The sequence below is a fragment of the Triturus cristatus genome, chromosome 3_1 (assembly GCF_964204655.1).
Source record: "Triturus cristatus chromosome 3_1, aTriCri1.1, whole genome shotgun sequence".
Taxonomy (NCBI): Eukaryota; Metazoa; Chordata; class Amphibia; order Caudata; family Salamandridae; genus Triturus; species Triturus cristatus.
In genome coordinates, this window is record NC_140583.1 from 722148268 (window position 1) to 722292446 (window position 144179).

General features: G+C 44.9%; 1 protein-coding gene across 2 annotated transcripts; it reads right to left on the reverse strand.

Moving 5' to 3' along the window:
- Positions 1 to 6840: 6840 nt before the first annotated feature.
- LOC146860858 (interferon regulatory factor 3-like) lies at positions 6841 to 70854 on the reverse strand. Of its 2 annotated transcripts, XM_085644833.1 has the most exons (12): positions 70727 to 70854; positions 53731 to 53839; positions 51773 to 51932; positions 49557 to 49821; positions 48859 to 48965; positions 48051 to 48102; positions 42122 to 42361; positions 32238 to 32510; positions 30456 to 30710; positions 22616 to 23008; positions 18565 to 18680; positions 6841 to 13406 (listed from the first exon to the last, which is right to left on the reverse strand). In XM_085644833.1, exons 2-12 carry the CDS (start codon positions 53745 to 53747, stop codon positions 13242 to 13244), a joined length of 2043 nt encoding a protein of 680 aa, XP_085500959.1. In that variant the 5' UTR covers positions 53748 to 53839; positions 70727 to 70854; the 3' UTR covers positions 6841 to 13241. The 2 variants fall into 2 exon arrangements, with proteins under 2 accessions (XP_085500959.1, XP_085500960.1); XM_085644834.1 differs by lacking the exon at positions 30456 to 30710.
- Positions 70855 to 144179: the final 73325 nt, after the last annotated feature.

Genomic DNA, 144179 nt, shown 5'->3' on the forward strand with positions numbered 1-144179 from the left:
CTCACACACATTTTTCCATAACTGGAAAAATACCCGGTGTATTTTACATGAGCCCTTACACCGTGAGGCTCATTGGGGAGACTGCCTGAAGTAAAATCCTTTATAAATCAAAAACTGAAGGTGGCTAGCTTGTTGGTGACTACCTCAAATTTGAAATACGGGGAGTACAAGATACCTAAAGTGATAGGGCTTGAACCACAGCTTATGGCCATTATACCTTCTAAGACCTAGGCCTGTGTAGATAAATATGGCTCACTCAAATGCCAAGTCGATGTTTTGGCAAATAAAAAGACTGGGGCAGATTTACATGAAAGTGATGCATCTTTAGAGGTGCATCACTTTCCCTGCGCCACCCTGAGAAACCCTTGCGCCACCATGGATGTGCCATATTTACAATACGGCGCACCATGGCGCAAGGACTGACAGATGCGTCAGAAATTCTGACGCATCTGTTGTTGTAAAAGTCACACATTGGAGTCGTGTCGCAAGCATGACGCAATTCCAGCAATGCATTTTGAGGCCTATTCCTACTACACTGCGTCACTCATTACGCCTGGCTTCATGCAGGCGTAAGGTTTTGACGCAGTGGCACCCTAGAAGTGACGCACTGAAATCTTGTAGATTTCACTACGTCACTTTTACGAGGCTTTCCTGCGTGGGTACACCCACCCGCTTACATTATACCTGACGCAGGTAATGCATAGGTGTAGCAACCCCAGAGGCATTTAGCATTGACTGAATACAGAACAATGCTGATAAAACTGAACACTCACTTGTCAAAACACTCAGGGGCGTAATTACAAATAATTGGCAAAGCGCGATTTAGCTCCAAAATTGCTAACGCCACGGTCCATCAGTTTAAAAATGCAGGGATGTGTTGTATTCACAAGAATACGACGCACCCCTGCATTCCCCCTAGTGCTGCCGCAAAATCTAGCTGCCTAGAGCCAGTGCAGGCACCATTGCAGCGAATGATTGTCTATGTGTACTGCTTTGTGCAGCACACATAGAAGTTGCAACTTGTCATTATTTAATGATGTTTTAAGGGAAGGAAGGGAAACCTTCCTGCACATGAACACTCACTGGTGGCGATTTGCTCTTTCTATGTGTGCTGCATAATGCAGCACACAAGGAAACAGCAAAAACGAAGAGAAATTAATAATTTCTCATTTCGTCAGGTTTTAAGACCAGGTTTTCCCTGGTCTTATTTTTGGCACTGCCCCATATTTTTGCCCCCCAAGGAATGACTGTATACTCCAAAAGCTATTATTGACTGGAGTAGCTTGCTCTTGCATGCAGCTTACTTGGATCGGACCCGGTTTTTATAGTGCTCTTATTCCTTTTTGTTTGTTAGAAACATTATATACAAAGTCTTGTTCTGTCACCCAAATATTAGCTCCATCATGGATTCAATCTATTACATTCATATGCTTCTAAAAATCAGTTTGACACTGACACATAAGAACACACATTACAGACTGCTTTGGGGAGATCCAATAGGTGTTAATAAAATACTTTATTTACAGACAGAATAAGCAGTTACAAAATTCCCTGACAATCAAAGATGCAAACTAATCCGAGGACACGTAGAACACACACTACTTTGTGGAGATTCAATGGGCGTTAACAAAATATATATTACTTTATTTACAGACAGAATAACCAGTTAAAAAACAATATTCCACAAAAAAACAATCATAGAAGTAAACTAAGACTGCAGGGGAAAAGTGCAGGCAACGTACAAATAAAAACAATTTAGTGCAAATTCTTAGTGCATTTGGGGTTTCCTTAACAACGTTCCTAATTTCCTGCATAGTGCGTTTCATTACTCCTTGTTGGCTGAGAACTGTCACTGTGATGTTTCATTTGTTCGCTTTTGGAGAGTTTAGCAGCCTTGATCGCTCATATGGGGTGCGGTGTGTAATGACAGACTAATGAGTGGCTAGTTGCAAGCTTATTTGTGAAGAGCTCACTTTTCTTATTGAAGCAATCATATTCTTTAGATCCTCTCCTCTAAATCACAGCTTTCACAGAATTACACACAGATTCGTACATTTTCATATTTCTAGGTATGGGCCCACCACTGTCAATTATATTACTATCGCCAACATGACGAATAATATAGATATAACATGAAGCATGTTAAACTACAAGCAACTTGAGATGATTGATAAGTGAATCCTGTAATGAATTTTAACATTCCAGGATAGGTGACCTACATTAGCCTTAAGCATGTGGAGGGCTACATATGAAATGATACACATGAGCAACCTTGAAATTCTTTGATAGATAGCTCCTTCCACGATTTCTAGCATGGCACCTGGTACTCGAGGGAACAAATCAACATGGAATTTCAAGGTTGAAACTTTTACACTTTCAACTCTGCATGTGAACCAAACCTCCCATATTTCCATTAGAGAGTTTTTAAAAACCCTTTCTGCGTGAGTCATCGTATTTTTACTTGCACAATAGAAAGTAAGTGAACACTTTCTCAAGACTAGCTCTTAAGAACACAGACATAGCTCTCTGGCAGAAAAATGCACAGGACGCTTGGCTTGTCAGTGCCACAGCTCTCACCATTCAGTTGACAGTGCGCCCTCACCAATATGGCAGTAGGGTGCAACTGAGGAGTGGACACACATCATTCCACAAGATGTTGCAAGATGGCACAAATGTAATAATGCAATCCCCTTGGCTGTGGCATCAACGAAAACGGCTAAACTCACACTCAAAATATATAAATATTTTCTGTTTCCACTTTAGGCAGGAATGCTGCTCCTCCCTTAATAACCAGTTTGTCTGGAAAAAATTATTTTCATTTTGAGTTGACTGGCTCACTCAAATGCCAATTCGATGTTTTGGCAAATAAAAACACTGGGGCAGATTTACATGAAAGTGATGCATCTTTAGAGGTGCATCACTTTCCCTGCGCCACCCTGAGAAACCCTTGCGCCACCATGGATGTGCCATATTTACAATACGGCGCACCATGGCGCAAGGATTGACAGATGCGTCAGAAATTCTGATGCATCTGTTGTTGCAAAAGTCACACATTGCTGGAGTCGTGTCGCAAGCATGACGCAATTCCAGCAATGCATTTTGAGGCCTATTCCTACTCCACTGCGTCACTCCTTACGCCTGCTTCTTGCAGGCGTAAGGATTTGACGCAGTGGCGCCCTAGAAGTGGCGCACTGAAATCTTGTAGATTTCACTGCGTCACTTTTACGAGGCTTTCCTGCGTGGGAATACCCACCCGCTTACATTATACCTGACGCAAGTATCATGTGACGCAGGGCTTTACAACGTGAAACATCTTCCTAGATGCGTCACGTTGTAAATTGGCAGCATTTTTTACACCGCCGCTGCATCACAAAAGTGACGCAATGGAGGCACAAAAGTGTCGCAAGGGGCTTTAAATCAGCCCCACAGTTTTCAGTGTTAAAAGACGCAGTGGACAACTGTGCACTGGCTCAAAAGGGGTGCATATGACGAAGTTAAAGACCAGATATAAGTATCCCTGTGGCATCACAAAGGGCTTTTAGTGCAAACAAATGCAGCAAACTTTTGAGGAACTTGGCGATTTAAACAAAGAGGGCTAAACTGGCAACCGTAAAAAAAGCAGAAAGAACCAACAAATAGCCCTTAATAGTGCCAAACGCAAGTCCTTGCTGGGTAGACGCTAAAACCAAACAATACTTCAGACAGTTTAGCTTGTAGCCGGTCAATCTGATGGGTGCTGCACCAAGCCAGAAACTTGTCCCACCACCCGGTGCACACTTTTTTTTATAGATGGGTGCCAGAATACCATCACTAACCTCAGGAGGAAGATCGAAGGAAACTAGGTACTGCTGTTCAGTCTCCACAAATGGAGGTGCCAAATTTTGGTGTCCAGGGTGCAGGACCCAGCCCTGTTGCTGACATTGTACATTCTCCTGAAGTGGCAGCTTGATCAGAGGACAGATGCTCATACTCAGAATTCCTGGGTACCGCAGCCCTCCTGGTCCAATCTGGCACCACTAGGATGACTTGGGCCTGGTCAGTCTTGATCTTCAGAACTCAAGCCAGGAGAAGTGGAGTTGGAAAAATATATACTAGTTCCAAGTTCCACTGTAGGTGGGACGCGCTCTTAAGAGAAAGCGGTCTTGAGAACTTTACTGTCCAACAATGTTGACATTGCTCATTCTTATTAGTGGGGAAAAGATAGAGGATCCGGACCCAACCAGCTTGCTCTGTTATCCCTGCAGAGTTGATATTTGACCAGCCCCTTATACTAAGATCATCATTTGGAAACTGTTGCCTAAAATCCTCAGGTGCACATGAGCTTGAGGGGGGCTGAGATAAGGACTGGCTAGATCTTGACTGGGTATATGGTGCTGGGAGGGCTGAGATAGCGCTATGGCATAAGGTGCCTGGAGCTGAGATAGCCCTATAAATGTATATGATGCAGTGGGTGCTGTGGCAGTTATTGGCAAGATTTTTTGTAATCTCCGCTAAATCCTGGATAGAATTAGATAGGTTCCTCTAGTGCTGTGCCCACTGGAACTTCAGAACTCACTGCAGACCCAGCATGTGCTATCTGGCTAGGTTGACTAGCAGGATGCAGGATTCCAATAGACTCAACACCATCCTGACAGAGATCCAGGACAGAGGCTAAAACATCGGTATCATAGCCTGAATGTCCTTTACTCTCAACCCTAGGGGAAGACATGAAAGTGCACCATGCCCAAGATGACGAGGATAGACAGGACCATCTGCGAAGGAGTGGTGTTGCTTTGGCACATGGATAGTGAACACCAATGTTAGGAGGTTTGCTGTCATTTGGAGGTAGTCAACAACTGCTTGGGTTGAGCCCAGCTTCAGCAACCAGTCATCAAAGTAGGGAAAGACCGGCAAACTCAACCTCTGAAGGGACACTGTGACCACCGCAAATACTTTAATGAATTCCCTATGGGCACATGTAAGGCCAAAAGGGAGCAGTGAAAACTAAACATTTTTTTGGCCCAGCCAACTGTGAACCGTATATGCCTGTGAGCCTGGTGGATGGGAATATGGTACTAGGCATCTTACAGGGCCAATGGTTATTGGATCTAGGACAGACAATACCTGGGTCAGTGTGAGCATCTTGAATTATTCTTCCACAAAAAGGTATTAAGACGACAGAAAACTAAAATAGGATGCAGGCCTCAGTTGTTTTTCTGCACAAATAAGTAGCAGGAGTAACACCAATTCCTCCTTCTAAGGACGGACCCTCTCTATGGCTCTTTTGGGCAAAAAGGTCTGCATGTTCTGCTGCAAGTCAGATATCAGCTGCTGATGTGCATCGAGGAAAAAAGAAATGGAAGGGCGTAGCCCAGTTGGACATTTGGGAGGACCTATGTGATTGAAGAGATGTCTCACCACCCTTGAAGGAAATATCATATCCTGCCTCCTATATTGTAAGTGTGTAAAAGAACAGAGTGCCAGAGGGGCAGGGGACTGACTGGTACTTTGTATATGATTCTCTGAGCGTGATCTCTGTGAGCTGCGGCCACGAAAAGGGCTGAGAAGTTTTCTGTGCCGGTGCCAGGGTGTGGCATTGGTGATATTGAAAACCCCTGTAGTGTCCCCGAAAGGGGTGGAACTGATGGCAAAAAGGGTTGGTAGTGGCAAACAAACCCAAGGAATTTGCTGTGCTGGAACGTTTCTTTTTTTAAATGATTCTAGAGAGGAGTCTGCTTACTCACTGAAGAAGCAAGATCCATTAAATAGCACGTCCATGGAGGGTGCCCGGATATCCCCAGAGAAGCATGTATACATCATTCAGGCCTGATGCCAGATCAACACACTTGTTCCAATTCCATGACCCAAGCAATCAGTCATGTCCAGGCCAAACTGATCAACAACTTTTGTTACATCCCAATCATCTTAGGTGGTTTGGCTAAAGACGCCGGTCGTTTGTCTTGAACTGCTGGTAGGATTTGGCCTACTATGTCCCATAATGCATAGGTGTCGCAACCCCAGAGGCATTTAGCATTGACTTAATACAGAACAATGCTGATAAAAGTGAACATGCACTTGTCAAAACACTCAGGGGCATAATTACAATAAAGTGGCAAAGCGCGGTGTAGCTCCAAAATTGCTAACGCCACGGTCCGTCAGTTTAAAAATGCAGGGATATGTTGTATTCACAAGAATGCGACGCACCCCTGCATTTCCCCTAGTGCTGCCGCAAAATCTAGCTGCCTAGAGCCAACGCAGGCACCATTGCAGCGAATGATTGTTTATGAATAGAAAGGTGTCCCTTTCTGCACATAAACAATTCATAATGGCGATTTGTAACTTCTATGTGTACTGCTTTGTGCAGCACACATAAAAGTTGCAACTTGTCATCATTTAATGATGTTTTAAGGGAAGAAAGGGAATCCTTCCTGCACATGAACAATCACTGGTGGCGATTTGCTCTTTCTATGTGTGTTGCAGAATACAGCACACAAGGAAACAGCAAAAACGAAGAGAAATTAATAATTTCTCATTTCGTCAGGTTTTAAGACCAGGTTTTCCCTGGTCTTACTTTTGGCACTGCCCCATATTTTTGCCCCCCCAAGGAATGACTGTATACTCCAAAAGCTATTATTGACTTGAGTAGCTTGCTTTTGCATGCAGCTTACTTGGATCGGACCCGGTTTTTATAGTGCTCTTATTCCTTTTTGTTTGTTAGAAACATTATATACAAAGTCTTGTTCTGTCACCCAAATATTAGCTCCATCACGGATTCAATCTATTACATTCATATGCTTTTAAAAATCAGTTTGATACTGACACATAAGAACACATATTACAGACTGCTTTGGGGAGATCCAATAGGTGTTAATAAAATACTTTATTTACAGACAGAATAAGCAGTTACAAAATTCCCTGACAATCAAAGATGCAAACGAATCCAAGGACACGTAGAACACACACTACTTTGTGGAGATTCAATGGGCGTTAACAAAATATATATTACTTTATTTACAGACAGAATAACCAGTTAAAAAACAATATTCCACAAAAAAAACAATCATAGAAGTAAACTAAGACTGCAGGGGAAAAGTGCAGGCAACGTACAAATAAAAACAATTTAGTGCAAATTCTTAGTGCATTTGGGGTTTCCTTAACAACGTTCCTAATTTCCTGCATAGTGCGTTTCATTACTCCTTGTTGGCTGAGAACTGTCACTGTGATGTTTCATTTGTTCGCTTTTGGAGAGTTTAGCAGCCTTGATCGCTCATATGGGGTGCGGTGTGTAATGACAGACTAATGAGTGGCTAGTTGCAAGCTTATTTGTGAAGAGCTCACTTTTCTTATTGAAGCAATCATATTCTTTAGATCCTCTCCTCTAAATCACAGCTTTCACAGAATTACACACAGATTCGTACATTTTCATATTTCTAGGTATGGGCCCACCACTGTCAATTATATTACTATCGCCAACATGACGAATAATATAGATATAACATGAAGCATGTTAAACTACAAGCAACTTGAGATGATTGGTAAGTGAATCATGTAATGAATTTTAACATTCCAGGATAGGTGACCTACATTAGCCTTATGCATGTGGAAGGCTACATATGAAATGATACACATGAGCAACCTTGAAATTCTTTGATAGATAGCTCCTTCCACGATTTCTAGCATGGCACCTGGTACTCGAGGGAACAAATCAACATGGAATTTAAAGGTTGAAACTTCTACACTTTCAACTCTACATGTGAACCAAAACTCCCATATTTACATTAGAGAGTTTTTAAAAACCCTTTCTGCGTGAGTCAGAGTATTTTTACTTGCGCAATAGAAAGTAAGTAAACACTTTCTCAAGACTAGCTCTTAAGGACACAGACATAGCTGTCTGGCAGAAAAATGCACAGGAAGCTTGGCTTGTCAGTGCCACAGCTCTCACCATTCAGTTTTCAGTGCTCCCTCTTCAATATGGCAGTAGGGTGCAACTGAGGAGCGGACACACATCATTCCACAAGATGTTGCAAGATGGCACAAATGTAATAATGCAATCCCCTTGGCTGTGGCATCAACGAAAACGGCTAAACTCACACTCAAAATATATAAATATTTTCTGATTAAAAAAAATACAACTTGTAACTGTACTTAAATCTGCACTGTTAGCAACAAAAACAAAAGGTACAAAAAACACTAAATTCATGTGAAACGATGCATCTTTGTTACAGAGGGAATCCATCTGACTTTCACTGCACTGCAGCGGGAATCAGTATTTGAAACAATAGATAGGCATATTTTTTAAATGTGCTTACTTGGGACCTCATGGTGACTTTATGGAAAATCAAAAGGTTATTTTGGCCTCCACAAAATCCCTTGATGGAATGATTACCTAGTGACTACCAGCAACACAGGGGAGGGGAATACACATTCTTATGTGGTTTCTGTCCTGCACCTTAGCAGTGACAAATGATCCCATTCAATATGGAATCCCAGCAGATTCATGTCTGAAGTGCTAAAAGCTTAGAAATAACATCAGTGAGAGTGAGATCACGGTGGAGTGATTTGTGATGCCAAACTCTGACTACCATCATTATGACATTTGTAAGCAGAGTTCAATGATGGATGAGATCGCTTAAGGTGATGGGGCAGTGGAGAAGAGTTTGATGTCACCAAACATCAGCAATATCACTAACAATGAAATCACAAAATCAATGATATATATTGGTGCTCCCTCAATAAAGGCACCACCGAATATGTGATAATACCATTGTGGTTTCATTCCTTTAGCAATGATGTCACTGAGTAGATCACAGTGGAACAACACATTGTCATACTATTAACAAAGACATCTCTGTATGTATCTATGGTTAGATCATAGTGGTGTATGATATTACTATATTAGTAATGACATTAATGAATATAGGACCATAGCGGAATGACGCAATGTCAATAATGACATACCCTTAACTTTGATCATACTTTTATGACACATTGCATTTAATCAATAACTAGTTTCACACATATAGAGTAACCCTTTTTCTATAAGGAAATCTGGATAGAATATTATGAAAAATATGAACACATAAGATTAAACATTTCAAAGGTGGATAAAGTAGGGCTGCTTTGTGCAATTCCTCCAAGTGCCCATAACATGGTACAATGAAATTGGAGAACAAAATGGTTATATCAATCTAGGAAAACCCCTACTTTACTCACAGACACATGTATTACCTTTGTGTTTTAGTATGTTGCATGTGAAGTTGTGCTAATGTACGTTTCTAAATTGTTCTTGAATTCCTTGAGATGTAATAAACAAAATAAACCATATCAGTAATGACACTAGTCAATATAGTTGTGGTGGAATGAAGTATGAGGTCTCATCCTTAATATGCAGATCAGTCACTGGGGGATAGAAGTGGAATGCTTTCTGTTATCCCATACCCACAGTGGTAGCGTTATGTAATGAAGCAGGTTAGCTAGCCACCTATATGAAAAGTATATGTACATTTTACAAACTAATTTTTTGTGAGCATATATATATATATATAGTGAGGAAGGCTGCTTGTCAGTCGAAACACACTGTACAGTTGCTGCTATTGGGAGAATAAACATTGCATGGTGACGGAGCATGGACTCGTATAAAAGAGTCTTGTTGCTCGGAAGCAAACCTCTCATATAACTCGTAACACTGTACTAATTGTGTGTCGTATAATTAATATGCACTACATTTCATATTTTAGCAAGATGAAGCTTGCTTACGTGTCTTACTAACAAGCAACCCGAGTGAAACTTAAAATGGCTGCTAACGCGGGAAATTGTACTCCGCATGCGTCACCTGCATCTATGCAGGATGACGTTCTGTCGCTTGGAGGGAAATTTTTGCTCCTGCGCAAACTCATCTAAAATGGCCGCTTGAAAGCTCACATGCTAAGCATCTGCTTTGCTGAAACTAAAACAAGCTATTTACTAAGTGCTAATGCGGGGAGAGCTTTTATAAGTAAATGGAAATAGAGTAGAGATAGGTGGTATACAGTGAAATCATTTTATTTTGAAATGAATATGTTTCTTTTTGACCTCTCTACTAGTTCGTATTTGGGCCTCAGAGCAAGACTGAAGCCTGTACCACATGTGACCCTTACGCAGGCGCAGTGATAACAAGCCAGAAGCCATGATGTGATTCTTGAATCCCGTCCAAGGAAGTCTTTGCAACATATCCTGGGAACCTGCTGGACATCCTGAATATTAAATAGAACAAGTGTCATATGTATACTTTTTGTGTGATAAAGATGTGAATACGGGCGGGAAATAAAGTCTACGAATAAAAATTAAGGGGCGGGAACATTAAACGAAGAACTAAAGAAATGTATTAAAACTTAGCATGGTGTGATGATCATTCCACTTTGCCTGTCCAATCAGAATTAGGGGTTTCATGAAACTGAAACATTAAGGGGTGGTACATGCCATTAGAAAGGTATAACTGAGGTAGTTTAGCTAATTAGTTAGAACAGAGAGACCAGAATGCTGCAGAGCTCGGGATGCTGTCGGAGTAACGAGCGAATGCTGAAGAAAAATCCTATTGCAGACTTAGAATTTAAGCCAATTAATTAGAAGAAGATCGCAGAAGAATTGAGGAGGAAAATAAGACAATTAATTAAAAGAAGATCGTGGAAGAATCGAGGAGGATGATAGTGTCAGAGAGGGGTATGACGCAGGCGTCGGATCTAGAAGAGGTCATCTATCCGGTCCTGAACCCTGTCCTGAAATCTGTCTTTGAGGTCTTTGTCACCTGATCTTTCCCAGGGGACCTTTCCAGCTCCTTGGCCAAGGGGTTGGTTTCCACACCATTCTAGGTAAATATACTTCTGTGTAGTATGTCATTGTACTGCTCTCTCTATCCTCTCCTTTCTTAGTACTATCATTGTGAAACTTCACTCTGATATAGATGACTGATTATTGAATTTATTGACTTTTCCTTCCTTGGAGAAATGGAGTTTGAACTGTAATTTTGCTTTGGCTCATATGAATTTAACTAGATAAAACATTTAAACTTTTCCCGAGTCTGTGGTTATTTCAATATATAAGGAATATAATTCTAATGTAATTTCACCATCAACTAGTTCCAACTAATAGGTCCATTGACAAAAGGAAATAACTTTTTGATCAGTGAAAGATTACTTAGAAATGACAGGTAACTAATCTCATAAAAGCATTTATAAAAATTGACCCCAGCAGTATTTACTAGCCTATGTGAACGTGTGTGTGTATGGGCCCAGGTGAGTATATGGTGTTTGAGTACCTGAGGCTGGTAACCCGCTGGATCAATGGTTACATCCAGAGCGAGGCATTTACTTGGAGAAGTTTATTTGTGTATTGACTCACCGGTATGAGCCTACCGGCATCATGCTCCACTCCAACTGAGTTAGGAAGCACCATGGAGCTTTTACTTTGAAAGGAGTTGAACATTTCTCCTACAGAACCACACAAAAAAAGACAGATGTGTATGAGAGTGTAATCACGCAGTCCTGCCTTAGGTAATTGCTCGTCACATTTTCCTGCACCTAATTAGAGCATACTGTACATTCATTTTCAGAAATTTATGAATTTGGTATTATCCTGTACAAGGAACAAAATCTTGCAGACGTGGTGCTGGGAAGCAGAACATGATTATAGCAAGCTTGGTTGAGCTTCTGACAGCATTGCATTCTGATTGTGGTGGCCATTTTGGTAGCCAGTTTGGTGGCCCTTCAGTGGGGTTTGTCTGCAGCTCCTTTATTGTCTACACCAAACTTCCAATATTTGTATGAATTCATTTTGAAGACCAAAAAGCATTTGTTTACTCTTTTGCAAACCTGTTCTTTTTGTCAAAAGTGGCTCCATTACAATGTGCAAGTTGCATGGGAAGCCTAGAGGATCAGACTACAAATTGTGCATGCTCTTGCCTTTCATTCTGATGATGCGGGATGGCGGAGAGGTGGTAGTGTGAATTGGCGAATAGGTCTCACTGTAAATGAATACCAGCAGCACAACAACCACAAGTCAACAGGAAAGGCTGTTAGCTAATCAGCCTGTGTTGCAGAATGGCACCACACACATGCTTAAGCATCGCAGCTAACCTTCCATCCATTCATGCTTAACCCTTGCAGCCAACCTTCCCATCCATTATCTTGTTTTCCACATCATACGCCACTTGCTTCACGTGACGGAGTTAGCTTACTAGCTTGGGTTTTATAGACATTATGATCCTTCTATGTTGTCTGTATATACAATGTTGCTGTGAACAGTCCTACTATGCATTTGCGGGTATATATATTATAACCCAACTGTGGTGTATGACGCTCTCTCCTTGCAAAACTTGATGTTTAGCAAACCAATGTGCTACACTGAACACATCTCCAGAAAAGAATAGCCGATTCACCTAAGAGTACTGGATCAGAACTCGGTTTCATTTTCTTCCAGAAGAACAGGAGAAGCCAGCTCTTTCTCAAAAGAGAAGAAAGTTCCAGTGAAATGGCCCTCATTCTTTTAGTAGACTGCAACTGGGTAGAATGCATAACCTTCCACAACGTTTACTCCTCTCCTCACCTAATTTAGGAGTACAGCCATTTCCAGAGTGCCTCTTGCTCCAATATGCAGATTTCCTCTTCATCCGCCTCTGCAAGATCAAGTCTGGTTATTTTTATTTCTTCCTGCTGAGTTGCATTAGCTAAAGTACATTGCCTTTTGAAGCTCGTATTGCCGCGGCCTCATTAGTACTGTTTCTGAAGAGTCCTGATTAGCACTTTCTACTGGACGAAACAACCCAGTGGTTCATAACACTAAAGACGGTCATTATGTTTTCCTTCATTCCTTACACTTGTTCCTGCCATTGTAGTTCACAGTGGAAGGTTCTATTATAATAGGCTCATCCTCTGGTAGTCCAATAGTAAATGTACCACAGTTTGTCACCAAGGTCATTCTTCTGACAAGAGAGTAAACAGACTGTCTGGAGAATATTGATGCAGATGTGGTCTTACAATTTCCACTTGTTCTTTTTCAACTTAGGAAACACTTTCTTTCCTAATTCAGGTAAACGCTGCCACAGCATTATTTACCTCAACAGTCCTTTACGAGTCAAGACCCAGGTGGTTTACACTCTGGGTAGGACCACACTTTTTCCTACTCCCATATTCTTTTACATTCACAGTGGAAATTTACCAGGTAAAGTCTGCCTCTTGAGCACGCCAGGAGTTGCTATCCTCTTATTTCTCCCACCACACTTAGAAAGATCAGTATGTCAGATCTATGTCCATCAAGGAGTAAGATTCAAGTAGATCGAAAAGGCTGATGGAGCTGCCATTGGAAATTTGCAGGCTGATGGTTTCGCTATTCAAGGAGGAGGCTCCATCCCCCTGGATCAATTCATGGCAAAAACTGCAAAACATGGGCACGATCTGGAAATAAAAGAAAAATGTTATAATATGTCGATCACTAACAGAATCTTCTTACAGACTAGACTCTCTGAGACTCAGACGGACAGCCTACTCATTGCCTAACAGGAATGGTAAGCAGTGCTTAATTTGTGCCAGTTGTTATAGGTACTGGGCACCAGTATTCATTTTGTGTGACTGGATCCTAATTTTCTCATCAGCCTTTGACCCACATAAAGAGAGAGAAAGACAGAAAGTGAGTGTGTTAAGGTTTAATGAATTAAATATTTGCTGAAAGGGAAGATTTATGAAACACCTTCAAGAAAGAAGAAGCAACCCTTAGAGTTGAAAGAGAAAGCAAGAGAATCAATGAGACAGTCAGAGATGGATAAGGGTTGCAGTACAAAGTATAAGGAAATCCTTGACTGTAAGGTAACCAACAACTTTGAGCAAATTTGCCATGTTGCAACACCGAAATGATGGATGATGCTGAGAGCTTAGCAGAGTAGTGTGAGAAAGTACCTCTTTTTGTGTGGTCACACTTATTTTATGCTGATATAGCTGTTTTTGTTAACTGTGAACACTGTGGCACTGCTGTCCAGGTCCCAGTGCATGTGTTCCCAGTCAGGCCACAGTATACAGTGCAAGATATACACCAATGGCATGGAAAAGTAAAGTCACCTGTGGATTGCAGCACATGTTGTGCTATCCATTAGGCTGACAAGGGAAGCGGTCTTGACCCCTAACTGTGTAGCCTGACCCCTGCAGACAAACCGGTCACAATAACCAGTTTTGAAAAGAAAGAGCACTACGTTTAAATATAAAAGAAGTTGCTACTAAATTGGACTTGTAGCAGAACAGGTAGGGTGGCTGATATTTAAAAGTGGTATATGCAAGAATTGAATGCTTACATGTACCTACACTGACTAGACCTCCCAAATCAATTTTCACAGTAAAGGGCTATAGATGTCCTATGAGGAATAACTAAAGTTCAGAATAAAATCATAAACCTCTCATCTACGGTCTGGGACAATGTACTGGAATAACTCAGAAACTACTTTTAATGTTTATTAAAAATCCAATTCAGGGGTTAAATTGGTCTGTCATTAAATATTTATAAGAAGGGCCTTTTAAAAAGTTACTTTACATGCCTGGGCCTCCAGTGGGCTAATTAGCATTGGTTTACTGGCATATTGCCCTGCCAGTGCTTCCCCATAAATAGGTAGGTGTGACAACCACTCCTAGAGCAAGGAGAATGGCTTAGGCCTTTTCACAGCAAGACCTGGGTGTGAGATATGTGAAGGATATCATCTCATGAAGGACAGCTGTATAGGGTCCAGGAATTTCATTAACTCGAAGGGGACCAGGGTGAGGCTTGCCCATTTATACTCATGTGTAAAGGGAGACCTGGGGAAGAGAAGCCTTTTGTTCCATAGGCCTTCTGTAGTCAGTTTGGCACATGCCCAGTTGGAGGGGAAGTGGTCTCAGAACCAGTTTGGTGTAGGTGGGGACTGTTCCTTAAGCATACCCGTGGGTGGCATACAGGCTCTCTTCGAGGGCAGACATATTCTGCCATGTTGGATTTGGCTTAGAATAGTGCGCCGTAGAATAGTTTACAGCAAGGCAAACAGGATGTGCTGCAGAAGGGTTGCCCCTGGGAATATTTTTCTAATTTTCTCTTTAGCTTGCATATCCTCTGCTTGCAGTCCACACTGCAGGATGCCCTAACTAACAGGCTTACTGCTCCTGGCCAATCCCCCAAGCCTAAACTCTCTGATCCAATGTCATGTACAGGGGATAAGACGTCCTCCTGTACATCACACACTAGTGAAACAAGTGGTTGCAGGAAAGGGTAAACTGAGCACAAGCATGCACAACTTAAGCCTCTTCCTGAATAAAATATCCTTTTGTAAATTTTTCTGAAGGCCTTACCTGTCATTCTGGTAATCATTTGCCCACCCCCCACAGAGCCCTACGTTCCCTGGCGAAAAGTGAAGAGGCAGATATTAACATTGATCTTGACCCAGACTGCCAGTATACTAATGTTTTACAGCTACTGCACACAACGTTGGGAATCACCTCCCCAGCAGAGCACCCTCTCTCAGAAGGCTCTGGCGAGGCAATTCTCGATCCAAAAGAATTGTGTCACCTGAAGTCTCAATTGCGTGTTGCCCAGTAGAAAAATCAGCTAGATTTACATTCAAAGCTGCATGCCCTACACCTGAGGTTTCCCACGTTTTCAGTAATACGAGCTACTTATATTTATTGAAAATAATCCAGAGCTACTAATATTAGTGCTGTACACATCAGACAAGATTACATTAGTGGCCACCTATGCAAGATTACCACCCGTGATCAACTCAGTGAAGGATTGCCAGCAGTAATGTATAAAAGGCTTACTAAATTTAAAATTCATCTGCAAGGGTAATACAAAACAGAAACAGCTGCAATGCCCCCTGGAGCCAAAGCAGTAATACCAAGGTTATAATAATTTTTGTAATAAGTCTACCGGTGTTGCATTAAAATTTCAGCTTCAAATTAATTTAAGAAATTATAGGTTCTGAAAATATAAAAAAAAAAAAAAAAAAATCTCAAATACACACTTATCTATTTTGGTATCCATATAGTCATTCAACCAAGCAAAAGCTTGTAATTTAGTACAATTGGCTGAACACACGCGAGCTACTCACATGGAGCGGGAGAGCTACTAGGAGCTCCCAAGCTACGCTTTGGAAAAGCCTGCTATAGACCCATCATGGGGACAAACTCTACTCCACTCAAGAGGTAGAACCATCCTCATCTCCTTTATCTTTCATTCATTCATGGTAATAGGAAGAGCAACAGTAATGTTATTAAGTGTTGCCAGAATCATCTCGTCAACATAGAAGGCCCCTTTGTGATGCTGTTGGACCTAGTGGACAGTAGTGTATTGACCCAGGGCTCAATCAAACTCACTTTGACAAGATACTGAATCCAGAGAGCACTTTTATTTCTGGAGGATGCCAACACCACCCTCTCTGCTGAATGCAGGAGTCCATTCTTATGCACATGAAACCCAAGATTACCAACAAATACTATACCCCAATCAGCAGTTTCCTCTTTGGTGAGCCCTTCCTGAAAGACATTTCAAAGTCTGTTAATGTCTTGCCTTTTCTGGACTGAATCCAATCTAAAATTAAAAGTTTTCTTCATAAGATGGGTTTTTTGATTGGCCTGGGTTGGGAGTGGGGGCTCCACCAGTGCCTGAGACCAGCCCTTTCACTACTTCTTCCCTCACAGCTATGTTGGTCTAAGCTCCCATTTCTGTGAAGGAAGATTCTTAGGAATAAGAAGAGGAGGAGTCCATGGAGACAAACACAGCAGAGGCAACTTCCAGCCCCCCGAAATCTTTCAGTTTTAATTCAAGTAAACGGTCCTTCTTTATCTAGGTTTCCTCTTGCATTTCTGCCAGTTGGGATTGGCATTTTTTCCTATTTGTACTTCACTAATCTTCTTCAAACCATAGTGTCTTTCCTCATAATCCTGATGGCTCAATTCCATAATACCCTGGATTTCTACCTGTTCCTCACTATCAATCTCCTCCATTCTCTAGGCTTCATAATGAACTTCAAGAAGTCTGTCTAATCTTCTTCCCAGAAGAAGGATTTTCTGTGGTTCATAGTAGGTCCTTGCTCCTGTCTAATGAGACTCCTCAGGGACAAACTCTGCTGAATCCAGAGGGAACTCTGTCTAGTCCTCCCTCATTGTCCCTGTCCTTGAGACATCTAGTCAGTTTCATAGACTCATTTCCTGCATACAGATTCTTTTTCAGGGCCCACTAAAATAGAGAGCCTTTCAGAAGTGGAAAGTTCTCTGTTGCCAGAGTCTCACCTATTGCACTCAGATCACTCTGGGAGGGACTGCGGGGGTACATTTAAGCTGGTGGCTACTGAACATGAAATTTTGAAATGGCAAGGCCATTTTTGGCTCCTTTCTGGCTCTAGTAATAGAATTAGATGCGAGAAACCTCAACAGGGGTGCCAACCTCTAGGGGCCCTGGTTTCAAGAATAATCTTCTGTCCATATAAACTCTTAGTAACATCTTGCAGGAACCTTCATTACCAAAAGCTCTTTCTAACACAAGTCCAACTGCCGTGGCCTCCTCTGGATGGACAGAATATCAGCAGTTCGATACATGAACAGACTGTGAAGGCTCAATTTAGGGAAGCTACCTGCTCCCTACCTGAACCTGTGAATGTTTACCTCAAAAGGAACTTTACAATCAAGGTGGAATACATTATGGCAATTCTAATAATACATTCTGCTGAAGAATTAGATTGAAAGAGTTGGGCTAAATAGGCAATGTACTGGGTATTGAATCAAAGTGCTATTGTTAAAAAGCGAACATAGAGCAAATACTTAACAAAATTCCCAAAAGCCTTTTAAACGAAGATGAAATTAAACAATCTAAAGTGGAACATTCAATATGGCAGTACACCAAAGGGCCATAGAAGTCTCTACGCTCTTCATAGTAGCAATGGTTTTGTCATTAAAGGATGGAAGTATGCACAAATGCACAGGGCATAATTGGACTACCGAGGTGACTACGACAACAAGCCGTGTAGTGATGCCAAAAAAGCAAAGGTGTACAGAGGTGGGGGTACATGGAAGGTAAGACCTTTATTTTGGGCCGTAAATTTAGAACAGAATTAACTTTTGGTGAGGAGTGTAATGTTGGTGGGAAAAGGGCCTTTCCCCATAAAAACGATGTCATCTGATTGAATTAAACAACATGAGCAATGTAATCTTAACACAAATTTTAGCATCCATCTTTTGGCAATTTGAGGTTTAAGATTATTTAGTCCTCCTCCAATTCTTCATGACCCCATCTAATGCATCAAGCCACTTGCCATAATTTGGCCATGCCATCCATAATATCCTGCCCATCTCTTGTGAAGCATTAGTCTTGCGTCAGACTTCACCACCCTTCAGTCATCAGACCCCCCACCCCGGTCACTGATTTGGCCCCTAGTGCGAATGGCAAGAGGAATCTGGAGGTTGACACAGCAAAGAAGTGCCATTTGGTTACCATAGCTATAAGTGACAAACTACAGTAAAAAGAAAAAAATTACCAACACAACATTGACAGGAAGCTGAAAAGGCATGGTAAATAAATAGGTTTAAAAAAGCAGTCTTTCCTCACCTTTACCAGAATTAGCTTCTTCTCCTTGGGTTTCTCTGTCAGCCATTGCCCAAAGCAGAGGTAGAGGCTGTAGTCCGGTGATGCACGACGTGTCTGATGACTGTATTCCTTCAACTCTGTAACACAACGAAATGTCCAGATTAACCTCGTACATTTAGCAACAGAGTATAGACCAGTAAAACAAATGGATGGCATTTATATAACAGCTATGAATGTCTTTCCTTTAGTGATGTCCTTTGAGTTTGTGACACCAACTAAGTGGATCAATGCACACTAGATCATACAGTATTTTCAAAATAACTCAAAAATGGGGTATGGGGCAGCGAGAGGCAAGGGAATAAATGAAGATACAAATTTAAAAGCACACATGAAAGAAAATCTGCTCTCCTGCAATGGTCAAAATACCAAGTAGACAAAGCCAGAGTAAGGAATGTTGTGGTTGCATTTCAAGCTGTATTGGGAGGGGATTACTATGAGAGGGTAAGAATTGCAGCCCAACCTCCCCAAAATGTTACTCGACAAAGAAAGGAGAGAGATGGGCACATTGCATGGAGATGATAGTAGTGGGTGGAGTCAGCGCGTGGTGCATATAAGGCAATATTTGGGGAAGTAGAGGATTCCTCAGTCGAGGCGTGGAAAGGGATGCTTGGAGAATGTGACTAGATGATTTTCAAGGGGTGACAGAGGAGGCAAACAACAGGATGATATGCAAAGTCTAGTGGTTTGTGCTTGTAGGAGGGTTGTATGGTGGGGGTGCAGTCAGCACTTAAGGTCTGACTGCATTTTAAGTAGGCCCTGACTCCATATTAGTTAATGCGGGTCGCCATATTCCCCATTCATAGACAATGGAATTTGCTATATTCCCTAATTTATGCAGAATCATTGTCATGGCTGCCCTTAGACACAAATGTCACCAGACCTTATCTTCCTTAGAACTGTGAAAGCGTCAAACCATTCGATTAATGACAGATACAACACTTGATGCAAATTTCATTTGGGTCAAATGTCTACTCTTTCAAGGTTAAATAAAAACACGTTCAGGTATATAACCAAAATAGTGTAGCCAGAATTGATGTCCTTTTACCTTATATGTTCATAAGGAAACATCTGGGACGTACACCTTGATGCACATAATCTATGTCAGACATTCCTAAACTATTGTCAGAAATTGCAATTTCTGATAAGATTTAGTTTATAAGGACTGCCACTTGACCACTTGTCAGGAGAGGCTCTTTGTCCAGATTATTGTCCGAGATTCTGCGAGAGATGGTCTCAACTACTGCCAGCACACTTCGCAGAAGCTATATCATGCCTGAAGCTGATAAAGCCGAGTACTGGAGGAAGACCGACTGACTGCTACTACAGCGTGTGTTTGCCCTTCGCGCAGAACACTGTCTTCACTCCTCTACTGATAAAGACAGCCTTTGCAGTGAGTCTCTTCTCCCTAATAACTCTACATTGTAAGTTGCTCTGTCTTCCATAATCTCTTAGTATAGCACAGAGAAGTAGATGTTAGGGTGTTAGACTATAGATAACATTTTAACAATGTTAGCTATGTTAATTCTTGCTGTTTTATAATATTCTTTGTAAAGGTTTTAGATTGTTTCTGTAGTAATAAATACTTTTTCTCAAAAGTGTTTATTCTTCATAGTGCAGGGATTGTGTGATATTGTGAAAAACGAAATAGGTTTGCTGCTGTAACCACGGTGCCCCTGATCCCTTTATGGGATTTATGTAACTCAAAAGCAATAACTCAGTTTCAATCCCACATTGATTAGTGTTTTGAGAGGCTACAATAACCTGCCTTTCACATTCATCGCTGGTGCTTTGAGCTAAGTTCACCTGTGTCACCTGTGGGTGGCAAAGAACACCTTATAGAGTTACGTCAGTTTCGTAACTTATGCAGCAGTAGGGGGCTGGCAGGAGAGAGAGTGATAATGCAGCAGGGACAAGCATAGGGTCCTCCTACACAGACCATTCCACTAATGGCACTCACCTAGGTCTGGCAGTGACCTGAGGCCAAGAGAGTGATGGATCTATGCTGCGTACCAGCTACCCGTCACCTGTGCCACCCGCAGGGTGGCTGTGTCTGCTCACTGCTGTGGACAAGTGTTCTGTATGTTCCTGGAATTCCCCCGCACCTCACAAGGAGATATCAGTGGCACGGAGCTACATTATCCCCCCCGACTCTGGTCAGGCATGGTGGGGATGGGTGCCTGCTTGAGTAAAACCTGTTTCAGCCCAGCATCAGTATCTCCAAACTGCGCAGCTACCACAAGAAGCACCACTCACCAGAACAGTGCAGGTGTGGATTCCTGGAAAGCCAGGCCATCCCATGACCTTCATTAAGGATAAGTGGCAGGCAGCAGTGAAGCAGTACCTCTGGTGCTGGTTTTCTCTACTTCCAAGAGCAGAGCTTGAGGGGGGTTTTAAAAAGACATGTGCTCGACAGCAAACCATAATATTATAAACAAACGATGCTTTGGGACAAATATATACGATAAAGTAGAATGAAGGAAAACTTGAATTATTTTTTAAAAAACAAAACCTCTCATGAGATGTATTGTATTTAAGAATATTCGATTATATATATGCATACAAAAAAATATACGTATAGAAAGGTTTAGTTTAAAAAAAAAATCTTGTTTGAACTGTCCATGATTTGAATTGATATTGAATCAGTCAAGAGAGTGAAACTCGAGGGGAGGAATAATTCAAGTTTTCATTCATTCTACTTGATCGTATATATTTGTCCCAAAGCATCGTTTGTTTATAATATTGTTCTTTTACTCAGATGCTGCTAGGTTATTTGGGTTACCCCTTTGGATATAGCGACAGCAAACCATAGGCTGGACTCAAACAGCATTTTTTTTTAATGCCAATGAGTGATGAGTCAAGTGCTGGTTTTGAGGCTGCTGCAGAGGGCGAGAGAGAGAGGAGCGGCACTCGGGATACTAATGGCAGGACACATTTGCACCACAGAAAACATGTTCCTGTGCTTCTAGAGAAGTGATTTCTGAATAAACGAGGCAGTTTCTGGAGCAGCTGGCCAGACAACATATGGGATTTGGCATAATATGTCTTGCTACCCCCATAAATGGATGCCTGAGAACTTTCAAACCGTTAGACATCATTTTTCCATATTTTTTACAATGGTTCTTTGCTCCTCCTACAACAAACCTTATTAGTGTGTGTGTGTATAAATGCAACTCAGAAACTGTTTGACATGGAGAGGAACTACTTCATGATCCCATCAGCAGGCAAACACCGAAGGAAATGTGTCCATCTGGGGGATGTTCTGTGGACTGATGCAAAATGTGACAGCCAGCCCAGCCACCCAGTTCTAAAAGAGGGCTTACTCAAACTAGCCAGTGACAGACGAGGGCTCACAAAAAAGCCCCTTTCTCTGTGTCTATGTGCATGTGTCTGTTTGGTGTTGTGTAGCAGTAATAATAGGTCTGGCTTCAAAGAAAATGCTATTCCTGGGTCTTATAAGCAAGGCCGCTTAAAAAAATACAAACTGCATTATTATCGCTGTATATATGAATGTCAATTTGCCACATTTTCCACTATCTGCAGGATAATTTGTTCTTCTAGCTCACATGGATGAAATGTTATTAAAAATGCTACACATGTTAGAATCATCTGCTAACCATGTAGCCCGTATCCTACAGTTTTACCGAAGATACTCTGGGCTGCGTAATTAGCCACACTATGGAATAATTGGCGCAGGCCACCAAGGCAACACCTGAACAGTCAAACCACACGTGCTTCCTGTTAAAACCTAGGTTGACGAGATGTGCAAGCCAGCAGTAGAAACACTTTGGACTCATATACCATGGACTGACCCTATGGAGAATTACACAAGCTACTTTGCCAATTTACAAAGGGATAGCATACCTTTTTTAACTCTACTTTTCAATGTCTGGGTAACTCCTCTACGAACAGTAGCTACTACATCTGTAAGATTTGTGTTGAGTGCTGTAGCTTTGTAATGAGACTTAGGGCATATAGATATTTCTAAAAGAGATGAAACTCTGATTTCACCCACCTGTCCAAAATGTGTTAAAATCAAAAATGCTCTCTGGAATTTCCCTCCGCAGCATTTTGGACTCCATTCTCTCTGCCATGCAGAGTTCGTCGGAGAATGCCCAGAACACCTTGCACTTGCCCAGTCGTGTGGCGACGAGTTTCTTCTCCTCCAGGTTCACCTCGAGAAGCACGCCCCGCTGCACACTGTCCAGCAGCCTCTGAGTGTACTCCAACTGCTTCTGATCACGGATGCTGTCTGGTCTCGGGAAATGAACAGCTTCCACCTCACCAAGTGAGGAGTCTTCAGGGTTGAAAGTGAGGAGGCATCTTTTGGTCACTTGCTGGCGATGAACCTCATTCCCTTTGTAGAAGATGGTCACATCCAAACTGGAAATCGGTGGGGCATTTAAACCTTGAACAACAAAGAACAGTTTTTAGTTAAGAATAGTAAAACTCAAATTAATTTATGCAATTTTACATCTTAATTAAGTTGCAGTAAAACAGAAAAGTACTGTTCTACGTGGGTATAGGCAACTCAGCACATTAAGGACTTGTTGGAATATGACTGATGGCCAGAGATTATCAAATTATGTGCTGTCATTCTTCAGGATCTACTTTGTTTTCAAGAAAAATAGAATTCCAGGCTCTCTCGATTGGACACAGGCATCTACTGGCGATCAGTGTGTTCTGCCTGTAGATACAAAGTCACTGGAGTTGGAGGAGCTTGTTCAGCTTCTCACTTGAAAGATCAAGAAACAGATTTCCAGACCGCTCTTCTGACTGTTCGGAGCCAGCACAAAGAGGAGATCATGAGATGACGATTTCCATCTTTGCACAGCGACATGTCAAGGGAGAGTCATGGAGTCTTTTCGGATTTTTTCAATTTTGTTGAAGAACTAACCACATAGTATGCGAGGAAAAAAAGATTCCTCCGTTTGAGATAAACTTGAACGACAGAGGCCGACCATGCCAGAACAACTGAGGTCAATGGTTGCTGTTACTATAGCCCTGACTAAGGGCCAAACCTTGTCTTGCAAGGTGGATGTTGTTGGACCTGGTGCAGGTGCAGCAAAACATTTAAGTGAGCACCGGATGTTTGTGTAATACAAAAGTCCAGAAATGGCCTTCATGCACACATTCGCACTACAGTCTCTTGCTGTTCGAGATTACTGGTGATGGATACAGGCGTTAGACAGTTAACGTTTTGGTTGCATTCAAAAACAGCTGTAATGCATTTAAGTAAATCCAAGCAAAAAGAAACTGAGGCCCACACCGAGGGTGTCTTTATAAAGAAACAAACATTTAAGCTATTGTCTTAACTTTACAACTCAAAATGTGCACCCCAGCATTCGACTGCAAGGCCCAAATAACATATTTTTCAAGCTATGTCACTGAAGTAAGTGGTCACCTTTTTGCAAGATTACAAAGCCTTGTTGCAACGCCCAATGTGTAGACAAGGTATGCTGAAATATCAGTGTTATAGTATTGCATCGGTAACAATTCGATGAATAGAAACCTTTGTAGACTCTTAGACAAGGGCCCCTCCTATTGCTAAGCTGATCACAATGCAACATCAATGGCTAGCCCATAGCAATTTACAAATGGTGCTACAAGCAGTTAGTTCTCTTCATAGCTGACTTCCTTTGCCAGTGAACCCTTCTCACTCTTCCATTTTGAGGCCTGCTTCTCCAGGATACATGATGTGGTTGCCCTACGGATCCTCAGAGGGTGTGAGAGACTCTCACTATTTTCACCTGCTTCCCCAACCAAAGTGAATGTTTACTTTGATAGAGTGGAAAACACATTTTATTTGAAGGGGTGCATTATAATCACATATAGACCGCACCTGCATATAATCCCTGTTGTACTAATGCAAGTGTTAGAATTGTGGAATGTATTAACATGAAAATATGAAGTTTTTAGTCCATTGAAAAGTACCATGGCGAAAGTAGAAAGGGAATGTAACTAGCAAAAACCATTAACATGAAGAACTCGTGTTGTGCAATGGACTACTGCTTATGTATTAAATGTGTTTATTAATCATGGAATTTCATATGTAGGTAAATGCATTAATTGAAGGTGCCTTAATGTTATGCAAATTCGTAAAGCTCATATGCTTTCTTATGTTAGCTGAATTTTGTAGGCCTTTAATGCAGTTCCCTGGAAACTCTTGCTTTAGAATTAACCTTTAAATTTCATGCGTACTGTGGAATCTGTTTTTTATCACGTTTTGTGTTGCAGGTGAAAGAAGCGTTCTTGTTAGATATAATAATGTCTTTTTTTTACTAGTCAGGCAAGGAGAGAAGAAGTTACAATTGTGTGGCATGAGTTGATAAAGGAACCTCATTGTGCTTCACACAGGAGAAGGCCTGGGAACCAAGGACAAACTGTATCGAGGAAAGAACACCGTTGTCCTGTGGAAAATCACCTTCAAGACATAATCAGCACAGATGGCGTGACTGGCACTAGATGCTGTGAATGCTAACTACGAAGAACTTGTTGAGAGAAGGGAAAGTGCCCACTTTTTTTTTTTGCCTTCAGAGAGAGTGCATCTTAGAACGAGCTCCGTCTTGGTTGCTTTATGCTACATTACCCATTGATGGTGGAGGGACTCCTTAGGAAGACTCCACATGCTGACACCTTTTACCCTTCTTCCTGAAAATGCTTAAGTAGGAATGTCATCTTAGTACTAGAGTAGGGATGGATTTAATGCTTTTCACTCACCAACCCTCGATGCAGAGAAAATGGACTCATGCTTCCTGATCTTTTGCATTTTACTTTTTGAAATAATTGTATTGCTTATGCTACATCGTCTAAATTGGATGCACAGGTTTGGCTTCATGCTAATTCCAATGTATTTCTAAACTCTGGTAGTGAGGTGTCTTTATGTTCAGTTATTTTTGGCTTTGTAATAAATTAACCTAACCTTAACTAGTTGTGCGGGGTTACTATGTGTTCAAGAGAATTATACCTTTATTGATTGGCCTCCAAATGACTGCAAAAAAACCCCTTCAAATTGTGTCTCTAGAACAGGTTCAGAACTTATGGGCTCGGCCCTTTCACCTTCTAGAGGTAACACAATGCACAGCTTCCTCAAGCTCACTAAGATGTAACACTCCTGTCCCCACAGTGCATGTCCCATTGCCCCTTTCTCCATGGGTGACAAGCAGCTTTCCCCATTTAACCGACCCATTCCACAAAGGCATTAATCACAGGTGTTCAATGTCAAGTCAATCCAAAGTTTGTGTAGATTACTTAAAACCATAACAATATAAAACATTTAAAAGACATTATGCGGGGGGAGGAGCCAAGATGGCGATCGGGACTGCAGCGTAGGCTCCCGGCTCCGTGAACCTCCGCATCCCGCACAGATATCCTGCATGAGATCCTTAGCCTGCGCTATATGCCAGTGTTGGTGATTGAGAGCGGCAACCGATCGCGTGATTCTGAAGTTTCTGGCGGCGGTACCGCCGGAGAAATGTTCTCCTGAAGTTTGCGGCCTGTGCAACCCTGGAACCGGGACCTCGGGTGGACAACATGGCCGGGCGGCAGTTCAACAACAGCGGCCATTGGTGACTGGGTGGAGTCGGAATACCGGAGCGGTGCGGATATTGGCCTGAATTTCGCTGTGGTCATTCCTACCACTGGGCGTAGCGGAACGAGTGCATGCCCGAGGTGGCAATTCCAAGATTCTTCGGTAATTGCCTGAGCCCTCGCCAGTGAGCTGCTCGGACGCTGCCTGTAACTCGTCCCGATTTTCGCGGGCTGCTCCCGGATTTTCGCGGGCGCTCGTCCAGGGTGAGGATGACTGTTACCTGTGACCACACACCGGATACATATTTTGCCTGCCCCCGGAACCCTGTTTGCACTAACATGGAACTTGATGCGCTTGTGCCTGAGTCCCGGTCCCAATCTGGGGTGGAACTACCCTGCGGCCATCTTGATAGGATGGATTCTACCATCCTGTACACTGGGTCTCAGCAAGATTGGGAGTGTGTGGCTAAGAGGAGAGTAGCACAGCGGGCGCGAGGAGCTGTGCTGGGGTACGGTGACCTTCTCGAAGCTCTCGGTGCCCTTCGCTCCACCCTGGTTCACGGCGCCTGGGTACTGGGGAGAAAGCTTGATGGTATTGCGTCAGCGTCGGAACAGTTGCGATCTGCCTGTCCCCAGGTGCCCAGGGACTTGTTTTACTTCACACAGGAGGACAGTGTCGTGGCCGCCCCTGTGAATAGGGGAAAGCTGGAAATTCCGGACAATGTGCCAACGTGTGGTCGGCTGGCTGTAGGTCGGGTCTGTTCCGGAGGTTTTAGATTTGAGCAGAAGGTGGTGGCTTTGTCCCACGCACAGCCTCCGGCGACCCAGGCAATAATCAAGCAATGGTCGCCTGCTCTGGCTGATTCCTACATCCTGGACCTTGTGTGCAGTGCATGTCCTGGGGCAGTACTGGGAAAGATGATCCTCCATAATGATGACTGTGTTGGTATTCAGAGACGTCCACCCTACATGTGTGTGTCGCTTCCTAGTCTTTTTTGGACGCTCCTTTTCCTCGTAACATTGGACATGGCACTGGGTCGATGGGTATGCATCGGTGGATTCGCAAAGAGAGGCCAAGGATAAGACTGATCCTTCAGAGGTTGTCATCTAATAGGCGGGCGGGCACAGGGGTTGCGTGCTCTCACGGCATAACTAATAGTGTAATAGGTGCATAACGCTCCCCATTTTTCTTTGACATGGTCGATTTTTGTTGATTACTGTTTGCTTTGGGGAGGAACACATTGTGCGGGAGGGAGAAGCCGGGGGCATGTTTGAAGGCCCTCCTCCAGCTTATTAATACTCTCTCCACTCCCCCGTTAGGTGGGGTTTCTTTTCTTTCTCCTTTTTCTCGGTTTCTTCTATATTTCGGGTCTGGTTCTGGGGCGACAGGCACACTGCTGGGGGGGGGGGGCCGTAGTCATCTGCAGAGGTGCAGGGTGGGGGGCTGGGGGAGGAGATTTTTTAGTTTTTTACTTTGTTTCTATGGCCTCCTTTTTCTTCTCTTATCTTTCTTTGTCTTTCTTTTCTGGGGTCAGTACGGTAGGTTTCCTTCGCTGTCAATCACTGCTTTTTCATTTGTGCCTCAATTTCCGTGGTGCTTTCTGGGTCTTAGGGCAAGGGACCGTAGGCGCAAATGGCTCGTGATATTCTTCCATATCCTGAACCTCCTGTTTCAGCGCCATTGACTTGATATATTGCTGTTTATTGTTGACGTTTACTATTCTGCCTGCCATTTTTCGCTGCTGGGAAATTGTTTGGCACCTGATCCTTCCATTCTCTATTATAAAATGAAAACCTTTTATATCCTGGTTTCCTAATTGGGCTGCTAAGTGGCCAAGAGTATACTAGCATGGAGATTCTGCTCCCCGAGGTGCTGCCTGTGATTAAAATTTGCTTTCTGTTAATCTAACTGCTTAGCGGCCGGCCCCGGGGGTTGTAGGCCCATACTTGTCTTTGGTTGAAATGTCAATAAAGGTTTTTAATAAATAAAAAAATAAAAAAAAAATAAAAGACATTATGCAGTGGACAAGAGAGAGCCAATTTAGGATATTTCGGCTTTTTGAAATCTATTATTAGTAAACCGGATTAGATTTATTGAAGAAAGTGAAAATAGTTTAAACTCAACCACAAAATGGAGTAAATACGTAACAAATATAAAAATGTAATTACAAAAAGGACAAGGTTTATAGCGCCTAATGTCCATGGTGCTGGAACTAAAAGTTATCAATCCTCATTCAACTTTGTGCTTTATTATATGTTTTTAAGAAGGTCCTGCACCGCTTTAAAAATTTTACCTATTTTTGCCAATTTGAGGGGAACCATGGTACTGAAAGTCCAGTTCATTGCGTTGTTGCATGTTCTTATCCTGTTAGTTAAACAAAAGTGACTTTAAAAGAGTTCCCCGGAGATCGAGCAACGTCGGACAACTGCATAGTAGGTGTAGAAAAGTTTGAGATTTGTAGCCGCAAACTCTACACTTGACTATCTTGGAAAGCAGAGGCCAGTTGGGGTTGAAGTCTTTTATTTGTAATGCCAGCATCCTTACTGCCAAAATTTGGGTCAGGCAGGCTTTCCCAATTGTACTGTTAAGATAAGGTTGTGCGTGAAGGCCAACTTGCCTATCATTGTTGTAGGATAATGCCAGGGCCCTTAATATATGCGTGGACTCAATATTTTCCAAGTTCACTGTCTTTGAAAGGAATTTAGTTTGTTTTTTCAGTATACTTTTTACTGCAGTATGCGCGAGTGATGAGGTGTTTAGCACGGTTATATCAATTTGTAGGATGGCTGCCGCCGTCGTTAAATAAGTGGACCACGTGGTATTTTTATATTTGAATATGTTTGCAGGATAAATTTTAAGGTACCTGGCATCGCTGTGATGCATCTGTAAAAGTACTTTAGAAAAGACCCCATGCTAGTCCATACAATTACCTTCCGGCCAAATTCGAGTCTAACCAGAGGTCCCCTGATGTAATGAGGCAACGTGAACACTCTTTTGTAGACTTTTAGATGTAGTTTTTCGGTAATTTTATTGAGTTGACCAGGGAAGGCCTCGCTGCTGTAAGTGATTGCAGATGGTAATACGGCCCTGAGCACTTTTCTGATTGGGGCTGAGGTGGGGCTTTCACGGGCTGTGTGTAATTGGCAAAGTCTGGTTGTTTGTTATCAATGCTGCCTTATCCTTTAAGTGGCGCATATGTGTTGTGGGTGCGCCATTTACAGAGAACCATGTGCCCTGGAAGTTGTAAGATTTGGCTCCTAAGATTTTTAGAGGGCCTAGAGACCAGTTGCTGCTGGTTTGTTTTTGCATCTTCCCAAAGGATAACACCTTTGTTTTAGTGGTGTTCGCTGTCATCTTATTTGCAATGTTGTCTAAGTGAAGAGAGTTTAAAGCTCTCTGGAGACCGATTTCTGAGTTGTCAAGCAGAACAATGTCATCCGCGTACTGCAGTATTGTAATCTTAGTTTTGGCAATTTTTTGAGCAATTAAATTAGCGTTGTTGAGAGCCCAGGACATGTCCGCTGTGTATTAAACAACATTGGAGCAAGGACACACCCTTGCTTTAGCACTTGGTTGGTATGGGTCTTCCTGGTTAACGCAGTGGCTGACAATTTGACCCTCACCCACGTTGATGTATATAGTAATATGATGGCATTGAGCAGACCACTTGGAATACCCCACGCCTGGAGTGTTCTCCATAAAATTCCTCTGTCCACCAGGTCAAATGCGGACGAATAGTCCACAAAGCATGCGTAAAGAGCTGAGGATTTCCGACTGATTGCCTGGTGGGAAAGATAGGGTAAGGTAATTATATTATCAAGCGTGGAGGAGTTAGGTCTACAGCCTGTTTGACATAAAGGAATTATTGCGTTTGTAGTTGCCCCAGACTCTAGATCAGTTAAGAGTACAGCTGCGTAGCACCACCAACTAAAGTTTTCTTTTACATCATTAAATGGTGCCCCCCTCCTACTGTGTTTTTTTTTATTATAACTCGGTATACAATTCTCTGGGAGTCTGAGAATCACTACTGCTCCTGATGCCCCATAGGACAGTTCTGTGGAATACAATTCTAGACTGGCTTTGTCACCATAGAGACTGCCAATATTAGATCCACTGGCTTGCCTGAATTTTTTTGTTACACAATTCTTTCACTGTTTTCCTTACCGACCACTTTACCATCTTTTGGAAAAAACACATGCTGAGGCCAGTTTTTTTTCTTGATTCCACATAGTCGCTCAACGTACACTCCTGTCATGGCACTTAAACCATGTGTTTAATACGCCACGTAGGTGGCGTCTCGAGCTGCAAAGAAGGCTTTACTTACTTAAATTTTGCATCTGGGCTGGCACAGCAAGCGCTGGGTGTTGTTCCTGCGCCGCATTTCCTGGCTGAAAGCCGTACCCGTTCTCAGTGGGCTGGTGCTCTGGTGAAACCGGGTTACCCCACTGCGACCCCATTGAGTGGTAGCTGTTAGCTACAGGGCTGCAGTTCCTGCTATAGTTGGCACCGTTTCCCGAAGGCCCTTCTAGAAGGTACCCATTTTGGGCACTGTGGTGACCGTTGTAAGTAGCGCCAGTTGCTAGGGAAACAAAAGATGTTGAGGGCATAATTAAGACGGGTGACAGAGGACAGATTTCAAGCAGAGAGCTTAGCATCGCAGTTCGAAGCCTTTGCGATGCATTCTGCCATTGGAATTTCTCATGATTTAAATAAAATGTATTCACTTTTGAACTTCCATTAGCCAATTTTCTTAATTTTTAAAATAATCACATTTTCAAGCCATCGGTTAGCTGTCGCAAATTCATCAGTGCACGCAAACCTCCAGTAATGGTGAGCGTAAAGGTGAGTGTTTCATGCCGATTCTAGTAGTACTTACGTTGATCTTTACCAATTATCAGTTACTTTATTTAACTTGTTCGAGGTTCAGAATGCCAAAGTCAGATGAAAGATCTTGTCTACTATTTAGGGGACTTGGATAGATATTGGATTAAACATATTTTGCCCCAACTTGAATGAGCTAAAGAAAGAATTCTATGTTTGATTTTATCCTTGGTTAATAAAGAAAAATAAAGGCCGCTGTGACCATCGTCCAGCTGGGACGGATGGTGCTCCTAGGAAACCATATCTGACACCACCCTCGGTCCGCGCGACATGTTTATAATAAGGTTCTAGTTCTGTGAGTGCTCCTGCCTGCGAAAGAGATACAGAACTACTCTCTATTGCCTGGACAGACCACATTGTTTTTCAGAGTAACTCATCAGTCAGCAAGAGGCACGTGGATGGTAATGGAGCAGGCTTAATGAACGAGGAGTGGCCATGGGCGGAACATCCAACTATACTTCCAGTTGAGGGAGAATGACATATCTTGCTAAGTGTGGTAGAGAATTTAAGACACACACTTTACTTTGTAAGGTGAACAATTTTTGGGCGAGGGAGCAAAAGGAAAGCATTTGCTGCTGAGCAGCAGTCACTTGGTTATTTTAGTCATACGCTTGCACAGTTTGGAAAATACTACCCTTTGGCGGGTGTCCTCCACATGCTTGGTTGTGCATGTGCAGGATAGTAAGTGTGGAACACTGCACTGTTTTGAACACAATAGGGCTCTCATCAGCACATCTACTGAGGACTGCATTTGCCAATATTGCAGACACCCTTTAACAATCACTTATGCACATTCAGAATTTGCAATCCAAGGCCGACACTATATCTCATCCATTTACCCATACTGACACATTAGCTGGTTCGCTCGCAGAAAGCAAGTGTCCTTTTACCTCCCCTAATCAGCTCTTGGATTCTTTTGTATTTTGAGGCTCTTCTATGTCAAAAGATGGCATCGCTGTTCAAGGGCCTTAAACTATTTCCATTGGGAGACGCTGCCATTTTGTGATTAGGTGTATGACAAACCAACATGGTGGAAACAGCAAAGGAATCTGGGCAAGCAGCCTCTTTTAAGTCTCCGAACGGCTAACCCAACCTGCCTCAATCCCTTCTTAACTACCCCTTGCCTGGGAATCCTTTGATCCCCATATAAGCTACACCCCAACTTCTCCATCAATGGTACAGTGGAAGCATTAAAAAATACAATGCCTCTCAGAACAGTGCTCACCTGTATCTTGGTGCTGCTTTCCGATGGAGGACAGTGCAGCCTGGTGCAGTGGAAAACTGTCCTGTCGAAAGGCTGCTGTTGAAGAGGCAAATCCGTTCGTGATGGGGCTGTGAGCGGGCAAAGCTGGCTTGGTGGTCCACTGTGGACTCCAAGACTGGAAGCTGTTCTCTGCAGCACTGTTTCTTGTGGTGTAGTCGACCCCGTTTCGGACTGGCGCCCCTTGTGCATATCCATTCTGGATGATGGTTTGGTTATTGAACATGGCTTTGTTTTCTGGGAAAGATTGGTGGTAGACATTATATAGACATTTGTGCAGCTGAAAGTAAATCGCCGATTTAATTTAGCATTTCACTTAAATCAGCTCTTCAGCAGAATTACTTGGGTAGCTTTACTTGGTGCACATGATGCTGACAAATGTGCAATGCCAAGACAACAGTGGAGGTATCTGAATTTTGTGTGCAGCAGGGAATCTGGTTCTAGGGGAAGAGCAAACTTGCAAATAAATACCTACCATAAATTATTAGCAGAAATAATGGCAGATACATTTAAGAAAATTAGGATGGTACCAAAAGAGATGGGTCACGAAGATAAAATATGGCATTATAACAGAGGATGCAGAGCAAAGACACAACATAAAGAAATACAAATCAACCAGACACACTGAGGAAGAGGTCCATGCAGGACCACTCCTTCATTCTAAAGAAGCACCGGCCTTACAAACGTTCTTGGTTGTTGCCTAATAAAGTAAATGACCACTTTCCTCCGGACTGGCAATACACAGAATATTTTTTTCAGTTTGTATTAATATTTGTAGCATTTTGTTACTGCAAGAGTTAACTTGTGTTTCTTTACTTTTTTACACCGTTCCCTTTTACGCAGTGATTTCATTATGTTTTCCAGGTTTGACAATGTTAGTATCGGTCTGAAACATAATTAGAAAGGCCCTGGGGCCCCATTTGCTGGCATTCACCTTTTTAGAGAGAACCAGTTCTGTTCTCGTCAACTTGGACTGCCTTTTTGCAATGGTTAAATGATGGCAAACAAACAAGCATCGGAAAATCCAATAGGTCTGGACTCAGTCTACAGTCACACAGGCACATCTCACTCCCTTCACTCACACTGCTCCGAATCACACAGGTACAACGCTCACTCTACAATCGCACCTTTAACCCTGTAGTCAGTCAGATGGCTGACCCTGCAGTCGCAAAATACAATGTTCAATCTGCAATCACAAAGTGCATACCTCTCACCCTGCACTGACAAAACAGCATCCCTGCTTTCACAAAGCTACACTGCTCATCGTGCACTCACTCAGGTACACTGCTCACTGAAAAGAAGCTAATATGGGACAGTTGAGGGCAAGATGTGTAGGCTGGAGGTGTGGTGCTTGTGTCCACTGCTGTAGACTGAACCTTCCCAGAACAAAAATAAATAAGGCCCCCCTTATCTTCAAGATATGCTGAATGGAATTAGTGGAACCAGAACAGCCCAAACAGCAACTTAAAGCTGCTAACGTACTTAAACAAGCATTTGCAATGTAATAGGTCTCGCATTACTGATAGTTTGAGGTATTGGTGTTGCAAATAATAATGCAACACGATTAGCTCATACTTTTAGTAATGCGACACTTAGTGCATTGCAAATGCTTGCGTAGTGAGCCGGGAACCAGCATTCTATGTCTCAGGGCAGTACTGCAGGCTTCTCCTAGAGGTGCCTAGTGAGCACGGCACCAGCACTGCATGTCTAGGTACAGTACCGCAAGCTGCTCCTAGAGGTCCCTAGTGAGCAAGGCACCAGCACTGCATGTCTAGGTGCAGTACCGCAAGCTGCTCCTAGAGGTCCCGAGTGAGCAAGGCACTAGCACTGCATGTCTAGGTGCAGTACCGCAAACTGATTCTAGAGGTCCCTAGTGAGCAAGGCAAAAGCACTGCATGTCTAGGTGAAGTACCACAAGCTGCTCCTAGAGGTCCCTAGTGAGCAAGGCACCAGCACTGCATGTCTACAAAGTTGGAGCATTTGGCATTATAAATGGCAATGTTTTTTACCTAGCCATGTTGCAGGGTTCAGTATTATATCTGGCCAAAAGGAGACCTCTTTTGGTCACATATGGTACTGCACCCTTCAGAAGATATGGTAAATATAACCTACCCATAATGTATTGCATGCAAGACAGTACTACGAGTACATTCAAATAGCTATGTCCATGTATACAATTAGTAGCTTTGGAATGTGACAAAAGAATTATTACACTAATTTCAGATTAGGTTGTGCTTGTGTGGAGCTAATGAAGGGAAATTTAGAGATGGTCTCATATAAATGAGAGATGTTCTAGTGAGTGGCAGTAACCACTGCCAGCCTAGCTTAGGACCAAGTGTGTGTCCTGCCTGAAGCCTTTAAAGAAAATAGTGCCTTGAGGCTGTATTTAAAACCTAGGGAGTAACAGCACATGTAACAGGGGGTGTCCTCATGGGAGGTTACAAGAAGAAACAAGGCGGTACTAAGGAGGGACTACTAAGCCTATTGACCAATGAAAATCCACCATTTACAAAGTACGGAGACAAGAGTCAATTAAAAAGATGGGCGGAAAGTGGGTGGAGCTTTATGCCCATATCCTGAATACAGAATGACTTAAAGAGACAGCATAAGCACTACCTAGGTGAGACCTAAAAACAGATACAATTTTTACAAAACGATGGAAATTTATTTTTTTTAAAACCCTACATATGCTTGCAGTTGACTATCCTGGAATGGTAAAGTAATACTAAAGTTCAGGAAAACCATTTAAGATTTGAAGATGGCAGTAAGGGTAGCAAGAGGTTCAGCTCCAGTGTGTGAGGAGATGTCTGGCCTTCGCAATAAAAAAAAAAGCTCTTGCAAAGCCAATGGGTGTGCCTATGTAAGAGCTTCTGGCTTTGCCAATGTAGTAGAATCATGACTGCTGTTCATAAAAGTTAATGACATACAGTTGAGTAGAGCAGAGAGGTGCAGAGGAGAGGAGAGTGATGTGGCATGTAGTGGAGTGGTGTAGAGCAGAGAGGCATTGTGTGAAAAGCAGTGGCATGGGGTAGAGTGGAGTGACATAAAGGAGAGGGGCATATTGTGGGATGGAGTTGAGAAAAGTGGCATTGGGTTGAGTAGAGTGGCGTGGAGTGGCGTAGAGTGGAATTGAGTGGCATAGAGTTGAAGAGAGTAAAGTTGCACAGAGGAAAATGGCGTAGAGTGTAGTAGCATAGAGTGGCGTACAGTGGCATTGTGTAAAGTGGCATGGAGCGGCATTGAGCAAAGTGGCATGGTAGAGTGGCATTGTGTGGAATGGAGTACAGTGGAGTAGAGTGGCGTAGAGGGGTGGAGTGGAGTGTGTAGAGTAGAATGGCGTACAGTAGACTGAGATCGTGAGGAGTAGGGTAGAGCGGAGTGGCATAGAGTGGTACAGTTGTTTATTTAAGTAACCAAAGTATCCATAGAGATGGTAGATTGGGTGAAGTCGACATAAAGAGAAGCCATATGCCTGCTAAAAGTAGGAAAGCACATTGCACATCCAGGAATACTGAAACGCTTATAAACTAAAAATAAAAACATTTAGCGCTTTGTAAAAATACGAGGATGAACAAAGACGAGAAAAACACATGTACTTAGTCCTTGCTCTAGGGAAGAGTTAACACAAGAAAGGAAGAGAAGTCTACGCGAGTTAAGGAATCGAAAGACTGCAAAACAGAGTAACAAACTAAAACATCTAATGGTAAACTGTGGGCGGGTTGAAAGCCCACAGAATTGTAAACAATACATCTTGCAGCACAGCGCATACCCTGTGAAGATGAGATCTAATAAATAACAAGCACTGGCAAAGCCAATAGGTATCGCCTATGAGATGACTTTTGGCGTTGTCAATGTTTTCAGTCATGTTGTACAGCAGTGTGGCTGCGCTGGCCGTTTGATAGTGCTTTTTAAAAAATATTGCTGGTGTGGGCAACACAGAGGAAGGGAGGAAAAAGGATATGTGGAGGGAGGGAAAGGATCTGTCGGGGTGGAACAGGGACAATTGAGGGAGTGGGGAAAAAAGTGGTCTGACACAAGCAATAACAGACAACAGCGAAAGGAGGGAGAGAAGGTGGAGGAAACCAACAATGAAAGGAGGGAACGCGGGTAAGTGGGTGTGGGCAAGAAACACAGACAAGGGATGGAGGGACATAGAGGGGGGTGCGGGGAAGTACAAGAGGAAGCCAGCTAAAAAAAACACTCTGGTAGATTGCTTAAACACATTGACGTAGCATCTAAAGAAATGAGCAGTGGAAGGACACAAGTAATGTGTCCATGCTCCAGGGGAGTGACAATCACACGAAGAGGAAATAAGCCTTTGTCTGCTGACCCCTAAAAAGCAAGCAAATGTGAGCGACAATGAAGACAACCAATGGTAAGCAATGAGCAGGCTGTAAGCCCACTGGTAGAAAACAAAAGATCTTGGGTGCTCAAATCAGCACCCTCGCTGAGCTCACAGCTCCATATGCGCAGTATGTTTAGAAAACTGTCTCAAGGAGGTACACGTGTAAATGAAACACCTTCTTATAACCAAGCCAAGGATACCCATGATTACATACACATGCACATGTACATACACACACACACGTCAGAATAACCCAAAGCTGAATATTATAAATGTATTTGTGCAAATTGGGTAATAACATTTGACATATTACTTGAAGGTTTTAACCTACCTACACCATAAAATAACCAAGCAGGGTCACCTTCCTGCACATAAACAATCAATGGTCTTTTGCTGTTTCTATGTGTGCTGCACAACGCAGCACACATGAAAATAGCAAAAAACGCCTGTTTAAGACCAGGTTTTGCATGGTCTTAATTTTGGAGCTGCCTCCTATTTACTCTGCCCTTGTAATTAAGGGAGAGCATCAAAATCATTGCCCTCCCCTTTCACCCTCAGTAAAGCGTGAAAGGGGGCCTTAATTACAAGGCATCGTTAAGCCACTTTAAGTGGCTTAACGCTGCCTTGTAAATAAGGCAAAAAACATAACGCCACAGGAACGTCACTAAAAGTGACGCTCCTTAGGCGATAGGGGCTTGTAGATATGCCCCTAAGTGTGCACATGATACGCCTGCAAATAGCAGTCTGCGTTTATTTGGCATGGCTGAAATGTAGCATCACTCACTTTGTGCACCAATAATAACAATCATCATGCAGCCGGGACTGAGCAATGCATAATTGTATAGGGCAGGTAGCTGCAATATCATTCTACCCAACAGGCAGTTTGATGGAGCGAACAGATATAAAGTAAATGGGAAACAGCAAATGCTTCAATCTTCAGCAGCACAGGGCAGTACATGTATTTAAAGGTTTCTAAAAAAACTTTCAAACAAGGTCACAGTGTCACGTGTTCCATGACGCCGTGAACTGCAGAGGGTGTTTGGTGCGGAGTAGACCTCACTAGAAGCCCTGGGCTCATAATGTGCTGTCAGCCTCAGGGGTATTGTATACTGACTTCGGATTCATAGGAGCTGACGCGCACATTATGGCTAAACCAAAACAAACAAAAAACACTCTTTGAGTTAGTTCCGGATCGGACTGTGAGGAGGGACAGTAAAATAATTAATGTTCTTTTTCAGAAACTACAAGAAGCTTTAAAAAAACTCTATGACATCAGTATCCTGAATCGTACATAGTGGTAGTGCGAATGGATACAGCTCTGCTAGTTGATATTCACCAGCTGGGGCACGACTGTGTGCAGCCTGATGTGTGCACATGTGTATATGGATGAGAGGGGGAGGGCGGCAACATCGACACTGAAGACCAGGGGCACGAGAAACAAGAGGCAGAAATAAATAGAGCAAGCACAATGAGGGAGCAGTAGGCAGGGGAAGCTGAAGGGGGGGGGGGGGAGAAATAGTACCTCAATCACGTTGGGAGCAGCAGACGGGCAGACATTAACTCGAATCAATCTGTGCTTGGTCCCTGATCGGAAATGATGTTTTGCTAGCATAGCCAATTAAGAAGGCTGTAAAGAAGACTGATTTGAAGCCAACAAACGGTTTGCAATGGGTGGGCTCCAACAGTGGTCGAAGTGGGGGAAAAAAAGTAGGGGAACTGTGGGCGGAGAATCAGAGGGTGGGAATAACCCAAGGATTGGATCAGTGAGAGGAGCCAGAGGTGTGGCCAGAATGCTCAAACATCCCAATTTTTTGTATTTCTTTGGCATTTCACTGCCCAGGTTAATCAACCACTGGATACACATGATTACTTAAGGTTATAATGAGTTATTGACATTAAAATACATTCACAAAGTGGGATGTGCTTCTAATCATAGAATGTCCCAAATACGATAAAATGTGGAAGGACAAGCCATTTGTCTCCGAGCCATGGAGTTTCTGTCATCAGCACTTCTCCCTTTTTTCCACAAGAGCAGTTCAAACATGAATAGCAAAATATCATAGTTTGCAAATGTTTTCTATATAATTATGGCTGTGCAATATTTGCCTCATAATGCAAGATCTGCTGCATGATCTGACCATTTAAACTAATAAATTGTTTGTAGCTCAAACGTATCAAAAGTTAATACAAATTGTGACTTGTGTTGCTGCGGATTGGACAGCCTATTGCAAAGGTTGACTGATCACCTTTCTCACTGCTGCATTTGTATGTTACACTGGTACTAATAACGCAAAACCTTTCCAGAGACTGTTAGCATATGTACACATTTCAAAATAATAAAATATCAGAAAATATACTGCATTACGCTGCAGCCTTTATTTAATGCATTATTTAGTCAACACTGCAGCATAATTTTGTCCTCCTTTTCTGCATAATTCCAGTGGCCCCACACATGGGCAGGCAGCACATGTTAAAAGTGCTTGTGCATGAAGCAGAGACACTGAAGTTTGTGAAATTAGTTTGGTGTGCGTGCAAATCCTGCATTGCCAATCCCTGGTGAGTTGCAGCTACTGCTGCTGAAACAAGGCCAATGGAGGTACCTATGGGTGAGGCAGACTGGCCTCAAGGGCAGAGCCGGCCTTAGCAATAGTGGCGCCCTGTGCATTAATGTTTGTTAGTGCCCCCCAATGTCGACCTCTGCCATGGATTCCCTCACTACCACCCTTTAACAGTGCCCCTCAAGTCTCCAAACCCACACTCACTCTCTGATGCATTTAATTTGATTTACAGCTCCACTCATACCCATTGTAGGGAGTCAGAGCACTTTACATCACACACATTACACAGAGACAATCAATATGTGTGTAAATCACTGTATAGAAAATGTTACGTAAGACTAAGGACTACAAGGAGTAGGAGTCACATGACAACCATACTAGTAGGCCGTATAGTTCAATATTGATTGATCTGGAGAAACAAAAACTCAGAATTTAACAAATAATACCATGGTTGGGGGTTCTCTTTAATAATCAAAATTGATTTCGATCCAAAAGAACACTTTTTGCAACATTAGGATATTCAAAGACAGGGGGAAAAAACATAACGCTCTAATTTATACCATGCAGTTTGTATGCAGCTCTTAGATGACAGTTAATAGATCACCATTCTATGTTAGGATTTTAACTTATAAACTGCAAGTAACAAAAGGATCTCTCTGACAAAAGCAGTAGCCCACTGACCTATTTACATTATGTGCACTTTGTGATCTGCATGGTACATGTTCTGTGCAGCAGGCACATTAACCCTCTACGCTACCTTTCCACGAGTCAAAACTTCCACTAGACAAAAACTCCATCTATCTCTAGGAAGAACATTAATCACCAGAGTCCTCATGGCATTTTCATTGTTGCCGAAAATTGCTGGAAGCCAGGAAGTAGGCAGCAAGCGAATTTTAAAACCATAATATACTTGCAAACATAATGCCTCCACCCAAAGTCAGCACCTGGTGCGGTCACACCGGTTGCACTGCCCGAGAGATGGCCCTTCTCAAAGGTCCTGTGACCTCAGTGACAGAGTCACTGTTGTTCTAGGGTGTGTTGCTTCATAGGCCCGCCCGCAAGACTGGAGGTGAACTTCAGTATGGATTGTGGTGGACAAGCCTTGAAGGTTAAACTACACTGGTCATGCTAGGGTCAACCTGCTGGTGCTAAGACACCAGGGCTTCTAAGGTCTTGCGAAGCCTTCTAAGGTCTAGCATGGGATGGTGCTCCCTCAGGAGAGTGTTCTGGTGGACTGATTATTAAGACAGAACCTGGTTCCTCAGTTCCAAATTCAGCAGCTATGGCCATAGTGCCACATCCTCTCCCCCACTGAACACCATACTGCCCCTCTGAGAAAAACTCACACTGCCTTCAAATACAACCCAATTGTTGCCAGCTATAAACACCTGGATGCGGCTCAATTTAAATTAGGAACTAGACAAGAGCAATATGCGGCCTACAAATAAAAAGTAACAACATCCTGGAAAAAGCAAACACTCATAGGTAATGCAAAATTTAGCAAACCATGTGAAATGTAAGGAGGAACATGGTTACCTTAACGCGTTTACACTCACTATTCAGAAATCAGTGAACGCTTTTGCCTGAAAAGTTAAGGACATGACTACAGGGCCCGGAAGGCACCCATTTCAATGTCCATTGCTTATGTCCTTACAAAACGTAAGCAGTATGGTAAAAAGACCACATCCCTGAACACAGAGCCGCAGTACAAATTTTGTTTTCCAATCCACGTATTGCAGTACCTCCAGGATTGTTGCACTAGTTCCAAGGGGAAAACAAAGACAAGAAAACAAAACTAGCGCTTCACTGGCAAACTCTGTAAAAGTGGCGCTAATGTGTTTGGGTGTTAATTAAAATCAATCTGGCCAGTTTGCTACCACTCTGACTTACTTTATTTAGTTATTTCTTTATTTTTAACATTTTAACCTTTTGTTCCCGATGCTGCACTTTGGATTAAAATGTCAGAAAGATAGGACATTTCCAGCAAAAGTGTTTTTCTTTTTTGGATCCATTTCATAGGGGAGCAAATAAACGAAAGGAGAGGAAAGAGAGTGAAAGCCGTTTCTTGAAGTGACGGTTTTAAGTAAGAGAAGAACTGCTAGACAGAAAGAGCGGGAAGAAGCAAAGAGTGGAGGGGGGCAGCTGAAGCAGCAAAGCAGAAGTGGTCACTGTCTTTATCTTCTCTGGGAAAGAAGGAAAACACCTTGAGTCCTGTTATCTCTCTGCCGCCCCGCCCCTCACGAACCACAGCTTTATCTATAGGCCATAGTGAATTCTTGCGTCCTGGGACGCATTTTCAAAATAGAAAAGTAGGGGAATGGGATCTTTGGAATTAAGGAAGTAGGTGAACGCCGTGCCCTGCCGATCCCGCCCACCTCGACCACTGGGCTACAAGCCCTTTTTGTATGCAACAGCCTCTCACAAGGAAGACGCATGTGCTAGCGCATGCTCTCGCAGGATCGATCCTAAAAATGGACAGAGACAAAAAAGATTCCCAAACCCCCAAAAATAATAATTAAGTGGAAGAAGAGATTGGATGACAGGCCCTACCGCTTAAGCATGACATTTTGTTGGCAGATGAGCACAGGACAAATTTCTTCACTGACTCTGGGCAATAGCTCACTTAATCTGCGCGCTTTACAAATGCTGGTAATATATAAATTGAGAGGGCAATGGCTTAAGTGTGTGGGTGCATTTTGCCATGTTATATATTCTATGGTAGGTGGAAGCAAAATGTGAATGCCAAGCATACGGGCCGGTGGATAACGACTGTTGATCCAAAGCCCCTCTATGTAAGTATATAAATATATGTTATGTTATATATATATATATATATATATATATATATATAAAAAACATGAGTCTGGAAGTCAGACCTAAAAAGGAACGCTCCTGAAAATACTGACTGATATTCGTACCAAAATATTTTAGCACCGACATCTTACCTTGGGAACAAGTAGTTGCAAGTGGATTCCACGTCTGCTGCTGCTGGTACACATGAAAATCGGTCATGGGAGCGGCTCTTTCTGCTTGACTCCACTGGAGTGTACTTTGCTGCAAACAGTGGTAACCATTTTGCTGTGGTAAAGTGGCATCGTACATCACTGGTGCAGCCTCTTCCAGGTGGTATCCGTTCTCTTTATGGTGTCCGTTGGTGATCACACTTTGTCCTAAGACCACATTCACTGAGCGGAAAAAAATGAAAATGTTTTCTACAAATAATATTAATTTGGATGGTGGATGGGACTGGAGGATGAACCTGCTACACCTCAATTTCTGAGCTAGACCAAGGAAAACCATCTGTGCAAACGAACACCCCAGAATATTCTTCACCTGTGTATGTTCCTAGGCAAGGCTGGAATTAATGCTATCTCTGCTTCAGCCTTTCAGATAAAATGAGCTCCAAAAGTATGTCCACGACTAGTATATTCCATTAAAATCTAGAGAGATATTAAAAGGAGATCTTGAATATTTAACAATAACATGAAACATATTTGCCCTTTGTCCTGTATCTCTTGCAAACTCAAGAGTCCTATATAGTTGTCTGACGGCCTGCAATTAGAACTACATCATTAAGACAATCAGTGTCACATTCTTACTATTTTATAACCCAAACTTTGATCCATCACTGGCATATATAGATGCCCACAATACTTGCTCACAGGTTGAGATTTAACTCATGCACGTCTGCTCAAAATGATGGTAAAGGCAAGTAATTTGTTTTGGGGGAACCACTGTCATGTTTCTTTATCAATAACGTGCTGTAGCATGTGATGGTGGGGACCATTTTAGAGGGATGCTTGACTGCAACAGACTGTATGGATACTGCCTCTTCTTTTATGATATGGGACGCAATGAAAGCTTAAATACAGGGCTTCACTCAGTAGTATATTTATCATCTAAATAAAACCTATCAAAGTAGTTTGAATGAAGCCTGTGATACATTAAAAAAATTAGAATTAGCACATGCGGAGGAGCTTATGTCTAATGGATCAAATAGTGATTTAATATACTCTTCTTTAATAAATACACGGGCACTTCTGACTCGGAGGTTTAAAGAGAAGAGCGCAGCTGCTTTTAACAAAAAACGCTCTGATCAATATGAGTACGGGGATCAGGTCGAGAGGATATTAGCTTATCAGATTGCAGATAAAAAAGCTGAAATACGGATTGACTTAATTAGGGGTAGAGATGGTCAGTTACATAATTCCACTGATTCAATTTTAGAACAATTTACTCAATTCTATATGGAGCTTTACACTCTTACACAACTTAAAATTAGGATTTTTCTCAGTTTAGGAGTCCTAAAGTTAGGAGTCCTAACTATACTACTACTAAACTGAAAAAAATCCTAATTTTAAGGCTTTCGGTATTCACAGAAGGCATTTAGGAGTCCTAAAGTTAGGAGTCCTAACTATACTACTACTAAACTGAGAAAAATCCTAATTTTAAGGCTTTCGGTATTCACAGAAGGCATTTAGGAGTCCCCTCTATCCCCAGGCCACTGGGTTGTGGGAGCAAAGCTCCTGGACTTTAGCTCAAGGCAAATGGAGAAACAAAGTAGCACCAAAGGGGCACCCTCAGCGGCACTAGGGCGTCCAGGTGCAGGGTGCTGTTTCGACATCCGGCGCCCTGTTGGTTTCAATGGGGCACCTCCGGTTTGTAAAGGCACTGCAGGTTTGGGGTCGAAGGTCTTCTGGGTACGACCACCCCTTTGAGAGGTAAGTTGGGAAGGTAGGGGTCGGCTAGGCACTGTCGGTTTGGGCACACAAGGCCGTGTGGCGTCGGGTGCAGGGGTGCCTTTTGGGGTCGAATCGTCTTACCACCTCCTGGTCACGGATGGGGGGACCTTCTGGATTTATTCTGTGGGCGTCGTCTGGAGGCTTGAGGCAGGTCAGGGGTCGCCGGACCTCGGGTCAGGATCACCAGGGCGACTACCTCGTGGTGTTTGCCCACTTGAGATCGGGCTGTGGACGGTGGGTGCAGAGTGGGGAGGATCCGCGGTGTCCGACTGGAGCCAGAGGTTGCAGATGTACAAATCCGGTGTTCACGGGAGACAGAGTCTTTGTAGTTGAAGGCAGGCAGGTCCTCCGGGGTTTTCGGGGTTGCTGGCTGCAGGACACAGAGATTTTGCAGGAACAGGTTCTAGGGGGAGACAGGCCGGTAGGGCTGGGGCCAAGTCAGTGGGCGTTTTCCTCTTGTTAGCTGCATGCCGGAAGTTCGGTCCTTCTTTCTCTTCTTCTTCTTCTAGTTTCTTCTTGTCTGAGGAAGCAAGGTTCAGGAGTGCCCCTAAATACTATATTTAGGGGCTTTACAGGTAGGTAAAAGGCAGGGACCACTGGGTCCCGTCCCTGGGGTGGGTACACCTCCTATTTTGCCACCCTCCGGAGAGGGGCATGAGCCTGTCCCTGGTTGGCTGAGTCCCCCCATCTTCAAGATGGCGTGGTCTGAGAGTTGTGCTTCACTCCGCCTCCCCCACCTGAGGGAAGGAGTTGGCAGAGGTGGGCACACCTCTCTTCCTCACTTGTTTTTCCTGCCTGTTCTCCTGCCCAAAGTGGGGGTCAGAACCAGTGGGGACCAGTTGCTGAGAACAGCAAGTAGCCTGTGTAAGCTCGCAAAGGCGGCAAGCCTTTGAAGCTTCCCCTAAGTGAACCCTGCCCACCCTGGGGGAGGAGGTTTGACACCTCGTCCCAGGATGTGCATTGTCTCAAGCCCCAGAGAGCAGCAGGCTCTCGACCCAGGGGTCCAGAAACATGTCTGGTGGTGGCAGCTAAAATCAGCCACTGAGCCTGGACACTAGTGGTAGGTTAGTTTTCAGGGGGCATCTCTAAGATGCCCTCTGTGTGCATTTTTCATTAAATCCCACACTGGCATCAGTGTGGGTTTAATTTGCTGAGAAGTTTGATATCAAACTCCTCAGTTTTCAGTGTAGCCATTATGGTGCTGTGGAGTTCGTAATGACAAACTCCCAGCACCATATACTCTTAATGGCAGCACTGCACTTACAATCTCTAAGAATGGACTTGGACACTGTAGGGGTACATGGCTCATGCACCACTGATATCGTGCACCCAGCTAGAGGGGTGACTTATCTATGCCAGGGCAGTGGGTTGTAGGCATGGCACACAACGATGTGAGCCATGTCTACTACTCACTTTGTTCTGCACCAAGACACGCAGACTGCAAAGGCGTGGTGTGAGTGTCAGGGAACAGGACCTCTAAGGGTGGCACAATAAGTGCTGCAGCCCTTAGAGGCCTTCTCTAGTCACAGTGCCCTGGGTACCTGTGGTACCATTTAGCAGGGGCTGACCTGTGGCCAGAGATGCCAATTGGGTTTAGGCTTCAATGCAGTTTTAGGGAAAGAACATAGGCCCTGGGTACCTGATTAGCAGGACCCCAGGGCACACTCAGTCAAAGCATATCAGCAATTCAGCAAAAGGTGGGGGCAACCATGCAGAAAGAGGGCACTTTCTCACAGTAACCCTGTGCACTGGCAGGTGGCGCTAGCGGTTTCGCATCGAAATTGTTACATGTTGGAAGTGACATGTGCAGGCCTATATAGGAGTGACACGTGTGCGATGGCATCAGTTGCTTTCTGACTCGCCAGAGAACACACACATTGAGCCAATATCAGATTAGTTGAAACCAGTGTGCAAAGTCTAACATGGGACCTTTTATAGATGGGAAAGAGTCAAAATCACAGAGTGAAGGTTAGGGTGGCCAGTGATGAATTTGCAGTTAGACAGTCTCTACCAGCAAGTGTCACCGAAGGTAAGTAACTTCTTTTTCTGATAGACTTCTAACCGCAGATTCCTCACCTTCTGAATAGATACCAAAGCAGTATCTCACAGTAGGTGAGTTTGTGAACTGGCTCAAACCAAAAAGTCCTGCAGGACCTAAGAGACAAAAAGCCCATCTCATCAGACGTGGCTGTTAAAGCAATAGTGCTTTGTGAACGTATGGAGAGATGACCATGTACGCACTTGGCAAATGTTCAGAACATGCACTCTGCCTGGGAATGCAGTGGTGTTATCCTTGGCTCTGGTAATATGAGCCCGCAAGCCTGCTGGGCTTTTATTGCCAATGGGTATCATATCTCAATGCAGAATACAATCCAGTGAGTGATGGTTCTCTCATGTACAGCTTTGCCTTTCTTTGCTACAATGAATCCGATATAGAGCTGAACGTCAACCTAGTGTTTTCTGATACAATCAATATAGAAGCAGAGAGACCTTTTTGAATCCAGCCAGTGAAGTCTCTCCTCCTCCTTAGAAGGGTGAGCCAGAAAGGTGCTAATCAGACCAACATGAAAAGGAATCACAGCTTTGGAGAACTAGCTTATCTGGATAAAAAGTGGTGTAAGGTGGGTCGGCAGCCTGGGCCTGTAACTTGCTCACTTGACGTCCTGATGTTATGGTGACAAGAGGTACTGTCAAGGGTAAGGAGCTTGAGAGAAAAGCTGTGTAAAGCTTCAAAGGGTGCAAACACGAGGAACATAATGTATAACCCTTTGAGGAAATGCATCACAACTAGTGATTTGACCAACAAAGGCTGATTCAGCAACCATAAAAACAGGCTGAGAGAACCACCAGGCTCCCTCTACCACTGTTTAAAACAAGGCCTTGCTGGGCTGGGGACAACAAAAATATCAAAAGCTGAGACAGTTTGGCATGGGGGGTCAATCTGTTTAGAAGCAAGCCAAGCCACACACTTATCCTAATGGCAGGCATATACAGATTTGGTTAAGGGACAGCTGTCTGGCAAGATTACACAAACAACTTTGGGAGGAAGGTTGAAAGCACTCAACGGTCACTGTTGAAACTTCAAGTATGGAGGAGTAGGTTGTTCAGGTTTAAATGCAAAACACTGCCCTGCTGTTATTATTTGGCATTTGTAAAGCGCAATAGCTACCTCCAACGGAGGTGTCCTGTTGCAACAGGAGATCTTCCAGAAGGGGCTGCCTTTTCGGAGACAGAAGATCATGCCCATGAGTTGGGATACCATACTCCTGTACCCAATCCGGGGCCACTAGGATGACTTGGGCCTAGGTGTCCAGATCTTCAGAACTCAGAGCAGGAGAGGTATCAGCAGAAAGGCATACAGGAATCCCGAATTCCAGAGCAAAACACGTCTCCAAGTGAGACGCCATGAAAACTCCAAAGCACAAAAGAAATGATGCATGTTCTCAGCAGTGGTGAAAATATCGAGTCAGTGTTCTCTTTACTCGTGAAAAGACCCTGCAGCACCTCTGGATGTAACTGTCATTTATGATCCGCAAGGTATCGACCGCTCAGTTAATCTGCTCTGCCGTTCAAGGATCCTGGCAGGTGAGGAGTTTCCAGAAAAATTCCTTAGTGGTCTAGCCTAGTCCAAAGATGCAAACCTGCCAGTACAGGGTCTGTGTCCCCCACTCTGCCCTTCTTCCTGCAGTACCACATGGCAGTGGTGTTTTCAGTGAGCACCTGCACCAGCTTTCTTTTGGTGGATGGTAAGAAGGCTTTCAAGTCTAAGTGGATGGCTCACAGCTCCAGAAAGTTGACATGGAGCAGGACCTCCGCCAAAGGCCAGACACCTTTGATCTCCACCTCTCCCAAGTGACCTCACCAACTCAGAAGCAATGAACAAGTCACCACTGTGAGCTTTAGGTGGGGTAAGAAGCGGGGTCTGTCAGTATCCTGCTTCACCTGGGCTAGCTGATTAGGGATTTCGGTGGGCACACTCTACACAAGGGAAGAAACATTTTATGGGTGTGCATCAATTTACTATGATAGAACCTTGACTATGTGTCCAATTCTGCTTATCTACTTGACACGTTCTGACTTTATTTACAAGCACTCAGACCCAACATGGGAGTTTCCACCTTATGATAGTTACCTGCATTGGGGTTCTCCAGAGACAGGACCTCCAGGATATCTTCTATAGGTGCCTGTTTAAAACATGGAAACACGAGACAGTCAGAGGGACGCTATGTTCTGAGAATAGTAAAGAGAGCTTGTGTAACATGGCTGTTTGAGAAGGGTTTTCGTCAGGGATAAGAGGCTTTGCAACATGGTTGGTTTGATGTTATTCACACCAACACTGTCAACTCAATGCATCCATAATATGAAGGTTGCGGCAAACAGGGGCATGGCATTCAAAATATCTAAATCTTAGCTTCATGTAGCTGCAGACCAGGCCCTGTCACTGATATTACGACTAGTAAGGTTGATCATTGCTAGGATGTTTTAATGTGTGATGCCACATTTAACATTTTCTGCTTCTGGTTTGGGTGGTGGCTCAGCAGACATTGAGGAGTGGAGGTCAGTTTCAGATGGTTCCACGTTACTAGGATCATTTACTGTCGGAGACAGGAAGGCCCGCTTTTTAAAGACAGACTATATCTTTTGCATTCGGGAGTAAATTTGAATATTGTTTCTCAGTTATCCTCTTAGTTTATCAACTACCCCGACCACTGTCACAAAATGTAAAAGGCAAAAGTATTTGTTTGAACTTAGAAACAATTTCTTGATAAAGCAGCTTTCCAGCATCACTTTATTTAATAATCACCCGTTTTCCATCCTCCATGGGAACATTTGTATCCATCTGAATGTTACTTATATATGTATTTTTATAAATCAAATCACTGCTAGTTCCCACTCCCCTGCAAGGCACAAGAAACCCAAGTACCCTGCCTTCCCAGTACCTCATCAGGCTGAGGACGGGTCATTTTGAAATTCGGGATATGCAAAAAGTCTGGGCTGATGCGCAGGGCTTCCTCTTCTTCCTCACTGTCAGGTAGGCCATTATGGTCTGAAAAAAATCAAATCAGAAACATAGTTCAAATCGATAGTGTGGTGGAAAAGAATGGCATCAGATGATGATGAGGTGAGCCAGTGCCAAGATGTTTGGGAGAGGGAGATAGGGTCTGACCGAGGAGGGTCATATGCAGTGTATCAGATCAAAACATACAAAGACAATACAGACATCTCAAAAGAAAATGCAAAGATCTCAAAACATAAAAAGTCAATACAGACAGCTTCAAGCAGGTTATTGCTAGAGGTAAGATTCCATTATAGAGATTGTTCTAGGTTGCATGGAAAGGGTGAATTTCCTAAACGTAACTTGTACTGTATATATGGTAATATTACCAGTGTGTGTCGTACAGTGCACCTGGAACACCAAGTGAATCAGCACATTCATACTAGAAATATTACAAATTGTTTGAATTGCACTGGTTTTTGCAAAGACCTTGTAGCTTCATGATTTAAACAAGCAGGTGTAACTCCCAGCACTATTTGGAGAAACACTGGGATTTTGGGGCTTTGATTAAACACAATAATGTTACTACCTCTCGATACAGGACCCAGCCCAACATCCCTTGGAAGAAATAACTGTGCTTACTTGCAGAAGAAGGAGCCGATACATGGTTGGAACTATCCGGGACTTGGGTGAGTCTGTACACCTTATGTGGATTGTGGGGATCGCTAGACCGGTCTTCAACCTCAGTGAACAATTTCTTGTCTTTTATAGCAGCTCCATCCTGGGTCTCACAGGATGTTTTCTTTTCCTTCAAGCTGACACTGTTCAAGGCACAACGGAAGTTGGTTTTCCAGGTGGAGCGGTCATCAGGCCGCTCACTGTATTTGCCGCCATGTATTGCCCAAGCCTAGCGTCAAGAGAATACGAATGAATTTGCAAACTTCCAATATACATCTCATAATTAGTTTCATCTTTCAAGCTGAGGTTATGTAGTGAATGACTCAACCATTTCGGAAATTATAAATAGCATTACTGTCTGAGCACCACCAGAAAAGACCCTGCTTTACATATTAGCCACTGTACTTCAAGCAGACATATTCTTGTGGTCCGGTGTCACCCAAGCCTCCCTACCACAGGTACTGTCTTACTCAACCACACTGTTCGCCAGTCCATTCAATAGTGAAACACTGCAAGTGCCCTGGGTGGAAACTAGGGCTAAGCAGAATCTATAATATTGCTGAAGGAAGGTCTCTTTCAAGGGTCACACGTGTAATAACCTGGATGAAATGCTTTCAAGCCCTTGCACACTTTCATGAGCCTGTTCATTTGTAACCAGAGATCGATAAGTTGGCACTGTAGGACAAACATGCCAATAAATAAATATATACCACACCAGAATAGGAACGAAACAGTTTGCTACAAAACAAGGGAAGAGGATTTTCAGAACAGAATAATCCAAACCAACTGTTCTTATTAAGCATATGCTTATCATCCTTTTTTGGTTCTTTATTTGTTTCAAAATGGATTCGTGTATTAGATGTGTTGTGTTTCAGTAGATGCAAGGTTCCATAATATTAAGTGATTGTTAAACACAAAAACAAACAATTTCATAATCCATATAAGTGTGGCCGTGATGGAGTATCATCTTATCAAACAGTAGACGTGGAATGTTTTTAGAAATGGTGTAAATCTATTCGGAAAGCGTGTGCCAGCTGGAAGGAAAGTCGGTTCTACAGGAACGCGGCCCATGTTGGCACCTTTACATTTTTGATTAGTATGTTCTGAATGACTTAATTTGACTAACCAATTGAAATGCTAACGAAGACCTCTAAACATACCTCTAATGCATGCTGCAGCGTGAAGCCTAACAGATTCACACACTGGGAAGCGGGGCTAATTTTCTTCAATGGTTCATGATGAGGTGATAAGTCTTATTCATTTTAGCCTCTCAATTCAAACTGCGACCCTAAGGCCAAGAATCCCCATACAATACAGACCCCATTACTAGTGTGCATACAGGAGAGCAAGGAGTTTCCATGCTAACTTAGCAAGAATAGTCCCACCCTTGCAATGCTTTCACCACCACAGGTATAAATATGGAGGCCGGCTGATGACTACTCATATGGATTATGAAAAATGAGTCAGGAGCCTACCATAGTTGCCTCAGAGCCCTGCTGTGCTGGTGATGGGCGCATTGTACCATTCACCAAATCTCGATCACCTAATATAGCGTAAGAAAAATAATGTGACCTGTACCGCTATTGAGTGGATTTGAGCTGCAGATCCTCTCCATCTTCACCCCCTTTCATTAAATTCAACCTTTTCCCTGAACAAGGAGCAGGCAGAAAATATTTGGAAAGAGGAGAAGGAATCACCAGCTGTTGTCCTTTGGAAAAACATGGCGAGTGAAATAAATTGGTGAATGTGAGATGCGAGGCAGATCTCGCCACACTACTCTGGTCTGTACGAAAACCTTAAAAGCTTCCAAACTGTTTTTTTTTTTATTTGGACATTTGGACAAATTTGAATTTGTACTGTACAATCTGCTCTGCCATTCAAGGATCCCGGCAGGTGATGAGTTTCCAGAAAAATTCCTTGCCGGTCTAGCCTAGTCTGAAGATGCAAAGCCTCCTGGCACAGGGTCTATGACCCCCACTCCACCCTTCTTCTTGCAGTACCACATGGCAGTGGTGTTTTCAGAGAGCACCTGCACCAGCGTCCCTTTGGTGGATGGTAAGAAGGCTTTCAAGTCTAAGAGGATGGCTCGCAGCGTAATTCATACTGAACAGTAGGATTCAGCTGGATCCCTTGATTAAGATAAGAAGCCTTGTCTGGATAAATCATGAATCTTGCAGTACCTTGAAAAGTTCATAGTCCTGATCCGTGAGATCCTTCCTGGCGAGATGCTTCCAGGGAATGCAGAAGATGGTCTTCTCTGGGTTCTTCCAGGACAGTCCATAGCTGTTGTTGTTGATCTGCCTAATCAGCCACGGGCCAAAGAGTTCCTTGTGGTGCGCTCTATGGAAGAAAACACATTCCCAAAAGGATTCTATCAGTAAAAAACATAAAATCATAGACTTTCTTCATATGGTACCTAAAACATGATGGCAGAAACAACCAGGAACTTAGACCTATGATGAAACTGTGTTACATTTTTTTGCTTTATAGTTTTTACCAAACCAAAAAGAAAAGAGAAAATGGATTTCTGATGCAAGACAAAATGAGATTGTTAAGATTTTAAAAGCACCTTGGTCAGTAAATAAAAGAGCTGAAAAAAGCTATCAGCATTCCTCAGTGGGAATAAAACTTTTCTTCCAACTCCCCATTCCTCTTCATTACCTGAGAAGATGAAAATGAGCAGGTGTACAAAGCAGCATTAATTTAGTGACTTGAAAAAACAAGCTCCTTCCACAGACACCTGTCAAAACAACAAGCCAGTCAAACTCATAGATCTTATTGTATGTCAAGAGTGGATGGTCTATTTTACTATGTACCACACTAACACTCCAAGCATAAGAATTCCACCTTTCTAGGGTGAGCTTAAAAATTCCACCTTCCAGTGTGATGCGCTGATCTACCTGAATGCACCTTTTTTTGTCCAAGAACACTGGTGGCTGTGCTTCTAACGTCTATCCTGAAGCCTCTTTCAACTGGCTGGACAGGGATAACCACACGGCCACCCTGCTCAACTCACAGAGGGATTAAAACAGAACTGAGCCTTTTCAAGGCAGCCCTCCGAAGTGTCTTCTTGCCTTTGGGCACTTGTGGCGCGACTGTCTGCCCGACCTTATCCTACCAATATAAGCCTTCTCATGCCCTGAAATCCTAGACTGATATGAAACGGTCCAGCCTTCTTACCTCATCAACGCCGCTTGCTTGTATTAACATACGGTGGCTTACCTTTTAAAATCTTTTACCTGACGACACCTTAAAAACACAATTTGTGTCAAAACCTCGACAAATTTCTCAGTCTGCAGATCTGGTAGCACTCAGCAAGAAGCTCTAATAGGTGAGCGGACGGTATTTACCCACCTACTCCTCAGAAAACATAACAGCCACTGAAATCCTCTTCCCATGTGCTTCTCTCTTCGAGTCACTTGTTTGCACATGAATATCACTAGAGCACTACCCTGTCACTTAATCAGGTTTATAGTACTTTTAATAGTCATGAAACCTATCTGATAAAAAAAAGCTGCATTATATACTATTAAAATAGTGCTGATGTGTTTGGGAGATGCCTTTAACAAGATTAATTCATTTGGGTCACAATTCATGTGTTCCTGGGTATTTTAACGATTGTGAAGACTACTCCAAGGACCCTTGTTCCTGCGCTTGTATTGATCGCCCCTGGGTTCCTATGGGTCACTTGGGGTGCCCCTGTGTGTGTATTGACATTAACAATGTAAGCATAAGAGCTAAAGTTTGCAGTGTGCCACATTCATAGTCCAAGCCAAGAATGCCACTTTCCCTGTGAACTACAAGAAAAGTCTGACAGAACTCCACGCTCATGTGCCCCACTTTAATAACGTGGGCATAAGAACTCCATTTTCCTTCTACACCAAATCAGAGAGTGGCCTGACTGCTGGACACCTTTATTGTGTGGCATCAATAAATACCCATGGGCAAAGCTAACTGTATTGATGGCGGTATGGTGCTGATATAAAACTGAGATTAGGCAGAGAAAGCATAAAGTGAAGGAAATAATACGTGAATGAGCTTGAAAACGGGCCACAATTATTGGTACTGTGGTAAACATGGCTGGTCTTGGTCTGATGAGCATATAAGTGGGATGTTCAGTGTCTTGGCGCGCACTCACCTGTCACACGCAGCCATTGTGTTTGAAGCTGATGGTTACAACTGGAATCCAATGTCACGTCTGTAGAAGGGATTTATGAAGAGGTTTGCCACCTTTGTTGAAACGGAATCTGCAGAAATCAAGCAGACAATATTAACTTCTAGAGCACAGCTTATCCTTTCCAAATCTTCATTTTCAGTCAATGAAGCAATAACTGCATTGTCCTCTTTTTAAGCAGGGGGATCCATTTTTCCTTCATGTCTGGAGTTATTTTATTGTATTTATCTTAAATACATACAGAGTGAAAACCCTACCACACAACCATTGACAAAGCCAATAGGTCTGGCTTTGTTAGTGGAAGTAATTAGGGATAGTAGGGTGACTTTGTGGGCCATATTCACAAGGACCTATTGATGAATTAAAAGCACTTTATCGCAGCCAAACGTGTGATAAATTTACCTCCACATTCACAAGCTGGTGCTAACAGCCCACAGCACCAGTTTACCCGCGATAGCAGCCGCAAAAAACATCGCCACAGAGGACCCCTGCAACTATCGCTAATGAGATGCAGAGTGGACGTTCCCGTGCCAAAAGGCCCGACCACACCACTCCTCACCATTCTCAACGACCAGACAGATCGGCGATAAAAACACAAAACAGGAGATAAGGCGCGTTAGCACCAGGAAATCTACACCTCCTCAGACCTGGTGTTAACTTGGACGGCAGCCAGCACCGCAAAAGGGAGCACAGCCCAAGGCCACATCGGAAGTGCAGCAGATGTCAAGGAGCCACTCATCATGCGGCCCGGACACCAAGAGAGCCACAACACCCACCGACACCACCCCAGGACCCCACCCCACACCCGGAATCCCCGGACAACCACAGAGGCAGCTCACACAAAGACAGCGGACCCCCAAGGAATGCACCAGTCTCACAGACCCAAACATCTGATAATGTCACTGTTGGAAAACGAGGCAGCATCTGAGAGGCCTGCACAAATAACATGACTACATTTGTCCTTCACTGGGAACCAAACACCCAATTGTAGCGCCTGACTCTCAGAGGGTAGCGTTGCAGAGCAGTCTGAGGCTTACTCAAGGGAGGTGGTGTGGGCTAGTAATCGCCATTTGCAGGTGCACAAAAATAACACTCAATAATTGATTGTCCAGTCTGTACTTTGCTTTATAAAAGTAAGAGTACATTTATTAAACACACACTCTACTCAATACTATGCACCAATTTACAAATATACATAAGCTGTTGGAATTACTTTGTGACATTGCATAACGTCTCCACCCCTCCCGCAAAGGGGGGGTGGGGTCTAGTACCACCACTCCATGTATGCACAGCAACTTGCCCCCAATGCAGATAGTTGAACATAACCTGGAGCGAGGGCCCTGCGCACTGGCACCATCCCAGTGGCGACGCACCCCATTACCTCAACAAGCATTAAAAAGGGGTAAACCTGCCTTGGTGACACATGACCCTGACTGAGCATCTCCTACTGACCATAAAGTATGCACCTCTATATCTTAAGGGATAGCAGTCTGGGGACTTCACCTAAGCGCAGCAGCAAGAGTCCATGTTTACGCACACTTTAGAATGACAGTACTCATCACCTTGGTTGATCATTTGAATGCATTGCAATTACAGCCCCTAAAGGAATCACAGATGAAATCACAGGATTGCGCATATACAGCCAGACACCCTAGCAGGACTGTCTGGCAGCATAGCCCCACTTGGCTTAGGACATCTCCTTACACATGTGACTTACAGTCCCTTCAAAAGAAGTACTCCTGACAACTACACTTCTCCTGCAGTGAGCCTCTTCACTTTAAAAGGAATCACAGGTAAAACCATGGGATTACGTAAATACAGCCAGACCCCATAGCAGGAAGGTTCAGCAACATAACTCCATTTAGCTTAACATCGCCTTACACAGGTACTTCACTTTACACATGTGACTTTCAGTCCACCTAAAAAGAAATAACCAATAGTAAATGCATTTTGGTGCAATTACACCAATTCACCTCCAGGGAATGCCCTTCTCCAGACATCCCCAACTCAGCCCTTCACTCCATGATGCACTTCATAGTACACCCTCAGCTGTAGAACATAAGTTCCAGCCTAGAAGGTGTTAAAGGCTAGCTGAGCCCTTGAGGGGTTATTCTTTCAGATGCCCCGTGAAAATTATGGGTGGACTGTTCTTCTTTATACTGGGGGAGGTTGCGGTGCTCCTGCAGCCCCCCTGCACCCCTTTTCACACATGAGGGTGACCCCCTCCTCTGGGGGCCACCAGGCACCAAAACGTCAGATTTCTTCGTGCTGGGGGGGGGGGGGCTGTGCTTCTCCAGCAGCTCCCCCAGCACCTTTTCACAAGTGAGGGTGACCCCCCTCCTCTGGGGGCCACAAAGCACCAAAACAGCAGATTTCCAAATGCCTGGCGAGGCATTATGGGGCGCTTTATGCTCCTCTTTACCTGCCCCAGCCACTGGGAACGCTCTCCTCCGCCCTCGGGGTCTCTGATTCAGCAGGGTGCTGTCTTCACTAGCTCCCTGCGCCAGCCTTTCGCCTCGCTCTCCTCCGTGGCCTCTCTTCTGCCTGTGCAGAGGCCACTGCTCCTGCGCACTGGTCCTGGGCTCTTCTTCTGGTGCTGTTAGGGTCCTGGGGGCAGTCAGGGGGTCTCTCCTTCCAACTGCCTATTGCGCCAGGCTCCAGCACCTTCAGCCTCCGCAGACCACACCCCAGAGAGAGCTTCTCTTACTGTGCAGACACTTTTTAAAAGTTGAGTAGGGGCTGGCAGGAAGTCTCTGTTGGTCCTATCAAACAGCGACACATCACGTCCCTGCCCCTGCTCTCTCCTTCTTGTCCAGCCTCTGGGTTTGTTAAAAATGGCGTTGTCCAGTGTCTCTGGCCACATGGCCTCTGAAAACCAACTCCTTCCCTCCTTGGTGCAGCCTGGTGCCTGGCACCTAGTGATGGATGAGTCTGTAGCCCCACCCATCATCTCATCATGGAGAGGAGGCCCTCGCTTGTGGAAGAAAGGTTATCAATCCATCCAGCTGAGGTCAGCCCTCAGCCTGGGTCTGGTCATGGCTGGCTCAGAGAAATATGACAGTTCTGGATGACCCAAAAGCAGTACAAATATGACTTTGGACTCTGCAGAATACTTCTTTTCACATTTGCTACATTGGACTTAAGTGCGTGTCTGGAATCTGTAGGCCTAATGGAAGTTAATCTAGCCCCTGGCTCCACATTCCCATAGGGGAATAATGAAGTTTAAAAACAGTAAGACACACTGACTTTCCCTGGCATGTTTCATTCCAGTGTATAAAGCCTATTCCATGTCACCACCCAATACTGCATAAGTCCTGCCACACCATTCACTTTGTAGCTGCTCCTGGACTGCGCACGCTAGGAATCTCCCCTGCGCAGCCCGTACACGTGTACACACGCATGTACACATGTGTCTGCATGTAACCAGCCCGGTGTCCCTTACTCCAGCTGCTGAACAGTGGCCTGGTCAAGCCAGGGGAACACCAGTAAAATCCCCATGCAGTCTCTTACATCCTGAGTTCACTGTAGGTGAGTCCCAACTTATGAGGCTCCCCCACAGTAAAAGCTCAACAATTAGGTGCTCAAAAAGCGAAAAATACGGGCGGCCCATAGTGTCAGAACCACCTTCTAATAGCCACCGTCCACTATAGGCTGAAAGGGACAACCATCCTACGCATCCTGACCATCATCTCCTAACAGGCCTACGGCACCAACAAAGCGGACAACCAACATTCCACCCCACACCAAGCTGCTGGATTGGCTACACCTGTTGGCCCCTGGCACCCCACAAGCAACACCCGCCAGAGTCGGGGGAGTCTCACAGCCAAGTCCCCCACCCAAGTCCCCCACACCTGTCCTGGACATCACCATCACGCTGGTACCCCAGTCCCCATACGTCCAACACAATGTGCAGGATCCGCTGGAGACCAAGCAAGGACCATACGCCATAGCATTATGCACGCATGTATTGGGGGAAATCCACAGCACACATGTCCCACCTGTGCCCCCTGGTGACACAGCACACAATCACCGCAACAGCAAGTACACGTCTCACATCAATATGCAGGCAACAACAGAACACAGTGGAACCTCCAACAATGTCACCTCCAAATACCCAGCCACTGTGCACGATTCCTCCACCCTCCGACAGTCCATCAGAAACCAGCCTACCCAGGATGACAACAATGGAAATGCACAGCCCCATGGCAAGTTTCAAATGGACACCCAACTCACCTCAACTCCACAACCATACAACTCACAACTCTGGCAATGCGCACGTCACAAAATCACTACCAACATGCACAATGACATGACCACCCACCAGACACGACAGAACAACTCACAATGGTTACCTGGCCAAGCCGTGAACATGAGCCATCAACGGCATGGCACCTCAGCCACACAACATCCGAATGTAGGAAGAGGTGGCAACCAAGCATGTGTGAAGGATGCAGTAGAACCATGATTGGGAAACTACACAATGCCAAGAGTGGCGGAGATGTGCTGGACAGACCGCAGTATGCAGAACACACCCATATCCATGGCAACACACACCTCTGGTGTATGGAGTCTAGTGGACAGTGGACACAAACATTTCACCCCAGCCAGTAGGTGACCTTGCGGAAATGTTGCATGTTACACCCCCACTAAGCATTACCGGAGTGGGATGGCCCGACGTACGCCACACCAGCGTAGGGGTGTGAATAAAAAGCATGTAGCCCTGGGTGTGGTCCTCTTCCGGAAAGCACAACGTTTCAGCCAGGGCGGCGCCTCTCACCCCGCGCCGAGGCCATCCTCGTGAGCGGAGTTGCCTGCAATGCCATGCGCCTGCCGGACCCCGGCACACTGGACCACGAACCCGCCAGGCCCGCCCCTGCGCCGCCAGGCCACACTGATCACCTGCTGACACCAGCGTGAATCAAGGAGGGCCCAGCACGTGCCGGCACAAGCTCCAAGCCCGAGGGCCGCGACCTTGGCAGCCTCCTCAGTCCATCACTGCCTTCCCGACACAGGCGCTTTAGTCCTTTCTCGATGACGTACTCTACTGCTGCCTTCGGACTACTCTTCGGCCCAGTTGGTCACATGTGCGAAGTCCAGATTCATGAATGGCAGTGACCCCAATTCCGGGCAAGTGGCCACAGCACCAGACCCACCCCGATCAGTGAGGCATAGTTCCATATGGGCTATTTGTGACATGTGGTGCCACTAACCCTGTTCAAGGCAAGCCTGCAACACGTGGTGCCGCTAACCCTGTTCAACGCCAGCATGCGACATGTGGTGCCACTAACCCTGTTCAACGCCAGCCTGCGACATGTGGTGCCACTAACCCTGTTCAACGCCAGCCAGCGACACGTGGATGAGGGACCAGGACTACCCTCCGGACCAGTAGGTTCCACATTCAGCATCTTGGCGCAAATCAAGAATGGCAGAGTCCACACCAGTGGTCGCACGGAGAAGAGTAAGAGGAAGATGCGGCTCACTCCGGACGAAAGCCGGGTCACAGTCACAGAGGTGAGCGAACACGTGGTGCCACTGAACCTGAACTATGCAGGCCGATGGGGCCATCCAACCTATGCCGGCAACACTCTGTGAATGGCCCGTGCTGACCGCTGCCTCCGGCCTACACTGCGATCCAGTAGGTCACAGACTGTTCATTTTGAATTGGCTGAGTTCATATCAGCGTACCGGCATCATCGCAGACTGCATCCCCTCTCAGCCCCGGTGTCACTAAGTCTGTTCCCCAACAATCATGGACACTCTCTGGTCCAACTTTGGTGGCATCTGAGTATATGGACCAGGGGGCAGTTTTCATCCTCATTTAGCTGATACCAAATTGGTGGTGGCAATGAGGCTGTCGCATTTCACTCCTCCATTTGCTACTTCCGGATAAAATCAAACCTTTCAGCTTTATGCCCTGGAGGACACCTTCCCCTGTCCCCCAAAACCCTCCGAAACATACCCCTCGGACATTGATGGTGATCCGCTCAGGTCGCATGGCACTTCTGACTGCACCGCAAGTCACGGTCCTGTGGCTGGGGGCCTGTGCCGGCCGCTGTTCATCCGGGGCCAATAACTCTGTACTAGTCAGGTCTGGGACCCCTTCTTCTGAGAAATTGGAGGGCCCCTTAAGCGTTGGCCTTGGGGTCATCAACGCCATTTCTCTGTGGCCCTGTGCTGTATGCAGCCTCCAGACCCAAGAGCGTCCCAGCAGGGCTCACACACCAAATAAAGTCCTAACAGGCCCGGACGTGGTATCACCAAAGGAGGCACACGCCACCACCGCAACGACCACCTCCAACAGCCATCTGCCACAGTGGACACGGTGATCCTGACAGACTTACGGAGTTGCTCAGACTTGTCGTGGATGCCATCATCGGACTGATACCCTGCTCAGCACTCCAGGTGCCAGTGACTCAGTGCACCACAAGCCATTGTCCGTTACTGATTAACATTTGTGCTCTGGAGATGTTGCGCTATTTCGAAAAACAATAGGTCCTTCAAAATCACTTTGGTGTAAGAACAATAAATATAGACCAGAATCAGTACTATATTGATTAGAAATGTCCAGCCAGACATAGATTTAATATTCAACGTAATAAATTGGCTATACAAAAAACAGAATAGAGTGGGACACAGTCCTGAGTCCTTCAACAGACAAAACTTTAAAACATTCAAAAGACAGTCACAGTTTTTGAAGACTTTTTTCAGGCTAAACAACCAAGCTTAACGCCGATAGAAAATAAAGGGGCAAGCTATTTAAAAGGTAAACAGTCATGCACAACTTTTAACTTGTGTGTTTAACATGCATGCTGTTCAGCAAGTCGACGACGTTTCGATCTATTACAAGATATATAGATCATCATCAGGACTAATTAAATGACAAGCCTGAGAGCGTAATGCCGGGAGCAATTAGCCGCGGAAGGAAGACGGAGGGATTGCCGGAGTTGAGGGCTTCAGTCAGAGCAAACAAGGTGAAAGCCCAACTACAATTCTGTTGAGTAGAAGTGATTAGGAATTAACGGCGCCGGTGCATAAGGATCTGGGCGTCCGCGTTGAATTAAGGCTGCTTGCTGATTACAAGGGTGGCCTTCGTATAGGTGACGAGCTCGGTCGAGATGTTGCGCAGCAATGTCACCTCATGCACTGGGAAAGAGCTGGGACTATGATGAGGAAGATGTGTCAAGTGTGCAGACGGGAGATGGCACAGACAATGGGAGGGCAGGAGGCAACATCCCCAAGGCAGGATTGCAGACTGGAGGTGGTAGTCGAGCCACACACCCGGAACCATTACTGGGTATTGCGCTGTGGACTGCACACGCAACTGTCACCTCAGACAGTGTGGGAGACCTGGGACATTGATGAGGAAGTTGATGCAGGTGTAACACACCCCACTGCATCTACATCAGGACTAACACGAAGAGACACAATCCTAGTATTTCCTTCACATGAGCGCGCTCATCTTTGATGCCCCTACCTCAGTTCACTGCAACTCACAGAACCTCCTGACTGATTTTCTGGTGGCCTCTGTCCTTATTCCGGCTTCCTCCATGTTGCTGTGCAGTTGACTCTGTTATGCATGTGTTTGCTGTTTCCATTGCGCTCGTGTCCAATGTTCAAGTTGTTTCCAGCGCCAAGCATTCCGTGCGGGTTGGCTTACACTCACCCCACACACATCCAGCACAGGCATCACTGTACATGTGGCCCTGCCGATAAAGGGGCTGGACGCATGTGCCCGTAGCCAGTTCAACATGATATTGGCTTGTGTCCCTGTGGTTTTGTTGTATACATGAGGGTCCTGGGACCTACGACATTACATTGTGCAGTGTACACCGGATGCAGACGTGTCACAGCAGGCAGCGGGTTGTAGCTTGGACAGGTAGCTTTGTCGTCACCCACTCAATTCGTAAGGGGAGTGTCCAGGGCCATCGTACTCAGAGCCAATATGGGTGTGTGAATGCTATTTGAGCGCCCCTGCCTGTGGTTCTGTACTGTGAATATGCATCTGCATGTGTCTCTATGGCAGTGTAGGTCTCCTTAGTGGGGTGTTGGTGGCCCCTGAAGGATGATAGACACCTACGTATGTGTCCTGGTTCCCAGTCCATGGTTTCGGCCCCCACCCACGCCTGTTGGGCCACCTCCTTTTGGCATGCAGACACATGGCATTGGGGTGCGATATGTGTGGGTGGGTGAAGTGTTGTGAGCCAGCTATGCTTGCGGGTGCTTCCTGCTGAGTGGTTTGTTGCAGGCTCGTGTTCTCCTCTGAGTAGATTGGCTGTCCGGGTCCTGGTGGGGGGTTGCGTGGGATATCCATGTGCTGTTCTGGGGCGTCGGTGTCGACGGTGTGGTGGTCCTCTCGGGCATCACTGATGTGTTGTATTCTGTGCTATGCTGAATGTGTTGTGTGCCCCTCTGCGAAGTGAAGGGGAGGTGCATATTGACTTTGTGTTGACATTTATGTTGGTGCATTGTGCAGGTTTGCATGCAGACTGTATGGCAATGTACATTGTGACTGTTTGGGGGTGCAGGATTCTTCTGCGGGACAGTGAACATTTGGTCTACATGACAGATGTGAGGTTGTACGCGTACATTTCCATTTCACAGTTTTCGGCTCAGTCAGATGTACTAGGCATGTTTCTGTGCATGTGCGGAGCCAGTTGTGTCCTCTTTTCTGCAGTGTCGGCTATGCGTGTTGTTCCTCGTCGTCAATGCGGGTGTGCTGTTCGTGCTATGCGTGAGTGCTGCAGTGTGCCAAGGGGATCTGGGCCATGGACTTGGGTGATTGTGGGTGTGCAGTGTGGTACACCTCGTTGCGCATGTATGCCATTGTGCCCACTCCCCCGTCCCCCCAGTCTGTGTTCGTTGCACTCCCTGTTGATGTTCTGTCAGGTCCTCTCGAGCTGTGTCCATACTCCCTACTCCTTGCACCATCTCCACACTGATGACTGTGGCCTGGGTTTCCTTCTGCTCCTCCGCTGGCGCTGGACTACCACCTCCTGTCGCAGTTGCTGCCCTCCTGTTGGCAGCGCGTTTGTGCATGGTTTAGTAGTCACATAATGCCGGCACCTATTGGCCTCCTGGATTGGCCTCCTCGGCACTACGCCTGCAATCCAGGTGGTGTGGTTGTGGGTCAGTTGCTGGTAGTGTTCTGTCACCTTGGTGACGCTGGTCATGTTTTCCTGCGGTCTGCACCCCGTCTTCCACTCCCTCTTCTCCTTGGCCTTCCCCGGCCCCGTTGTTCCTTGCTGGTAGTCTGTGGGGGTTGTGGGGTTCGGGGTGGCCCCTGCGCTGCTTCAGGGTGCATCCATGTTGCTACGCACTTTGGATTGTTTTTGGTGTATTTTTTCTGTGGTTTTTATAGTGCATTGTTCCGCCAGATACGTGGGATTTGCAGGTCCATGGCTGGTTTTCGCTACTTTTTGTACAGCGGTTGGCCTCATCGCGTGTTTTTTTGCGTTCGCGTATCGCATTTATGCGGCGTGGCGTCGATTTTGATGCTGACATTTGGCGCGTTATCTGGTGACTATCGCATGCTACCGCCTTGTAGAGAATCCCACGTTGTCACTGGGTTATATTCCCGCAATGGGCTGCGATATGGAAAGTTGTGTTACGCTACTCTTGCGGTAGTTATCACACGTTCTTGTGAATATACCCCTGTGAGTATTGCCCCCAGCAGCCACATAATTGATAATCAATAAAGAATCAACATCCTGGGTGAATACAAACTGTCTTAACAGAGTTGAGCTGTACCCTCAAAGAAGAGTTATGAAAATGAGTCGTAGGAAGAACTGTGCATTACATAGGTGAACTTAAATAGCACTATATCTTTATGACAGGCTAAGGCCTTTAAACAAGCACCAGCGATCAGGGACACCGTCAATGAGCGTTTAATTCAGTGAGTGGATCATCCGAGAGCACAAGGACACGACGGCCTGGTCAGGGCCAGAGTCCCAGAAATCAGAGCCACCGATCAGTTGTGTGGTGAAGGGGACTCAGAATGAGCCATCAGCGTGGTGTTTGGACATCTGATGGGACTGAAGCAATCTAACCAGCCGCGAGTCCAAGGGTCAGACAGGCATATTCGAGTACAGCTGAAGGACTCTACTTAGGATCCATTAAGGAAACACACACACATCCTGAGCACAGGGCACTTCTGCACTGCACTCACAGACGGGGAAACTCAAGTGCTCATTTAAGATGAAAAATGGGCTGTTATTGTGGTGAATGAAGGTTGTTTATATTTTTGACTCAGTAAATGCCGGCCGTGCGGAGTGCAAAGTCCTCAGCTGACGATGTCTGCGGCCAAGTGGTTCCTCATTCACCAGGAGTCTGCAGGCTGCATAATTACAGCTACAAAGAGATGTGCAGCAGCCTCTATTTGTGTCCTCTGAGCGTGCACCGTCCCTAACAAAAGAGTGCGCGCGATGCACAGCACACGAGGACGGAAGAAGTCAGCAGCAAGCCCCGCACGTGCACATCAGCTCAAGTTGCAGACGTATGACTCCCCTGAAAAAGGGTTTGGAACAGTGAAGCACTGCCGCCAAATCCCTATAGAAATCCATGCAGAGAGTCACATGCACCAAATGTCCAATGGAATGTACTGGAGCACACTGAAGTACATGTACCACTCGTGTGTCAAGGACACTACAAGTACAGAGGAGCCTCATGAAGGGATTTTAGAGGGGTATATAAGGGGTCACTCACAAAAAACCTGACGGGTCCACCTACAATTAAATATATAGACGGACACACACACACAAAGTAAAAACATTTTAAGCAGTCTGTTACAGAAATTACACAGCACTCATTTATTTTCTCTCCAGCACCCTCTTCTCATTCTCTCCTGCATATACTTCATTGCACTTCCTCCACGTCACCATATCCACATATACTGCACCCACTTACCTGTAAGCATTCATTTTCTTTACATTTCGCCCTGCAAGTATTTCAACAGGTGTGTGCCTCCTTCACACACTTTCGCACAGTCGCACAGGCACACAATTGGCAGCTCCGTGCACTCTGCAGAGGGGCCAAGGATTGGATGAGCATTTATTGCAGAACCACTTAATCTCCCAATGCTTTGAACTGTAAGAACTTCACCTTGCCTTCAGCTTCAACTCCACAGTTCTCAAGTGTGGCCCGTTATAAACACCCACTCTCAACTTGACCTCACCCAGATACAAAGAGGAGACTTTTCACAGTGCGCACCGTACATGAGTAATATGATGCGTGAAAAAGTTACAGAAACAACGTCCTGGAAAAGTAAATACTCATAGGTAATGCAAGAGTGAGTAAAATGTGAACTGCAAACCAGTGGCGGTTTCTCTTTGAGGGCGTCGGGGCTCCGCCCCAGGTACATTTTTCAGATCATATTTTTTTTTTTTTAAATCCCCAAAGTAGAACACAGGGACTGCTTAGATCACATTTTATTTTATAAAAAAAAAATCCCAAAGTAGAACACGGGGCACTGTCTCACTGCAGAGTCTGCAGTCTCACCAATACTGGCGCAGCTCTGCTGTCACGTCACGTGACTGATTTGCTCCCGGACCCAAAGAAGCCTGCTATGTGTTTGCCGGGCCGACAACATCACAGCCCTGAAGGCTGTGATGTCATCAGCTCGGCAAAGACCTAGCTGGAAGGCCCAGTCTCCACCCCCTGATGACGTGGAAGTTAAGTTAGCCCCGGGCGTTTTAAATACAAGCCCGGGATCGCTAACTCTCCACGTCAATCAGAGAGTGGAGGAGAGCTTGTCAAGGTGTCACCCCACCCCTGACCGTCTGCGCAGGCTCGATGACGTCGATCTGACTGCTTCCCGCGTCCGTGAGTCGGCAGTTGGAGTATCAGCCATTTTACTCTCCACTCCAGATGGATGGACTGCAGAGCGGAGAACCAAGGTCGAGGAGGCGAGGCAGTGTGTCCTGTTGCTGTCCGGAGTAGGGCAGTAGTAGGAGGAAGGACTTGTGAACTCAAACAGTTCACACCAGGTGAGGAGCAAGAGAAAAGATGCTTTTCAAAGGCATCCCCAGCCATGAAAAGGGTAAATATTTGTTTTTCCAAAGAGAATGGCTGTCCCCTGGGCAACTTCTCTGGCCAAAGTAGAAATGGAAGGACAGAACTAGTCTTTTAAGGAAGTCAGATAAATGTCATGCTCTCCAACGCGGATTGCCATTTTTTCAATGCTGTCTGGCTCCATCTCCAGTGGGAACAAAGCAAGAGACATTATTGCACGCCCCTCAGCGATGGACCTCGGGGGGCAGCTGTCCTGGTGTCTTTCGCGGACGCGGAGCGGGTGAGAAAGTGTCTTAACAAACTCCTGAAGGCCCTTTCACGACCAAACATTGGACTCCCGGGTGTTTTAGAGGGCTGCCCGCGCGAACATTGGTTCATTTCCTGCACTTGGTTTGGCTCGTTTGACACGTTGTAATATTGTCACCCGCTTCATTAAAATGCTCGTTACAGACCCTGCAAGGCAGAATTTCAGCCGTTAAATGGGGTCAAGGTTCGTCGGGCTTGGCTGTGAGTTAAGTGTTTAGGGCTCGCTTAGGCCCGGGTGGAAGTGCGGGGTGGAATGAAAGGGAACGAAGGGCTGTCGTCAGGAAGCTAACCCTTGTCCCCACAGCCTCCACTGGGGCCCTATTCACCAGCTCCTCTGGGCGAGGGGCCTTGGAACGGCTGGACGCCACTCCCAGATCATTCCACTTTAACCAAGGCATTTTTTCCACGCTGCACAATTGGTTTTCTTTCATTGTTACCACTAATCGGATTAGTGGCATTACAAAAGGATTGGTACATGATAATTAGTTTATTGCTCGGCCCACAATGCAATTGGCAACATCTTTCTGAGAAAACGCAGGCAAAACGGATCAGGAATTGGGGGTAAATGATTTGGGACATTCCAACTGAAAACAAAAGTCTACAAGTTACACAGACCTGATGGTTTTAATTTACAACTTCAAACAGTTTTTTTTTTTTTTGCATGGGCAAAGGCGCTGCACAGACAAAAGGCTGGTATTTACATAAATGTTCCCTGGAATTTAAACCCAGTTTCATGAATAAATCCTTGGGATAACAAACTCATATAGATGTCTGTTTCACGCACCAATTGCACTTTCCATCATTTTGCAAGCCAGTCAAAGGTTCCATGAAATGACAATGATTATCCAACATCCCTGGCATTCCTGAAAATAAATTATCCCGCACCATCAGATGCTAGAATCATGGTTTGAGTGCTTCATTATTGCCCCAGGATTTTAACTGCAGCAGCGATTCTGGGAGCAGTGTGGTCGTGTTTGGAGAGTGGGATTTTACGAGTATAAGAACATTGGAATATTGGTAGCTCCCATTGAAAGCAATAAAGTACTCCGGGCTTTTAATGGACGGTAGAAGCCCGAAGCTCTGACAGTTCAAAGTTATGGCCTCACGGAGCCTGAGGGGATTTTAATCCCGCTCATTCCGTAGTATAACGTTCAAACTGGGAGAAAGTATATATATATTTTTTTTTAGTTTTATGTAGCGTGAACTAGACCCGAGACATCGTGCATCAATCAGAGCGCTTCACATGAGCAACTGTTTCGTTACACAAGGACACATTCATTTTGTTAGGCACTAGGAGATTAAGTGATTTGCTCAGAATCACAGGATGTGGAGTCGAGCCCGAACTCGAACCTTGGTTTCCCAGCTCCAAAGTCGACATTCTAGCCGTGAGACCACATCTCTGTTACCAGAGACACCAAGTGTTAAGTGAGGGTGCTTGCATTAGTTGAGCTATGCATATCAGCACAGAAGGGATAATCATAGATTTGATGGATAGGAGGTACTTCCTAAAAATGCGTCACTCGCATGCCAATAACCTGTTTATTGCTCACTGAAGGCTGTTTCTTAGCTCTGGAGTACATTTACCTATAAGCTGCACCTTATTGCTCTTCCTGCTGGTCTGATTCCACTGATCTCATCCTCGAACACAAAGCCTGCAAGATCTGTTTCTTCTGCAGCAAATTTACATTTATAACAAGTCTGTCGCTTTTCAACTGCGCCCGGTGTGTCTGAAAAGGTGGTTACTTCATGTGTGTCTTTTGAAGACTTTCATATTAAATTCACTGACTTGCAGTGATGGCAAATATGTATTTTAGGTCTGAGAAAGGAGTCTGTGTGAAAGAGCACCTTAATTCAAGGGGTCAGTATTTCAAGTGGTCAGTGTAGTGGCCTGGGCAGTCATCTGAACCGTAGCTCACTCAATCCCACAGGTATTTAGCCTTACAAATACTCGAATGTTTTCGCAGCATTACTCCCTATCGGCTGCCCGGACCCATCCCTCCCCTCACTGCTCCCTGGTCCATAATTATAGTTTTATGTGCGCGGTTGAGCGTAATGTACCGTAGCTTACACAGAAACATGTCTAGCTTTAATGGCGCTTGAGGTTTTTTTGTTCCTTTTTTTTTGGTAAGGAGTGAAGCATTTTGGTGACATTTGAGATTTGATAATGGGAAATTGCAAGAAATTCAAGAGGCTTGAAAAAAAGAAATCGAGGCGAAAGGTGACAACCAGAATCAGTTTGAATAGAAACCCTTTGACTGGGTTTTCAAGGTTAAATTGTATAGCTTTAAATTGAGCAATTGTAATTAACAATTGTTTTTGTATTGTATTGTATTGCAGCCTTTATATAGCGATTACTACCCCTGTGTGGGGGCACAGAAGCACTTGTGGTGTGGTTGGAAGGATGTTGTCTGTGTTCTGATCCTATGTGGGAAGTGAAACCATTGTTAATTACTTTTACCCTATTTAATGGTATACTATTTAAGCGTGAAACCCCTTTTAAAGGATTACTAGTGCTTAGAACCGTCAGAAGGTGATATGAAGCCCCCCATGTGAAAGCAATCTATACTTACAGTTAAGTGCAGAGTCCGTTTCTGGTTTATTCACATATACATATTGCCGTCTCATTGATCTGATGGTGTGTTGTTAATGGTGGAACAGTGGGACGGAAGCACATATTAATACAATGGTGTGTGTATATGGGACCAGAGTACTTCACCAGATTGTCACGGCCTCACTAAGGGGTAAACTTAATTACTATTACCATGTGCTTGTTCTCCCCCCCCCCCCAATGGATAAGACTATATGCTTATGTGTTTTTTGTTTATACATGGTGCCTTTATGCATGCTATTGAGTTCCAAAAAATGAACACTAACCAATATGAGATTCAATTCTATATGGAAAAAGAAGGCATTTTACTCTGATGGGCTACCTTGAATGCAATTTTATCTCAAGTAGCCACTTGGTCAGTAGGCAGATCCAACCTATTTATGCAACATTGTTAAAATTAATTGTGGTTTATTGCAATTTAGAATGGTTTATTCATGAGGCCTTGGAACTGATGATAGTTTTAGGGGAGGCAGTGGCCTGTTTCTGTTAAGCACAATGGCTTCCGAAAGTCTTGAAAATCCACCATTTGGCTGCTAATTTTTCAAAATTTTCTCGGGGGGGGAACCCCCCCGAACCCTCCGTAGGTGGTTCGGGCTCGCGCGCCATTCGACACCAAAAATTTTCAGCCCCACCACTTTAAAATCTCACCAGCCGCCACTGCTGCAAACAGGAACAACATAGCAATTTCCAGGCTGAGATGCCCGTGCCTGATTTTCCAGCTACGGCTGCCCCCTGGTGGTGGGCGACAGCGGAACCACTATAAAGTACTTAAAAAACTTGCAAGGCTGTGTTCCAGTGTGTGATGTGGTCATGTCCACATAGTGCAGCTGGCACTATTCACTGAAATTGCTATCAAATTTTATTTACGATATAACGTCCGAGGTCATGTATGGGTATTCTAAGCACGTGTCTTCCTTCTGTATGGGTACATATCAGTGAACCCTACAGAGATATGTGATAAAGTACCACCTATGGTACATTACTAGGCTATTGCAAGTCACCGAGGAGACCATATGCAGAGTTCCTTTATAAGGCCATGGAACTCCAAACTGACTTGCAATCTCCTCTTAATGTACAGCAGAGATATACTGTATATCTGGTTGCACTATCACCCGTTTCACAAACCGAGTCAGTCCTTGTTCTAGACTTTTGTAAAACAAAAAATATAATAATTATAATAGAAAGAGACAGTACGGTTTAAGACATAAATAAAAGTGAAATATGCAGTACCAAACCTAACACACCACAAGCAGTTAGTATTTTGCTGCAAAAAGTTATTAGAATCAGTCTAAGTCACGTTTTAAAAATTCTATAGGTGAGAATCTGTTGAAACAGGCTGAGATATTCTATCTTTCCAGAAATGTAACATGCCCCAAAAATAAACATGGTGGTATAAATAAATATCACTTTTCTGTTTCTCACTGTACACGCTACAAAAATAGTTCAGGAGAACGAAACCCCATTTTTCGTTTTCATCGTTTCAGGTGCCCTGTAAATATCTTCTGTGACATGGCTGCAACATTATGACATCACAACTCACCTGTAATAACATGACAGTGATCAGGTACGTCATTTTGTAATTACAGGTAATTAGAGACCCCCCCCCCCCCCCCCGTCACACTGTAATGCGGAAATTAAAGACGAGCGTCCATACAGGAATCTCAGGCTACCCTGTATTATGAACTGACACGTGCTATTCCTATATGACGTAATCTATACCGTTCTATTAAGTACGATATTGCCTAAAGGCAATCCAGTTCACAGCACCACTAGTTTGTAAACATTACCGATATACGACAAAACATTGTGCAAGAAGAATGCATTGTAGAATAAATAAAAATAACATGACCTGGTTACTCACTCCCCAAATCTGCAACACAATACAGATTATAAATAGCGCCAATGCCATCTGAAGTATTTTCAGCGCCGCATGTTCAGAAAAGGGGTGACCCTGCATGCCCAGTTACCCGCACCGTAAAAAGTCGGAGTGGAACTGCTACAACTGCCACAACCAACTCATTCAATCATTCATCCATTTACCTTGTGCTTTGCAGACAGACGCTACTTGCCGACAGTGCAGGAGCGTGAGAAAAATGTTATCAAAGAACGTGCAGCAAGAGCATTGTTTTTATACTCCTCGGCCCCATGTTTCTGTTGTCAACGACTTGGCTTGACCAATCAGAGACCAACACACTCCAACGGGGCGTGGTTATTTGTCGTGCCAGTCCAAAACAAGGGGAGCGCTCTACCGGGAGCGCCTCAGGCGTTTGAAAGATAGCGCTGCGGAGGGTGCTCCTCAAAGCGTTTATTAAGGGTAGCGGCGAAGTGGAGCGTGCCAAAGGAAAGACCAGAAGCGATGACAGACTGGAACCGAGAGAGGGGGCAGGAGAAACCAGAATAACTGTCGCGTCTCCTACTAGGGGAGAGGATGTGGTCCGTCTGCTGCGCTGCCGCCGCTGGTGCAGGAAACCAGGGCGCGAGGTCGCGTCCACATCCTGTGATTCTGGGCAAATCACTTAATCTCCCCGTGCCTGAATGTGTAATGTAAATACGGTGCTATGTAAAGCGCTCCAATACCTTCGGGCCGAGTTCGCGCTATATAAATATACAACTTGGCCGTCATTTGTGCGGTTTGCTATATTATAAATTAGCAGAAAATACTATTATTTGCGTCCACGGTGTCTCTTTTCTTGCAGTTTTATATAGCGCGAACTCGACCTGAAGGTACAGGAGCTTTTTACATGAGTACCAGTTACGTTACAAGAGGACACGCCCATTTGGTAGGCACGGGGAGAAAGTGATTTGTGCTGAATGAATCACAGGGTGTTGTTGAGCCCACGCAGAGACTAGAACGTGGAACAGTACCAAAGTCGGCAGCTCTAGCCATTGCGCCACATCCTATCTTCTTCTTCCAGCGCATACCAAAGAAACGCCAAGAGGAGCTAGCCTTCAAATGTAAATGTCAAATCTTAAAAAGGCTCACTTTGCTTGTATTTAGGCGTATTATCAAAACGTTCCACAAAAATCTGTGCATCAGATGCAATTAAACCGCCCTTGCTTCTTTAACAGCAAAGAATGCGCGCGTGCTTCATTAGCTCTGCCCATGTAGGGCATTTCCTTTCCTGGAAATCATGTGACCCTACTGGTTTAACTTTCGATTCAGTTTCAAGCCTACAGTTTATCAAGGCTGCCGGAGCTGAGGGGAGGGAGTAATCTAGCGTTCTTTTCCCCCTTGCTTCCTTTTTCACGTAGATGATTGCTCAGCAGAAACACCAACTCCCAAGCAGTCTGGGATTTTTTTGAGGGAGGTACGAGGGGGGTCAGGGATTGTTAAAAATCTAGTTTGGTTAAGAAACCGGAAGACATATTGAAAACAATTTAAAGTGGTTTGATAATTTAATTACTTCTGCATTTGCCGGCTTCCAGCCGAAAATCCCCTTGTCTCTTTAGAGTTGCCCATTTTGATTGAAGCAAAAACCGGAGAGAAACCTATATGAGACTGACATCCCTATTTTTATTTTCTACTGTCATATCATTTTCTTGTACATATACAAATCATGTTACATGTAGACAGAGCCACGCACCTCACCATTAGGCTGATGTTTCGAACGATACCGACGTTTACTAACTTAGGGCTTCAGATGACCATATCATACATTCAACATTTTAGAGCAGGCAAGTGGGAAATTTATAAAATAAAAAAAAGTACGGGAGAATGCATTTTCCCCACTGACACATTGAGGCAGTGGCACTCTGCCTGAATCAGGTCTATTGGTATGTATGGTGACCGACAACCAGCCTTTCATTTTTGCCAGTTTAATAACATAGCACACACAGAAATAGGGCTTAAACTCTGTTTTTGTTTGCACCATGTAAACCCGCCCAAAAATAAAATATTGAAGGCTGTCACATGGTCTAATTTCGCCCTACTAGAATTAAGGACAAAGCAATAACCTTTGATGTCAGAGGTACTTCTTGGAGGGAGCGATTGGGGCGTGGGTGACAGGCATTAACATTTTAATTTTGGGCAGTTTTACAAAACTCCGAATCGGGTTTCTGCTTGCAGCAATTGGGAGGTGGGAAACTAGCCTTGAAATCAGTAGTCTCCCACCTGAATCGGGAAGGTTGCCATGTATGCCATATAGCTCTTTGCAATTGGAACATACGGTGCCGCGGTATAGGGATATGCGTGCCTGGGTAACATTCAAACTGCCATTCCCAAAACCTTGCCTAGCTTTATTTTATACCAGGAACTTGGTCTTGGATATTTGGAGGATCAAGTTAGATTGGCTCCTCTATTCCTGTACCTGAAACTTTGGTCTACCTCCGAGACTAGTTTCTCGCGTAACATAGTAGAGGATTGTATGAACTCTATTCAAATGATAGCTAAAAGAACAAATGATAGACAGAATGCTGAACAAATCAAATCTCACCTCCAGTCTCAGATCTGGGTTGAATCCATCTTTTTTTTTGCTCACCACGCCACCCTAGTTTGGACCCAGCCATATACTAATCAGGCTTGACCATGCTCCCCATGGGAACAGTCCAGCCCGAACTGCCAAGCCAAGTCTTCCCTGGACCAGAAACAAGCATCTTGAGACCGATTTCATGGTATAAACCCTCATCAGCCAGGCTAACTTGAATCCAGTGGCACAGTGAGCCACGTCTGGGTACACCCTTTGGAATTAGGGTGTCAAAAGCAAAAAGAACGAATGATGGACAGAATGCTGAACAAATCAAACATTCACCCCCGGTCACAGATCTGGGTTTCATCTAGTGTTTTTTTTCCCACCACGCCTCCTCAGGGGGCGAATGTTTGATTTGTTCAGTATTTCGTCCATCATCTGTTCTTTTTGCTTTTGTCGCCCTCAGTGGGAAGGGTAGGTTATGGTGGAGGAGCATTGCCCAGCACACAGCAGGTACACACATTAATAAAATGGATATATATACCATTTTATTTTAATTTGTCTCAAAGCTTGTGCTGTTACAGGCTGGTTCATGCAATTGCACATTTGCTGCAGCCCCTGCCAGTGCGTATGTCAGATTGACCGGCTGTCTACAGCTGGCCAATCTGACATGTGCACTTAGAGCTCGCAACCCTAGGGCTGAGAAGCTGCCTGGGGATTGCAGCCACAGGACCCTAGACTGAAAATAAACACTGGGTTAGCCTTCTCCAACCAATCGTGGAGCAGTGTTGCAGCTCCAGGATTGGTTGGATTTGCCTTGCTCAAGGGAGGAAGTCCTTCCCTTTCATGCTGGAATCACCAACATGGAGAGTGCTAGTAGCTGTATTCAAATCGAAATGTGTGTCCGACTTGCACCAGTGGAAACCGTTTTCTTTGCCACAAGAAAGTCACCACAATCCTGAGGGAATCCTCGGTCTGCTACCTGCTCTGCCCCAACCTCCTTTCCCCACTCAGAATGTGGGAACTGAACAAGAGCTATATCGGACGAAGTGAGACTGCAACCAGAGCCTGCTTCAGCAAGTGCAACATATATTGTGAATTCTTTGGGCATCGTGCCACACCATATTTTCAATGTTGCTGGCCACCACTGTAAGGGAAAGCCCAGATGTGAGTCCTATGCTAACTGTGCCACTGAATTCAAACTAGCCTGGCTGATGAGGGCTGATACCCCGAAACTAGTCCCAGGATGCTTCTTTCCAGTCTAGAGAGGTCCTGGCGTGGCATTTCAGGCTGGGCTGTTCCCTTGAGAGCAGTGTCAAGACTGACTTACATATGGCTAGGTCCAAACTGGGGTGTCGAGCAAAAAAACTATTAATTAAAACCAGATCTGTGACTGGGGGTGAATGTTTGATTTGCTCAGCTTTCCGTCCATCATCTGTTCTCAATGATGGCCTTTCCCTGGTTGGCAAATCTCAAAAACACCTTTCCCAGCTTGGGTCTGAGCAATATATTTGATTGCCCAGGTAGTTTCAACTCCAGGCCTAAGGCGTTGGTAAAAGAAAAAGTTCCTGGAAGATAGAGAAAATTTTAGAGTTGTTACGGCGCTTGACATGGCCATATTAGTAAGGTATGTGCCTATTTCTACATCTATGGGGATTGAACTATATTTTATCTGGATTACTAACATTGAGCATAGATTGTTTCTCACACGTTTACGATTTAATATGGTTCACTTCTTAGCAGCATTTCCTACAATAGGATTCTGGTTTGCGAAGCTTCCATGTTGCCCTTGTAACGCTGTTTCCAATTAACCCACATCGTACTTTATGTTCTTTTGAACATCGTATTGTTAGTTACAAATCCGTTTATTTGCACCTCATTTTAAGCAAAATGAATTTAAAGACACATCAAGAAGGTTTTCATTTTTTGCAATGTTTTTCTAACCCAACCATTTGCTTCTCTGTTTTGAATTACACAATTCTTGCTTTAAGATTGAGAAAAAATATGCTTTATAAAACTGTAACTTTTAATCCTTAGTGGTTTATGCCCACTGCGACCTTTTAACGAATTTAAATCATGCTTTTGGGTTTTCTGGATTGGGTTTTAACATGTATTGTTTTTATCTTGTACTCTTATGGTCAATATTTGACCGAATAAAGAATTTCTGATTGATTGACTGATTGATTGACCATGTAGCTCATGGGTTTTGTGCACTTGCTGAAGGTATCTGGTGTGTAATTCCCTGGTCACAATTATGAATACTAAATATATCAGTTGATGAGCTTTCACATGGCAACGGCTCCATGTTACCTGGACACCACTTTCACTTCCTGGACTTTGCTAATGTGCATCACTACATTCTGTAGAGTTTAAGTTTTAGTTCAATTTAAATGGGCCAATTGGACCAACACACCTGATAACGATGATATGTAAATTCAAAGTCCAGGATTGGAAAATTGTGTCCGGGTGACATGGAGTCATAAGATCTTCCTTGACTTGCTGCTTACATGTTGTCAGAACCCATTTTAGAGTGTCATGGGGTAAGCCTGATCCCTGGTGGTACCACAGCAATCTTTAGGCCACAATATTCTTGACGGGCCCACCAAGCATATTACAAGTTTTCTCACTGCCACACTTTTCATGGCAGTGCGACAGCCATAAAAAGTGTGGCAGTGAGGAAAAAAAAGGGGTCCTTCAGGGTCCCCTTGTGCCTCAAGCCATGTGGATGCACACAGGGGCACAGCATGGTGCCCCCTGTGTGCAAGCACATCAGTCCGTGCACGGCATGGACAGCAGCAGTCGGTTTGCACGAGGGCACTTGGAAGCAGTGTTCGACTCCTGGAAGACCCCAGACATGCATGCTGTGCTTGAGAGGTTTCGTACTAATCAGCATATGGAACAGATTTGTTAGCCACCCTGCATACAATGTGAATAACTGCTGATATCCATCACAAGAATAAACAACCAGTAGTGCTTGCCTCTGCCACCAGGGTAATAATTGCACAATATGGAAATAAGTGGTGATGTCCTAATGCTAATATATTAGTTGCGCACTGGTGGCTTCATTATAACAACATACCAACATAGTGTGTACCAGTACTATCAGAGTCAAGGGGTATGTGGCTGTACGGTGGCACGCAAAGTGTGATACAGTGTGACACTCATGACAGTACATGTCTAACTTTTTAAATATACTGCATCCTGCCCTATAGGCTGTTTAATGCCTACCCTAGGGGTGTCTTATATTTATTAAAAAGGAAGGTTTAGGCCTGGCAAGAGATTTGGTATGCCAGGTTGAAATGGTAGTTTAAATTGCACACACAGGCATGTTTAAAAGGCTACTGAAAAAATGGTGGACAATGAGTGCTGCAGGCCTACTAGTAGCATTTAATTTACATGCCTTGGGCACATGTAGCACCACTTTACTCACAAGTGAATTAAATGTGCCAATTGGATGCAGGCCAATTTCACCATGTTTAAGGGAGAGAGCACAAGCACTTCAGCATTAGTTAGCAATGGTAAAGTGCACAGAATTTTAAAAGTCAACGAAAACCGGTTCAGAAAACAGGAGGGTGGAGGCAAAAAGTTTGGAGGTGACCCTGCAGAGAGGGCCAAGCCCAACACAACTCCTCCTCAGCCAAAAGCCAAGATAGACTGACCAATACCTTGACAGGCCTCCCTGCTTAGGTGAACATGGACGAAGGCCCTCTTATGGAGTGGCTTGTGTCGGTTATATGCCACTCTGAACTCTGTTGGATGCCTCTGTCTACATTCACCTGAGTCACTGGATTGATCCATGGAGAACCCTTTCCCACATCTATGGACAGATGCTTCCCAGTAGGCAGACAGTACCATCATGACCGACAAGGTGATGTGGCCCATGCCGCTCCTTTGATCAGACTTCTGTTCCCCAACCTAAGGATATTTCTGCCCATTAGGACAGCAACCAATGGAGGCCATTGGCAGCTGGCAGTATCAGAAGTCAGGTCTCAGACCTTCCACTGATAGGTGGAAGCCCCAAGTAGGGACATTGGGTGGGCCTTTATTCCAGCCTTGGGGCTGGCAAGGGATTCCGTTTGGGCTTCTGAGGGTTGTGTCAACTCTGGGGTTTCTCAGAATGGAGGCCACTCACCCCAGGTGTTAGGCACATTACTTCCACTCTACCTCCAACCAGTCCCACGGTGGTATACTGAGACTTGCTTTTCAACCCAAGGTTTGTTCCCTGAGGCTGTACAGGGGACAAGGGTGAGTCCTCCTTTGCCCTGCTCCTCCATCTGGGGTCTGCTTGGGAGTGGTACCGCCAGAAAACTGAGCCTTTTGAGTACCTTCAGTGGCTGCCCTTCCCAGCAGTTCTGACACCATTAGCAACTAATTTCCCAGAATGCAGTCGATGGCAATCGTGGGACTAACTATGACCATCCTTGGGTCACCTCATCATCACAGTCCAGGGATACCAGAGCCATGGGGAAGACAACGTTCTGCCCCTGGACATGAGTTACCATGTACACCTGGTTGGTGTACTGCTCTGTAGGAACCAGCCTTACCTCTACCTTGGTCTGGCTAGCCCTGGTGTTTCTCAAAGCAATAACAGGGATCCCATTCACCATCACCTAGTAGAAGTGACGACTTCCACCCTCAGGGATCACAGCTCACCTTCTGAGTCTATCTCCCACCTAATGGAGATGATGGCATGGCCTATTACCTGACCCCGGGGCTACTTCACATTGGCCACTCTTGTAGAATTCTCACCATTGGGGGTGTTTCTTAGGACAGAGTCCTCCTGCTTGTGCCCTAACTAGGAACACTGAAAGCAACGGGGTTGGGAATGGGACGCCCTGGGCCACTACCCATCAGAACCCCCTCCCCGTTGCTCAGAAGGTGCTTAGAAACCTTTTCCGCCTCCTTCTTCTGGGACTCGTCTGGGTCAACTTCGACTTCCCCCTCACTCTACTGGGGGGAAACCTCCTCCTTTCTTTTTCGGGTTACTTCCAGGCACCTGCGGAGCTTACTATCCACTAGGTTTTAGCGCAGCGCTGTAAAACAAGTATAGAGCATAACCTCCTTCAGGATCAAATTGGACAGCCCAATATAATAAATGACTTTGCTGCCCTGCACCCATCTACTCAGTGCTTTCCTGGAGTAGTCAGTAAAATCCACCCAAGACTGGTTTGGCAGTTTCTGACTGTTTCTAAATCTCATGCAGTACTTCTCTGGGGTGAGCCCACACTTGGTGACAAGAATGGCTTTCATGTGGGCACATTCCATATGGCCCCCTACCTCTAGTGTAAGCAGGGTGTCCCTCCCCACTGTATGCATGGTGTTTTAGAGACTTCCCCCAATACTCCTCTGCCTCCGAGACCCTGTACATTCTCAGGGATACTTCATATGCTGATAACAATTTGTCAATGTCATTCCCCACCACATAGCTAGCTACCAGGTCTTTGGGAATGTTGACCTTTTTGTCTCCATTGGACACTGCAGTATCACTGCCACCATTGCTGCTGAAATTCATTTACCTGGCTCTGATACCCATCTCTCTAAGGCTGCTTTCCTAGCCATTTCTGGTGCTATACCTCCATGGCTATTTTTTCCCCTCCATTTTAAGTTTGGCCATCTGCAGCTGATATTTCCATTCTTACAGACAAGTTGTCCTCCTTTTGGGGCTGTAGCTCTGTACCTGTGCCTGTGTCCTCCTCTTGCCCCCTTCATACCCCCCTCCTCATCCTGGTCCACTGTAGTAGGCAGCAACTGGTGAGCCTTCGCCCAGGCCCTCAGAGTCTTATAGAACTCCAACGTCCTGGTGCCCTTCTTTCCGGGAAGCCCTCGTTCCTTTTAGAACTTTTTGAGTTCAGCCACAGTGTAGCTCTCAAGATAGATGAGCTGAAGTTTCATTCTTCAAGGTATGGTCAAAAGCACAGACAGTCAAGCAGAATGCAAGTGCATTTATGTGAAAAGCAAAAGAGACAATCAAGCAGAAATGAAAAAAAAAACGTACATTGGTATTAAGTTATTTCTCTGGGATTTTAATGTTACACAAAATCATTGTATTGCACTGCACAAATACAAATACTGAATCCCACCACTGAACACCAATGAGAACAATTAGGTTGTTGGTTGGGGTGTATGTGATACCCTACTCAAGCAATAGCTACAAACCTTTTTAGGATGAACCACAAAAAGTCAGTAAATTAACTTTTGTTTAACACTCTGGTAGCTTGGCACAAAAGCAATCAGGCTTAACTTCAAGGAAACGTGTAAAGTATTTGTACAGTACTCAAACAGTAATAAATTGAAAACACAACACAAGAAAAATCTCACACCAATTTAGAAATAAAGAGTAACATGTAATAAATTATTTGATACCAATATGACAAAATCCAGTCAGTAGAATGAGAGATGGGTAATTTTAAAGATTTAGGTGAGGATAGTGCTTAAAGTGCTTAGCTTCTTGACCTCATCCTGACAGAGATGGCCCATCCAGCCAAAACCTATTCCCCCTTTGTCTTATTGCACTGTCTCAGAGAAATCCACAAAGGCCAACATGACACCTAGTCATATGACCCAGGAATAGGATACAGGCATCAAATGGTTGGGGGAAGAAAACAGCAACTTTCTAAAAGTGGCATTTTCTGAACTTATGCCACAATTTAAATAAAAAGTATAACTTACAGGATTCTTTACAAAGATTACAGATGGGTGGCCAGCCTTGACTGGCTGCGAATGGGCAAAGATGGGCCTGCTCTTGGGCCGGTCAATGGGACGAAGAGCTTCTTTAAATGTGACCGAATGGCACTGGGCGCGATGTCTCCCTTCCTCCCTTCCTCACGGCGGTCTGGGCAATGTAGTCCTTTTAGACTAGCTCCTACTGGCAACAGATGTTGCGGTGTGTCTGTGTAGCGGGACAAAGAGCTTCTTTAAATGCACCCCAGTGCCGTTTGGCGTGGTGTCTCCTTTCCTTCCTTTCTCATGGAAGCCTGGACAATCTAGTTGTTTTAGGCCAGCTTCTGCTGGTAACAGATATTGTGGCATGTCTGCACAGCGGGACGAAGATCTTCCTTAAATGCGCCCGAATTGCGATGGGCGCGGTGTCTTCCTTCCTTGTTGGGGCCTGGACAATGTAGTCTTTTTAGACCAGCTCCAGCTGGCAACAAAATATTGAGGCTTGTCAACACAACAGAACAAAGAGGTTTCTTAAATGTGACTGAATGGTGCTGGCCTTGCTGTCTTCCTTCCTCACTTCACTGGAGCCTGGGCAGTGTAGCCCTTTTAGACCAGTTCCTGCTGGTAACAAATATTGTGGCGTGTCAACGCAGCAGGACGAAGAGCTTTCTTAAATGTGCCCGAATGGCTCTGGGTACGCTGTTTCCCTTCCTCCCTTCCTCATGGGAGCCTGGGCAATATAGTCCTTTTAGACCAACTCCAGCTGGTAACAAAATATTGCGACTTGTCAACACAACGGAACGAAGAGCATTTTAAAATGTGCCTGAATAGCATTGGTCTCATTGTCTCCCTTCGGAGTGTCCGTGCAGCGGGATGAAGAACTTCTTTAAATGCGCTTGAATGGAGCTGGGAGCGGTACCTCCTTTTCTCACGGGAGCCTGGGCAGTGTAGTCCTTTTAGACCAGCTCCTGCTGGTAACAGATATTGCGGAGTGTCCGCGCAGCGGGATGAAGAACTTCTTTAAATGCGCTTGAATGGAGCTGGGAGCGGTATCTCCTTTTCTCATGGGAGCCTGGGCAGTGTAGTCCCTTTAGACCAGCTCCTGCTGGTAACAGATATTGCGATATTATATATCTATATACACACACACACACACACACACACACACACACACACACACACACACACACACACACACACACACACACACACACACACACACACACACACACACACACACACACACACACACACACACACACACACACACACACACACACACACACACACACACACACACACACACACACACACACACACACACACACACACACACACACACACACACACACACACACACACACACACACACACACACACACACACACACACACACACACACACACACACACACACACACACACACACACACACACACACACAAACAGCACTCCTTCCACCTCTACCAAAGCCTCGGCAGCGAAGAAAGAGATACAAACCACTTCTTTTTTCAGGCAAGATGTTTATTTAAAACCTAGCAGCAGTCAACAGATGACGCGTTTCGGGCTTAGGCGCCTTTGTTCACATATGTGTATATATATATATTCACTGAAAAAACCATAGGTTTCACACACGTTATAGTTACGAATTAGCACTTAAAAAACCTTGCAAATTCACTTAAAAAACCATAGGTTTCACACATGTTATAGTTAGCTGGACATTTCACTCGTAAAAAAACAATGAAATTCCCCCGTTATAGTTAGTGCAGGCAACTATAACTCACGTGACCGCAATCCTCTGCTGATGACGTCAGATATTACATCACTGTATTTAGACACTTATTTACCCATGTCTTCTTCCATTAATCTTTAGCTATACATATATTACAAATATTTATTTTTCATAAAGACACATATGTCATCAGTGATGTAATATCTGACGTCATCAGCAGAGGATTGCGGTCGCGTGAGTTATACCTATGGTTTTTTAAGTGAATTTGCAAGGTTTTTTAAGTGCTAATTCGTAACTATAACGTGTGTGAAACCTATGGTTTTTTCAGTGAATTTGTACGTTTTTTTAAATGCTAAGTTATGTATTTATTAAATTTTTGTTTCAGGTTTTTCACGGTGCGCGCACCGCGCGCTACGCACACCGTGCGCGCGCTGTCGGCACTCGGTGCACTTCGCGCACCAAGCTCCCACGGTTCGCCGTGCGCGCACCGTGCGCGCACCTCGCGATTTTTAAAAAAATTAAAAATTATTTTTCTGCACTTGGGGGTCCTTCTGTGACCCCCTGACCAAGGCTAGGGGGTCAGGAACTGTCCACTCTGCCCCCTTTTCACGTTCTACACCTTTTTTTTTCACCCCCTCAGACTGCGAGAGACAAAATGGCGACCAACACTTCCTGGTTTCGACCGATTCGAATGTTTACCGACATTTAACAACCAATCAGAATTGCGCTCGCGCACGGCAGGGTGCGCGCACTGTGCGCGCACGGTGCGCACGTATAGATATTGATATGCTTTTAAATGCTATTTTCTCAGGAAATACTGAACAGATTTACACCAGACGTGCAAAAGGCACTTCCTTGACCTTATGGCTACCTCTCTGCCAAATTTCACGTAATTCTGTTGAGCCGTTCGGACTGTAGCTGCGACTAAAGGTCCTATGGAAAAATGCATGGGGAAAACACGTTTTGGGACACCCCCCCTTTTTCTCGGCCCCCGCTTGACGAATCAGCCCGAGACTTTCAGGGTAGGAGCTGAACGGAGCGCCCCATTAGTTTTGAAAATTTCGCGAGGATTCGTCAACCGGCGCCAAAGTTATTCAAAATAGAATTTTGAGATTTCCTATGGAAGCTAGGTTGTAACTCTAACTATCTACTGGCGACCGCCAGTAGATAATATATATATATATATATATATATTCACTGAAAAAACCATAGGTTTCACACATGTTATAGTTAGCGGAAATTTTACTGATAAAAAACCAATGAAATTGCCCCGTTATAGTTAGTGCTGGCAACTATAACTCACGCGACCGCAATCCTCTGCTGATGCTAATACTGTATTTAGACACTTATTTGCCCATGTCTTCTTCCATACATTTTTAGCTATACATATATTACAAATATTTTTTTTTCATAAAGACACATATGTCATCAGCAGAAGATTGCGGTCGCGTGAGTTATAGTTGCCAGCACTAACTATAACGGGGCAATTTCATTGGTTTTTTATCAGTAAAATTTCCGCTAACTATAACATGTGTGAAACCTATGGTTTTTTCAGTGAATTTGCAAGGTTTTTTAAATGCTAATTCCTAACGATAACGTGTGTGAAACCTATGGTTTTTTTAGTGAATTTGTACGGTTTTTTAAATGCTAAGTGACTTTACGCCATTCGTGGCGTGCGCGCCCACTTAACGCAGTTCGTTCCGTGATCCCAGGTAAGTGGTATGTGGAGAGAAAGTCACCAAATTGACGGGCGGAATGCAGGGTCCTGGTGCAAACTTCAGCCAAAATGTCCTGCTTGCGGTTACAACAATGCCTCAGCGAGTCCCCATACTGCTTCAGCCCCGAGTTCCAGGAGCAATGTCGCAGGGGCAGCTGTGTAAATACACGCCACCCAAATGGGGCCAAATGACTCCACACTGCTTTAAAGCTCACAGTTCCCAGGGCGGGCATGAACCTTTTCACTACCGTGAAATGTCTCTGAACAGCCGTAGCAGCGCCAGAAGGGTCCGGCCCAAAACGAAGCAGGTGTCTCTGAAATGCGTCTCTGACCGACGCAGCACAAATTACAAGAGTCCCATCACGAGGAATGAGCAGAGACCACAACAGGGGGAGATCGTAGAAGCATTTAATGGAACCAAGATGACAAGGCGAATGCATTTCGGCATAATGCTGCCTTCCTCAGCGCCCAAGATTCCAGGTGGCCTCCATCGTTACCAGGTGAGTAGTCCTGCCCCCTTTATTGGTCTAGAGAAAGGCTCCGCCCTCCTGGAACGTGACTCCTCCTGTATGTAGTTGACGGGATGGTCAATGAAACTACATATCCCAGAATTCAGAGCTCTGATCCCAGGTAAGTGGTATGTGGAGAGAAAGTCACCAAATTGACGGGCGGAATGCAGGGTCCTGGTGCAAACTTCAGCCAAAATGTCCTGCTTGCGGTTACAACAATGCCTCAGCGAGTCCCCATACTGCTTCAGCCCCGAGTTCCAGGAGCAATGTCGCAGGGGCAGCTGTGTAAATACACGCCACCCAAATGGGGCCAAATGACTCCACACTGCTTTAAAGCTCACAGTTCCCAGGGCGGGCATGAACCTTTTCACTACCGTGAAATGCCTCTGAACAGCCGTAGCAGCGCCAGAAGGGTCCGGCCCAAAACGAAGCAGGTGTCTCTGAAATGCGTCTCTGACCGACGCAGCACAAATTACAAGAGTCCCATCACGAGGAATGAGCAGAGACCACAACAGGGGGAGATCGTAGAAGCATTTAATGGAACCAAGATGACAAGGCGAATGCATTTCGGCATAATGCTGCCTTCCTCAGCGCCCAAGATTCCAGGTGGCATCCATCGTTACCAGGTGAGTAGTCCTGCCGCCTTTATTGGTCTAGAGAAAGGCTCCGCCCTCCTGGAACGTGACTCCTCCTGTATGTAGTTGACGGGATGGTCAATGAAACTACATATCCCAGAATTCAGAGCTCTGATCCCAGGTAAGTGGTATGTGGAGAGAAAGTCACCAAATTGACGGGCGGAATGCAGGGTCCTGGTGCAAACTTCAGCCAAAATGTCCTGCTTGCGGTTACAACAATGCCTCAGCGAGTCCCCATACTGCTTCAGCCCCGAGTTCCAGGAGCAATGTCGCAGGGGCAGCTGTGTAAATACACGCCGCCCAAATGGGGCCAAATATACATATATTACCTTATCAACTCTGACGTCTAAACGTACCCGCCCTAAACCCTTGAAATACCATTACCACACTAATATCCTTACCCACCCGTAGCCCTGAGCATACTAGAGGTCCAATGTGAAGGTGCAATTCTGAGGAAACAATGAAAGGGGAGTATCCTAAAGAGGTATGGAAAGTGTTTTATACTCTGATATAGGTATCCACTGCACTTATATGAGGCATAAGAAAACAGAGCAAATATTGTTCTAATGTTTGATTGTTCCTGTCTGTGGATCTGTTTGCGGGCAGCAGCTGCTGGAAAAATAGTGCATGACTCCTAACCTTTGTACTAATGCCCTTAAAACCTTGACTATAAACTGGGTTCTCCTCTAGTGATAAGTATTGATGGCAATACGTGGTAACGGTTTTTCCCTTACCTGTTTCACACCACGACTCAGCGTGAAGGTCGTAATGAAGTGTCTCTTCTGCAGGTTTCCCCCAACGCCTCAACTTCCTCTGGATGTGGCCATTTTCTTTTCCTCAGCGTGTCTCAGCATGCTCTAACCAGCACAGAGGATTGTTGGATGATCTCATCCTGCATGCTGGCTGCTCAATAATGCCACATTCAGGAGAGGTTTAACTACCACAACAATTCTACACCTGAAATATTTAGTGGAAATACTTCCTTAGCATAATTTAATTCATAGTTCTGAACATATTATGACAACTATAATACTGTAAGTATTTTTCAAGTCATGTGTTCCAAATCCAAGCTGGCCAAACCTGTTATAGGATCACCTCACAACCTGTTTCGGACTATGAAAGGGAGTCCATCTTGAGTCCAGGTGTCTTGCAGTTGTGCCTGTTTGATTTCTAATCACTGGATTTGTAGAACCTCCGTCTTTTCCAGTCTTTGCTTTGACTCCACCATGCTCTTCATCTTGCTGCTTGTCCAGGACAGTTAGAACGTTTTTCTGGCCTCCAGTTGTTTCCTTCCTGCTGGAAATTATTTTCTGGAGCAATTCTGGACTCCCAGTTTAATTCCGGCATCTGGGTTTGTTTCTTGAGATATTAGGCAGTTCGTACACACCAACAAGACCCTTCACCCATCTCCAAGAAGACCTTCTCTTGTCAGATTGTGATGCCAACAAAATTAAAAAATGTATCAAGTCTAAGAACTTCTAACAGCTGTAACCAACGTAACTTTTCATGGCCAAAACGTGGCCACGAAAAGCTTTTCTACACACTGATCTTTTGCTATCCTCTAGTTGCCTTAGTAAAATTACAATTTGATTAAAATACTAGGAAGATAAAGTCCTTTCTGGACACTTGTCTGATCCATTTCACCTTTGACCCCCAAATTTATGCCAGCAATAGATCCAAGGTGGGATTTATTGTAAGCAATATAAATCAAAATGCCTGGCGTTGGCTAGGCCATTAGGTGTTGAGGTTAGTCATTTGCTGGACAACAGCTTTTCTTACGGAATTCAAAAATATTTGACCATCAAGATTTGAAGTTTTCTGCTCAAGAGGAGATTTTTTAATTAAATCAAGGGTCCTGGGACTTGCTCATCGGTATCTCCAAGCTCTCATTAGATATGTTGTTTGGTCTAACTCAGTCTAATTCATGCAATTCTGCAAAGGCATAAAAGATGAGTTAAGTACGACTAGACTAGACCTAGGTCACTAGACCAGCGTCACCTAGCTAACCATTGAGATTGACAGTCGTCTCCAGAAAAGGCGAATGGAATGTCAAAAACAAACTCTGTCAAATTCCCCTCAAAGCCCTCTATGTAAGACACCTGCTAAGACATTTGATTTTAAAGAGGAGCCCATGCAGCTGGGTTTTATTAGAGGGCCTTTAACTGTAGAAGAAAAGACGCAACAACAGAAGCTATGTTTTTTACTGTGGTCAAAGAGGTTATCTTAAGAAATATTGTCCTGTATATCCTTCTCGCCATTCTATGGGGTTAGAACACAAAAGGGCTCACCCCTAGTGCAGGGAATGGAAGTGAATGTTAATCAGACCCCCTGCTTCTTCCAATAAAATCCTCTAGATTTGTCCTTCTACAAGGGAAATTAAGATTCAGCCTCAGCATCTCTTACTTCCTGTTCTTGTGGACTTCGGAGCCTACAATCAATCAATCAAAGACATTTATAGAGCGCACTACATACCCGTAGGGTCTCAAGGCGCTGGGGGTGGGGGGGGGTGCCGCTACTGCTCGAACAGCCAGGTCTTCAGCTTCTTCCTGAAGGAGAGGTGGTCTTGGGTCAGGCGCAGGTCGGTCGGGAGGGAGTTCCAGGTCTTGGCGGCCAGGTAGGAGAAGGACCTTCCTCCTGTAGTCGCTCTTCGGATGCGGGGGACGGCGGCGAGGGCGTGGTTGGCTGATCGGAGGTGGCGTTTGGGAGCGTAGAAGTTGATTCGGCTGTTGCGGTAGCTCGGGCCTTGGTAGTGTAGTGCTTTGTGTGCGTGGGTGAGGAGGCGGAAGGTGATTCTTTTGTTGACGGGGAGCCAGTGTAGGTCTCTCAGATGTCCGGAGATGTGGCTGGTTCGTGGGATGTCGAGGATGAGTCTGGCTGAGGCGTTCTGGATCCGCTGGAGTCTCTTCTGGAGCTTGGCGGTGGTACCGGCGTAGAGGGCGTTGCCGTAGTCCAGTCGACTGGTGACGAGGGCCTGGGTGACGGTCTTCCTGGTCTCGGTGGGGATCCACCAGAAGATCTTCCGTAGCATGCGTAGGATGTTGAAGCACGCCGAGGAGACGTTGTTGACTTGCCTGGTCATGGAGAGGGAGGAGTCCAGGATGAAGCCCAGGTTGCGTGCATAGTCTGTCGGTTTGGGTGCGGTGCCCAGGGCGGGAGGCCACCAGGAGTCGTCCCAGGCGGAGGGTGAAGAGCCCAGGATGAGGACCTCCGTCTTGTCTGAGTTCAGTTTCAGGCGGCTGGTCGTCATCCACTCGGCTACCTCTTTCATCCCTTCGTGCAGGTTGGCTCTGGCGGCGGCGGGGTCGTTGGTCAGGGAGAGGATCAGCTGGGTGTCGTCGGCGTAGGAGATTATGCTGAGGTTGTGTTGGCGTGCGATGGCCGCGAGGGGGCTCATGTAGACGTTGAAGAGAGTAGGGCTCAGCGAGGATCCTTGAGGGACGCCGCAGATGACTTCGGTGGCCTCTGACTTGTACGGAGGTAGGCGGACTCTCTGTGTTCTTCCGTCGAGGAAGGAGATGATCCATTCCAGCGCCTTGTCCTGGATTCCGATGTTGCTGAGGCGCTGTACTAGGGTGCGGTGGCAGACAGTGTCGAATGCCGCGGAGAGGTCTAGGAGGATGAGGGCCGCTGTTTCTCCGTTGTCCATCAGGGCTCGGATGTCATCGGTGGCGGCGATGAGGGCGGTCTCGGTGCTGTGGTTGGCTCGGAAGCCAGACTGTGAGGGGTCGAGGGATCCATTCGTCTCGAGGAAGGCGGCCATCTGCTTGTTGACGGTCTTTTCGATGACTTTGGCTGGAAACGGGAGGAGCGAGATGGGGCGGTAATTCTTGAGTTCGGTGGGGTCCGCTGTGGGTTTCTTGAGTAGAGCGCTGAGTTCGGCGTGCTTCCAGCTCTCAGGGAAGGTGGCGGTGTTGAGGGATGTGTTGATGATGTCTCGTAGGTGGGGTGCGATGACAGCGTCGGCCTTGTTGAAGACGTGGTGAGGGCAGGGGTCGGTCGGCGATCCGGAGTGAATGGAGTTCATCGTGCGGATGGTGTCTTCGGTGCTGATCGGGGTCCAGGCGTGGAGGGTGGTGGTGGGGGGTGGTTGTTCGGTCGTGGTGTGCGTTGGTTGGTTGTTGAAGCTGTTGTGTATGTCCGCGATCTTGTTGTGGAAGTATGAGGCGAGGGAGTTGCAGAGGTCTTGCGATGGGGTGATGTCGTTGTTTCCTGCGCTGGGGTTGGATAGCTCTTTCACGATGTTGAAGAGTTCCTTGCAGTTGTGTGCGTTGTTGTCCAGCCGGTCCTTGAATGCAGTTTTCTTGGCGGCGCGGATCAGCTGGTGGTGCTTCCGGGTGGCCAGCTTGAAGGTGGTCCTGTTGTCCGGTGTAGGTTCCCTTCTCCAGACTTTCTCGAGGGCTCGGCAGTTCTTCTTGGAGCTCCTGAGTTCGTCGGTGAACCATGGGGCTTTCTTGCTGCCGGGTCTGCTGGGCGGGGTCCTCAGCGGGGCGAGCTCGTCCGCGCAGTTGCTGATCCACTTCGTGAGGTTGTCGGCGGCCTGGTTGGGGTTCGCTGAGCTGGCAGGAGGGTGCTGGCTCAAGGAGGTGGCGAGCTGGTCTGCTGTGATCTTGTTCCAGCTTCTGCGGGCAGCCAGTTGTTGGTGGTGGTGGGTCGTCGTTCTTTTGAAGGTGAAGTGGACGCAGCTGTGGTCCGTCCATTGAAGCTCTGTGGCGTGGCTGAAGTCGATGTCTGTGCTGGATGAGAAGACTGCGTCGAGTGTGTGTCCGGCGAGGTGGGTGGGGGTGGACACCAGTTGCTTGAGTCCAAGGTTGGCGAGGTTGTCGAGCAGGGTGCTGGTGTTGCGGTCGTTGTTGTTCTCCAGGTGGAAGTTGAGGTCCCCCAAGAGGATGTAGTCAGCGGAGGTGTCTATATATATATATTTAGTGGGCTTCCAACAATACGATTCCAGTTCAAAAGAAAGACGTTCCATTTGCAGTAGATGTAGATGGAATCTTAGTGGCTTCTTGCCTAGTCACTGAGGACACTCAGGTTTTGTCTCTCCAGATTGCTGCACACTACGAAAACATTACCTTCGATTCAGTTTCCTCCCAACTGGTTACGCAAGGACCTTATTCTTGGGTTCAGAGTTTTGTGTCTCCCATTGTACTTCTGATCATCCTTCTTCCAGTAAAAGTTCCAAAGTCCTTCTTAGGCGTTCCAACCACTTGGTTGTGCAGTTATTTGAAATTCCAGAAGCACACCATGAACACCTTTTCAAAGAATCAACCACCATGGAGTTACCTCATTGACCTTTTAATTGCTCTATTGCAATCTTTCCTGAGGCTAAAGTTCCCTATGGGTAGATTTTTACCTTATCTCCCCTGGAACAACAAGCCTTACAAGACTATCTTGATGCAAACCTAGAGAATGAGCTGATAACCCCATCTAAGTCACCTGCTAGAGTCTTTTTTTTTTTGTATATTAAAAGTGCTCTTCCGAACTCAAACCTAGTATTAATTACAAGGGTTTAAATTTGGTAACCATTAAAGATTGCTATTCCTTGCCTCTCATTTCTAATATTCTGGAGGCTGTCCAAATGGCTAAAATTGTTTACTAAGTTGGATCTCAGAGGGGCATACCATTTGATCCAGATGTGATCAGGCAATGAGTGGTAGACAGCATTCAGAACACCCTCTGGGCATTACGAATACCTTGTGATGCTGTTTGGACTCTGTAATGCCTCTGCTGCCTTCCAGTGTTTCATGAACGCCATCTTTTCAGATTTGGTCACCCAGACAATAGCCATCTATCTTGATGACATTCTTATTTTCTCAAAAGATCCAGCAAATCATCCTGTCAATGGCAAATGTGTTCTGCACTATCTGAGAGAGAATATGTTGCTGGCCAAACCCAAAGAGGGTCTATTTGAGAAAAATTCAGTGGATTATTTGTGCTATGTTCTGTCTTCTGAAGGAGTTGCCATAGACTCTTAGAAAGTTCAAGCAGTCTTAGATTGGCCCATCCCCTCGTCAGTAACGGAAACACAAAGCTTTTTAGGCTTGTCAAATTACTATAGGAAATTATTTAAGTAGAATTTCTCCAAGCTTTTCGATAATCAATTATCCCTTCATGATCTTTCCTTAGCGCGTCTTGTCTTGCTCAAGCCAGCACAGAGGATTTATGGTGTAATCTCCTCCTTCATGCTGGCTGCTCAATGTCATGGCCCTGGCTTCCTTGTGTACTGGCACATCCTATTGTGTGCTTCTAAGACCGAAAGCATGTTACTATGCCTATGTGGCTATTCATGGGAATCCACTGCTCTGTGAAACCTGATGACTCCCCTGATATGATTGACATTATCCCCCGGAGTCCTTAGACCATCCCACTGCTGAATAAAATATTATTGTGCAGGGTCATACGCCCCCCAGGCCGGCTCATGCTTTATTTCATCAAGAAACAGCCTGTGTTTATTTTTAATGCATTCCTCAGGGGGGCAGCATGTGACATGTGCCACCGCATGCCGCCCCAAATCTTGTGAGATTTGAGATCGCACGTGTTTTTCGGCCATCTTGGCTTAGAGAACGGTATTTATACCATACCCAAACCATGAAACAATGCTTGGCCTACCTACCTGTTGAAGAGAACAGATTCCCTTACTGACTCCGTGCACCTTAACAGCTCCAAAGATTCCGTCGTGCGCCTCCTGCATTGCGGCTCTCCTGCAAACCTCCGCGATCCTGAAAATTCCCCTCTAGTGATTCCAGCTATGATCCATTTCCATGGCATTCTACCACCGACCCTGCAAGACAAAAGGTGAAGAAATCTTTAAGTGCCATACCTGAGGTGAGTGCACTAACGAGACTCAAACTTGCAAATAGATTTGGCAACTACAAACACTGCACTTTGCTGAGCGCTTGGCGAGACTATATTTTGGCCTTAAGACATTGGTAGTAATCCAGCGATCGGGGACTGATAAATTTCCACAGACAAGGCCCAAATGTCATTACCCAACAAGTCCCTTTACGCTGGGTGAGTGAAATATCAAACTTACCAATATCCAATTCGTATCATCGTCTCAGCACACAATTTGTGACGCTGCAATCTTTATTTATGTTGACAGGGTTTGGCAAATTAATACCTGTTCCTAATATACTTATAAATCATGAATAAACACCTCTAATAAAGACAAACTCATTTGCATTTTTATAATGCTTTATCTAAATAATGTGGAATGCGATACCAAACACAGTACGAATCATAGATCATCACGAGAAAACAAACATAGAGATTTCATCTCTCAACAGTGCATAAAGGAGTGGAAAGGCGAAGAGACAAAAGGTTCTGAGACAAAATACATTTGCAAATGATTATGCAAATTCAGTTTTCTGTCTATACTAACCCAATAGGAAATAGGAAAACTACTCTCTGGCCATGAGAGTAGTAAGGCCCCTCGAGAAGATTTGAAGAGGCAAAGACTAAGTCAGGAATCAGCAGACAGGGACAGCCAGCTCCAGAATAGGAGACAGCAACACTGGCCTCTCCTCACGCAGGTAGGAAACACGCAACTCTCCTCCCGCAATGCCAAAATCAACAACGACGTCTAAACCCTTCCACCAGGAGCCTAAAAGACCCTAAAACCCAAAAGACCAACCCGCAATTGTGTCAGAACAGACAATTTCTCCTCTTTCCATTGGTTAAGGAAGGGGGTGTACTGTCACACCACTCTCGTCATGTCACTTTAGCTGAGGGACTTCTATGTTCATTTATTCATCTTATCAACTTCCAGCCCAGGAAATACAAATTCGAACCGCTGTCATAGTACACATTTCCTCCACCCCGGTCATGTATCAAACTCTGTATCACATTTGTCCATTTGCGCCACTTTCGAAGGAAGTGTTTCTCATCTTGAAGATTATTTTGTTTCTTCATGCAAACTCTTGGCAGGCACATAGGACTTGTGAAGGACAATTGTCTTCCACCTTCCCCTTCTCGCTCATAATCAAACCGCATTTATTTCTTTCATCAACCCAAAGGTTTCCTGCCGAGCAGAAAACCATATTTCTACGGAAAACAAACACAGTCATTATTAATCACTCGTAATATTTTCCATTACGCACCCACACTGTGTTGCATCTACCCATGCGCAACCCTAGCTAATATTATTTTCCTAGCAAACGTTAATAAAATGCATTAAAGCAGCATTAGTCCTTTTACTTTACATTAATCAAAAGCATTTGCGTCCTATTCCAGCGCTTTTAGTTCGCGCTTTCGCAGTAGCATTTTCCCTCATGTTATGCTTTTTTCCGCATAAGTTTTTCACAGCGCACAGTTAATAAGTGTTACTGAGGGTTCAATTCGAGCAGGTTTCAGTTTGTGAAAACCCTGATCCATCAGTAGCATTATTACGGCCCATACTGAGACATTGTTCCCATTGCCTTTATGCCATTCTTATGACATACTCTGTTGTGTGAACTATGCTTTGAAAAGTGCACCGAGATACAGATTGAATGCTTGTTCTTTCATGCGTACTTCAGAGAAAACAAATGTGATCAATATGATTGGTGCAAAATAGTACCGTAAGAAAAACAAGGTTTTGTTTTGAAAAGTAGTAATTCCCACAAAGGCTGTAGTAGTGCAGTAACTCTAAATGATTCCTGCAAAGGCTGTAGGAGCGCAGTAACAGCAGGTGACATAGTTACTGACTGAGAGTCTATGCAACAATAGATTCTTTCAATGTAATTGTTCGCTCATGCATGTGTGATAGGTGGGTGGGAATGTTACACTATAACTCCCTAGGTGCATAACATTTCTACTTGTATTTACAGAATAACTCACCGTGCAGCACCACTTCACACATACCATGAGGACACTTGTGAGGATGGAAGAGAACGTACACAAGGCTCCAAGAAGACCTTGAAGGCACGCAAGTCTCTCTGTTTATTATTTAGCCCAATCCCCCTTTCCTTCTGGGGCAGTGCTTGATTTTAGGTTCTAGTCCTTGATCAGGCGTCACCCCAAGAGAGATAGGTGGTCCAGCATCATTTCCGCAGTCAAGACTCAGGTGAGTTGCATGACACTCAATAACTTTGCATCCAAGAGGGTTTTAACAACCACAGAAATTCTACACCTCAAATATTCACTGCAAATACTTCTTGGTATCATTTTGTTCATAGTTCTGAACATATTATGACAACTATCAATATTTTAAAAAAAATTTTTTCGAGACCTCTGTTCCCAATCCAAGATGGCCGACCTTTTACTAAGATTACCATACATCCTGTTTGGTACTATAAAAAGGCAGTCCAGTTGTTTTGCATTTGTGTGTGTTAGATTTCTCACTCACTGCATTCGTAGAACCTTTATCTTTCCTAGTCTTTGCTTTGACTCATCCTTGCTCTTCGCTTTGCCGCTTGGCCTGGACAGTTGGGAGGTTTTTCTAGTTTCCAGTTTTTTCCTCCCTGCCTGAAATTATTTTCTGGAGTAATTCTAGACTCCCAGTTTTATTCTGGCACCTGGGTTTGTTTCTGGAGATAGTAGGCCATTCCTACGCCCCAAGAAGACCCTACAACTGTTGCCTAGAAGACCTGTTCTTGATATCCATTAAGATGGACAACTTTTTTTTCAAGTGTAATAAAGTGTCCTCTCTTTTGTACCACTGCAAGCAAAACTGACTTTCCCTCTGATTGAGGTCAGTCTGTGATGAAATCCATGAATACTTGTGATCAATGCTATTACACTTTAGGCCCTGGTAGTAGTAACTGCACTGGCTTTGGTTGAGGTACCTTGATGTGTGCACATTCCCAACATTATTTTGCTTATTGGTCATTTTTGTAATATTCATGGCCACCAGAACCGACAAGTCATCAAGTCTCAGGTCTTGTACATTTCAGGATGCCCGATATATGGAAATCATACCCCCACTTCATAATTAATTGCTGTAAGCCTGTATCAGGGATATACACCTTATCTTTGTGCCACAAGTGTTTCACTGATTGTTTTCTTGTCCTAGACTTTCTGCTATTCATTCTTGAGGCTCGGTCAACTGACTAAGTCTTCAAAAAATAGTATTCAATTGTTCCAGATATAAAATTAATGGTGCATTGCTGAAAGTTTTCACTTCTTCTCTTTGACAAGGTAAGACATCTGCCTTACCATTCCTGTCTCTTTGACAATAGGTAATGTTGTAACATTAGCGACTGCTACTAAGCGTTGGTGGTGGGGCGGGAGGACTAGCGGAGGGGGTAATAAAACACATTTTAAAAAAATGACTTACCTGGGTGCCGCCGGGTGCTGCTGCCTCATTTCCGTCTCCTCTGTGCTGCAACAGGAAGCACCCAGCCTCCCAGAATACCCTGTCCAATCACAACGCTGCCTTAAGCATTGTTGTGATTGGTCTGAGCGTCATGGATCAGCGCTCAAACAGGGACTTGGAGGCTTTGCATGTTCCCCACCAGGCTATGTAATCTCTTGGGCAGGTAAACCATCATGTGCAGTTTAGAGTGTGCTTTACACTCCTTCCCTGCCCCCTACACTGTCCAACCCATCCCACCCATCCTGTACCTCAGCTGGAAGGAAAACTAAAACAATAATAACATTGGTTATTATTGTTTTAGTTGTCCTTTTTGCACTGCTTCCAGAGCAGTGGGGTGATGCTCCTCCGCCTTAGCGGAGGAGCAACCCCTGTGTGGTAATAGAACCTAGTGGAAAAAAAGAGACTGTCAGACTTGTCTGGGCTTCATGCAATTTGTTGATTTTGAAGATCCCATAATCCATTCAAATGATAATACAATGTTGAGCCCCATCTAGGTTATGAGTTCAAAGTCCTAGATCGTCCATATTTGCTGTAATCAATGCATTCTTTATAATTTGAAAGCTTCTTGTTAAACCCCATAATAGAACAGTGCACACTTTACAGTTAACCAAGAAAAGGGATGTGCAATGTCTCAGATTGTTTTTTAAAAGGTATGGTAAATATTAGAAAACCCAATGAATCGTTGGATTTCCTTTGCAGTCTTTGATGTGGCCCACCATGTACTACTTCATATTTAGACCTTTTTGTAGGAAATCTAGATTTCAAGGGAAAAAAACAGTTCTGATACTTCAAAGATGCTTTTTTCCATTTTTGCAGAGTGAATGCTTTTGCAATCTTTTCAATACCGCTTTCACATGCATGCAGTGTTCTTCATGAATCCCTGTAAAGACTCATTTATTACCTAGGTACATGGTGTAAGTGTCTACTATATCCCTGAAGAAAACTACTATAAGGCTGCTGGAGCATTGTACAATTCAAAGGGCATCACTAGGCAATGGAAGTGTCCATATCGAGTGTTGAAGGCTGTTTTCCATTCATCCTTTTGTCATATTCTTACCACAGTACATACATTCAACAAATCTAACTGTGAATAGACCTTTACAGACTTAATATTATCTAGCAATACCAAAATAAGAGGTATGGGATATCTGTTACGAACAGTGATGACATTTGTTTCTCCATAGTCGATGCAGGGATGTAATTCTTCTCCAGGTTTGAAATAAACAATACAAGAGCACCTGCAGATGATGTAGAGCGCTGAATCAATCCCTTCTGTAGTTTCCATTTCAGATAGTCTTGGAGAACTGCATCCTCTGCTAAGTTTCATATTGGAGACGGATTCCCTGAGAGTCACAAGCCTCTAACCCACTCTGTCCGACGAGGATTTATAATAGAATAACTCTTCTCATGGAGTTGTGAGAGGAAAAGGGGATTGGAAAGAGACACAGGATCCTGTTGTCAGTTTGAGCCATTTTAGTCACAGGGTCTTCATACATAGGTCTTTGGCTTTAGTGCGGCACATTAAGTAAAAGGGAACACAATATTAAGGATAGATAGTGGTGGGTAATTGTATACGATGCAACAGACAGTGCTCATGACTTACTAAGCCCTAAGGCAGATGTATTTGTAATGAGCCCTTTCACTGACCGGGAACTGCTGGAGTCCTGCAGAACACCGAGGAGTGGTAAGCTCAAAGCTAGCAGCTAACAGCAGGCATCATAGATCAAAAACATAAATGGAAAAAGAGGTCAACTTTTTAAACTCTGAGGAAACAGAAAGGGAGGAAAACAACAAAGTGCTGGGAAGGCGACCTGAGTAACAAACTAAATGGCAAGTGGAGAAGCCATACAACTAACCCAATCACTGCCAGGCATCTTCTTACAGGGCTGAAGGCTTAAATAATCGTGCCGCCTCTATCAACCTGGGAGAGAATACCCAACCCACAAGGGAGCATCTCTCAACTGGTTAGCAGTCTAATCTTTCCACCACAGCCTGCACTGCCCAGTCCTCTGAAGTCTACACAAAATGGGTACAGTGAAGTAAGAGTAGAAGGGATACAGAGCCAAGCAAGGTTAGAAGATAGGGAGGGAGGCAAAGCAGGTGGTGGAAGTGGGCCATGACAGTGGTGAAAGTGCATCATACTAGTTGTGGAAGTGAGAAGCAAACTCCTTAAAAAGAGTTTGGGCACCAACGTTTTTTTCTCAAAAATGTACTGTTTGGCGGACTAGAACTGCCTGCCCCTCAGGTGGGTAAGGAATGCTTGAAGAGCCTAGAAAACAGTGTACCACTCCCTCCAATTAGATGAGTGTGCTACCTCCAAAGACCATTAGCCTGCACCAGGGTCCTTTAGAGCTGCACCTGATCCTAAAGCACTGGGTTCCATTGTGACAATTTTGAGAAGAGGGGCTAGTGAAATGTACTCCCTTCATCAAGTTCCAGTCCACTAGCGACCAAGCTAGTTATTTTCAGATGCAATAAAAAATTTGCACTAGAGTACCAAGGTTCAGGCAAGCAGGATCCCAATGTAACAGAAAGTGCAGGACTAATGGCACGAGAGGTGGATGTGGCCAAATAACTACCGCTTTTGTGGTTGACATGAATCTCTGAGCTTGAATAACATTCCTTGCAGGAGCTCACTCATTGTCCATAAGAATTCATTCCTAGAAAGGCAAAAAATACAATACAAGCAATCATTTTCAATGGAAGCACACTACGTCTGCCCAACCAAAGACTGTCCTCAAGGCAAGAGCCTGAGCATAAAACCCTCTCTCAGCAGTATCTATGCGAGGTCTATTTTTATTTTGATTATATAACGTTGGATCACTGACAGAATACCGGAAACAGAAATATTGTGTGGGCATCACATTATGCCAAAAATATTGAAGACCAAAATATTCGAGAGGTAAGTGCAAATAAGTAAGTACACTAATACTATCCTTAACTCCTCATCTACCCACCTAGAAGATATATATATCATCTCAAGGTACATTTACGTGGAGTTATATATAGTCAAACATTGCTTACCTATAGAAACTTACATTCACGATATTTGTGTCCTCAACATTCTTGAAACAATATTTTGGTCCACGATATTTCTGTATCCGATATTCTTTTTTTTTTTTTTTTTTTTTACACCTTTATTGGAGGTAAGAAGTATTGACCAAACCATGGTGCCTACATCCCCGAAGGGGCTGGCAACACAACATAATGTCTTGCAAAGCATTATAGGTGGGGAAGGGTACACAGCAAGCCACCTACAACCACATCGGGCCAGCCGCGTCAGGTGGGACAAGACATTATCAATTATCTTTAGTAATTTTCCCAGTAGATACAGCACCAAATGATCATTTTGATGGATCGCCAATTATAGCATTGGTCACTCAACCCTCCCTGGGAAATAAATGAAAAACAACTCACCCCCTTAAAGCCCGTGCAGCAGTTTATTGAAATACTGAACAACACCTTCTAGCCTAATTTCTAGCAAGTCATGACAACGACATTAGCTAGGATAATTCAATCATCAAGGGACAGGTCATGAGTTAATTCAGCTTGTAAGACCTGGGGAACATACCTCCCCCCAGTACATTAACTGGACACTTCTTTGTGACATCTCCTCACAAATTTCGTGTCTCCCTCTCACCCGCCTAGGGGGGAGAGTGCAGGGTGCCTCGCTCCTCCAGACATGAGCCCTCTCTTCTCATTTCCTGAGTCGACTTCATGGTTTCCTCCCGAGAAAGGAGATAAGTGATTAGTAGGTTCCAGATGTTTTTTGGACGCGACTTAACCGGGAGCAACTCGGCATAACATAACAACTGCTCCTGCCAGGTAGTCAGGTCCTGTATCGACTTCTTGAATTTAGGGGCTCTTCCCTGACCCCACTTGCACGCCACTCTGCGTTTGGCTATAAGGAAACCCAATGCGAGGAACTTTCTGTGTACGGTAACTATGTCTAGTGTGCAGCCCAGTAGCACCACCGCCGGGTCTGGGTGTAGCTGAACATCCAACATTCTGGACATGCCCTCGAACACCTGTAGCCAGTAGTCATATATCTGTGGGCATTGCCATGCCAAGTGGTAAAAATCGGGCCAGCCGCGTCAGGTGGGAAAAGACATTATCAATCATCTTTAGTAATTTTCCCAGTAGATACAGCACCAAATGATCATTATGATGGATCGTCAATTATAGCATTGGTCACTCAACCCTCCCTGGGAAATAAATGAAAAACAACTCACCCTCCCAAGCCCTTAAAGCCCGTGCAGCAGTTTATTGAAATACTGAACAACACCTTCTAGCCTAATTTCTAGCAAGTCATGACAACGACATTAGCTAGGATAATTCAATCACCAAGGGACAGGTCATGAGTTAATTCAGCTTGTAAGACCCGGGGAACATACCTCCCCCCAGTACATTAACTGGACACTTCTTTGTGACATCTCCTCACAGATTTCGTGTCTCCCTCTCACCCGCCTAGGGGGGAGAGTGCAGGGTGCCTCGCTCCTCCAGACATGAGCCCTCTCTTCTCATTTCCTGAGTCGACTTCATGGTTTCCTCCCGAGAAAGGAGATAAGTGATTAGTAGGTTCCGGGTGTTTTTTGGACGCGACTTAACCGGGAGCAACTCGGCATAACATAACAACTGCTCCTGCCAGGTAGTCAGGTCCTGTATCGACTTCTTGAATTTAAAGGCTCTTCCCCGACCCCACTTGCACGCCACTCTGCGTTTGGCTACAAGGAAACCCAATGCGAGGAACTTTCTGTGTACGGTAACTATGTCTAGTGTGCAGCCCAGTAGCGCCACCGCCGGGTCTGGGTGAAGCTGAACATCCAACATTCTGGACATGACCTTGAACACCTGTAGCCAGTAGTCATATATCTGTGGGCATTGCCATGCCAAGTGGTAAAAATGTGCCCCCTCCTCCCCGCATCGCACACACTTATTCTCCTCCTATTTCCGATATTCTGTCTAGATACTGTGAACCTCCATTATTTGGGGGTGATCTATATTAGTATCAACATTGTTTCATTGAGATCATATTCTGCATATAGATACACTATTTTCCCATACTTCTTTCTAGCCCAATAAATTGACCATAGATAACAACAAATGATGTACTATCAAAGAAGCAGGGTGTGAGCCCAAGCCCCCCTTGAACTTACCTGTGACCTGTCCTCCAACTGGTCAAGCCCCTTTGTACCTCTCTCCAGCGCATCAAGGCTCCGGCCTATCACTCTCCTTCTTTCTCTCTCCCTCTCACTCTGTATCTCTCCTCAGGTTCATCCTTTTATGTGCATTGTATTTCTTTGCTGCTCATCACCGGGTTTTTGTGCCATTTCTATTGTTTTGATTTGTTTATTTAGTCTTTTTCTCTCTATTTATGACCCATTTTCTTTGTACCTTTCTCTTTGTTACTGACCCTTTCTTTGTGCATGTCTCTTTATTTCTGGCACATTATTTCTGCCTTTCTCTCTTTCTGTTCTGTTTTCTTTGCGCCTTTCTCTCTTTTTGATCTGTTTTCTTTGTGCCTTTCTCTCTGTTTCTGACCTATTCTCTGTGGCTTTCTGTCAATTCTGACCCATTTTGTGCCCTCTTCCCTGTATTCTGGCCCATTATTCATGCCTATTCAGGCCTATTTTCTTGGTGCCTTTATTCACTCTTTTTCTCTACTTGCTTTGTTGTTCCCGTTTTGTTTTGTTCCTATTGGAGCAGGGCCAAGACTGATTTGCATATGGCTGGGTCCAAACAGGTGGCATGGTGTGCAAAATAGCAATGGACTGGGATGTGGCCCAAGCAATTACATTTTAGCAAGCCCTCTTGGGCTGGCCAAACAGTCATGCGCACTTTGCATGTTCTCCGCCAAGGGCTGCATTACAGCCTAGGTGGAGAACATGCAGAGCCTCTCAGCCCCTGTCTGAGCGCTGCACCACGGTGCTCAGACCAATCACAACGCTGCTGTCAGCTATGCTGACACCATTATTGTTGCTGCTGGCCCCCACTTGGAGGACCTGATATCCAGCTCTTTGAGGCTAAGCTCATGGGCCATCTTCCTTTCCTCCATGGCCAGCCTCTCCTCCTCTAGAACCTGTTCTTTCTCCAGTTTGGCCAGGGCATGCTCCCTGTTAATCTTGGCATGATCTTGCCTGAGTTTCCTCTCCTCCCTCCTGCCCACCAGCTTCTCGGAGCAACAGGCTCTTTAAAGACACACTGCTGCCTGCTCTAGAGTGGACTACCGGTCCTGGGAGGCAATTGCTCCCCCCCTTGGTAGGCTCCATGTCAAGACCCTCTGTCAGGTCCTGCTCTGATCCTTCCTCAGACACAGACCCTGCCTCATTTACTTCTCCTTCTGGTTGGGCCTCTGCCCATGCTCTCAAAGCTTTCTGAAGCTCTGCGTTTTTGGCGCTTCCTTCGTGGAACATCCCTTTCTACTGGCAGAAGCCCTTGAGCTGAACCACTCTTTATGCTTCCAGGTTGGCCAGCTCAAATTCCATATTGCCAGGTAAGACCACAGACATTGCAGAGGAAAATGGGACTTGGGCAAAAGGACTTAGGAAAAATCAAAAGATGTCAGAATAGTGAGATTAGAAAAAGTATCGAATTGGTCTGATTATGGAGTTGTAGAGAACAGTGAGTTACTATGTGGTATTGCACAAACACAAATTCTATGCTCACTTCTGATGACCAGTGTTAGAAATAGGATTCCTAGTTGGCTGAGGTATGCACCCAGGTCAGGCAGGAACCACCACTCTAGTCAGGGAAAACTAGATACACACTATAAGATGACCTGTGCTCACCCTCTGGTAGCTTAGCAGAGAGCAGTCCGGCCTATCTAAAGAGGCAATGTGTAAAATGTTTGTGCAACACACACAGCCAAACACACAGCAACACAATGAACACACCACAAAAAGACTCCACACAGGCTTAGAAAAATAGAGACTATTTATCTCAGTAAAATAAGACCAAAATGACAAAAATCGTATAAGTAGAAGTCGAGATATGAATTTTTAAAGAATAAACCAAAAATAGTGCTTAGACGTCACTAGCGATCAAAAGGTTACTTGAAGTCATAAGGGAACAGTACAAATTCAAAGTTCAGGCCCACTGCGATGGAGCTCAGGCCGGCTACAGGACCAAGACAGGTCCTGCTGAAGAAATACCTTGGCTGGGGCAAGTGTCTATGTCGAGAGCCTCCTGTGTCATCTGCGAGCTGTGCCAAGGGGGTCCTGTGTCGGTGAACTCCTTTGAAGTGAATGCAATGTGTTGTCATCGAGCCACACAGAGTGCCATCGTCGAGCAGCGCAGAGCGTGGTTAGCGTGCCGCGCAGGCTGTGGATCTGCTGTCGTCGAGCAGCCTTTGCGTCGGTGTTGAAGGACGATGCACCATAATGTTTCATGCAGTCGAAGCAATGTGTCAGGTTTTGCAGAAATGAGCTGCAGAACCCACTTCTGAGGACCAGAACATGAAGAGGGCACCTTAGACCAGGGTAGGAGTCCCAGAAGGCAGAGCCCAGCCCTGAGATTTCAGAAAATAGGATTCAAGTCAGCAAGCCCTTGGAGATCACTTGGAGGGAAGGCAGAGTCTAGATCTCCTTCAGCAGAGTCAGGGAACAGCAGGGCAACATGCAGAAAAGCAGTCCTTCCAGAAAATCAGTTAGTTGAGTCCTTAAGCATCACAGCAGTACTTCTGACAAAGGGTCAGTTCAAGATCTAGAAATGCCTGATTTTAAGGGGTCAGAGACCCAGTACTTATACCCAAAAGTGCCTTTGATGTAGGGGGTGACTACAAAGAATCTCTCACAAGTGTACAAGGATCCCTTTAAACGCAGTCCAGTCTGCCAGGCTACCTATGGGGAGTAAATCAGTGCTTTGTGTGTGGACAAGACACTGTCTATTGAAGTGTAAGTGTCAGCCCTTCCCATTCCTCCCTGCCCAGGAAGACCCTTCAGAATGCAGATGAGGGCTCAGAATGCAGATGAGCCTCACCTCCCTGTGCTTGTGGCTGTCTAGAAGGAATGTACAATGTGTAGCTGTCACCCAGCCAAGACGTGTATTGGAGACAGGCTGTCAGACACAAAGAGCAATAAGTACAGAGAAATGCCCGTTTTCTAAAAGTGGCATTTCTAAAACAGTAATGTTAAATCCAGCTTCACCAGTAAGGAGGATTTATTATTAACATTCCAAACACATGTAACATGAAAATTCTACTCCTCTCTGATCAAGAATTACAGCTTAAAAGTGTATTAAGGAATTCCCAATGCTGGCCTATGAGAGTGGTAGGCCTCAGAGTAGTGAAAAGAAATAGGCTGTACATGTCCTACTTTTTACTTACATGGCACCCTGCCCTCAGGATCACTTAGGGACTACTTTAGGGGTGACTTATGTGTGATAAAAGGAGAGTTTATTGCTTGGAAAGTAGTTTTAAATGCCAAGCCGAATTGGCAGTTAATTGCACACAGAGGCACTGCACTGGCAAGCCTGAGACAGGTTTGAAAGGCTACCTCTGTGGGTGATACAATCAGTGCTGCAGCCCACTAGTAGCATTTGAAGTGCAAGCCCTGGGTATATGGTATACCACTTTACAAGGGAGGTACAAGTACAACAAATATGCCAATCAGGTATACATCAAGTCCTAAGGTCAACAAAAAGAATCAGCAACAATGAGAAGCAAAAGCCAAAGGTCTGGGGAAAGACCACGCTAAGGATGACAGGTCTAACAAGGAGTATGAACGTGGCTATTTGTCTGACCAGACTTTTGTGAATGTATTCTGGTGGTTGTGCAGACTTACAGTAGTGAGAGTGTGGTTATATAATAATTGGAGTGGGTAGTTGTATATGGCTGGTTTTGCTCTATGATGGTGGGTGGATGCATGTATGAAGGTGGGTGTATTGTCTTATTATGGCAGTATGGTGGCATATGATGTTGGTTGTGTGGACCTTTGATGGTGGGTATATTGTCTTGCAAAGTAGATAATGATGTGTGTTACTCATGGTTTGAAATTGTGTGTGATGTTACGAAGGCTGTTTGCTGTATTGGGTGAGTTAAGTTCGATTTAGTTCGCTGGGGTAGGGATACAAGATGGAGACAGACCTTGATTTGTGAATTTCGTGACCTTTTAGTTATTATGGCGAAAGCCACTGTAACATATTAGTCAACCTTAACGTCTTTCTAACTTTCATTGTTTTTAAAATGTCATTTTTTGTGACTTTTTTGCTTTTGTGTGTTAGCATATGAAGTTGATTATGGAATTGGGTATATACCCGTATTATAGTGATTGTGTTAGTTCATGAAATTGATTGTGGTGGTTGTAATGCTAATAGGAACCATGATGATAATGGTGGTGGTAATGGTGACAATTGTTGTGTTAATGGTGGTGGTAGTTTAAGGGTGGCAATGCTGTTATAGTATGGTGGTGTTGTTTGTGTGGGAGTAATGCTGTTGGCTGTAATTATCATGTTGGTGGTGAAGGTGATGGTGGAAATGTTTGTGGTATTGGTAGTGGAATGGATTGTATTGGTCGTGTTGGTGCTGGCATTAGTAAAGGCGCTGGCAATGGTAATTGTGGTACAAATGCTGGTGGTGATTGTGGTAATAGTGGGAGTGGCAATGGTGGTGGGAATAGTGGTGGTAGTGTTAATGATGGTGTGTTGATGGTGATGTTGTAGTAATAGTAATGGAAGAGGAAGTGGGAGGAGATGTGGCTTAACGGCTAGAGCTGCTGACTTTGGAACTGGAGAACCAGGTTTGAGCCCTAGCCTCACCTCGATATCTTTTGATTCTTGGCAAATCACTTAACCTACCACTGTCTAAAAAAACACAGTGTCAGGTTCTCAGCTCTAATGCCCTTTGGCCACGTTCTCACTATATAAAAGCTGTAAATAAAATAAATAGAACATCACCCAACCCGTGCTTAGGCAAAGCAATGGAAGTTGTTTGTAAAAACCCTTTTTCCTGTTTGACAAATTGATAGGGAAGGGTGCCATTTCCCTGACACCTTAACATTGCAGGGATGGAATTAACACCACCTGCCCTTGGGTAAGTCTGGGGGGTTTGTATAGTCTCTCTGCTCTGATCTGCCATTCAGGCTTGGAAGAGATATTCATAAATGAGCTGGCTTACCGACCCACTTGCGAATAATGTAACATCTGCTCTCCTGCTGTGCAGCTTTTTTCTTTATTTTTTAAAATTATTTTCTTCTTTTTTTCCTCCCATTGTTTGTAAGGAAAAATGTATTTTCTCTATTCTGACCCTTCATCTCCCAAAATATGTAAAATCAAGACTAGAGATAGCTTTCCAACCAGGTAATAGCATAAGTATTGCACTCACAATTTCAGCTAAGAACCATGGATAAATGTTCAGTATCATTTTAAGTGTATTCCAATAAAGATTGTCTGATTAAGCACGTGGGAAACAACCCTTACAACGCAGTCATTACATCGCACTACCTTTACAACGCAGTCATTACATCGCAACATCCTTTACATCGCATGTCATTACAAAGCAGCCGTTACATGGCATGTCACTACAACTCATGTCATTACAATGCATGTCAGTACAACGCAGGCATTACATCGCAAGTCATTACAACACTTACTATTACAACACATAGTACCCTTACACTATCCAACACTTACCCTACTGTTGCACTCACTGGAGTTAGAATAGTAATTTTTACCCCTACACTATCCAACACTTACTCTACTGTTGCACTCACTGGAGTTAGAATAGTAATTTTTATCCCTACACTATCTAACATTTACCCCACTGTTGTACTCATTGGAGTTAGAATAGTAATTATTACCCCTACACTATTCAACACTTAGCTTAAATGTGATGTAATGGTATGCGTTGTAATGGTATGCGTTGTAATGGTATAATGTGATGTAATGCATTGTAAAGGTAGTTTCTAAAAATGCGATGTAATGGCATGCGATGTAAAAGAATGTGTTGTAAAGGATGTTGCGATGTAAAAACTGCGTTGTAACATCATACATTCCAAGCACGTGAATGAATATGGACCCCTCTATTAAGATTCTGCAGAGTTCCCAAATATTAGCTTAGGAACATGCTCTTGTTTTTTTTTTTTTTCATATAGCGCACACTTGACCCGAATCGGATATCAGAGCGCTTTACATAGCACCAGTTGCATTACATGAAGACACATTCATTTTTGTTAGGCATGGGGAGATTAAGTTATTTGCCCAGAATCACAGGATGTTCAGCTTCATTGCCGAGACTCGAACCCAGTTCTCCAGATTCGAGGTCGACAGCCCTAGCCGTTAGGCCAACTCCTCTCCCCAGTTGGCTGTGAGTGAGTGCTGCCCTAGGCTGCATCGAGTAGGACTGCAAACTCAGCGAGAGTAGAGTATGCCAGTCTGTCCCATGAGACATTCTCCTGCTGCAAGGCAGAGGCAAAATTTAGAAGCGTGGAACCCCAGCCATCTGCACTTCTGAAACTACTCAATAAGACTGACTTAAAGCAACGATCACCGCAAAGGAGAAATTCTCTACCCTATTAAAAGGGTTTCAAAGTGCAGTAAAAAAGATTTACTCTGCAGCCATGTCAAACTCTTCCTCTTATTTCACAAGACCTGTCGAACCAGTGGAACTAGGGGAAGTGGTCAGAGTTGACTCAGCTTGTTCAGTCCAACCTGAACATATTATATTTTCCTATGGGGATTTTACCAGCTTCCTCTCCTACTTGGGGTCAATCTCGATATGCACAAATCATGAATAAGGAATTATAATCATGTTACAATAAATTGATTCTAGCCAGAAGAAATGGGGTTAATGCAGTAGATTGACACGCTTGACTGCACACACAGTATTGGTTGCCTGATTTAGTGGAGGGTGGTGGTGGTCCCCCAAAAAATTACATATTCTCTGTCTGCACATCCAAGGTCCACCCATCCTCTTTGGAGGTGCATCAGTGTTGGATGTTCCCACTGATAGAGACATCATTTACTCAGCCAAGGTGTGGTGGTGGCACCATGCCTGGCAAAGTTAAGTGTGTGAAATAACAGACTGGTGGCCGATCAGGGTAAGGGTTATCTCTACAACATCCTAGAAACACCGTCAACATGCTACCAATAAAAGACACTGGCACATTCTCAGAGCCCACAAAGATTGATGATATTTCAACTTAGGCACTGACCAAACTTCCACCTGAGAAGCTTCTCCAACAGCAGAATAAAGCTCTTTAGTTTGATGCTGACTAGAATATTTATTCATGTCTTTAGTTATTGTGCATTTTTATAATGGTTAACTCAGCCGGATGGGTGTCAGTGATCTGTACATTAGAACAACAAGGGAAAACATGCCAATCCTTTCAAAAGATATAGCACTAACATATAATAAGTAGATTATTAAATAAAAACAGATAACGAATTCAACAGCAGTCTCTGTAAAAAGCAGGGTATAAAAGCCTTCAGAGATTAATATGTTCTCTGATGGCTCTAAGTCAGAAACGGAGTTTTGAAAATTGAAATAATGGGGAGAGTACTAATGTCGCTGATTGAGGGGGGCAAAGAACCATACATTTTAGGATAATAAAAAGAGAGAGGAGTATTAGGTGTGAGAGTGTTAAAATAAGAACAACAGCTATGGAAGGGGAGGGGACCTGATAACTAAAGTAGAGTGTGTCATAGAGCATTACAGAGGTGACTAGATTTGATAGCATAGTGGAGGGAAGGGACTCAAGATGAGGATGAGGTGGAGATGGGCCCCGTAGCCAAAAAGGTTTGGTGCTAGGTGAAAGTGACTAGGCCAAATAGATTTTAAACATGTGGGTTCCAGTCCATTGTTTTTTGCCCGTTATGCCACTCTAGAAAGACTCTGCCCATAGGCAAATCAGTCTTGGCCCTGCTCCATGATGAGGCCAAAGGAGGGCAAAACTGGTCTGGGTTGCTTGTGTTACCAGGGGACATACTATGAGCTACTTTCTGTACTCCAGGACATTATTTGCAAACTGATGTACCTGTGACTGAAAAAACACTTGTAATATCTCATTAAACACGACTTAAAAAATTCAATTAATCAATCAATCAATAAATAAATTAATCAGTAGATTTGTAGAGCGATACTTGTCACGTGTGAGGGTATCCAGGTGCTGGCAGGGTCCAGTTGATTAGCTGGATAGCAAAGTCTTTAGGGACTTTCGGAACTCTGAAAGAGATAGGGTGGTCCAGAGATGAAAGGGTAGCTCATTCCATGTCTTCACTGCTAGGAAGGAGAAGGAGCGACCTCTGCATCTGGTACGTCAGATGCAAGGGGTGAGGGTTAGAGAAAGGGGTACAGAGTGGAGGTGACTGATGGGCAGATGGAAGTTCAGGCAGTGGTTTAATAAGGCAGGTCCACAGTTGTGTAGGGCCTTGTGTGCATGGATCAGGAGCTTGAACTGGCATCTTTTCTGTGCGGGGAGCCAGTGAAGTTCCCTGAGGTATGGGGTGATGTGGGCGCGTCTAGGCAGATCCATGATCAATCTGGCTGTGGCGTTCTGTATGGTATGTAGTCGGAGGAGGAAGTGAGCTGCGATCCCTCCATAGAGAGCATTGCCATAGTCCAGACAGCTGTAGAGGAGGCCCTGGTGATGGTGTGTCTTGAGCTTTGAGGTAGCCATTGGAATATCTTGCGAAGCATGCGGAGGATGAAGAAGCAGGAGGAGGATGAAGAAGCAGGAGGAGGAGAAGGCAGAGTTGACCTGAGTCGTCATGGTGAGCCTGTTATCCAGAATGATGCATAGGTTCCTTACGTGGTCAGTGGGGGCAGAAGTAGGTCTGAGTTCTGAGGGCCACCAGGATACGTCCCAGGGGAATCTTTTGTTTCTGAAAATCTATACCTCTGTCTTGTCCGTGTTGATCTTCAGGCAGTTGTCCTTCATCCACTACAGGACAAACCAACGGCGGACTTACAGGGCTGCACTATACTGCTGTGTTCCTTTTTGTGAATATTCGTTTGAAAAGTCTTCAGGCGTGTGCACATGCAACTCCTGTACCTGCCGTTGTTGGGTGCACACTGCAAGGCAGATCAAGGAATGAATGAGAGTGGAGAGGTGCACCACTGGAATGTATATTCAAAGATGTGAATGGACAAAGTATCTTGGTATTTGAATTCCTTTATTTTGACAATGTTATAAGATCAGCTCCAGCCACCACGTTTCGTTCAGACAAGAACTGAACTTCATCAGGGCTTAATTGGTAAATGCAAGTAGTAGATGGTACAATGATGGGGTGTTAGAAATTATAAACAGGTATCAGTCAATCGTAGGACACACTATCACCCTCAGGATTCCATGTGTAGTAACCAGCACTATTATTAGCAGAACTGCGGAAGTGCCATGATGGGGCTCACAAATAAGGGCCCAACTTCAGTACCTGAGACCCGCGCATGTAACTTCCTCACTCGGATGGCAGGATCCTTCCATCCGAGTGAGGACGTTACATGAGCGTGTCTCAGGTACTGATGTGTGCATATGGAGTCATGGACGAGTTGGATGCCTACGACGTTGTTCGTACTGTCGAGGAGGTTGGTAGTGTGGGTATCCTTGTGGTTGTCAAGATGAAAGTTGAGGTCGACTGAGAAAATGTAGTTGTTAGAGTCAATGGTGAGGGGGCGATGACGTTGGCAATGAAGTTGCGGAAGGCTGTACGTGCTCCTGGAGGACAATAGGCGAGGGTGCCCCTAATGGTGGTTTTGCTCTCTGTTTGGAGTCGAATTTGAGGTGTTCTATAGCTGGGGTGATGTCATTTGTGGTGGTGCATTGGATGGATTCTTTGTGTATGATGACGACCCCTCGGCCAGGCTTGTTGATGCTGTTGCGTTGGGTGATTTTGTATCCTTTGGCATTGTGGTGGCGATGTCAGGCGTGAAAGTGGTGTTGAGCCAAGTCTTATTGAGGAAGATGATGTTGGGTGTGAGGGTGGTGACGAGGTCCTAATTCTCTGTGGTGTATTTGCATAGTAGAAGGTAGCCTCGGTACTTCCTCTGTTGAAGAAACCCAACTTGGATATGAATGATCTAAACAATTTCTGCCCCATTTCGCGACTTCCTCAACCGGCGAAATTGGTGGAAAAACATATGAATATCAAGCTGAGTGCCTTTCTGCGCGATACCAATGCCCTGGATCCCACCCCGTTTGGTTTTAGAGAGGGGCATAGTACCGAGACCGCTCTTCTCAAATCTACGGACGAGATTAGGAGAGGGTTGGATCAAGGTGGTAAAGCTGTGCTGATCCTGCTTGACCTTTCCGCGACCTTCGACACGGTCCATCATGGAGTCCTGATGGACCGGCTGTCGGCTTGCGGAATACGGAATAAGGCTTGGTCTCTCCTAAAGTCCTTCCTTTCAGATAGACGACAGTCAGTGGCTCTGGGTGAATTCGTTTCAAACCTCTTCTCTCTTCCTTGTGGGGTTCCTCAGGGTTCCTCTCTTAGCCCTACTCTTTTTAACATTTATGTATCTCCTCTGGCCCCCTTGATTGAATCGTTCAGCTTCTGTCTTACATCTTATGCTGACGATACTCAAATCGTAATCTCCATGCTACCAGGCCAGGAGAGGGCGTCAGGGGAAAGGCTACATGACCGTATGGGGGCGGTAGGAGATTGGATGTCGCATAACTGCTTAAAGCTCAATGCAAATAAGACAGAGGTGATGCTATTTGGCAATAATGCCAATATCTGGACACCGAGTTGGTGGCCTGAGACTATGGGTACTCTTCCAGTAACCTCAAGAAAAGTAAAAAATCTGGGTGTAGTTCTGGATGAGTGTCTCTCCATGCAAGCCCAGGTGAATGCTGTAGTTTCCACCACCTCTTACACTCTTAGGAGCCTGAGGAAAGTGCTCTTGCTTCTACCTGCAGAGTGTAAACGCACCGTGGTTACAGCGTTGATTTTGTCTCGCCTCGACTACTGCAATGGTCTTTACTTGAACATGCAGGAAGGTAACCTTCGTAAACTCCAGATGCTCCAGAACTCAGCAGCTAGGCTGCTAACGGGATCTTCGAGGTCCACCCCGATTTCCGGCGCTATAAGAAAATTCCACTGGCTGCCTGTAAAAAAGCGTATCTTATTTAAAGCCCTTTGTTTAGTCTTCCGCGCCGTGCAGGACACAGGCTCGGTGAACAACCTTCACAACGCAACTGTTACAACGCACTACACTTACAACGAAATTTTTACAACGCAACATCCACTACAACTCATTCCATTACATAGCATGACACTACAACGCATGTTTAAAAACTACCTTTACAACGCATTCCATTACATCGCATACTACCTTTACAACGCATACCATTACAACGCAATCCAACACTTACCTTACTGTTACACCCCCTGGAGTTAGAATAGTAATTTTTACCCCTATACTATGCGTTGTAATGGTATGCGTTGTAAAGGTAGTATGCGATGTAATGGAATGCGTTGTAAAGGTAGTTTTTAAACATGCGTTGTAGTGTCATGCTATGTAATGGAATGCGTTGTAGTGGATGTTGCGTTGTAAAAAATGCGTTGTAAGTGCATGCGTTGTAAAAGTGTGCGTTGTAACGACATACATCCCACAGGCTCTCTACATCTGAGACAACAATTCCGCTGGTATGTTCCAGCAAGATCGTTGTGCTCCTTGGGAGCAAAACTTATCCTCCTTCCTACTATAAGAAAAGCTAGATGGGGAGGGAGAAGCTTTGTAGCAGGGGCGTCTAAGGCTTGGAATGAGCTCCCTGTTGATCTGAGGAATTCAAAGGATCTTCTCGGCTTTAGGAAAGCGCTCAAAACATGGTTGTTTTAATTCTCTTGTTGCTGGGTGTTGGGAGAACTACAGCAAGCGCCGGGACACCCTAGGGTAGCTGCGCGCTATAGAAGTTCTAATAATATAACATAACATAGTTGGTGTTTCTGTTCAGGCGGTATCTGTGGTGTGTTCGTGGTGGGGCTGGCCAGTGATATGGTGTGTGTGCTGTGGCAAGTGAAGTAGCAGTGGGTGCAGGTGCAGGTGAAAGGTCCTTTCGTGGAGCATAGGTCAGGGTGGTGGCAGTTTTTGTTGCGGCTTGGGGGGTCAAGGGTATAGAGCTCGGAGATGGAGTATCTTTGGGGGCAGGAGGGCAGGGCGGGTACAGATGGACTTGCTTTTGGAGCACTGAGGCGCGATCACGCTACGGGCTGCATTATGTAGGGCCTGGCATGGGCGGGGCTTCTGACAGTAGGAAGAACCTTGGTATCCTTTTTTCAGTTGAATCATTAACTGTTCATGCAATCTCACTCTTTTGGGCTCGGGATCAAGAGATAACTATTACTAAAGAGCTTAAATAGACCACTGCCCAGTGCTTAATTTGTGCTGGTGCTTTCCGGTGCTAAGCACCGGCACATATTTCCCAGGGCCGTGGCTGTTGAATCAATGTTCCCTCCCTGGGCATTGGATAGCCCTAACAGGTACCACCCATCAGGGATTACTCTAATGCATTTTAGTGCTTGTATCACTGCACTAAAATGCATTAGTCACGCATTCATTTCTACAAATTGAATGCGAATGAAGCGCTGCCGCCTGCACATAATTAAAAATGAAAAGCGCTGCTGCTGCGTTCCCTGTGCAATTCATTTACCTGCCTCAGAGCTCACAGTAGATTTGAACTGTCTCTTTTGACACGTTGTTTTCGAAATGGCACCGGATATAAAAATACACAATTCTGTCTTGAGGGCCGACCTCTGTCTCTGGGACAAGTGGTTCCGGTGCATTCAGTACTGGGTGCATTCTTTCCTGGAGGGCGAGGATGCGACAGAATCTGCGCAGCACGGCCTGGGCCCAGCTCACATAGATTCAGGACTGCTTTTGATGTTTTCCAAACAGAGCGCACATTTGTTTTTAATGTCCAGGCGGCAGTCTCAGGCTGGATTCACAATTTCCTCAACTGCTGCTGCCCCTGACTGGACAAGTGGTGCTGTTTGCGACCCATTTAGATTAGAATGGGCATTGCCACCTCAAACCATGAACTCTTCTCTGGCCTGCTGGCAGTAACTTAACTCTATAGCTGCATATTAGATGCAAAGTAGTACAGTACTATCTGCAAAGAAGAGAGCCAGCATCATCTCTTTCACTGCGGCAGGCTGCCCTCTATGACCGGCAACTGACTCCTGTCTCCAGCACATCATCATGGTAGTCAGAGCAGCTGTCTGCAGTGAGGGACTCCACAGTCTACAGCTACATCGACCATCCCGAGGCAGCAGATATTTAACCACCACTGTCAGTGACTCCTCTTGGTAAGTCAAAGATAACGAGGTGATTAATGTTCCTGTTGGAGAAGGATTCGAGTTTTGTGTAGTGCAAGTTTTAACTCACCAGTAGTACAGAGGGTTAACATACCTGCTGTAAAGAATGTGTATTTTGCATGTCACAGAAATATATTTTATGTGGATAGTTCAGTGGGTTACTGCTTTGTAACAGAGATCCATTGGTTGCTTATAATTAATAAATGACAATCCTATTCCACACAGTGGTATACAAACTGTCATTAGTTAGTTTGGGTAAACATGCATTCTTATTAGTAAAGGCAACCCAAATTACTGTGGTACATTTTAAATCCTGGGTTTGTGCTTTTCCAGACCACTATTAAAATATAATGCCTACCTAACTATAGATGACGTGATCCTACACCTTTTAATCCTCATTGTTTTTTTTTACATTTCCTAGGATGATTCATTGTCTCTGTACAATGTGCCTGTGGTATAGAGTGCTCTGGCACCCTGTACTGGTATGAGCAGCGCTATAAAAACAAATTAAATGTTTTGTGAGAGAGGAACTTAACTATGGAGAGATAAGGGGCACTAATGGAGAGTGGTAGTAAGGGGATCAGTGGAGAAGGTGGTTATTGGAGGGGGGCACCAAAAAGGTTTGTTGCCCTGGGCACCACCTGTGCTAATGCCAGCTCTTAAAGAGTGAGTCAGTGATGTCTGTCACTGTGCTGTTCGACATTGTTAGTTTTGTCTAGTTGGGAAAGTGTAATACTTAGTCAGTCATGGGAGGTAGTAGGTGGAGCCGGTTGGGTGGGGGAGGGGGAGAGGGTGTGGTTTCCTAAAATTTTTTGAGAGTACCTGCACTTAATATTTTACAAATTAAGCACTGCCCTTCGCTCTGCCTGCACAGAAGTGATTAAACATTCCAGAAAGTGTGGTCAGACCCTTAACAGATACCAGTGCTGGCCGCTAGTCATGCCTAAAGTGTTCCCTTTTAACAGAGTACTTTCCAGGAATGAAAGCTGACATTCTTAAAACAAGCTCTGCGAGGGGGAAATTCCAGTTGAATAAAAAAAAAAAAAAATCACTGAAATTACCCTTGCATAAAATTGCAAAACAAGTGTCAAGCCTCTAAAACCATCCCACAAATCAGATTTCTTCAAACATCTCCAATTGGCTTCTGCATACATCAAAACGACAACAAAACACTCCTTATCTAAATAATTATTTTAATTCACGTGCCGAATTTGGATTGAATCCGCATATTATACGCGCATTAATTAAACTTTGCTGGTAGACAATGAAGAGGGGAAATCCGCGAATCGCTAAAAATCAGTTGACCGATGTGCTTCCACTCTCTGGTTCTATTTTTACCTCTTTGATGTACATTTGATATCCTAAGCTGCTTTCTCGAACATTCATTTGTAGAGTCTTTGCTCGCTGTCTCTCCACTTCTTCTTTCATTCTGTGTTTCCTGTTTCTCTCTTATTCCACGATTTGCTTGTTTATAAAACCGAGAGCATCGGCATTATCGGATTGTAAACCTCAAGCCCGATAGGCCTCAAGTTATTGTGTAGTGTGTCGGGCAGGTACAGACGTGTCAGGCATCTCACGCCCTCACCGTACCACTATAATAAGACACACATCGCACGGTTGAATTAGGATTGCGGTTTGTGGTTTTTATGACATTAGCAATGGAATTTTGTGGCAGGCCGCCATTTTTCGTCAGCTCTGAATGCCCTTTGATTCTATGTTGTTATAATTATAAAGGCTGCATGTCAGAATATTGACAACAGAAATATTGTACCACAAGTATCCTGCTACCAGAGATACCTCCAACCAAAGTATGGTGGAGGTAAGTATATTTTAGTAAGCATGAATTTACTGTTCTTAACTATGTACCCGTGTCTCCACATAATGTGGAGGTACGTGCGTATATGTGAAGGTAAGTACAGTATATGCTTATTTTGTCGATATTTTAGTTGTTGATATTTTTGCTGGAATATTTTTGAAGCATGATATTTAAAATTGTCGTTTTTAGGACCACACCGATGCGGACAATTAAATGAGAGGCTTAGAGCCTAGACTGCTTCTTAATTTTTAGTAAAATTTACCTTTTTGCATATAAAAAGCATGATAATGAGTACAGTGATGTTACAGAGATAGCATATACATCTATATTCAGTCTTCCATTCTCACTGTGAACCTCACTGCTAAGACAATGGGGTATATATATAAGAGCTGGCGCACTGCTGTTTTGCTGCAACGGAGCACCAAAAAGCCTACCATCGTGGTACGACGGATTGTAACGCCATGTTAGGGTCATATTTACCATATGGCACTCCATGGCATTCGGGAGAGGCTGGCGTCTGAAAAAGTGACGATGATGTGTGTGCTGGGTTGGTAAAAAATCACGCTAATGCAGAAAAAGTGACGGTCGGTAAATGAGCGGGCAGAAAAAATATGCTAGCCGTCCTAAGGTTATACTTTTTGCGCCTAGCTGAAAAAACCCACAAAAACGCAGCTACTTGCAAAAGAAAAGTTACACTTACCTAAAAGAAGCAATGGAGCAGCCAGGATTGAGCACAGCACAGGACAATAACCCCAGCAACCCCACTACGAGCCAGAGTCCCAGGGGAAGCCCACTCTGCCACCCCAGTTCAGACATGGCCATATGCAAATCAGTCTGACCCTGTGCCTCATGGGAACAGGCCAGCCCGAACTGCCAAGCCATGTCTTCCCTGGACCGGAAACAAGCTTCCTAGGACCGGTTTCTGGCATTTCAGCCGTCTTCAGCCAGGCTTGCTTGAATCCAGTGGCAAAGTGAGCAAGGGACTCACGTCTGAGCATACCCTGCCAACTTATGGCGAACAAAGCAAAAACCAAAGGAAATGATGGTTAGACATGACATCAATGGAATGCTCATGGGTATTTTCATAATATGTTGGCTAAGGGCAGCGCTAGTCTACATCAAAAGAAAAGGGGAGGAATGCGCCATATCCACAAGATGCGGCGCATGCATGTCCTTTCTGGCAGTGCCGGCGCACAAACAACAGATGTCCGTCCAAACAGGCACTCTTGCACCATGGTGCAAGGGTACCTGCATTGGTGCTAGCCAGCTGAATGTGCACCAGCATAGCGGAAAGCACTGGGATGCATTGTATTATTGTAAACACAGGGTAACCCTGCACTTTCCTAATCACACATCTTGGTGCAGCAACATGATTTGTGGCGCTGAGCTGCACCACATGTCTATGAAAGATGCCCCTCTGTCTCACCTGGGCTCATGCACATTAACCTAGCCTCCAAATTCCTAGCATAGAATTGGTATCTCACAGAAGAAACAACACACCTGTGGCATGGGGGATATGTGGACCATGGGTAGTGCCTGCACATAGGGACATTTCAAGAGCCACGTCCGTACTCACCTAGATTAAGCTTCATGGTACACAGCTGTCCTGGCATGCAGACTCAGACCACACAGGTGTCAGCTGCCATGGTAGGGACCACCTGACCTTCTCTCATCTAAAAATGACTGGATGTGGGGGTGAATGCAAGTGATGCACACCAGAGGACCAGGGGGCATATTTACAGTGAAATGGTGCAGTGCAGTGCAGATGCAAACAAATCCGCAACACTGAGCTGCATCATTGCAAAAAAGCATGGATGGGCTGTATTTACAAGAATATGTACCGCCTCTATGCTCACCCCTACGCCACTGCAAAAAAAACAGCTGTGCGCCAACGCAGGCACCCTTACACCATGGCACAAGGGTGTCTGTGTTGGCGCTCTGCAGGTTTTCTCTGTGCCAGTACAAAGGAAAACACATGTGATGCGCCGTTTCCTTGTAAATAGGGAGAGGCTGTGGTGTAACGGCCTGAGCTGCCGACATCTAAGCCAGTAGGAGCCAGGTTCGAGTCTCGGTGTCAACATGAACATCCTGTGATTCAGGGCAAATCAGTTAATCTCCCCATGCCTACAATTCAGCGGCTTGAGATTTTCATGGTTGATTTGCCGCGCTTTGCACATCCTGGATTAATTATTTATTTATTATTTTTGTGGAATGATGCAGGGTGGCGCAGCTAAACTGCATGCACCGCTGTGTTGTGCCATCTCTATGTGAATATCCCCATCGGTAGGTACATGCCATAATTCCCAGCACTACTACCATCTGGGGTGCTGCCTTACATAACATAATATACCATATGTATTTGTAAAGCATACATTCACCTCCAACGGAACGTCGTGACGCTGAATAACAGATGTTTATTGTTACCCAACTCAATGGTACTCATTTTATCGACCACAGACAGGATGAGAGGCTCTGCTGAGATTTGAACCTGTGACCATGAGGTCTATCACAGGCCCCTGCAGTGGATGAATTAATCCACTAAGCCACCAGAGCCGTTTTCACATGTCACTCTATAACAGCCTGCCATGTCAGTCCATTGGATATGGTCAAACATAATGTACCTGTCTTAGGCACATGCTAGTCAATGAATGACCAGGGTGCCATCATTGTGTGCCAGTAAGTCAGCTCCCAGGACCACATTTGGAACAACCAGAGGAGGCATGTACTCTCACAAGTGAATGTGTCTGACGAAAATGATGTGTGACACCCTGCAGATAACCAACTCTGGTCCTGATTAAATGGCTTGAACGTCAGTGATCGTAATCTGACTAGTACGACAGGGCCCATCCACTCAGAGTAGGAATATAGTGGCAGTGAGAACAATGCAGAGATCCTGTCATCTGAAAGGGAAATACAGTGCAATTTGCAATCCATATCCTTGTGTAACAGCTGTCCTACGCATCAATAAGTAACTGAAAGTGTAATGTATGGCACCTTGATTGTCAACTGCATTACTCATGTCAAACATCTAAAAGAGATCAGCAGTCGCATTTCTCCATGTCATTGCAGAGGATGAACCCTCACCTCTTGGCCAGCACGCTGTCCTCGCCTTCAGCAATGATGGAGATGATGGCAACATGCCAACCATCGACCAGGACACCCTCCAAGAACTCCTGAGCTCCCTCTGGACATCATCTCTGGACACAGGGAGGGTCTGCAGCGTTGTGACATTTCCACACACCCCACCTACCAACCAACAGGCACCACCTGCCACCCCCTCCCCAGACCTCTGGACTTTGAGGACCCACAGATTACCTTCCAACGTACTGCGATAGGAGTCCAACTGGAGTTGGTAGAGTAGGTGCGGGCGGGGAGGAAGACTGTGGCGGCCACCCTAGAGGGAATCTGGGTATGCCTCAGTCCCAATAGGGACAACACAGATGCCATCAGAGGTGCCTACTCTCCGCTTCGTGGCCTCCAGCATTCCCTGGCTGACATTGTTGGTGTCATAAGGCAGAGGCATGAACAAAACCCTGCCAAAGTGGCACCAGTGAGGTGGTCAACCAGCTGGGAGCAATGAGAACCGTCTTGGAATCCATGGAGCGGAAGCAAGACTCCCACTTTGCTGCCATGGCTGCCTACCACCGCGATGTTGCTGCTTTGTTGCAAAACCAGCAGATCCTCCTCACTGCTGTTCTGTCTCATGTGTTGTCAAATAAACTTTACCTGTGAGCTGCTTCAACATTTGCACATGTAAATAAATGCACTGATAACTATGTGTGTGTTGTCTGTAGGAGTCAGGACCACTGGCCATTCTGTGAGGCAAATACACCAACTACTTGCCAAAGGGACATGTTTTTTGTGGAGTCAGTGACAATGCTAGACAGTGAGAGTGTAACATGTTTGGTGAACACTATTTGTGTTTGCCTAGCAAGTGCTTACTCAAGGTTGCAAGCATGAAGTTCAATTGGTGTCATGTAGGCAATTTTAATGGTGAATTAAGTCACCCCACAAGTGCTGGGTCGACCCATGGTCATAGCAAGCATACAAAATCGGGCTGAAAAGTAAACGCTGCAGGTGTGAGTGGGTACGGGGCAGCAATCAGCGTGTGAGTCCACAAACCTACTAATTGGGCAAATGCTTTTGACCACAACATCCCTCCAAGGCGGCATGTTGCATGACATATCCACACAGAAATATTGTATGCGAACACACGATCCGCATCATGATTGCCTCATCCACTGCTCAATAATGTCTGATGTTAGATGTTGTAAAGTCATGGCCAACCAAACTGATCCCTGTCCATAGGTAAGACACCTATGCACACATGCTGCCAAAAACTGCTAGCAAAGCTGTATGCATGTACATTACATTACCTGAGCATACATGCTAACTCCCACACAGGAAATCATGACGTAGACCTGTATGTAGCAAACAATGACATTTAATGTCAATAGATAAGTTAAACAATATAAAATTACCAACCCTATACTTACTAACTATTCTACTAACACCTCCCCTTGCACCTTGGTGCACGTGTCAGCTTAGTGTCCTCACAGCACGTCATGCTTTAAGAGACACATCCCCGCACCAAAAACACACAGTCTATGCAATTTCCTCATTCTATGTGTCATGCGGAAGGCAGGACACATAGTAATTGGTCATAACAAAGGGACATGTAATTATGTGTCGTCATTTTACCTCCCCTGGGGAGGCACACTATTTGCACACAGTCTCAGGGTCACTGAACATAGGATGTATGGAAATGTGTGAGATCTTCATTGGCGTTGCATGGGAACGGCCACCGCAAGGCCCATGGTACACATCCTTAATGTAGAATGAATAATTGTAGCACTTTGCTGTGGCTTGCCTTATTGCATACCTATGAGGTCATGCAATGTCATGCAGACAGACTTTGCATTGCAACATTGATATGATTTTGGGAGCTGCTCCACCAGAACATCATGAAAAGTGAGACAACATCAGCTCAGTTCATTTGTACATGTGGCCCACAGTGGCGTAGGTGGTCTCGACATGTGTGACTTGTAGGATTTTGTTCTGCATATGCCATGTAGTTTGGCGCAAGTATGAAGGCCCACACCAACTATGTATGCACTGTCTTATTCAACACAAGACTGATATGTCAACGTATTCCTACATAATTGATTGCCATGTGGTCTGTCATGTGCTTGAGAAGTACTTACCAGCCAGTAAGCCATTCCCACAGGTCCCATTCTGGAAGTGCTCATTGATGGTGGAATGCCGGAAGATGAAGGAATCATGTGCACTACCAGGGTAACTTCAAGGACATGTATGAAGAGGCCCAGATAGTCCACGATAGCCTGCACATTCATTGCATAGGTGTGCTTCCTGTTGCGATAGATGAGGGATGTTGCTGCTGGAGGCACAAGTTACACATGGGGCAGTCCATGGCCCCCTATAGGTGTGAAAATCCTGCAATGGCATAACAGCCTTGCTTGTTCTCCTGTTGTTGCTGCGCTGTGTTGGGGAAGTAGAGCTACTGGGGTGTGAGGCTTATGATGGCATCCAGATAGAGGGGAGGAATGCTGAGAAGGATGGCCGGAATACTCCTTCCACTCTGGCTGTGGTGGGTTAGAAAGTTCCCGACGCCAGCATGTGTAGGAAAGCCAGTAGCTTGGCCTGCGGAGGTATGTTGGTGCAGCACTACGATATTGTCTACAGCTTTGGTGCATTCTGGTGCAGGAGATGGACAATAAACTCCCTCCTGAGACTGTAATAGGCAATGACCTCCTCATCCCTGAGGGCAATGAGGGTAATATTCTGGCTGTATGTCAGCTCCCTTCTCCTACGCTGCCACTGTGGTGGTGGCAGACTTCTCCTTGGAGCTCCAAGCTGCAATAGTAGTAAATCCATGGCATAGTTGAGCTTACCAAAGTGATTTGGGTATATTCTTCTTTTATACCAGAGTGCATGCATAATTGTTACGCCTGCTTTTCCCTAGCAGAAAAAAAACTGCTGCTAATGGGAGTCAGCGCCTGTTTTTAAAAGTAGCACAGTTTCCGAAAATCCGTAAATACGACTGCATCAGTTTTACGATGCTTTTTGTAGGGGAACGCCTACCTTGCATGTCATTACCGAAAAGCGGATCTGGCGCTTAAAAAATAGGGGCTAGCAGTAGAAAAGTGACCCAAAGTGACCATCACTTTGTAAATATGGTGCTAAAACAAATGTCACCCACGGCAGCATCAAAAAAGTGACATTCCTACGGCGTTCTAAAAATGACCCAGTGTCTTTAAATCTGCACTTCAAGAAAAATAATCCATGCTATCCTTACAAATAACTTACTGAGCTAAAAAATGTATTCCTAGAAGAAAGATTTATGGGTTCCTTTCCTTTCTAAAATGTAATTGATGTTCAGCTCTGAACCACACTCCACTCAAATATTATTCTGATTGTTTCAGAAATATTTGATATCTAACCCTCAAGGAAGCCCCCAGTTGGCTTGTTTTCTGTGTAAATTCCATCACCATATAAGCATATTTTTGTATTGATCGAAATATTATGTTAAAATATATGACCATTTTTCTAATGTATGCGGTGTAAGCAGACTCACGCTCTGAAATGTTGTAAATGCTTTGTTGGGGAGTCCTAGTATTAACCTCCAATAAACGTTTCACACCCATCTCCACACAATTTTGTTTCCTTTTCTTTAGTGCTACGTAAACATTTTACAAGGAATGTATAGGTCTCCAGCAATTGTTTGCTCGAATAAGAGCATTTTCCAGACGTCCCCATGAATCTCTGACTGTAAAACCTAGTTCAGCAGCTTCTGCCCCAGACATAAGGGAAATGATTTGGTTAATTGCCAAAATTATCGAAAAACAATTACTACACATCAGAAAGCCTGCTGACCCAAAAACCTACCTGACGTTCATGTTTATCAGATCTCCCTCCTATTTGCAAGACTATGGAAACAAAAAAGTTACAAGTGTAATTGCAAAAAGGTACTCACTACGTCAGCCATGACAAGCAAGCATGGGGGTGTTCCCTGACCGCAGAATATGGCGAACGCTTGAATGCGGAGTCCTCTTGGGCCTGCCGCAATTCTGGCACATCCATGAGGACCAGGAGCCCCCACACGACAGAGCGTCTCCAAGCTGCCCCCGGCGAAGTTCCCGGGACACCCGCAGGTGTCGGTTATGAGCTGATGCTGCAACATTTTCTGGCCGGGGGACCCGGGAATGAAGCCGTGCGGCCTGTAGACGGGGTACCCTGGCAGGACCTGGGCCTGAGATAGCTCATGTTGCAGCCCACACCCCCCGCCCAGGCCTTCGCTGAGGTGAGGAGGTGGCGGGCGCGGGCATGTATCTTCATTTATCTGTGGCCTGTCGCTCCAAGCGAGGGCCGCTGCCAATTCTGGTCGTGCATCGGCTTCGCCTTCCATCAGACGGAGGAGGACTGTGTGACATGCCGGAGTGAAGCGGTCGCCTGGGGGAGCCCCTGCCAGACAGAGAGGTGGGGCTGAGTTGCAGTTTTAACCGGCCCCGGGGATCTTCACATACATTAGTGCTGACTGCTGACGCCTTTGAAAGGGACTGTGGAGCACACCTGGACCTACGATCCGACCCCAGGAAGCACTTTTGAACCGCAGCTGCCACCCCCCCCCCCCCACACACACACTGTTGGTCTGCCCTGGGTATCCCCTGAGTTGTTTGGGGCATAGATCCGGAGATCCTGGGGACACCCCAGCTTAGTGGCTGTTTGTGATTCTCTTACTTTGTTCATGGATGCTGCAGATGGCCTTGGCTGTGCTGGATTACCTGCACCCCTGGATCCCCCGTTTAATTCTACCGTATCTTGAGGACGCTGATTGATTTACTTGGAGCCTGCTTTTGAGCCTCAGTCGCAGTGGCTAGTGAACACTATACTTGGTTTCCTGCTGGTATTCACTAAGACTACTCATGAACCTACGTGCATGGCTCACACCAGACATAGGTGAGGCAGGTCTCCTGTGCTATGGGCTCACTCAATTTCCCTTGGACCTGGCCCCTCTTCTAGAATTGTGCCCTGGTGACTGCATTTGATACAGGCTACGCGGCCAATGCCCGAGGTGTGGTGTTATAGATCAAAGGTGGGATACCACTCAGAGTAGAAAGAACACACATTGACGCGGATGACCGATTTATGCCAGTAGGAGGGGCCCTCAATGGTCACCCACTGAACCTAGAAGTTGTTTATGCACCGCATTTGGACCACCTGTCTGTTTGGTCCTGTATAACCTCCATCATCACTGACTGGCCTGATGTGTCTTGAATTTTCGTGGGTGATTTCAACTTGATCCATATTGTCCCCCTCATACCCTCCATACTGCCGCTCTCTCAATCCCTTATGTTGTTGAATGCTGTGTGTTTACATCAAGGGTTAATCCAATGGTCCCTCAATAACACCTGGCGACTTAAATACCCAATGTGCCCCAAATTCTTGTTTTATTCCCCAGTCCATGAATTACATTCTTAACTTGACAGGTTTGTCTGCTCTACACCCAAACACACTACAGTTTAATTAATAAATTACTGCCCTTAAATACCCTTGGACTATAACTCTTTAATTATGGAGTTGGCTTGGGGGAGCCCCCCCCCTCCAATTCCCGCATGGTGGTTCTCAGTTACAATGCCGGAGGACATAGTCTTCCATTAGACACTGCTCGATCACATAGACTCCTTCTTTTGGGATAACACCAATTCTTCCTTCTCCCCGTTGTTTGAATGGGAGGCTTTTGAGGTAGTCACAAGAGGACTTTGCATTAAAACCACAGTTGGAGTTTGCAGAGTCCTGTCAAGAGACTTTTAGGGGGTGGATACCTCCCGGTTATGGATTGAACAGGCAGTAGCTACTGACCCAGAAAGCTTGGATGCTCTTAGCACTTTGCGTGCCGACCTCCATGACAAACTCGAGTTGCTTTGCTATAACTACGCTGCCTATTCTGCTAGTACTCATAATGAAGGCAATAAATCTAGTCGCTTGCTGGCACAGTTGATCTCACTCACTACTAGCATAATTCTACCCCACTAATTATTAACCTTCCATCTGGGAATATCACCCATACTCAACAATCTATTGCTTTCTATGCTGGCTATAGGACACTCTATGCTCCCCCACCACCGTTCTCACACACTGAGTTTCACCACATTATATCGGCGGTCCCCTTTCCCAGAATCCCCCCATCGCTCGGGTGACTCTGGATAAACCAATTACTGACCAGGAGATTGGTTCCTGTCTGAAGCAACTGCCTCATGGGAAGGTGCCAGGAACTGATGGTTTGCCAGCCCAGTTCTATGCCAAATGTGCTCAAACTCTGGTACGCAAGTTGCAATTACTTTTTCAGGCCATCTACACATCTGATTCTCTTCCTCCATCCTTAAACATTGCACTTATCTACACTCTGTTGAAAGCCCATAAATACCCAAAAGATCTTTGGTCATATCGTCCACTCTCTATCTTAAATACAGATTATAAAATTCTTACCAAGATCCTGACTACTCAGCTACTCCCGATACTGCCTGACATGATCCATGATGATCAGGCGGGTTTAATTCCTTGTCGCAAAATATCTTACAATCTATGCCTCTTGAGGCATGTCAAAGATGAGTCTGCCAGTCAGTATTCTAATGCGATGTGCATTGCTCTCAACCTGGAGAAAGTATTCAACTCTCTCCAATAGGACTACATGCACAGAGTGTTGCGACGGTTTGGACTAAGGCCTTGTTGATGGAAATGGATTCCAATGTTGTACTCAGCCCCTACTGCTCAGGTAAAAATAGGTACCTGTATCTCCGCTTCCTGGCCTATACACAAATGCACCAGACAGGGCTTCCCCTGTCCTCGATTTTGTTCGCCATGGCAATGGAACTGGTGGCTGCACACATGTGCCTATGCGGAACCACATAGGGGATACTGGTTAAAAATCACACCAACATAATCTTGAGATATACAAATTATATTCTGCTTTTTGTCTGTGATGCAACTATGGATCTATCGTCTATAACACAGATCTTTTCGGACTTCATATCCATCTCTGGTCTCCAGGTGAACTGGGCTAAATCTTGCATCTTCCCTCTACAACAAACTTGCCAGCTTCCTCTTCAGACACGACTTGATGCTTGAAGGCTGACAGAAATTACCATACTTCAGTACCTCAGGATAAACATATATCATTCTTCACATATATCACTCTCTAGCGGATCATCTCGATGGTAATTTGGGTAAAGCCTTGAGAGCTCTCTGTTCTCAGGAGAGCTTGGGGGCATCTTTACCTCTCTCAGTGATCAGGAAGGTGGCCTCTTCGAAAATGGTGGTCCTCCCTTGCCTCCTTAATTACTTTGTCAAACTTGCTCTTTTTTTCTCGTGTTCCTTCTTTCAACAACTTGACTCTTATTTGACACACTTCCTCTGGGGTGGTGGGTACTGCTGAGTAGCTCTTGCCACACTGAAGCTTCTGGGGGTGGCGGGAGGCAGGATGATTGGCTCTCACAGATTTTTAATGTTATTACTTGGTGGCTCAGTTACAGTGGGTATCTCTCTGGCTGCTCTCGTCATGAAAAGGGGCTGTCTATGAATGAATTTAGCTATTTACAGTAACATTATTCAGTTTATCCATCTACACGATTACCTTCTCCACCCACTGTTATGTCCCACATTGCTGCATCTCGTCCAGCTAGAGTAGACAGGATAAAGGCAAGGCAGATTCCGTTTGCCCCAGCCATTCCTCTGGTAGGCCTACTGACCTCGACAGGACAATTGAAATTGGGACATCCGTGTGCCTAGCACACAGCTGGCCTTTTCACACGGTGATTTATTTCTCAACGGGGAGTTAAAGGACTTTCCCACCTTAGTGTCTGAGTATATTCTTCCGCCCAGCCAATTCCATCTGTATGAACGCCTTAAGTGATCTCTCTATGAGATGGGTTCTCATTTACTGTTCCCCAGAGCCACATTGATGCTAGCAGGGTGTTCGTTAGGGGTTGTGGGGGGGATTTGTGATGAGGTGGGTGTAGGGGAGGCGAAGCATTAACATCTACTGTCTGAATTCCACAATGTGAAACCAACAACATGGGATTAATCCCGGCTTCTCCACTTAACTAAATTGTGTGATCCTAGATAACTGTTTTATTTCACTTTCCCTCATGACCACATGACTTCAGGATGTGTGTTGTACAAAACCTTCTCCTGAGTTTGATTTAATAAACTATAATGTTGTTCATTATAAAGGAACAAAGGCAACCCAAAGAGTGCACATAACAATGGACATGACCCTTAGTTTACTATTGGCAGTTGTCAGGGTGGGGGTTAAGGGGGGAGGAGATTGAAAGTTTCTGCATTCATGTTTGAAAACTATCACTTGTAAAAAAATACTTCTCATTGTACTGTTATAATCTGATGTACTAAGGTGAAACTGTTCTGCATGTTAATGAAATACACTTTTTGAATTTTGCACAGACTTTATCATACTTTTACTCTTTTGCTGCAAGAAGTCTGTAAAAATGAAGGTGTTTCTAAAGTTAAGCTTTGAAAGATACCCTAGTTAATCCCTTACTTTAACTTAAAGTAACCTTTACAAATATCCTTGCCTGTTAATGTATCATCTTTTTAATGTTTGTGCTGATATGAGTAAACAAACACAACAAGATGATGGACGGAGTGCTGAAACGTTTCAACCACTCACCCTAAGTCAAGAGATCTGGGTTTAATCCATCGTTCTTTTGTTAACCATGCCACCGCAGTTTGGACCCCGCCATATGCAAATCAGTCTTTATCCTATTCCTCATGGGAACAGTCCAGCCCGAACTGCCAGGGCATGTCCTCCCTGGACCAGAAACAAGCATCCTGGGACCGGTTTCAGGGTAACACCCCTTGTCAGCCGGGCTAGCTTGAATACAGTGGCACAGCAGACAAGAGTCCCACGTCTGGGCATACCCTTTAGCCCAGTGATGCTGTTGACCAGGGGGCCGCATGTAAAGTTCAGGAGGGCCGCATGCAGACCATGGGCCATAATTTAAGTATCACTTCTCTATGAGCTATTCCATATATGACATGTATTACCACCTACACATGAAGTCTATCAAACTCTTCATGTAGCTGGTACCTGGGCAAGCGTATCAGGTGGCTGTATAGGGCCGTTTTGCAGCAAATGGACCAATCCCGTAACACATTGTGCATGGCTTAGCAGACAGGTAAGCTCAAACTATACATGACGTGCAAGATACTGGACTACACCCACAGTGAGTTGAGCTTGATTCAAATATATTCAATTTAATATCCTTCATAGAGCTTATTTTACGCCAGCCGCAATACGATTTTCCTAGGCGCAGCCTCGGGCTGTCCTCGTTCCCTACCTGAAGCTGATCTTAATAACATTCTGTGGGTCTGTCCCTCCCTACAGCAATATTGAATCAGGATTTTGCAAATACCTATGAGTACGACAGGCCTCTCTATATCTAAAACGCCAGCAGGGTTGCTCCTGGTCCTTTTCCCTCGTCCGGCCCTGGAGAGACCTGCGGTTGAGTTCTTGGACTTGGCCACAATATTAGCTAATTGTGCCATCACTGTACGGTGGAAACATAAGAGCGCTCCTGCTGTAGCTACTTGGTGACATACATTGATCATATGGGGCAAGGTGGGAGTGCATTACTACCTAAGGAAGAACGAGCATGCCTACGGAAATATTTTATATCACAGGCATGGGACATACTTCTTGAGCAATGGAAATCGCTAAAGACAATCCTCATGCACAGACCTTGCTGTCCTTCTCTTTGATACGTGATCGTTAGGCTGCGCTCACTGGCTCTTAATGGTGTCATTAGTCAAAAGGTAAGTTCTCCGTTAGCTGTCTGTCAATACTATCTTATTACTGCTATATCTAGCACCAAGGGGAGGGGAAGGAAAGAGGTTTATGTTAGGGTTTCTTTACGCTAAAATGTACATGTCACAAGAATGTGACCTCATAGGTCTTTGACATGAAGTAGGATCTTGATCTTGATTGTCTATGAGACATTGCTCTCTGAGATATGTCTCCTTGGTATATAATATGCATGCCGATGAAAACTGTTTTAAAAAAAGTCAATCAAGTGTTAGATCCTGCAGAAGGACTGAAACAACTCAGACATGAGGGACGAGTTGCATCCCATAAAAAAGAATGCTGATATCAGATCTCCAGCCTGTCAGCTGCTGTTGTTACTGTGGACTGTACAACTTTGCTTCACAAAATCCAAACCTGGGCAGGAGTCTTGGGCTTGGTTTATACCCGATAGCTTTGTTCTGCCGGAAGAGGATCCAACAAATACTGGTAAGGTGGAATGGGTATACACAACTCCACCTTCTGGAAGGTCACATGGATGTGGGCGTCGATCATTTGTCCCCTTTGACCTTATACATCTACATACATCTGCTGACACAAATAGTACGACACTAGACCCTCACAGTTCAGATGTTCACCAGTGATACCCAGCTCTAACATTCTTGACAGCATAGATATAAGACTTAAAGCTAACATTGTAGGCTGCTGTGATCACTTGAAACATTTCATCAAAGTGAAATTCATGTATTTGGGAAACATCCCCAGACCCAGTCAATCCTTCAACTAGCTACAAACACTGGGCTCGGCACCCAACTCTGTAACGAAATGAAAAAATTTAGGGCTAGATGTATGAAGCCTTTTTGAGGTTGCAAATGGCTTGATTTGCTAAATCAGGCCTTTGGCGGCCTCAGAAAGGCATTTCCAATGTACAAACCCCAAATTGTGATTCGGTAACCCGTTACCGAATCGCAACTTGAGTTTTCAAATCAGTATTTGGAAGGGATGTGTTTAGGGCATTGGTATGTACAAATATTTTGCGACCCAAATGCAGTCGCAAATCATTCACACTTTACCGCCAACTCAAAGTTGGTCGTGAGTCATTCGTAAATAGGAAGCGGTCCCCAAGGGACCCCTTCCCCTTTGAGAACAGTAGAAAAAAATAATGTTTAAGAGCAGGCTGTGGTCCAAGGGACCACTGCCTAATCTCACAAATGAAATTTAAACATATAATTTTTGTTTTTTCGAACACATCCCATTTTTCTTTAGGAAAAACGTGCTGTGGTTTTAAATAAAGCCATCTTTTTTTTAATAAACAATCACATACGTGGTGGTCTGCTGACCCCAGCAGGCCACAATCCCTGTGATGTCAGCGAATTGTAGTGGGTCACAAATTGGGACCTACCTCATTAATATTCATGAGGTAGTCTGTTTGCAACTCACTAAGAATCCCCAAATGAAACTCAACGAGTTTCATAAACTGGGAAAGCGATTTCCTAACTGCGATTCCCCAAAAATTGCAATGAGGAAATCGCTATTCCTAAACGTCTTCCATCTAGCTCCTAGTGGTTTGAGTTTGATTGAAATCTGTAACTCATATTAAAAGTTTATGTAGTAATCAAAATGAAGCAAGTTTACTCTACAGTATACAGATTGGACACCCCTCTCCAAACCGGTACACAAGTAAAATTCACAAGTTCTCACATTACACCTCTCTAGTCAGCAGCGACTAGGCGTCGATCTAAAATCAAGCCAACACTGACAAATTGCTGAAGAACACAGAATCCTTCTCAAAATTTTCTGTACCTAACATAAGACCTTCTGAATTGTGGTAATATTGGTATCCACCCTAGATTTTGCAGAACAGCCCTTAAATTGATCGATCTGGCCTGCATCCACTTACATTTATCTCCAGCCACAGACTGTAAACCCTCTCACTCCTCCTCCTCTGTCTTTAGGCTGCATAATGAGCATCAATAGGAGCTTGGAAAGCAGTCCCGGCTTGGTTAAAAGCACATACTCACAAGCACATACACAATTGCGCAGAGAAATGAAATGTTTTTACTTACCTTGCTTCCTCTGCTGGCAACTCAGAGACTCCATGGCAGCAGCAGAGCAGGGATCTGGGGCCGGACACTGGAGCCAATAAGCCATGATTCCCTATGAGGAGCCAGAGAGAGCAGCAAGGCCAGGTTTGAAAAGGAGACGAGGCATCTCAATCTCTCTCCCAGCTTCTTGATAGGCCTGTAAGCACAGCCATATAAGAAGCTGGGACAATGTCAGGGATCTGGCCACTGCTGCTCCGTGTGGCTTCTCATTGGCATCAGAGAGATGCACTGATGTGCACCCTGACAGCCACGTTTTAGCAGATATACTGTGCTGCCTGAGACATACACAGGTTGTCTTCTAAATAAAATGTACTGTTTCTCTGTGAGGAATTTTGGTTGAACTACGCCTGTCACATGCACAATCCAGACATCCACATACAGGGTGCTGCGTTTTTTTAACAATACTCTGTAGATGGATTGTCGCTCAGCTTCCTCAGTTCCCTCCTCCTCTTCCTGTTATCAGGAGCCAAGATACAAGGCTGAGAGGTCATGAAAACACAAGTTGTGTTTTCCCGAACACTCTTAAATTAAACAATGCTCAGTGTCAAAGGAGGCAAGGGGCAGAATATAGGACCTCTTAGGAGGCAGAGCTGCTCCCTGAACCCCCTAATAAGGAGCCACCACTGTGTTTGTTAGTGGTTGAGAGTGAATGAGATTATGTACAAGTGTGTGTGAGTGTGTTTAAGTGTTTCAATGTGAGTGAGAATCTGAGTGTGAGAATGTGTATGAATGGGTGAAAGTGAGTTTGATGGAGTGAGTGAAGGAGTAAAAGGAGTCAGTAAGTGGAGATTGTGAGTCGGAGTGAACGTGAGTCAGGGTGTATATCAGTGGTTCAGCAGGTGCAGTTGAATAAGGGCACAGTGTGAAAGGGTGATGCTTGTAAGCGAGTAATTGTGTTTGTAAGTGAGTAACAGTGAGTGTGAGCCCGAATGAGTAAGTGAGAGAGTGTGAGTTGGAGTGAGTGGTGGGAAGAGAGTGAATGTGAAAGGGAGTATGAGTGGGAGCAAGAGAGTGTTAGTGAGGAAGAGTGTGTTTGTGTGTTTTATGATTGTGAGTTTGTCTCTGGCCAAGGCATACTCAGTATAATTCTGGACTTGTGGAGGCACCCAGGGTGATATGATGCCACTAGCATATTGGAAATTACTCTTGGCATAAGGAAGGGCACCCAAGGCAAAATAAAGGCCTGACATACTAGAAGGGCATTCTTGCCACAGGGGCAGTTGTGGCAAAATGCTGGCGCTGGGGCATTGCATGTCATTTTTGGCATAAAGGAGAGCACCCAAGGGAAAACACACACCCAAGAATACTGAAAGTAATACTTGACTTAAAGAGAAACCTATAGCAAAATGCTGGTGCTGGCATACTGGAGGTCATGTTTTGCCTCAGAAAAGGCAAGCATGGCATATTTTGGCTAAAGGGGCAGATTCGGGTAAGCAAACCATGATAATATGCTGGCTTTGAAATACTGGTGGTAGTTTTTGACACATGGGCGGCCAATACTATATGGACAGTATCAATGATAATATTCTGGTTCTGGAATATAGGCGCTTTACCTGTAACATTTTTGATAGTACATTACAGTAATTACGAGTAATATAGAGTAAAACATTCTACCCAGTAAAACAGTTCAACCAGGGTGTAGAAAAAGGGGACTTCTGCATTTTATATGCACAGTTTAATTATTTGAATTTGTACACATTTGAAGGTGCATAATATTTTAAATGATAAAAATATTGTCTTCAGTATAAAGTTTGTAGATAAACACCGCTGAGCTTACCATACCTTGTTGGTTTTGGTCACATTTTGTCAGAATGATTTTTGTTTGATATTTTATTAAAAGTGTATGTGAAGTTAGGTTTGTCCCTTGTGCTTGAGATTCGGATATCTTGGGGTATTAACTCAACAGTATGTGCCTAATACTCAGATCTGCCTAAAGTGGATTTAGTACAACATTTTGGATTTTTTTGTATTTCGTTGTCCTCGACATATGGTTTTTTGATGCTTATATGTTGATATCTATGTGTGTGTAAACATGGGCAAGACCCAGTCCTGTACACTATGAGGGGGTGAAACACATGTTGGCTGCACTTCCCCAGCTATTCTTCAAGCTGAGAACTAAAGATTAAATAACTTTGCAGATGCCACCAAGAGCTTTGCTTTCTCCTCTTAATTTTCAGAATGAATTGTACAAAATGAAATCACATCTGATTATCGTACATGATGTAGTCTACCTTAGGTCAATACGATTAGGTATATTGCATCTCCAAGGTTGATGTCTCCATGGAGGGCAATGGGTGGAAAATTGTGCAAGAGACACTGTCACCCCTTCCACAGCTGAGCAGGTGCAATATCTTTGTTTTATATTACGCTTTCATGTCTTACTGGACAGGAATATTAAATTCATTGTAAAACCAACACTTCTCTTTCAGGTCCATTTCCTCCATGTATCCAACATGTCGGTACCGTAGCCACGGTTCCTGGGTTGACTATATTTGACTTTTGTAAAGCGATTCTAATGGTCCTCCAAAACCATTTTGTCTCCTCTTTGGTGAGTCTCATGTAGCTACTCGGCGAATGCCAGTCTTTGGGATGCTCCACCCTACCAAGCCATCCTCAAGGCGTTTCATTGGTCATCATTCAAAGCGATCAAAAGCTGAAGCCATGTGGATTTTCAAGGTTTTTAGATCTCCTGTAAAGCGTAGAAAAGTTGGCCACTTCTCGTGGAACACATAAAATTCCATTCGTACATCATGAAACCCCCTACTTAAAAAAGAAACAATGAAGCAAACCCTTTCGGGTTCAGTTTCTTCATCTGCCAAGATCTCCCAGCACCACAGTGACAGCGAAGATTATTTACAGAATTTATAAAGAAGTCGAGCATGCTCCATTACAACAGTATTAATTGTTGGAAGTGGTCATAGTCTTATAGCTTATTGTAGGCGAAGTTCTGAATTTATGCACATAATTCAGACTTACATATGGCTGCTTATGTAAAGTGAAATGAGAAAACGTAATTTGCTCCACTTTTTAACCAGGGTCAAAACATGATGAAGGCTTAGTTTATAATGTTTTCCTGTGTCTTTATAATGAGGCCAAATGGCCTTTTTTCATTGCATTTTATGAAAGCAGCAAGAATAGTGCAAGACCCGTGTTTTCCTTAACAAAGACTAAATTTGGCTAAAGATTTCTGGTGCATATGTAAAAAGATATATTTAAGCAACAAATGTTTCATTCATGTAATTGTACCTGTTTGGTTTTCTAGAGCCCGCTTAAAACTCATACCAGGGTGCCAGAGCACTTTATGGATCTAGAGAGGAAGACAGAGCCTTAAGAGTCAACGATAGACAAAGATATGCATTTACCAACAATACCTTTCAGGGTCTTTCACGTGAGAACAGGCAGGCAAATCAGACAGGTTATAAAGATTGGCCTGAGTGGAGCATTTAACATGTAACTGGTCAGGAGGGTGGCCTGGTGGTACACACAATAGAGATAAGACTCACCAGCATGATATCAGGCACCATGTCAAGTAAGCTCTAGGGATTGCATACATTCAGACTCTAACAGGGGTGGTAAATGATTCTTTAGGCTTGCCTTCAATTCAGTCAGTGCAGATCCTCTGGGAATAAAAGGATATTCTGCATCCAGGAAAATTAATTTACCAACGGACAGCAAACCTAAACCATTTAAAGAGTCAGAGGTCAAAAGAGAGACCTCCTTCTTCCCTTCACACTAAGCAGGTGGAAAGTTCTGAAGACGAATGTAAGAAATATTGGTGGGATTGTCCCACAGGGGAAGACATCTAAGAGCATAATACATGGCACGCCCTTCATGAGGGTGAGTAGCAGCAGCCAGGTTCATCTTATCAGTGTATGGCCACACTACTAGATTCTACCATGAGTGGGAAGCATAAAATACTCAACAAAGTGAGTACTCAACACAGTAAAAAATCATAGACTTATCAAGTAAGTGCACACCTAAAAATGACAAATGATTACACATGCAACTTTTAAGCATTAATAAATACAGGCAACCGATCAGTAATACTAAGACTACGCCATGCCAGTCGAATTAGCCACCGATGCCTTGGAATGTGTTCACATGCCTCTACCTGCATATGGAAATATTGAATTGCGCTATTGCTTAAATGGAGCTCTGCATGTCGATGCATCCCTAGTGACGATTAATGTACTAGACAGAGTGTGGCTAAAACCTAGCCCAGATAATCACTTATCCCTCCTTTAAATATGCAGAACGTCAAACCCAGCCGCCCCCCCAGACACACCTACACCAACATCATAACCCTGCCCTGCGGGCACGGTCCACTGACTTCTCTAGCACTCCTGCAGAAATCATGAGGACAAATTCATGACACAAACCTTTGCACCCCCAACCGAGGGTCACAAACAGGCAGCGTGGTCTACACAAGCAGCAATAGACACCATAACACAGTCATGCCATCCACCCCACGAGATGGCCCTAGCCAAGACTTCCTCACCCCCGCCCCTGAAAACGTGGTACAGCGTCTTTCCCTATTAAAAAGTCAGTTAGAAATAATATTCCGGGGCCTAAACGAAATCTTAGCCAACCTCGACAAGGCCCGAAAGCCCCGGCAATCCCGGCCCTGGGCTCCCACTCCGACCAGCTCCAAACATCTAAAGCAACCTACCGGGTCTTTAACCACCCACGCGACCCGGTTACAGAGCCCCACTAAAATTGACACAGAGATCCTGACACAGAGTCCTATAAGAACCAAAGCTCCGGTGTCCCGAGTGCAGAGACTCTTAAGAACTGATGCAGAGATCCAGACTCGGAGACCTTCAAGAACCAAAACCGCAATGTCCGCAGAGGAAGCAGCTGATCTAGCCTCAACGTACGATTCTCCTCCCACAGCTACCCCTAAATCCAAAATCCAAGTGATCACGGGCTTCAGAATTGACTACCCCCCACTGAACCCACAAGACCCCCGCCCTTCCTTACCACCATACCCAGGGCCCCATCTGGAAAGAATCTTAGCAAAAAACAGTTTTCCACTAACTGCATACTTATTAACTGCAGATCAGCCTCTAAGCATGCAACAGACCTAGCAGAAGCCATCCTCTCGCATGACATAGACATTGCGTTCAGCACGGAGACTTGGCTAAATGAGATTTCACCATGCTTGGATATGCTTGTGCCTCCAGGTTTTACTATTATCAACAAAGACAGAAAAGATCAACGAGGTGGGGTTGTAGCTATCATTCACAAGGACAACATCGCCATCGTTGAAATGAACACTTGCAAGTACAGCTCCTTTGAATGTCTTACCGTCAACATCAAGACTAAGGATAATAGTACAATACTCTGTCACCTTCTTTATCACCCACCAGGCAACACGCCCACATTCGGGGAACACTTCTCCGACCGGATTGCCCATTGCTCACTCGGAGACGCTAACAACCTAATCCTTGGTGACCTTAACCTATGCTGGAACGAAGCGAACAACCCACTAATTAAAACTCTAAACAATCTTCTCTGTGACAACAATCTATCCCAACACTGCTCAGAGGAAACTCACAATAAAGGAGCTACCTTGGATGCCATCATCGCTCAACGAGACGCAATTACGATCGACTACATACTCCCCGTGGACTGGTCGGATCACCACATTATCCTATTCCACATCAACCAAAAAGTGCTATCCCTGCCACCCGTACAAGTCCCACCCAAATGGTCTAGAAATCTCACCCAGATTCCCCTTGGCATCCTGGAAGAAAGGTTAAGTTTGCACCTCCCCAGCGGCAATGATCACCACTCCACAACTGATCTCCCCTCGCTCTACAACTCAAATATGGTGGTCATGCTTGATCAACTAGCACCCCTGAAATAAAAAAAAAGCTGACCCACTCTGTCCAGATCATGGTTCGACTCCGACATCAACGCAGAAAGGAGACAATTAAGAGCCACAGAAAGACCCTGGAGGAACAATCCTACTACTTTCCACCGCGAACAACTCAGAACAGTCCGAAAGAAGTACAACAGTCACATCAAGAACAAAAAAATCCACGTTCTTCCGCTCCGCACAGGATAGCGCAAAAAACAGACCCAAGGAGCTCTTTAACTTCATCAGACAACAAACCTCCAAACCCGCTACATCCTCAGTGCAGACATCCAAAGAACTATGCGACAATTTCGCCAACTTCTTCAATGACAAGATGTCCAAGATCGAGCTCTCACTGGACATCAATAGCGCCCCACCTACCAATAGCAGCCCGTCTGTGGCGTATGATATCGCTCCCTTACCCCACACCAAACCCTGGCGACTCTTCCATCTCATTCAGGAAGCTTAGATAGTCAAACTGATCTCCACCTCCAAGCCCTCATCTCATTTCCTAGACCCTATACCCGCGCAACTGACCAAAAAGCTGAAACTCTCCTTAGCCCCACTCTGGTGCAGGATTATAAACAGCTCCCTAAAAAGCCAGACTGCCTCAAAGTGGGACAAGTCACCCCACTGCTGAAAAACCCTGACTGGATATAAAAGGTTTGAATAACTTTAGACCTGTCTCTAACCTTCCTCTTCTATCCAAAATCTTAGAAAGACGTGTACTTCAACAATTAACTCAACACATGGACAGTATCAACGTCCTTGACTCCCATCAGTCTGGCTTCAGGAAAGGCTGCAGCACAGAAACCGCGATCCTCAACATCATCGATGATATCCACAAATCACTTGACTCAGACCAATGCTGTCTCCTCATTCTCCTAGACCTATCGGCAGCATTCGACACGGGAGATCACAAACTTCTCATTAAGGTTCTCCAAGAAAGTGCCAGCCTTGATGAGGTGGTCCTCCAATGGTTCTCCTCCTTCCTACACAACCGCACCCAGAGAATCAAAATCAAAAACTTTGAGCCTGATATTCACCCAGTCAGTAGGGGAGTTCCTTAAGGGTCAGTGCTCACCCCCCAACTTTTCAACATTTACATGGAACCCCCTCACTATCCTACTCAAAAAAACTAACATTGCCTTCCACCTATATGCTGACGATACTCATATTTACTTGGAAACCTCCTCCGTCAAAGACATTCAAAGACTCAATGACATACTGAGGGAAGTGCAACACTGGCTGTCAAGTAACCATTTAAAACTGAATCCCGACAAAACCGAATTACTCCTCATATCGAACAAAGAAGAGAACCCCCAAATGGTCAAATGGCTTAAAAGTCATCGATGCGCTCAATGGGAACCTCACCCTGGCCGACTCCGTTAAATCACTAGGTATCACGCTAGACCCGAAACTGGACATGACTAAACACATTAAGAACTCAGCTAAGAACGCCTTCCTTAACCTGAAGTTACTGAAAAAGATAAAACCTTTCATCCTGCCCAAAGATCTCAAACAAGCCACCCAATCATTGGTGCTGTCAAGATTAGACTATGGGGATGCAGTCCTCTCAGGAATAGCTAAATCACATCTTGCTCTTCTTAAAACAACACTCAATGCGGCAGCCAGAATGGTCACCGGAATCAAGAAATTTGATCACATTTTACCTGCACTCAGAGAACTCAAGTGGCTCCCAGTCGAAATGCGGGCGAACTTCAGAACTGCCTGCCTCACACACAAAGCCCTCTACACCGGCAAACCCGAATATCTGGCTGCCAAACTCAAAAAAGCCGGTCAGACGAGGAACCTCAGAAGCTCTAACACCCTACTTCTCATCCCGCTGAAATCGCGAAAACAAAATAACGCGGCCAGGTCCTTCGCCGGGAACACGCTCAAAATCTGGAACTCTATTCCCCCTCACATCAGAACTATTCCCTCTTTTGCAAAATTCAAAAGCCAGCTCAAAATCCTGTTCCTCAACCGTTCCCCAGTGAACCGATAGGAGCAGTCGGAGCGCTGAAGCAGACACCTCACACCTCTACGACGCTGCGTCAGCAAGGCTCCGAAATTGAACTCTCCGCCATTGACCTATACTATTATGTTTATTATGGGATTTTCCGCATTACTGTATTATTTTATTTTCTGCATTGTAACTGATGTAAAGCGCTCTGATACCCTAGTGGCAGGTCAGCGCTATATAAAACTTCTCAAATAAAATAAATAAAATAAATCGCAAGCACTTCCTGCACAAAAAAAGGCATAAGCAACTAATTAAAATGTCATTGTGTTAGAAAAGTAAATACATCCAGAAGCACGCACAGGCTTTAGTCACTTGATATCCCCTGCCAAAACCTAATCAGAACACAAATTGGACAATGTTTCCAGCTACAAAATGTCAGGGACTTGAAATACAGCTCATTCAACAATTGCAAAACATGAAAAACATATGAAAGCCAAAGGCTGAAGGTGTCTCACCCAAGCCCATTCACACCCTGCACTTCCTATTGTACGTCTTTCAAGAACTGATAGCAGCTAAATCTGTGCGTACCCAGGCCCAAAAATGGAAGAGCTTTGGAGGTCGCAGCGCTTGTAAAATCCTGCCTCGTATGCAATAGGACTCTTCAATGACCCCCTTTCCAGCCACCCAATATGCTTCCCACATTCCTGCAGTGCAGTCATTGCTTAAATTGCCTCCCTGGTAAATAAATGATTCTCCATTACAAACCCCCACATCAAAGGGCAGATTCACTCCTATTCACCTCCTTTTTTTCAACATACTTAATACACTTTATAAGACATTCACACGATTATGCCAGTCGTTCTTGTCTCGGAGCTCTCGCAGTCTATCTGTATCTTGGCTCGCTGTGTGCTCTATTTTCTCAGCTCGAAGACACCCACTAATCTCTCTCATGCACCTCTGTGTACTGTGCTTGCTATTTCAGCACCGAGATTCAGTACTGCAAAAATAAATGTGCTTGAATGCTTTTGAGTGAGCATTTAATGCATGTGCTGCTTTCCAATGAAATAGCTCAGGAGTCAGTTCACCTACTGCAGTGATCTGTAAAACCTATGGTTTTGAATCTTGAACTGGATGGCTCAGCCTTTCATCCTACTGCGGTTGATAAAATAAGTGCCATTGATTTGGGAACTAATGACATGCAAGTCCACAGTGCTGCCACGACAAGGTGGGCTGGCTGCCACACTTTTTTGGTTGTGAGTGCGGCTGCCTCCATAGAGGAGGGATCCACTCCGGCAAAACCCACCCAAAAACATTGGCCTGAAAGAGAAATCTAAATTTAATGGACTGACGAATTTAAATAAATGAGGCCCTGTATCTATACTTTGCCTCAATTGGTTGCTCAAATAAAGAAATCAAAGAAAGGATGTTTTACTTTCAGCACTTAATGGTAGACCACATTTGAACATCACAAACGATTCTAACTAAGCAGCAGCCATATTTGATGAGCATGGCGACGACTCATCATCTTTTCTTTCACTGCCCTTCTGGAGTCCAACACCAAGATGGGTGGCCCGAATGAATGCATTGATGCATGATCACAAACATCCCCGTCTACAGCGGAGTGGTGTACAGAGATGCGGAGTGCATAGATGAATAAAGGAAGTGGGGCATGGAGATATAGCTGAGTATGCAGACTTGCAGCAAGGTGAGAGGGTGGGCAAAGGTCATGGGGGGCTGACGGTGCACCTTACTTCACTCTGCTTGATGTAAAGGGGTAGGAACAAGGAGGAGTGTGGAGACAAGGGGGAGGGGATGGGCACTCTTCAGACGGATCTGTTAGCTCGGCGGGTACACCAGGGTCCACGCGGCAAGGTAAGAAGTGGAAGCGTGTCTAGAGGGCATAGGTGAGGTGATGGAGCACCCCTGGGAAACACCGCATATCCACCTAATAATTGGGCGATATTCACTGGGAGGAGGTGATGTTCGAAGAGGCGGGTCTTTAGTGATTCCAGAAGTGAAAGTGGGATGGAGCCAGGCAGAACCGCCCTGAAATGGACTTCCAACCCTATATGGTAGACCAGGAAGAGGCCTGGTGCATGGGCCTCTCCATCTTGCAGGTTTCCAATGCCTTATCAAGATACAGGTTGTTACATAGCCCCCGTCCCCAAAAGGACTTTATCTTGGTCGCCAGGTAGGTGAAGTACCAGAATAGAATTCCATTGGTGTGAGACAAGACCTGGACAACCAACCTGATGGAAAGGTTTCACCCTGCAAAATAGGGCTAGCTTGTGCTGCCACTTGTTGTCTTCTCACTAATGTGAGCCTTGAGCCTTAGATTAGTGTCAATGTGTAAGCCCAGGGGAATCATTGGTGGTTGGGAGAAATGTCCTATAACGGAGCGAAACTCTCCATAGAAGCAACAGGTAGTAATGGTATGCAATACATTATTTTATGATACTAACACAGAGTGCCTTTATCCTGATTTTTTGCATGTCCAGAAAGTCGACACAAAGTCATTTGCTCCAAAGTCCAGTTTGGGCGATAGACTAATCTATGCTACCTTCAATTTTATAGTTTTGTACACAGTTTTTTGTGCATGGAAGGATACTCGTCCAATGTTTCTCTCAAATGCCACGGCTGCCCGTGGTTGGTTTCAGGTCCCTACTGACGTGGGCTCATGGTGATGCCTGTGTATTGAACTGCGTCTAGAGCCGCCTGGCTGGCAACATGGCCCAATGGGAGGTTGAATTGCTTGCGTCCGGCTAATACCTTTATGCTGGGGTAAGGTATTTCATGGATGTGGTTAAAGAGGCATAACATGTTTACAGCACTGATTGCCACATAATTTGCCTTTTTTCTATTATTCCTGACGGATTTTGTCAATATTTGGTGGCGGTGCCAACTGCATGCAGTAAGTACCCCACCCTGGACGACACACCCCATGTGCTAACTCCTCTTAAGTTTCTGCATTGGAGTTGTTTGAGAAAGAAGAGAAGTGTTTGTTGTCTGGCTGTGTCGCAACGCTGTGCTTGTGGCACGCTGCCAGAGTGATACGCCAGCTCTATCTTTACTGCTGCCCACGGGTTTCAGGTAATACTATACACATATCAGCGTGCTGCATCGCCTAACAAAGTTTATTTGACTTCCCTAAAGGTCTAAGTTTACTTCCTCCGCCCTTCGCCCACGCGAAACAAAATGCATACTGTTGCGCAGGTACATAGACCATGGTGTTGTCATCGTATAGACAGGCTGTATGAGTGGTAGATGGTAATGCTCCCCCTAGCAGGGGAGCCTGCAATCTACCGTATATGACAATACATGACCCCTTGATGTCTGACACACCTGGGTTGCTGCCTCTGAGGGACGGGGGTGACAGGAGAGGCAAGAAGAAGGCCTGATAGGGAGTCTGTGTTGGAGAAACCAGGAAGAGTGGAGAGAATCGTTGTGTTATGTTGTATGAAGTGCATTTCTGTAGCAAAATTCGTAGCGTGATGAACTGACTATCCACGTGAAGTCGGTTTTCAAGCAAGCAATTTAAGTGGAAACCATTTACAGAGTAAATAGGTCACATGAAAAATCTGACATGGAACCATGCCTAGGTGAAGGAGCAAGAGACACCTCAGCGCCCGGGCTTTGTTTGGTAATAGGTGCTAGCTGCGATGATACATGCGGTGTCAGTGAATGTGAGGAGGGGCCTCAAAGCACTCAGAAGATATCCGCCTCTTTCTTGCTTAAGTGCACCTTTCAGCACGGTTTCCTATCATGCACCTTGGATGCATGTCTCGGGGAAGGGAGGGATGGCTGTGGTCTGATGCAGATACAACTGAAGGCGGAAGAGACCTTGGATCCAACAAGCCTAGAATCTCTCTAATTGACCACCTTCGATGTTCAACCCTCTCCTCCAACAAGCCCACTTTCCAACACGAGGCATTCATACAAACTGACATGCGCCCTAATTCCCTTTCTCTCTTGCCACACTTACCAAACACACTTCTGTTTATTTGTCTAAGGAACGGTGAGTTACTTCTTGCTTCTACATGACTCATTGCAACATTGCAACACTGCAGTATTGTTTATTGTCAATTCATGGCAATGTTCTGCTTCAAGAACACATATTAAGAATCAGCTTTACTGCAATAGTTATGTAAAAATACCTGTTTTGGACTCCAATGTTCTAGGTCAATATAATACTTCTGCTGAAAAGATTATTATTGGTTAGGTCACAAGTGATATCATCAGTGACACCAGCCATAATTTCATTAATAAGGTAATGACTCACTGATGAATTTCAGTAGACTTTGGGCGTATTAGTGTAGTAATAAGAACCCATTAATAAAAGGGTGTACCTTTAAGCCATGCCCTACACTCAATTCACTGAATACAAGCCCCGCTATCTACTGGGCATCTCCCTTTGCCATCTTCAGTTAGTACTATGACCTATCACCATGTCGTCACTAATGGTCAACCGCATTAATATCTTGTAATTAGGGGGGGGAGAGAGAAGCTGGGATTCATTTGGCTTCCATTGCCAAAGTATACTAAATCACTGGCGAATGAATCACAAGTCCTGTATGTAATCAGGGTCTGGGGTTCTTGCCCCAGACCCAGCCACGGCAGACGGAGTCAGCACAAGTTGCCGACAGGATCTCACAAAGAGAGAGTTCAACCGCCCGTCCCCCGACGGAGCTTGATCATCCTCCAATTGAGTTATAGACTCAATCTAATCTATAACCTTTAAGTGAGTGAACGGACTCAAACAAAGAAGAACACGTTAACGCACAGAAGCAGGTCATTACGTGGTCCTGAAGAAAGTCCGCCTACCCGAATGGTCAACAAGGCCTGAAACATGCCGACCAGCTATGACCATCACTAGGTGCCATAGAACAGTAACTTTTCTACTACACCACCGCTTCCCCCCCCTTTTAACCTTACCCCATCCTCAAGACATTAAAATCCTTATTGGTAGATGGAGGTAATTCTAACCGCACTCAAACCACACCCTCACTTTCTCTAATCACCAGCCACGGCCGCCCGTATCGGGTGTGCTACTGGGCGGTGACGTGGGGTGGGGGGGGGGCAGGGTGGGGGGTTGTATTTTAGGTAAGTTACAGAAAAAAACGTACCTAAAATAGTCCGTATGCCGCATTTTACAACCCCCCACCCTGCCCCTTCCCCGCCCCATGTCACCGCCCTGTGGCATGCCCGATACGGGCCGTGGCTGCTAATCACAACTGTTAGAAACCAGAGGGTCCTCCTCCAGGTGTAGGAAAGCATAAAAAAGACCCAATGATGATGCTTTTCATGTAACCTAACAGGCGGAGAACCAAGATATACCACACCGATGGTTAAATTCGGGAAAAAGGGTTTTTTAAGTCCACAAGAACACCAGACCCTGGTTACATACAGGACTTGTGATTCATACAACCGCATTAATAACCACTTGACACTTGAGTTAGGCATGTCAAACAGGCCCTGGGTGCAGTGTGGGGCTTTCCGTCGCCCATGCCCTGTACTCAGTATCATGCTGTTAGTGGTTCAGCTTTGTCCAGTGGTTTCAGGGCACATCATGTGTAGCCTCTGGTCATTCATTGCAGCCATTCTCATACTCTCACTGCTAACTGTGTATATTTGATATTTGTCCTCACTTTTTTATTAATTCCAACTTTCAATGCAATATGCATCTTTTGGCACTCCTTTTAATTTACTGTCCCTTAACCGAACAGCCCACAACTTTCCAAGATCAAACTTGAGCATATTTTGTGTTTGGGAAGCTTTGTGTATATTTTTCGGAGTGCCAAGTCATATGCATCAAGAAAAATGTTTTTTGGTGGGTGTGCACAATATCAGTATGTACCAGTGCCAGACACGTGACAAGGCATGTCCTGTACACAATACATTCTGGTTCCAGTGGAAAGAGTTTGAGTTAGGGTAAAGGTAAGGACTATGGGGCATATTATCAAGGTCCGGCGATAAATATCGCAAAGCGCACTTAGCGCTTGCATATTTATCGCCGGCTATCTCTGGAATTTATCGCCCTGTTAGCGCGTTATCAACAATGTGCATCGCCGAGGCAATAAAAATCCAGAGATAGTGGGGATATCGCCGTTTTCCATGGTGGAAAACGGCGATATCCTAGATGATAGGGCCTGTGGTCTTAGCCACACAATACACCCCCATGTTAGGTATGCCTTAGTCAGGAATTTAACAGACATTAAATTCCTGCGTTACGGCATACTCAACGTGATTTTAAATATCGCTAACCCTCCTTGTCAATATGACGAAGCTGGGTTAGCGATATTTTCCCAAGGGAGTCTTGTCAGGCACGCCTCCTTTGCATCTCATTAGCGATGCGATGGGAGGTGTGCTGACAAGGGGCACTATTGCTAGTAAACTGTCGCTAACAGCTGTTAGCCACAGCTTGCTGATAGGGCGATAAAAATATCGCCGCTTTAGCGGCAAAAAGTGCCGCTAAAGCGGCGATATTCCCCTTGATGATATGCCCCCATGTTTACTGAGTATACCTACATTAATGGCTCCTGGCTATAGGTTTGCATTGAAGGGAACATGCATGTAGTATAGAGACTGCTTAAATACAGGCAAGATGTAAAGGGTAATTCCCTCTCTTTTTGGGAGAGAACCAGCCATTCCCTGGGGTGCGTTGCGTGACCCCAAGATCCCCGAAAACCTCTTTCAAGATGAAAGCTAGATCTTGATCC

Coding starts and splice junctions, on each gene's coding strand:
- LOC146860858 (XM_085644833.1), bottom strand. Junction 32,511..42,121: donor TGCAACTACTTGTTCCCAAG/GTAAGATGTCGG, acceptor AATCTTTCCCAG/AAAACAAAGCCATGTTCAAT. Junction 13,407..18,564: donor AGAAGCTAATTCTGGTAAAG/GTGAGGAAAGAC, acceptor TTTTATTTCCAG/ATCGTGCCCATGTTTTGCAG.